Consider the following 144179-nt stretch of genomic DNA (forward strand, 5'->3'; position numbering starts at 1 on the left):
ATGGTTTGTCTTCAAAACAGGTGATATTGCTTGCCTGAATACTTTTAAGAAGCCAATTGCAATAAAATGTAGCAAAAGAAAGTTCCTCAAGGCTTGCTATTTTGAGGGGCATTGATCATCTTAACTGTAAAGGTCAGATCCCTTTTTTTTTTTTGGTTAACAAAAATTCTCAGTCTTAAACCCATCCGAGCAACCCAACAGTTACAGTTTTCCCATGGAACCATTTGAAAAGCTACCAATTGTATTAGCTCCAAAGATGTCGCTTCCTCATGTTTGAAGAGTTGTCTTATGTGTCACACTACAGCTGTGTACCAGAAAAGTGCCACTAAACTGAACCATGTGCTGTTTGCACAGACCTTTTGGGCAAGCGGACAAATGACTCTACAACCTACCTATTGGAACTCTATGTGCATACATATATATATATGTATGTATGAACCTGCCTTATTGTGAGTCGGATCATAGGGCCATCAAGGTCAGTACCGTCCACTCAAAATAGCAGCAGCTCTTCTGGGTCTCAGGTAGAGGAGTTTCACATCACCTATTATCAGATTCTTTTAACTGGAGATGTGAGGGATTGAACCTGGGACCTTTTGCATGCCAGGCAGATGCTCTACCGCTGAGCCACAACCCCAACTCTTGCACAAAACAGTGGTAGTGTGAGTGGTCCTTTCTCACCTGCTCCTGGTTCTGTAGCTCCATCTCATGCTCATTCCAAGAGTGCGGAACATTTGCCAATGAGGCAGTTGTGCTCACAGGAAGGTCCAGGACAGACCCATGGAATTTTGTATCGTAGTCAGAGAGTCAGTTTGGCTCACAGCCAAGTATTTTCATTTCACTGGGTTGTGGATTACAGTCAAGGCTCTTTTTTTGTAGAAAAAGCCCAGCAGGAACTCATTTGCATATTAGGTCACACACCCTGACACCAAGCCAGCTGAAACTGCATTCTTGTGTGTTCCCGCTTAAAAAAAAAAAGCCCTGATTACAGTATCCATTCATTCAATTAGAAGTCAGATTTTTAACAGCCTGAGTATCCTTGTTACATGTTACCTTCAGCTAAAGTTATTAGATGAATTCACATTGCTGGAGTAGACAACCAACAGATTTGAAATACTGACCCTTAATAAACTGTTGAAATATGCCCTATTGTAGTTACCGGCTATCACAAACTTTCGGAAGTGCACAGCATATCTCAGTGCTTTAATGAGAACTCCTTCATAAATCTACAATAAAGCACTTTGTAGATTAAAATCAAGATAGGCTGTTTTGTTTCATCACCCTCTTTACTGTTTTCTTTGGCCTTACCCAGGGATAAAGCTTAGCAAGGAACTTCTCAACAGTCAAAGGAAAGTCTGAGAACCAAAATACAGAGGGCACTACCCTGGAAATGTTCACATTTTCTGGCTAAACTTAAGAATAACCAACTCATGCTTTTGCAAGATATCTTCATGGAAAATTCCTTAAAAATAATGCTTTTAAGTTTTCAGAAACTGACCTTCATGCAGAAAACATTAAAAAAGAAAAAGCTATAGAATCCAGGGCTTGGGAGAGGGGGAATGACAATAGTACTTTGTGGCCTAGAAGATTAAAATCTGAAACAATTTTAAACAACAATAATGGCAAGTTGCATCAGGTCTCTTTCATCCGAGGACATGATAAGGGAACAGTCTGTCACATGGCTCTCTCTTTAGGTTTTCCCTATATAGCACCACACTGTGGGGACTACACAGCAACTGCTGCAGATGGGCCTTGGCCCCTGTGGTTGACCCGGAGTCTCTCCTCTGGGGCGATGGAAGTGCTTTCGATTAAGCACATTCTTAAGGCGTTGCTAGGTCTGCCTCGAGTGCTCAGCACCTTGCAGTTTGAGCCCTTAGTGTGTTATGGTAGCTGGCCATAAGGAGAACCAGCCCCAGGTAGCCGGTCAGTGCATGCAGCAGGCTGCCTAGAAATGCCCCGGAGATCACAGGAGGCCAGTTGGTTAGGACAGATGGAGGGTGTCGCCCCCACCTTTATTTGCTTATGTTGCAAACTAACTCAAGAGCTGCTCTGATTTCACATGTGAAGCTTAAACCAACTTGGCCTTCAACCTATCTCTCATGTGAATGTCGGATCCTTTCTTCACCATTTGCAACTTTTACTTACCATCTGCAAGGGATGCGAGCAGCGCAAGCGAGGCACATTGAAGCCTCACATGCGGGAACTGAGACTGGCTGGGCCTTCGCAGGAGGGCTGAGCCAGGTGGAGGTGACATTAGAAATCATGTTGTCATACTCGCAGCAAAGGAGATTGAAAACTATCCTTTGCAGATAAAGGTAGAAGTAAAGGTAGTTCCCTGTGCAAGCACCAAGTCATTACCGATCCATGGGGTGACGTCACATCATGACATTTTCTTGGCAGACTTTTTACAGGGTGGTTTGCCATTGCCTTCCCCAGTCATTTACCCCCAGCAAGCTGGGTACTCATTTTATCAACCTCGGAAGGATGAAAGGCTGAGTCAACCTTGAGCCACCAATCTGAATCCAGTTTCCACTCAGGTCATGAGCAGAGCTTGGACTGCAGTACTGCAGCTTACAACTCTGTGCCACAGGGTTCTTCCTTTGCAGATACACAGATGCAAATGTTTAGGACCTGGACATCCACGGGATCCCAGCTTCTGGGGAGGGGGAATGTCCTCTCCGGTTGGTGAAAGAAGACAGTATTGTCTACCAAAGCTACAGACCAGCTGCCCTGCAGCGTATCGTCCATGCTTTGCTTGTGCAGTCCAGTGCCAATGGTCCCTATGTCCTAGTGTTCCTCCCAAAACATATACGCTATTGATAGTATAATAGGTACAAGATGTTCTTTACAACAATCGGTTGCCTGTTCATGCAGGCAAGTATAGAAAACATTCCTCTGCTGAAACCTAAACAAGAGCAAAAGGTAACTAGACCCAGATAGTTAACAAACAAAAACAAAACCCAACCTAAACACATGTGCTGGACTGTTAACAGACTCCACCGAAGCTGAACGAAAATGCAACTTTCCATGCACCAAAAGGAGAAAAATTCAAAGGCTGAAAAACGTGAGTGTCCTGTGCCATTTGATCTAGCCCCCCAAAACACAACATCAGATACACATAATATGAATGGATAACAAATGTGCAGGTGTCCCCATAACGGCTCAGGGACAATTTCGGTACCCAGAACCATTTGGTACAAATTGGACTGCATGGAAATTAAGGTAGTGAAGGGGCGGGGAGCAGAAATTAATTAGCCAGAATGGCAGCCAACAACATAATGGAGACAGAATGCTTTCCAGTAATGCCACAGCAGTTTTGATCCCGGGCTTTCTCTCTCTCACTGAAGCTGATGGGTGACAATGTTGATCTTTCAGAATTACCGTATTGAGGACGCAGTGGAAATTTCATTGCAGCTGGACTTTAATCCAACAGTAAATGTTCATATCCCGTAACCTGTTTAAAAGTGGGTTATACTAATCCTGTCAGTAAGTTCTGTGGGGTAGGTCCAGGGTGGACTTGCTACCAAGATCATTCTGGGCTTCAGCAAGAAAAAAGACTTCGGAAACGGAAGTAAACAGAGGAAAAACACTCATAAAGCGTGAATGGCATTTTCCAGTGAATTCTGAAATTCCAGAGAAAGTTTGGTCACCTTCACAATCTTAATGTTATAAAAAAGATACATCCTGTTGTCCATACTTTCATATACAAACACAAACATGAAATGATACATTGTAGATTATTCATTTAACCTGCCCCCCCCAAGCCATTCCATGTTGTTCACCTGTGCAACAATTCCTAATTTATTTTAAGACTGCTTAAAACGATTTAATTCATTTAATTTGCGCTATTTTTTGTATTATGTATGCAATAATTCGGAACATTTCAGAAAGAAGGAAAAAGTCTATGGGTTAATTATTGGTGGAATGTTTTTTGCCGAGAATTTGTACATACTTCGTAAATAGGAAGGGACCCTCTGAATATGCAACAAGTTTGTTCTTTTTCAAAGCAAACAGTTATTAACCAGCAGCTGTATTAAAGCTGTATCAGCAGGGCAAAGCTGTATGCCTCTGACATGACTTCTCAAAGTGCGGTGTCATGTTGTTGTGCAGTGGGGAACTACTACTTTTTCAACAGAGCTTTTTTTTTGTAACAGGAACTCTTTTGCATATTAAGCCACACCCCCTGACTTAGCCAATCCTCCAAAAGCTTACAGTAGGCCCTGTAAGCTCTTGGAGGATTGGCTACACAAGAGGGGTGTGGCCTAATATGCAAAGGAGTTCCTGCTACAAAAAAGCCCTGCTTTTCAATATTATTCTTCCCTTCTAATAGAAAACTTTGTGGTGGAATTGGGCAGTGAAACAAGGCCACCTACAAGCAATGCAGGGCTTTCTATGTACATAGTGGCAGATGGTGGGATAGAGAGAAACACTCTCCAAGTATGCTGAAAGATGTTAGAAACGAAAAAGAGGAAGAAAAATCCCATAAAAATTAGTTGGACAAGGACTAGGCATGCTCATTACACTCTAGGAGGCATGGAATGTTGAAGGCAGTTTGAGAGACTAAGGAGAAATGGACCTGCTCAAGCCTGTAATAGTCTCTCCCATCCCCTGAAAAACTCTATTCTATACAGCAGAGGGAAGGAGAGGTAGGAATATAATTCTCAATACACTGTAACACTCAGGTTTGTGGATGCATGAGCAGAATTTCCTAGGCAGTTATCACAATGGGGCCAAGCATGCTATGGTCTTAAATGGCCAAGATTCAGCATTAGGTAAGCAAACTTTTAAAAAAAAAAATATATTACTGTACATAACTGCAACGTATATGCAACATCGCTAGTCTTCCTTTCAGGTAAATAAGACATCTAAAAGTGCAGTAGTCTTATGCGATTGCACTGTTGGCGATGGAGGGAAGAAAGCTCCCAATTGTTTATCCCCTCAGGTTTCCTTGAGGCCCTCCATCTTGCGGTACTTGCCAAAACAAGCTGATTGGGTAACCACGAGTCACGATAACCTGGCAATTGGAAATGCTCAGAGGCCCACTATACAAATAGGGATTAACCTTCTGCAGTTTAAAAAAACAAATCTGAAATGAACAAAGAGGGAGGGAGGGAGGGAGACAATTTCCCTCCCTGGGACAATTGGGTTGGATATTTCTTTTTCAATGGGGAGTGTGGGAATTTTATAAAAAAAAATGGCTTGCAAAGCTGCGGTTTTATTTCTCTAACTGGAGAGTGAATTTTCAAAGGGTAGCGTTTTAAGGAAACAAGGGACTGGGTTTTACGGCCAAGTCTCTGCCTTCCAGAGGCCAGTGAAAGGCACCCTACAAGGATTGTGTGCGTGTGTGAATGCAGCAGCCCGTCCTGGAATTTAAAGCGAGGAGAATGCTTGGGGGGAACCTAAAACAGGACACTGTTAAAGGAAAGACTTTTTACATTCAATATATTTCTATTTTCTTTACATGCTATTTTCTTTTTTTGGGGGGGACACCTTTTTAATGTGTCCCTTCTTTTAAAAAGTGCATTGGAGGGGATTGTGTGCAAAGCAGGCACATCATTGATCCTTTTTTCGGGGGGGGGGGGGGGGGAAGGGGAATATCCATTCACGGCCCTTGGGGCCTCCCCCTACAAAATAAGTGCTAGTTTCAGTTAAACTTTAAGGGTAAACACTTTCCCCACCCCCAAATTAAAGCTATCACAGCTGTCCTTAAAGCACATTTATAGGCAACCAGAGTAATGCAAATCATAATTATAATATAAGCACTTGGGCACATTAAATAAAACACCTAATAAATAGGGGTCATTGCTCTCTGTACAAGGGCCACAGGGTCATTTTGCCTAATAACTCGAACCAGTATATTTTAAGAGGTGTTTTGGTTTTCCCCTAAATGTTTTTTTTTTCAGTGCATCTCTCCAAAATGCTTCTCGACCCCTTTCTCGTTTTGCAAACTCACAAAGAGATATTTAAATGGCGAAGGAGATGCACTCTAATAAACCTCTTTCCAAAACTCTCTTTAAAAAAAAAATCATACCCTCAGCATCTGTATATTTCAAGCAACAGAATGGTATAGAAAAAGGCACAGGTACATATGGAAATAAGACCAGACAGAAACAAAAGAGAACCAGCAACTTGTCTGCAAGTTTGGTCACACTTCAAAGTCTTTCCTTTACCAATAAGCGTTGACCAAGGTGTGTCAATTTACATGGGAAACCAGTGACAAAAGATGGAAGGCGGGCTCAAGTACTTCCTGTATTGTCATCCACTTCCCTCCGCAGTAGGCCGAAGCCTGCTTGTTCCAGGGGTGGGCTATTCCTCCGATGTGCCCCCACTTGAGGGGCTGGCTCTCCTGAGAAGTTCCTTCTCCTAACAGAGAGTTGGCTGGAGGCTGACTGGCCAGATGGGGACTCCACCAAACAGCCAGTGCTGCTGCTTCTGTCCAGCGTCTGGGCTGGAAAGTCTGAGATGAAAGTGCGGGTGGGTTCCAAGGAAGTGCTCGAGCAGCTTGGGCTTTCGTCCCCTGTCTTTACCAAGGGTTCTTCCCCACTCGTCAAAGATCCTGGAGAGTGCTCACCCTTTGGGCCAGAACTCTCGCTGGGAGCTGAACGGCCTTCCTGCTCTCTGCCGCGGGGTTCAGAGCACGATTTAACCCTGTATTCCTCCTCGGCTACCTTCCTCTGAAACTTACTAGTCCTTATCGTCCCTTCCAAGTAGCTGCTGCTTTGAAGCGGTGGAGTTGCTGATGAGGACGCCATTTCTTGTGGATCCTGGGCCTCTTGGCTCTTTTCTTTTGCTGGGCCAAATTCAGGTAAGGTGCCGCCAGCTGCAAAATGGCTGGCATGCAGTGACATTACGGAACCACGGCCCAAAGTCGGGTGGCTGCTGGGCCTTGTTTGGACCATCTGGATGCCCCCTATTGGAATCATTGGACATGGACTCCTTGGGAGCTGCTGGGAATGCAATGGGAGATGGCTGAAGACGTAGTCTTCCACTCGGCTCGGAGGGCGGATGTGGATTTCATGAGGGGATTGCCAAGGTCTTAAGCAGAGATGCTGAGCGGTGCCTGGTGAACCTGTCGGGCTCCTTGATGCCGTCCCCTGCAATGACTGGAAGTGTAAAAATAAAAAGTGCCCATCAGCATATTTTGTTTTTTGGTTTTTTTTAAATTATACTTTGTGGCCTCAAACGATGGGTTTCCAAGACTGGACTTATTCAAAATATTGATACGTCCACCTTTCTCCTGGACATCTTATGATCTGAGATGGGTAGAAACAGCATAACAACAATTTGATAAAACAAGCATTAGAATAACCGTTATTAAAAAAAACACCTTCATCTTTATTTTAATTATGCAGGTTGCAAATGGTCTATCTAGTTCAAGCAGAGAAACCCATTCCACACTCTCATCCAAGATACTTTTAAATAGAGATACCAGAGAATGAATCTGGGACCTTCTGTATCCAAACGGGGGGTGGCCAAACTGACTCGAGAGCCACATGTGGCTCTTTCACGCGTATTCTGTGGCTGTTGAAGCCCCCACCACACCACTAGCTGGCTTGGAGAAGGCATTTCTCTCTTGAAATCACTTCTTCAAGCCAAGTTGCTGTTTTTCTACCTCTTCCTCCCTCCTCCATCCATTTTGCTTCCTTCCTTCCTGCTCTCAAACATCTGGCATTCATGTCTTGCAGCTCTCAAACATCTGACATTTATTCTTTGTGGCTCTTACATTAAACAAGTTTGGCCACCCTTGATCCAAACCATCAGATCTGCCACCCGGTCTTGGCTTTTATCACTTACAAACATAAGAAGGTACTTTAACATTGCATCAGATCATTGGTCCACCTTGCCCAGTGCTATTTATTTTGATTGACAGAAGCTCCCCAGGATCTCACAGAAGATCCCCCCCCCAACACTTGCTATTTAAGGTTGTTTACTTGGAGATGCCAGGGATTGAACCTGGGACCTTCTGCATGTGAAACATATGGCCATTCTCTGGGTTTATGCTTTTTTTTTTTTAATGTGACACTCCCTAATTTAAAAGAAAATACTTTTGAAGGAGGAACTCCAAAATGAAAATTTTGGACAGAGGGAGTACAGCTTACCCATTTAGGTTCTTCGCACAGCTCTGTATTTTTGCCAAGCGACTTGTGAGGTAGAGGCATTGAAGATGATACCCCAGGCTGATTTTTACCCAAACTGTGAATGTTTTCATCTGGTGCCGAGTGACTACTAGAAGGCAAATCTTCTCTTCCTGGGGATGGGTAGCGTGAAGGTGGTTCCGAATAGCTGTGGGGGAACATCTTCTTCATGGATAAGAATCTGCCTGAAGACCCTTCCCTACTTGGAGACACCCGCCTCACAGGAGAGATTCCTCTCTCTGGTGGAGGGCACGTCTGTGACGATAGCTCTCTTCTTGGCGAAAGGTACCTGCTTGGTGACAGCTCAAGCCTTGGGGACAAACTCCTCAGAGGAAACGTCTCCCTCCTTGGGGACATACGGTGACAAGGGGAAATCCCTACTCCTGGTGAGAGGCTCCTCAGCAGAGCCATTTCTCCAGTTGGCGAAAACCTTTTAGGCGAAGTTTCGTTTTTGGTTAACAAATGCTTTCGCGCTAACATGGATCGATTGCTGCCAGCACTGCCCGTGTCCTTGCTTGGGGACCACTTCTTTCGAGGGGAGGCATCTTTGGAGATTGACAAGTCCATTGCTAAAAACATCTGTGACCTCGTGACCAATTCCTTCTCAGCAGAAGCTAAGTGCTCACTGGTGGTCAGAACAGGTCGATGGTATCTCAAGTAGCTATGGCAGACGGCAACTTCGCTACTGTCTGCCAACCATTTAATTTCTAACCCTGAGGAGGTGGTCCGATGTCTTTGATCAGCATGCTTGCTGCTCGAGAACTCTTCTGATACGGACAACGCTGTCTTGGTGCCTTTTTCTTGGGTAGAAGAAGGACTGCTAGGAGACTGTCCTGGGCAGAGGGAGGCAGTCTTATTTTCTGAGAGCTTTTCAGATGGCTCCTCTTGGCTTTCCTCCTCCTCCTCTTCCTCCTCCTCTTCCTCCTCCTCCTCATCATCGTCAGACTCCTCCAAGTCTGAAAACTGGTGCTCTTCAAGGGGCTCAGATCCCTCATGCCCTTCTGAATCTTGAAAGACGTCTTCACTGGTTCCTAAGAGGGAAACAAATGATCAGGGATAAAGACACTTACACAAGTATTAGAACATTCATCTGTCTTGCGATACTCCAGAAGACAACCTCTGTTTAATTCAGGACTAGTGGCCAAGGTGACGCTACCAGGTACTTTGACCACTATGTCTTGTCCACCTAGTCCAGCATCCTCTCTCACACAATGGCTAAACGTTCTTAGCAAAGTCCCATTTGTTGTTGGGAGACTTTTGCAGGAGAACTTCCTGATGATTTATGCTCCCATATTACTGTTGTTATTGACTCATTTTCACCAATTGTTAAAGTATTTGGCATGAATGCTTATTTGTCTGGATGACAGATACATGATCTATGTTCAATTTGTCATTCTAGGCATAATTTTCCAGTACAGAGTTATTCATAAGTGTGAGCAAAGAGTAGGGGATATGAATTATTGTTGAGTGAGAAATGGTTTCAGATTCAAAGGTATCATATCATAGGGACACTGGGGAAAGTGAAATAGTTTTCATGGGCTAACCAATTATTATAAATAAGCTTCTGTATTTAACTTTCTATGAGCCCCTTGGTGCAGAGTGGTAAGCTGCAGTACTGCAGTCCAAGCTCTGCTCACGACCTGAGTTCGATCCCGGCGGAAGCTGGGTTCAAGTAGCTGATTCAAGGTTGACTCAGCCTTCCATCCTTCCGAGGTCGGTAAAATGAGGACCCAGCTTGCTGGAGGGAAAGTGTAGATGACTGGGGAAGGCAGTGGCAAACCACCCCATAAAAAATCTGCAGTGAAAATGTTGTGATGTGACGTCACCCCAGAGTCGGAAACTTCTAGTGCTCGCACTGGCTCTACCTTTACCTTTATTTAACTTTCTACAGTAGACATCAGGATCTGAGGTGCAATCTTTTCTCCTTAATGCTCAACCAAACAACCTGCCACATTGTTCTACCACAAGGAAGGAAAGAAAAACCACAGGAAAGGGTGGGGGGAGAGAAAAGACAGGTACAGCAGGAAGGAATAGGTCAAAGAACAGGTAGAAAGAAAGCAAGGAAGGAAGGAAAAATGACAGGATATGAAGGAATGGAATGCATCTGAGAGAATGAGTATTCAACAAAAATGACACAAAATCGTGTGCAAGCTTCTAAGTTCTCATGAACTCCTCACCACTCTAAATGTCAAAATTTAAAAGGGGAAAGGGGGGGAGGGGGGAAGGGAGATCATTATCTCAAACATCCTTTTTGTTCTTCTCTAGCCTTTTCTTTAGACATCCAGAAGGATGATGAAGATTTCTAGAAAGCCTGAATGTTTGCACATTGTTTTGTGTTGCTTTGGTTGGTCTCAATAGAATGCTTTAATTTTCTTTCTTGACTTCAGTTATAGCCTGCCTTTCTCACCAAGAATTAAGGCAGATCGCACAGAGTAAAATAAGGACTTGTGCTTTGGGGCATAGGTGTGTGTGCACGCCATATAAGCCACACGGTATAATGGTAGCAGTGTAAGACTATGATTCGAATTTGATTCTGCCCTGGAAGTTCACCAGGTGAGCTCGGGCTAGTTATTCTCGCCTAGCCTAATATACCTCGCAGAGTGATGGTTGTAAGAATAAAATGGAAGGGGGAGAACAATGTTGCAATGTACTTTGGGTCCCCATTAGGGAGAGAAGTGGGATATAAATATCTAAATAATCACATATCTACGCTGTAAATCTAAACTTATGCATCACGTCTGCATGATATAAGGAAGCCCAGGCAGACAGCTGAACAAATTCTGGTGGAGTGCCTTGTGGCTATCAAGAAACAGGGAAAGAGTCCAGTCAGAATACCAGTTTCTCCTGGCTCAGAACTGACTATCACCTCTTGCTAGGATAGTCTGTGGGGTGTCCAGAGTTTAAGAGAGTAGGAGCTTTTCCGCATGGTCACCCCTGCCCCACAGGTGCTGGTCCTGTAGTGCTTCCACTGATTTCCACATAAATTTTATTATTTCCTTTAGTTTTCACTTTGGTCTTTGGGGGGGTGGGGGTGTCTCTTTGTTTCTGGTTATTCTGAGACCACTTTTACCCCAATGATTTTTTGGAAGTCGATTGTGAGTCACTTTTCCCCTCATGTGTAATGTTCCTATCAGTTTTCTTTGTCCCACCTACCTCCAGCCCACGTTTCAATTATTGGACTGTTCTGGGCAAAAATCTCCCTCCCCACCCCCCGCCCCTGTAATGACAGGTGGTTTTGTTTTCTTTTCTTTTTAAAAAAAATGGCACTAAAATATCGATATATCACAAGAGCATTGTAACAATATGCCTAGAAGGTTCTCTGAATTCCCAGCCTTCTTTTTAAAAAAAATTGGCTGCACCTGTGCCAGCCCAGCCATGTGACCTGGGCTGCTGGTGTCATGTGACCAAGTGTCATGTGACCTGGGGTGGCACAGGCGCAGTGAGGCCACCACCTCCCAGCTGAGTCAGTCTGTGGGGCGGGTGGGTGGCTGTCCAGCTACAGGCCCATCTATCAAGGTCACTGACTCTTTTCTCTTGCCTGCTGCCTGAACTCCACTGGCCAGACCGACAGGTGCACAGGGCAGAGTGCACAGCCTTCACTTGCCTGGAAACTGTCTCAGTGCTACTGCTGCTCCTCCAAGTTGCTGCCTGCACAGCTCCCAGCAGCTGGGACATGGCCAGATGGGGTTGCTGGAGGAGGCTAGCATCCCTAATTAATTGATTCTAAATTGACACCGAAGTCCTCAAAAGAGGAAAGGAAATGGGTCGCTGGAGAACCACCTAGAGTCTGCTGGAGTGAGTGAGAGAGCCCTTTGAGTTCATTCTCTGCTGGAGTGTATTTATTGTATTTTTAAAATTTTTGTGACATCAGAAGTGACATTACACCCCACCAGTTCTGCCAATGCCCTCCGCCTGAAAATTTTCTGGCTGCAAGCCTGAAAACACCTTAGGTGTAAAGAAAAATATCTGGGAAGATGCTTTAATAAGAGTGGAGAAGACTTCTGTCTGGGCTTTCCCTATGCAAAAATGGCCATTGTGTCAAGTTCCTGGCAAATATAAAAAAGGATATTCAGTAGAATAGAACTCCTTCTCTCCCCCCTCACTCCAATTTTAACTAGACCAACCCTCCCAGTCAGCTTTTGAATTTTGAAACTCTGCCAAGGAGCCAAGATGCTACCCTTCTCACAATGAGTCATCGTTAAACTCAGCAGGGAAGTGGGGCATGATTGACAGCCTGATGCAATTAACAACCAGGTTCCTTTGACAGGCTGCACAGAGTCCTCCCGGCTGTGGTCTTGACATCTTGCAGTTACCCACAGCACAGACCGGAGCGGTGGCTCTCAGGGTTTCTTTTTTTTTTTGACGCACAGGGAATAACAACCAATTTGGTCTAATTTCCTTTCATTAAGAAGCTTACAATGAAACCATGCTGGTAGCACAGTTGTGCCACCCAAACTTCCTGAGCTCCCAGAAGGAAATGTCTCCACTTAGCCCCTTTTAAGAGCAGGAGGCCAGGTTTTGAGAGCTCAGTGGGGCTAATCAGCTATTCCCAGTCAGTCAAAGAGACTCCCTGAGCCCCTCCAGCAATCGGACACCGGAGCAGATGTCCGCTGGCTGACACCTAAAGTGACCGCATCTCCCCTGTGGCTGATGTGATGCCAGATTCCTTTTTTTTTTTTGCACATCTCCCCCTCCCCAGGCAATGCACTCTGGCAGTGCACCAGCCCTTCCAAAGAAAGGATTTTTCTCCATGAGAGAAAATAGGAGCCAAAAAAGATTGCAGCGGTTTCTGATTTGAAAGGCAGAGAGCCCTTTAGGCAACGCAGCTTGTAATGGCACCACGGAGAGAGAGGGAAAAAAGCCACAATGCTTCCTCCCTCAAGACCACCTGGGCAGGGCCAGTCCTAGGCTGTCTGGCACCCTAGGCAAGGCTAATTTCTGGCACACACACCCTGCACTCATAACATCACCGAGTCATGTGGGGGGCACCCAATTGTTAAGTCTAGTTGTTAGTTGCTATGGCATTTTGTTGTAATACAATAAAGACTGATTGGTTGATTCAGCTCCCCCAGAAGGGGGATTCAGCTCCCCAATTGCCCTAGGCAATTGCCTAGTTTGCCAAGGGGCAGGGCCAGCCCCACACCTGGGTACCAAGGCAGCAACCAATGTCTAGCTTCATAAAACCAATAGACTCCAAACTTTCCAAGCTGACCATTGCCACCACTTTCATCTCTGCCTACCTTTTTCTTTCTTTCTCCAACACAATGCCAGAGAAGCGGCCCTTTGGGGGGAGAGAGGAAGTCATTGGGTGTGTGAAGGTGGTGGGATCTGCCAAAGGCAAAGGATGTTAGGAGAGCATAGGAATGGAACTGCCAATGTGTATCTGGGGGAACAAGTGCAGGGGACAGGAGGGAGGGGCACGGAACGGAAGAGTTGAAGTGGATGCAATGGAACTATTCTTGGAAAGTCATGGGAGGGAGGAGAAATATAGCTGTCGGGGGGGAGGGAAGGGTCTGAGCATTTGCGTTTTTTGCGGGAATGGCATATGCAAGAACAGGGGTGTCGCTGGTGGCTAAGACAAAACAGGGGTCTTGGACGCTTAATGAAGAAGATGGTATTGGATTTATATCCTGCCCTCCACTCCAAAGAGTCTCAGAGCAGTTCACAATCTCCTTTACCTTCCTCCCCCACAACGGGCACCCTGTGAGGTGGGTGGGGCTGGAGAGGGCTCTCACAGCAGCTGCCCTTTCAAGGACAACCTCTGCCAGAGCTATGGCTGACCCAAGGCCATGCTAGCAGATGTAAGTGGAGGAGTGGGGAATCAAACCTGGTTCTCCCAGATAAGAGTCCGCACACTTAACCACTACACCAAACTGGCTCTCCAATGATGGATTTCGTTTCATCATTTTTATTTTCTAGGCAACTGTACCTGGCTTTTTCTTCCCAAATGGAGACCCAAAGTAATTTATGAGTGCCGTTCTCCCCATCTATGTTTTTGTCCTCACAACAACTGGGCAGGGTCCGTTAGCCTGAGAGAGTGACTGGCCCAGAGTCACACAGTAACTTCTGTATCAGAGTGTAGCTTATGAACTTGGGTCTCCCAGTTTTTAGTCCGCAGGCTCAAACTGCAGCACCATGTGGTGTATGTCTGTCTTTGCTGAAGGTTAGGTCTCTAAGCATGACTGAAGTGCAAAGAAAGCAGTGGTCAGAGGAAGCAGACTTGAGATTTGGAAAAGAGTGGACTGGTGTGCATGAAGAAGAAGATGCTGGATTTATATCCTGCCCTCCACTCTGAATTTCAGAGTGGCTCACAATCTCCTTTACCTTCCTTCCCAACAACAAACATCCTGTGAGCTGAGGTGGGGCTGAGAGAGCTCTCTCAGAAGTTGCCCTTTCAAGGACAACTCTGTGTGAGCTATGGCTGACCCAAGGCCATTCCAGCAGCAGCAAATGGAGGAGTGAGGAATCAAACCCAGTTTTCCCAGGTCCACGCACTTAATCACTACACCAAACTGGCTCTCACTGAGGGGCTGGGTGAAAAGAGCTGATTTTGGAGCTCTGGTCATTGACAGGTGGCTGGTTAATCTGCAGAGGGCTCATGGTTTTTATGGTGGATTGAGCAAGTATTGAGGGTGGTGGTTCCAGTTCCTTGGAGAGTTTATATTAGTATATGTGCACTTTGTATTTTGATGCAATCGTTCTGAGCAAGTGGTGTCAGTTATCAAAGACAGTTAAATAAAATAAACACTATACAATTGTTAATGCTTTATGCATGTTTGTATTTTGAGTAAAAAAAAATATCATTAGGTTTGCCTGTGTCTTTTAGAAAGTTTATATCTCCAGTATCTGGCATTACATTTTATGGGAAAGGAAAAACAGAGCGGGGGAAAAGAAACTTAACCCAAAAACTGGAATCAAGAACCCCTTCCTTTGCAAAATCATAAAATAACAATGAGAAACCACTTGACCTGACGTGTTTTGACCTAAAATAATCTTATTCAGAGGTCAAACAAGTATATACACATACAGGCTCATGATACACAATACAATAAATCAATAAACCAATGCTGGGCAAAAAAGAAAGTGGTTTAATAAAGTGACAAGGTTTAAAAATGTAATTGAGGCCTCTTATCATGCAGCCTTATTGTCTTAGCCAAGCGCATATGCGTTGCATCATGTGTCTTATTGTATGCCTCACCAAAATGGTCCAGAATTGATCAAAGTCAGTGTCAGATCAGAGCCAGTGTGCCAAGAGTTGTGTAGTACACTGTAGTTGGCACACACGGCCGGGCCTGACAAAGTGGCACTTATGTCAATTCTGGCCCTTGTAACAAAGGATTTTGACAGCTCTGCTCTAGATAGTACAGTATTACAGTATATAGTATAGCATGCCATGCAGTCTTTACCTTCTTCTGCTTCTAGCTCGACCAGTGAAGACACTAACACCCCCATTTCCTGACATTTTTTGCTGTGGGCTTTTGACTTCATGTGTTTAGTCAGATTCCCTGAAAGAAAACACAACACACACACATCAATCACAGCCTTGATTTCTGTATACCAGTTAAAACATTTTGTGCAAGCCAACATTCTCTGTCACAGCCTGAGCTGGTTTCATTTGAAGACTTTCTCTATCATTCTTCCAGGCAGCCTGTCTTAATGCACCCCAGCTCAGGTCCAGCTTGTTGGCTTTTCTGGGGGCAGCCTCTCACAATAACTCGCTCTCATGCAAAGCAGAAAAGCAAGCCAGGCACAGGCTTTGCAGGAAGGGGGGTGGCACCATCCAGAAATGCTCTTTGCCGGAGCGCACACAGAACAAGCAGGAAGAAAAAAACCCAGGGAAGTGGGAGACGGCTACTTATCAGGAAGGCAAGGCCCACGTTTCTCTCCCGACTTGTCAGAGCACATCAGGCAGTATCAAACACAAGGCAAAATCTGGAAGCAAGAAGTTCTGGCTATTAGGGAAAACGGGGAAAGAAGATACAAGAAATAGAAATGCAATAAAGAACAGAACAAAAAGTCACTCCTGAAGAGATGAGATTCTCTGTTCTAATTTAAGATAGTTGTCACCAAGGAAAGTCTGACTCAATAGAAAAGAAGAAGGTGATGTCGAATTGCAACAGATTCATGGTGACCCCAATCTGTGGGGCATTCCAAGCAAGAGACAAGCAGAGGTGGCTTACCACTGCTTGCCACCCACGTAGTAACCACAGTCTTCCTTGGTAGGCTCCTGCCTAAGTATTAACTTGTAGTCGACCCTCGTGGGCTCCTGTCCAAGTATTAACTGTGGTCGACCCTGCTTAGCTTGCAGGTTCTGTCAAGCTTAGGCTAAGCTGAACCCCTATGCGATTAAAAAAAAGAGCGGAGGAGGTGAATTATCTAGGAATTACTTTAATGTCAGGATCTGGAAATGAGAACCGATAATTCATCTCCCTCATTCCTACTGGACAGCTTGCATTTTATTTGACCTCAGCACCTTAAGTGCCATCACAGCACCATGAAAGGACACACATGGTATATCCTGCACTTGCTGCCACATCCATGACCACAGATGGGGTGGAAAGGGAAGAAGAGGGGTAACTAATTAATGCAGTGTCATCTATCAGATATCAGCTCCTAGAGATGAAGGAACTCCTACTGGTAGCTCTACGGTACATTGGGGTCTGACTGTGGGTCAACTAAACTTAGCAGAATCCTGTGTGTTGAATCTGCCAAAGAACCACCAAGAGAGCAATTTGGTGTAGTGGTTAACTGCACAGACTCTTATCTGGGAGAACCAGGTTTGATTCCCCACTCCTCCATGTGCACCTGCTGGAATAGCCTTGGGTCAGCCATAGCTCTCGCAGCAGTTGTCCTTGAAAGGGCAGCTTCTCTGAAAGCTCTCTCAGCCCCACCTACCTTACAGGATGTCTGTTGTTGGGGAGGAAGGTAAAGGAGATTGTAAACTGTTCTGAGACTCTGAGATTCAGAGTAAAGGGTGGGGTATACAATCTCCTCCTCCTCCTCTTCACAAATAATTGCTTGGTGTCCCACTGCTGAAGTGGTTTGACTTCACAGTGAGTATAGGGGAAAGCCCAGTCAACAAGGCTGCCTCCAGCTTCTCAAATGAATTACTCAAAGAGCTGGACTGGAGAACAGTTTCAGCCCAAAGCTGTTCTGCATGGACTAGGCTGGGAGAACAGCCTGGTCTCCCTCCCTATCTGTATCCTGGCCCTACTTCCAAACGTCCATCTAAGAGCTCCACAGCCATGTATGGTGTACAGTTTTCAAAGTCAATTCTTGATGTTTTCGTTACTTAGCAAACCAGAGCCCTGAACTGGATGGCTCAGGAGGGACTAATCTTGTCAGATCTCAGAAGTTAAGAAGGGTTGGCCCTGGCTACTATTTGGATGGGAGACGACCGAGGAAGACCAGGGTTGCTACGCAGAGGCAGGTAATGGCAAACCACCACTATTCATTCCTTGCTTAGCAAATTCTACAGGATCACCATGACTTGGCTGCAGCCTGATGGCACTTTCCACACTGGTAAATTGGCCCCTTCGCCTGTTATGCATGCAGCCCAATTTCATCTTTAAAAGCACAGTCTCAAAAACACTTTTGTGAGTACACCTCTGCTTAAGAAGAAAAAGATTGAAGATTTATACCCTGCCCTACTCTCTGAATCAGTCAGAGACTCAGAGTGGCTTACAATCTCCTATATCTCCACCGCCCCACAACAGACACCCCATGAAGTGGGTGGGGCTGAGAGGGCTCTCACAGCAGCTGCCCTTTCAAGGACAGCTCCTGCTCTAGCTATGGCTAACCCAAGGCCATTCCAGCAGCTGTAAGTGGAGGAGTGGGGAATCAAATGTGGTTCTCCCAGATAAGAATCTGCACACTTAACTATTACACCAAACTGGCTCTTAGGATTGCTCTCTATGTCAAGTCTGTCTATAACTCTGGCTCAGTCAAAGAGCATTCTGGGTAGAACCAAAGTATAACCAAATGCTGCTAGCTCATACTCTCCCTACCCCCTCCTTTCCCGTAGAGGGTAGCTTTGCTTTGAAATAGAAATATGTGAAAGTCTTATCTGTGCCTTCTCAGGCCTGGCTCACGGAAGGGAGTCAGGAGCCCACTACGATCAAGGCGCTACAAGCCTGAGAACGAATTGGTAACATCAATGTGTGAATGTTCCCTGCATAATCCCCCCCTTAGGAATTCCTTTGAAGTATCCCTTATATGCAATGTAGCTACAGTATGTTCTTTAGTCTTTTCAATGCTTGGCTCAGGCCTCAAGTATCAGTATCAATAAAGTAGTTTCTTTGTATCAACAATGACTTGTTATTGAATCTGCCGACTTGACACTCTAAGCCTTCATGCCAATGACCAGGGTGGGACAAGAGTGTCCTCACTCTAAACTATGGACAGGGGACCTAACAGAAAAAAAGATCTGGCCCAATCCATCCCTTAATGCATGGGAAGGTGCCACTGAAAACCCTGTCTGTCTGGCCTTGTCTTCATGAAGCTCCAGAAATATCTGGATTTCACTTTCTCTGAGGGACCAGCCAACTGTGTATGCAAGTGCTGTTCCTGGCCACACTACCAGGGGTCCACAAATTGTGGGTGGACTTGGAAGCCAATCATTCTTTTCTATCAGCTAGATATGAAGCTGAATCCAACAGAATATGACCTTGAACAATACTATCTGGACTAGTCAGACTTTTGAATGACTGTATTTATAAAAGGAAAACTGGTTAAACTTAATTTAAAGATAAATAGCAGGAGTCTGGATTAATTTAGAGGATGGACTATCCTGGAGAAATTTGCTTACCAGGATTTAAAAAAAAAAAAAAATCCTTGCCACTGGCATGTAGGCAAGAGGTTTGTGCAGGGGTCATTTTGTAGAAAAATAGGTGGTGGAGCTCATCCAAGGATTGTTACGCAGCTGCACATACTATTCAATGGACAAGGAGGTGGAACTCTCGGAAGGAGGAGGTAGAACTCTCAGAAAGGTTCAGGAGCTGCACTCCTGTGAGCTCCCACTGAATCTGAGGCCTGGGTTTGTGGAAGATTGTTTACTACAAAGCTTGTGGAAGCAACAATGCTGATGCAAATTATATTTGAAATGGGCCCCAGGGTAGGAAAAATAGGCTGACGCACTGGAAGCAACAGTTTAATACAGAGACATCTTGACCCAACAAACCACTGTGAGTCCAGTTACATGCAACTGCACCAGAATCAGATCTTGTTCAACTGGATCTTGTTCATCCCTTTCTGCTACACTTCTCTTTTGATGGAACTGAAACCATCACTATGGCATCACTCTGAAGTTCAACTGTCTGAAAATGATTGTGAATATTTGAATATTTCAAAAGGGGAGGAAAAAACTCTTGAATTTGTGTCTGCTCTTGAGTATACAAAGAGCTGTTCTGTAAAGGTTGAATGAAACTAAAAACCACTATTTCTTTGCATAGCAACTCTATTCGGAAGAGATGTGATGGCCTTGGCGGACATAACATATATTCGCAGCTGCATTGATTCCTTGAAAACACAGCTAGTGTCATGAATAAGAGTGTGGCTGGATTTGAAAGGGGTAGACTGAATGTAGGAGGAATAGAAGCAGAAGAACTGAAGAAGAGCAGTTCTCTTCCTTACCTTATGCCTTCACCTTTCTCTGATAGGGATATCAATGGCTACTAGCCATGATGAGTAAAGGGAACCTCTATCTATATTCAGAGGCGGTAAATTTGTGACACCCGGTTCTAGGAGGAAACATCAGGGGAAGGTCTTTGGCTCTATGCCCTGTTTGATGGCCCTCCAAGGTAACTCCTTGGCCACTGTGTGAAACAGGATTGTCATGATTTGTGCTGTGTGACACAGGCCTAGTGGGCCCAGAGAACCTGTGAGGCCTGTGTAGCAGTAGTGACACATAGCCTACAAGCCCTAGAATGCCCTGAAAGGTTTTGGCGCCATTTTTAGCCAATCACAGAAAACGAGGCTGTGGAAAAACTCTGTGAGAGGAAAAACACTGTTCTTTCTTCCTGGGAAGCTGAGCCTGCAGGAAGGCCACTGCAGGGAAGAAGACTCTCACTCTGAGGTAAGAGTGAGCAGGCCAGAGCCTGGTTGAACTGATAGACTAGGGACTGTGAGACTAGTCGCATTAGACTATTTTGTTTATTTTCCTTCACGCACTTTACAGTATTATTATATGCACCTTATCTGTTATCCTGCATCTGATTGACCTCCTGTTAAATAAACCTTTTATTTTGCTTGTTACTCTGCCTGGTCCTCCTCACACCCGCTTCTCGGTCAAGGCAAGTTTGGAAAGGTTTGGGAGGGTACTCTGGGCCTTCTCAAGGAACCTTAAGTCCAGAGATATGGCAGCATCAGGCAGCACCCTGAGTCGTGACAAGCATGCTGGATAACTCTGGTCCATCAGAGCTCTTCTAAAGTCCATGGACTGACTGATATGCATATCCTTGATGGCAAGTTTTCCCATCCTGTTGCATTATCTAGATTCTTCAAATACACATTAACACATGGCACACGTGCCAGAAAAGGTGGGCGATCTGCCCCCCCCCCCCATTTAAACTCCTAGAAAGGAAGGGGAAGCCCAGGAGTTCTCTTTGCTGTCTCTCCGTCTGGCGGGGAGACAGCAAAGGTGGGTGAACTTCCTCCCCCCCATTTAAACACCCCAACGTGGTGTTTAAATGGGGGGGGGGGAGCACAGCAACTCTCTTTGCTGTCTCTCCGCCTGGCGGGGAGACGGCAAAGGTGAGTCATCTTCCTCCCCTGGCAGGGAGACAGCAAAGGTGGGCGATCTGCCTCCCGCCCCATTTAGGAAAGGTCCCTTGTGCAAGCACCAGTCGTTTTCGACTCTGGAGTGATGCTGCTTTCACAAAGTTTTCACGGCAGACCTTTTACGGGGTGGTTTGCCATTGCCTTCCCCGGTCATTACACTTCCCCCGCCAGCAAACTGGGTACATATTTTACCGACCTCGGAAGGTTGGAAGGCTGAGTCAACAATTGCTGGCGCAATGATATCATTTGGAGTGGGCTCTCGTAGGGAAGCGGATGTGCGCTTGCGACAAGTCGGCTACAATAGAGCGTTCAAACATAGAAAGTACGCGCGGGAGTTGTCGGAAGCATTCTTATTCCGGATTTAATGTACTATCAAAGAAGTCTGTGTCTCAGTTGTGGCAGTTCGGGACACGAATGAGCCAAAGACCATTGCCAGATGCTGATGTTTGGACAACTGCATAAAATCCGACAAGCATGTGGCTTTCATCCATGCCCATCTCGTCAGTTTATGTGCGTCTGCCCTCGGCCATAGTTAAATAAATCATGGCTTGGTATAATGTCTGAACTTTGCCTCCTTTTTTCTTTTGCAGGAAGGAAAAGGCATCCCCCCCAATAAGCATATCAATCTAATGAAGCGAGTGTGATTGATTTTTTTTTACTAAAGTCATCGACCAGGGTCTTGGGTGCAAAGTCTTCAGACTGCAACTCTCATGCAATCTTCGATTTTCACATGCCTGCCATTCTATCTGTTTGGGCCCTATAGGAACCCACAGTTACTTACCAATTCCTGGACACAATGAAAAACAAAGCAAAAAATAAGAGCATGATCCAGTCCTCCTTCAACATGATCAACCCCCAAAGGGAGAGTTAAGGACCCATTTAACTCTTCTACTAGTACCAGAGACAATTCAAAATAACTCAATGGATTATGCAAAAAAAGCAAGAAGTAAGAGAGGCTGCTAGCCATTTAGATTACTGATGTTCCCCTTAATGATCTGACATCAGTATAAGCTCTGTTGAAAAGGTACTGTAAATCGACTGACAAATGGAAGTGGGGGAAGCAGTTGCATGCACAAGGGAGATACACAAAACATGCACACACAGAGATCTGTATCAACCACTGCCTGCTAGCCAATGAGCTTTCTTATCTGCTTAAGCTCTTCATTTGGCTTCTGCCGGACTCCTTTCATTTTGCCTTTGGGAAAAGTTAACACTCTTTGGCATTGCCAAAACCTCAAAGCCCCCGCCTTGTTTCCCTTCAAGCTGAATCATTCGGAGAAGGGAGTCTGCTCAGCATCGTGGCTGCCGAGTTTACAAGGCCCAGTGGAATAGTCCGGGATTCCATAAATATAACCAAAACACATGTCATCGGCCGCTTTCCCCAGCTCATTTGCCATTAACGAGAAACCAAACTCACCACACTGCATGATATTTACACTGCACCCAACCCACCCTGTTTCCCCACCAATGACGAAACACAATATTTACTGCTCCTCTGAGATTCCTATAGAAGAGGTATTATAACAAGACTGAACCAGAATGGAATCTGGGATATGTGGGGGGAGAGGATCATGGTACTGCAGATAACTGAGTCTTACGTAGCACCAAAATCTAGAGGCCAGGGCTGAATTGCATTTCTTTCCATTAAGGGCATTTGTTCCTTGAAATGCAGCTGAAAATGAAGTCTATGAAAATATTCTATTTAATAGCTCATTTGAACAGCTGATAGCATTAGGCAGGCATTTGCATCGGACAAACGATGACCCGCCACTAAATCCAGGAAGTGCCCGACCAGGAAGGTTTGCCTGCATTCCTGAGCTGAGGACAGACAGAATCTTCCACCTGCAACTTAGGACTCAGCATGGCACTGAGGATATCCCAGATGCAGAGCCATAGCCAGCAGGGGAACACAGGGGGCAGTGCCCCCTATAAAATCTACAACACCCCTCGCAATCTTCCCTGGGGTGTGGGGGGGTTGCTACAGATTCTATAGGGGGCACTGCTCCCTGTGCCCTGCCGCAGGCTGTGCCCAGATGTTTCCAATCATGCATGGCATATGTATCACATAGATGAGGTGCCCAGTTGAACTCAGAGTTCCTTCCAGCAGTTCTTTTGTCACTTTCCATATACCCTCCCTCTATTTTTATATAATCAGCTGCAATTCTGACCCTGACCACTCTGTGCCTAAATTACTAGTGTGATATGTGGGAAAGGGATCGCTGAGAAAGGTTTCTGCTGTTCCTATTCTTGGTGAATCTCCAAAATCACATTCCCAAATCTTGGGAATATAGGCCACCGGTGCTGTTTGCTTGTCCAAAGGCACCAAAAGGGCCTTCTCACCACCTAAGGTTCTTTAACTGGAGATCCGAACCAGGGACCTTCTGCATCCCAATGACATGTAACACTGAACTTCCTTGCCAAGGCTAAGGTTAGGAAAGAAAACAGATCCTCTGTCTTGATTTGTGTTAGCATGTTGGCTCAATTCAGACATTAAGTGAAGCCACAGTAAAACTGTCTGAATGTGGTGGCCCGGCTGCTCCTGGCCTGGAGCTGACCTAACCCTCTCCCGGAGCTGGCGAGCACAACCCCTGGGCCCTGGCAGAAGAGCCAAGCACCCCGCTTCCACCCTGGGGCTCCCCAACTTACCCTGAGATTCAAGAGGCCCGCCAGGAACCAGCAAAGCCCAGAGCCATTTGGAGCGTGGAGGAAGAAGCCTCGCTGCAGTCAGCACTCACCTCCAGGGTCCCTCACAGAGCCTGGCCGTGAATCAGGGAGGAATGGCAACATGGCCCTGGGAGGCTGAAAAAGAGCTTCCTGCAGCAGCAGATGGCAGGGCTTCGATGGAATGAGAGCCACCTTGCACGAGCAAGGAGATGTCATCCCTGCCCTACACCGATGGCAATGTGCCCAGGGCATGGCTTGAGCATCCTGGCTTAAGAACGGGAGCGGGACCTGAAGTGGGGTGGGGGGGAGCCCAAGGCATGAAAAGAGTCAGGGAGAGGGAATAAAAAGAGGCCAGCAGAGAGGTCGAGGAGGAGTGAAGGTGAGTGCTGCCAGGAAGAAGAAGATATTGGATTTATATTCCGCCCTCCACTCCAAAGAGTCTCAGAGTGGCTCACGATCTCCTTTACCTTCCTCCCCCACAACAGACACCCTGTGAGGTGGGTGGAGCTGGAGAGGGCTCTCGCAGCAGCTGCCCTTTCAAGGACAACCTCTGCCAGAGCTATGGCTGACCCAAGGCCATTCCAGCAGGTGCAAGTGGAGAAGTGGGGAATCAAACCCGGTTCTCCCAGATAAGAATCCGCACACTTAACCACTACACCAAACTGGCTCTCCAAGAGAAGCCCAAGAGAAGGCTGTCATTTTCTTCAGGGGACAGAAGAGCCAGTTTGGTGTAGTGGTTAAGTGTGCGGATTCTTATCTGGGAGAACCAGGTTTGATTCCCCACTCCTCCACTTGCACCTGCTGGAATGGCCTTGGGTCAGCCATAGCTCAGGCCGAGGCTGTCCTTGAAAGGGAAGCTGATGTGAGAGCCCTCTCCAGCCCCACCCACCTCACAGGGTGTCTGTTGTGAGGGGAGAAGACATAGGAGATTGTAAGCCGCTCTGAGTCTCTGATTCAGGGAGAAGGGCGGGATATAAATCTGCAATTCTTCTTCTTCCTCAGTTCTTCATCTCTGTTGTCTGGGGATCAGCTGTAACTCCAGGAGATACCCTGCTACGAGGGCCAAGAGGGTGAAGTAACCCAATCCCCTTCTATTCTGACATCTCTGGCCTGACACTCAAGAGAGACAAGGCCACCCAGGGAGATGGCTGCAAGAGGGCAACCCCCCCAGGATGCCACATGTGGGTGACTCAGTTGACTATGCTCAGCTGGAATCTGTCAATCCAGGATCTGAGGCTGGTTTATTTAAGCACAGACAGGATCAGCTGAGACATCACATGAAACCACAGTCTGTAAAACCAAGGTTCAGTTCATAGAGGATCACTCATATCCTGGTTGCCTCAACAAATGTTAGTGTCAAGGCCTTCTTTCTTTATGCAAGGAACAAGCCAGAATTAAACCATGATGTCTGTATATCATGCAAAATCAGTTTGTGTGGTTAATAAACCAACTGCAAACTGTGGTTTTAGGTCCTGGTATGATGGGCCCCTAAATAACTCTGTACTAATGACTATGCATTCAAAAAGAAATCACACCAGCCAACGCAATTAAACCTTAGCTTTGCATGGTGTCTGAACTGAAGCCTTAACTATGGTTCTGCATGATGCTTGAGTACAGTATCACATATACGATGCATGAGTATAGATACCTGGTTTAATCTCAGTTTCATTCTGGCTAATGCGCTGCTAGACTACAGACAGGAGGCAACTGAACCATCTGTCCAGGCAAACCAAGATATGCATGATCATCTGAGAGCTGAATCTTGGGTTCACAAACAAGTCATGGTTTTACATTATGCATGAACCGAGCCACTGCGTCCCTGTCTCCCTTTCAATAATTCATTACTGTTTCCCCTTTGCATCGCCATCTCGTGAAGTGCCTATAATGATTATGATTTGATTATCATCACAGTTTTAACTCAGTCTTTTCTCCAAAGAACTCATGAGTGGTATATACAGTCCTCCACATTTTCCTCCTGACCTTAGAAGGTACACAAGGTTAAGGAACAAAACATTCAAAAATCACATAAGTGAGCTTCATGACTAACTGGAGGTCTGAACACTGGTTTGGGCCAATCCTGTATTCCACCATGCTTGCTTGACGTCTTTTGCTTGCATGAATTATGACACACTAGAAGACCGGCTACAAAATACTGAGTGCATGAAAGCTGCCAGAGTAACCCATCATGAATCCAGGACATCACAGTATTAAACTGAAGTATATCCAGAAAGCCAAGATGCTGAAGATTTCAGACTCTCTCTAAGCTCCAATGATTGAACTCAGCAGCAAAAAGGGGAAAAGCCTATCTGGAAAAAGAGGAAAAAATGGCAACTTGATGGCATAATGAATCAGGGAAGAGAGAGCAGTGGGCTAACTAGACAGGCATGGCAGCAGGATTTACTTGACGGAAAACTTTCCAGCTGAATGGGGGATGACAAGGAGTTGCAAGTCCACTCAACCTGGAAGTGCTGAGTTGGTTGGGTTGTGCCTCAATACTTTTGTGGCTTTGAATAAGCTTTTGGACAGTTCTTGAAACTCAGCAATTTTGAAACCTGATCTTCAATGTAGCCCAAGCCTCTAAAAACAAATCATATTTCAACATTGCTCCAGTTCACCTGAAGAACTTCACTCTTAAATGCACGCAAATGAATTACACAGAACCCCAAAGGCTAGAATTTGGGTGTTTTACAAAAAACCCCCCCAAAAAACAGTTTTGAAGGGCAATTTGGAAAGGGTGGGGGACCCTCCCCTTCTTCAAATTACCTCATTCAGAAATTGTTTTTCATATTTTTTTGTAAAAAAAAAGAAAGGAAAAAAAAGAAAAGCAAGCCATCAGAGTTCTGTTACGTGTATTTGCATAGCGGCATGTGTTTAAAGCATTATATTGTGCTGGAGAGATTGAAGTTAGCGCAACTGGGAGTTTCTAGGACCAACAGCCTAGGCAGAAATGACTAGGAGCCTGTTCCTAAAGGGATGGGAATCAGTCTGTTTCTTTAAAGTGCAGTCTCTCACCACACTGAACTGACTCATGGCATGGAGACCAATGGTGAAAAACAATAGCACAACTGGCAAAGGTCCTAGGCTATTAAAAATTCTGCAAGCACTCTTGTCCTCTCATTAAACAGGAACTTCAAAACTTCTTCAAACTTCTTCAAAACTGATCTCCTCCTTTGCCACTAGAAGACCTGCACGCCAAAATTTAGTGAGAAATGTAAACCCCCTGCAAATCCATTCAATAGCAATCCCAGGAATGTGATTCTGTCAATCATTCCTAGCAGTCCCACAAAACTACAACTCCCAAGGTTCTTAGGAGGAAACCATGAGAATCCAGTGGCTTCCAAATTCTGTAGCAAAGGTATTCCTGGAAGGAATCTATCACTCTTCACTACCACAGGGCAAATTACTGCAAAACCAACAGAAGCACAACAGTACTGAATTTTATGCAGTGTTGCCACTTGCAACCATTTGTCACAGTTGCAAGTCATCCCACAAATACCAGTGTAGTCACACACCTCAAAAGGGACTAGCCTCATGGTGAGAATTATAGGTCTACATGTATATAAATCACTGCCCAAGAGAAATCTTGGAAATTAAGGAAAATCTGAAGGAAATTGAAAGAATAAACCAAGAATGAAGAAAAGATAAGATACATTGTGGAGTTGTGAGATAGGGATGCATAAATTCGTGTTTCTTTGTTTCTTGTATTTTCTCATTTTGTATGAAATGTCATTTTGCCCAATTTTTGTTGCTGTAGGTGTTCCCTCTTTTTTGGTTCTTTGTTTGGGTGGTACTTTAATGCTTTTGGACACCATTTTACACCCTTTATAAGCAACTGATGCAAAAATGATGTTTAAAAATGGCACATATTTAACGGGGGAGAGGAAATATGGCATGAGGAAGTGGAAAATGGCACAGAAATTTCAGAGTTACAGATTCAATGCAACACCATAACACTTTTCAAAAAGAAGGGGTAACAGCAGAGCTGCAAAATCTGGAGTGTCTCTAGAAGGGCCCAGCAGGTGGATAAGGAGCTCCATGTGTAGAATGAAACCCACCACAGACATCATGATTGCATGCAGCAGGTTTACTGCTGGGAATCCAAGTGTGAGGGTACCTCTTAGGACTAGGCAAACCTAGGCAATTGCCTAGGGTGCCAGAACTTAGGGTCAGTATGTACCAAGAGAGGTCCACAGTGCAAGTCAACTGACCACAGAGGTCCAAAGTGCAAGTCAACGACTTCTTTTCAATTTCACATATAAATCTGTACATTTGTACTTTAGTTATAGGCCTATAACTAAAATAAGGCTTATTTACTGGAATCTGAAAGTCTTTCTGATATACTGACCAAAGGCTTAGATATCTGAAGCAGCCCTATACCACGTCAAGACCATTGGTCCATCAGGCTCAGTACTGGCTATTCACGCTGGCAGCAGCACTCCATCCTCTTTAGAAGGTACCACGGACTGAGCATAGGATTCACCAAGTGGGAAGCATGTGATTTACCCCTGAGCTGCACCCCTTCTTAATATTGGTTCTTGCTGGCACCTAGACATTTCTGCCACAGCTCAGCTGGAGAAAAACCTGTTAGAACCCACTGCTGGTTTTTGGAAACTCTTCCACTTTACCTAAAACCCATTCAAATTCTACTTAAGGTGCAATGTCAGAAATCTGGTCCAGTTCCACCTTGGTGGCAACATTCCTCTTAGATCCACTTACGTACAACTCCAGGGCTTTTTTTGAAGCAGAAATTCATTTGTATATTAGGCCACACCCCACTGATGTAGCCAATCCTCCAAGAGCTTACTGGGCTCTTATTACAGGGCCTACTGTAAGCTCTTGGAGGATTGGCTACATCAGGAGTGTGTGGCCTAATATGCAAAGGAGTTCCTGCTATAAAAAAAGCCCTGCACCACTCCATTCAAAAGCCTAAGTTTAGTAAAAATAAAACAATTGTAGTTGTCATGACTCTCTGAGAAATTCTCTTGCACAAACTCCCACAGAAAGGAAGAGAATGTGGGGCTCTCAAGCATTAAGTAAAATTCACATAGACATCTCACTGTGGGCTGAATATAAGCAGCATAAGTTTATTTGCACTATTTGGTTTTTTTTGGTTTTCTTAAATGGGCTTCTACTCTTTGTAAAACTGGAGCAGCAGGACCCCAGAAACCATTAGATGGATTGCAAAATCCTGACTTTTCTTCTTAAAACTCTCAAATTTTGTCTTGGTCAGATTTCAAAATCTCTTTGCAAACCTTGGGGTTACAGGCTAGTCATATCATTCAAGCTTTCCTTAGCCAGGAGGACAGGGAGCCTCCCTTGACTAAAACGTCAATGAAAACAAAAATAGGAGTATCATAATTCTCAAAAGGAGAAGCTTAAAGGGAAGGAAACGGGGGACAAAACGGTCATTCTCAAGAGCAGGCAATCCTGCAAGCTTTGGATTGCAAGGCAGGTCCTGGCGGGGAAAGGGCTCTTGGAATGACACATCACCTTTGCAGGCAAGGAAATAAAGGGTGGTAACAAAACAGCATATATATCGGCTTTGAGAGCACTAGCACAGAAGGCCCCAGACCCCTTTGACAGGCCTGTGAAATCTTGTCTGGAAATTTCAAATTATAGGTCTTTGGACAGCGACCAGGTGCTGTTTGATTGGTTGTTCAATTGCTGAGAATCGAGGGATGATTTTTTTTTTTAGCTGCAATGCCTGAAGTCAAACATCACGGAAACCCCTGGTTCATTTTAACACTGGACAGGTTGTGAAACCGGATTTCAGCTCTCAGCTAATCAGGCTGGTCCTGGCTTGTCTCAGAATATGTTGGATTCATTGCCTTTGCCCTGCTGTGAAGTATGCATAAAGGCAGCGCAAATGTGGTTAAGAGACTGACTGGTTAATAGACTAGCTGTGGTTAACAGACCAGTTGTCGATAACAGAGCAACTTCCAGTCATGATTTTAGATCCTTGTTTGATGGAGCCAAATTAACTACAGTTAGCAGAGCGGCCCACATTTGGTTCACCACAGCCAGCTTAAGCAAATCAGTTTTTCATGATGTCTGAACTGAGCCATGAGAATGATCCTTCGAAATCCTCCTGTCAATTAAAGGCCAGTGGATAATGCAGGAGGCAAACTCTTGGAGAAGTTTATCCCTCCCTCTCACTGGTGAACCAGCATTTGCTTTCGCATGATTCGGCCAATTTGGAGGCGAGTCAGCAGATCGCAGTCTAGCTTTTGCATGACTCAGACAAGTTGGAGGCGACTCAGCAGATTGCAGTCTCGCTTCAGCATGACTAGGCCAAATTAGAAATTCAGCGACCCACCCACCAGCGTTCAAGGTCATTCATTCCTCCCTGCTTCACTAGTGCCCCCATGCGAGCTCAACTAAGCAAGCCAATGCACTAGCACAGGCGCTTTGCCGCCGACCATTGCTTACCTTTGGTTTTAAAAGCAAAGTTACAGTACTTGCAGACATATGGCCTGACGTCTGTGTGCGTGCGAATGTGTTTCTTCAGCATGCTGGGTTTCTTGCAGCGAATTCCACACTCCTCACATACATACTTCCCTCGTCCGCGGCCTCGCACATACACATACTCTTCATTTGATTTGTACCTATGAGCAACAGGGTGTCATGGTAACAAAAACAAAAGATTCCCACCTCAAAAGGAGCAACGCATCCTTATAAAACAGAACAAAAAGAAACACACACACACACAATGCATTGCATTATTCATTGCTAAAGACAAAACTCACTTGACTAGAAATGTCATTAATTTTTATTGAGGGATAATTAAGCTGGGGGAAGAGGGGGGAACACTGAAAGATGTGCATCGGGAGCTTCCGTTTAGATCCTCTGGCTCCTCTGTCCACTTCAACGGACACCTGATCTTCATGTATACTCCTTATTGTACATGGCTTAATGACCACCTCAAATGAATAAGGAAACTGAGCAAACACAGGATCAATGTGCCCATTAGCGTATGCAAAGACTTTCAGATAGAGGGCACTGTTCTATCACCACTCATCTTCCTTTCGAGGATGTGAACTTCAGCTATTTCCAGTTTTTCCTAGCCAATGCCTACTACAACAAACAAAGACCTCATCCCCAGGGTTAGTGTTCAGAATGCCACCTAAACGTTACGGAGACAGTGTTCTGAAATCTGTGGTCAAAAATTCAAATGAAAGGGAAGACAGACACGTGCACATTCTAGACAGGATCCTATGACCACCCCCCCCCCCCTTTCCGGTAAACAGCCTCCCGGTAAACCATCCTCTGTTGGGAAAAGCCATTCTCCATTGGAAGAAGTCTATTTCCATCAAAATAGATCCAAATAGGCAGCCGTGTTGGTCTGAAGTAGCAAAACAAAATAGGAGTCAATTGCACCTTTAAGACCAACTTAGTTTTATTCAGAACTTAAGCTTTCGTGTGTATGCACACAAAAGCTTACGTTCTGAATAAAACTAAGTTGGTCTTAAAGGTGCAATTGACTCCTATTTTGTTCTTTTTCCATCAAAGGAAGACTTCATGGAAAAGAACTGCAGGATCCAAGCTTCTCAGCGCAATCCTGTGCAGAATTATACCCTTCCCAGTACACTTAGGTCAATGGGCTTCAAAAGTTTAACTCTCCTAAGGATGGCACTCATGACTTTTGCTGAAGCCACATAACTTGAGCTTTTATTTCCCTGAGTCCCAAGACCAAAACTCCATCCATTCGAATGTCTTTTTTCTTTCTGCCAGTTGCTCATGAAAGTTGTTAGCAAACAATAACGTTAATCAACTGCTGCCTAAAATGTTCCTCTATTCACAACATACTGATCTGACTGATTTCAAAATGCATCCATTGTAATAATAATAATAAATAATAATAAATTTTATTTCTATCCCGCCCTCCCCACCTCAGCAGGCTCAGGGCGGCTAACAACATTTTATAAAAACATACAATAATAATAATAAAACCTTTAAATTTAACAATATCCATTGTACAGTGACACTAGGCCAAGATTTTGAAATGAGAGGGGGGAAAGCAGCTACCATGTGAAAGAGGATCTCCTCGGAAGGTGTTTAAATAGTTTTTAACACAAGTATGTGGGTGGAGAGAGGGGGAATCCCCAGAAATACAACTAAAGCATTCAGCATTACTGGATGAAAAGTACTGGCTAATCAACTTAATAAACTAAGTAACCTTCAATTGCCCCCCCTCACACCTGTCTTAACCTCAAGACATCCTTGGGTGGTGGTGGGGAACCTTACACATATTGCAATTGCAGTATATCTCTACCTCCAAACCAAATTTCCCATGTAACCCAGGCTAAAAATGTCCCACAAACTTTTTTTGTTGTTGTTTGTGGTTGTCATGTAGAGTTAAAAACAGTCCCCTTGATCACTGTTTTCTTAATAAACTCAAGGGTGGAATTCTAGCAGGAGCTCCTTTGCATATTAAGGCCACACCCCCCAATGGAGCCAATCCTTGAAGAGCTTACAAGGCTTTTATTTTTTGTAAGCTCTTGGAGGATTGACTGCATCAAGCTGTGTGGCCCAACATGCAAAGAAGCTCCTGTTAGAAACTCTTGGGGTTAAAAATTACCCCAATGGCAAAAATTCGTAGCTTGGGCACCTATTTCCTAACCAAGTGTATTAAAAGAAGAAAAGAATCAGAACCCAGTAGCACCTTAGAGACATTAAATGTCTATAAAAGGGAACTTTGACTCTCGAATGCTCATCTACCTTGAAAATCTTGTTGGTCTCTCAGGTACTGCTGGACTTGCATATAACTGCAGCCCAACATGGCTACGTCTGAAAGTATCTGTATGTGTTATGTGGCCATTCTTTGATAACACTGTTTACTGCTGCACTGGTGCCAACATCCTCACAAGAAAAGGTGCCCGAGCCAATTTTGTCTGAATTCAACCAAAAAGTACAAATGGGGCAGGCCCTTCATTCCAATAGGGTTTTCAGGGTTAAAGCCTATCCAGATCAGATACTAAAAGACCCACAATCGTATCTTCCAAGTACTTTAAAAAGGGAATTAATAGTCACACCTTGATGCCACAGTGCAGAACTGGGCAATATATATGTATTAACCTCTGGGCATGGTTTTACCAATCAAAACCAACACAAATGAGCTGCAGTCCTTGCACTGCTATCAGCCCTGGAAAAGGTGTGTGGGGCGGGGAGAGAAAGGATGGTGGGAAAACAAAAGCAAAGTCTCTCCCCGATACGCTATCATTCCAGTCCGAATCCCCCTGCAGCTTCAGCTTACCTTGAAAAAACACCAGGCTGGTTCAATGACATCTATTTAGACATCCATCTCTCTATGAGTTTTACTTTAGAAGGAATTCATTTATAAGAGGATAGGAAATGAATGATCGCAATAACAATGTGCTCAACCTGATATATCCCCATGGTTTGAAATTCACATCACATCTGAAGCACAAAATCCTTGCAAAGCATCAAAAGCTGTTTGGTAAAACCAACTAAGTGAATTAATTTAATGCCAGCCCGTACCCCACTGTCCTGCAACCCACCGCACCAAAATAATAACAATATGCTATTTAAAAAAACACATGCTGATGTTAAAGGTAAAATGAAATTACTTTGTGTATCTTCCAACTAATACTTGCCGCAAACACGATAAATCATACACTTGAGCCGGAAAATACAGAATCTACATGCATTAAAAGTTCCTCTAAATCACTCCACAGGGGGGCTATCACCACATGGGGAGCTGTTAGCAACAGGAAGCTCACCATTAGAAATTGGCACAATTTCTTACTGCATCACCCATCTCATGGACACGCGCACAAACACACAGTATCTGTTCATGCGGCGAAAATGGCGGCAATTACCATCTTGCATGTAGAGAAATTTAAAGTGGGTCTCTAGAGCAAGGGTGTTGAACTCATTTGTTATGAGGGCCGGATTTGACATGAATGAGACCTTGTCAGGCCGAGTCATGTGTATCATAAAATGTAATGCCAGGTAGCGGACATATAAACTTTATAAAAGGCACAGACACACAATTAAAGATATTTTTGTTTGTTTAAAATAAAACATGCTTAAAATATTAGCCCGCTTGCAATATTTTGTTTTACCGTCTTTGATAAATGTCACCTCTCGCTATGAATTGCATCAAAAACTGCAGACAATGTCTGTGCTGTACCAGTCTTGAATATGTGCTGTTCAGGTTACTTTTGATTCATTGACATTCATTACAGACATCTCATGGTCAATGCTTTGAGCCTAAGACCCAGGGGAACATGAAGCAGCAGAGCATTGTGAGCTTTTGTACAGAAGTTGCTTCACGTACTCGTCAAGAACATGTGAAGGCACCATGGCACAGACTGGGGGCTATGTGCTTGTCTACAAAACTGTAATTTTCCCCAGAAAAATGACTACAACTAAAAAAAAAAAATACAACTTCCCCCCTCCCCCCAAAAAACACAACAACTACAAGAACAGAGAGACAGCCATGTATCGTGGTCAGTGCCAGCCTACTATCTGGAAAGTCTAAATTCAAGACCCCCAATCAAAGGAAAATGTGAAAGAAAAAAATAAGGAAAAATTGCTGGGTAAACCTGGGGTAGAACACACACTCAGCCTAATGCTGATATTTCTCTTCTAAATAGTTCACATGCTTTCCTATTGAGAAAGACTGGAGGGCATGAGTACAGTGAAAAAGACAAGGGGAACCCAGTTACAAGCCCAACAAAACTCTCTCTGTAGCAAGGCAAAAAGCTCATACCTTCACTAAAAGGTGAAGCATTTTTTGTAGCTCTCCTGATGGTGAGAACTGGGCAAAGGAAGCTCTGGCTCTTTCTTTCCTTCCCCAGGGCAGGAGGAGGGGGAAGAGCCTCAGCCATTTATTAGAAGGAAGGGATGCTTGTCTCAGTAACTCTGCAGAGGGATTAATTGAGCCTGGCAAACTTAAAACCCAGCAGAGCTATGGAGCCAAGTTCCCTCATTGGCTGAGGCTGTTCCTCCCTCCTCCTCCCTTTGGGAAAAGGGAGTGGGGGAGAGGGAAAGGCTGCTTTGCTGCTCTGGCCTGATTGGAGCCCTCCTCGGGCCTGATCCGGCCCATGGGCTGCAAGTTTGACACCCCTGCTCTAGAGGGCTAGAGGAAATGATAACTGGGTCCTTGGGTTTAGGAGAGTTTCAATGAGAACCAAGTTTCCCTAAAGCCTTTGCAATAATTAGTCACTGTTTCAGATTTCTTATCAAGAGTGGAACAGATCCCCAAGGAAAACGGTCTGGTCAGTAAAGACTGCTGGATCTCAGGGCCTCATTTAAACTGTTAAAGTTTTTTCCCTACTTTAAAAAGGAAGGAATAAAATTTGTCACATTCCCACTGACAAACCTGAAATGACATCCTTCTCCTCTATTTTGGTGTAGTGGTTTGTGCCAGTTTGGTGTAGTGGTTAGTGCATGGACTCTTATCTGAGAGAACCAGGCTTGATTCCCTACTCCTCCACTTGCACCTGCTGGAGTGATCTTGGGTCAGTCATAACTGCTCGAGAGCAGTTCTCAAAAGAGCTCTCAGCCCCACCAACCTCACAGGATGGCTGTTGTGGGGAGGGGGAGGGAAAGGAGATTGTGCGTCGTTCTGAGATTCCTTTGGGAAGTGAAGGGCAGGGTATAAAACTCTTCTTCTTCTTCCCCCCTCCAGCTCCACATGATCACTAGCTTGTGAGCATGGTGCACATGCTCTCTCCCCATGCCTGGGAACCCCACTTTCCAATCACTGCCAGCTACAAGGAGGGAACCTATGGGGGACACTGTCCCCTAAATAGGTGCCATTCTCACAGGCCAACGATCACGTACAGGCAAAAGGTGGCACCAGAGTGCTCATGCCTGCTTTCCTTCTCGGTGTGTTCAGTCAACACAGGGAGGAGCCATGCGCTTCTATACACGAGAAGGGAAGCCACAGGGAGTGAAAGAACTGGATCATAAACTGGATCCATCCTCATTATGACCATTCCACATGGGTAACAACCACTGTTTCCTCTAAGCTGAGTTAGTATGAGCTGTCTCACAGATTTTTAGCCTCCAGCTCACACCTTTTTGTCTTAGCTCAGGAAAAATGGCCCCAGAGCACAATAATTTATGCAGTAGCTCAAAACTTTAATGCCAGTAGCTCACAAAGTAGAATTTTTACCCAAAAGACTCTGTAGCTTAGAGGGAACATTGGTTACAACCATATTGAATGATGGTTTACAAAGGTGATACATTGCCATGCACATCTCAGCACATTTTCTTTTTTAACGTCACACAGGGCCCCTTCCTACTGCTCAGTAATTCCTGTCTTCATTCACACACAACCTATATCACAATAAACTGCTCACAGCAACCTCTTGTACTTGTATTATCCCTAATTACCCTCCAACAGGGACTCTTTAGCGAGGCATTCCTTTGTATCCTGGAGTCTTGTGTCAACCCGCTTAGTGCTATCAGCAGACAACATCTCCTGCAGTCTGGCAGAGCCAGTAACCCAAGACTTACTGGAAAAGGGGGCTGCTGCTTTTCTAGCACATTTATTCTGTGGGCAGAAAGATCTCATGGGAAGTGGGAAGGGGCGAATGTGTGGGTCTAAACAAACAGTCAAGAAAACATACTATAAATTTGGCTGTGGAATGCAAGAAAGGGGCCCAAAAGCAACGCCCTCCAGTTACTTTGTGTGTATAGAGAGACTTCTACAAAATATCTATGATGTTGGTGGTAGTCAGTGCCTTCACCAAGTGATTTCTCCCACAGTGCCACCCCAAGTATAGTTATACCATTCAAAGTCCACTGAAGTTAAGGTAAAGGTAGTCTCCTGTGCAAGCACCAGTCATCACCGACTTATGGGGTGATGTCACTTCATGACATTTTCTTGGCAGACTTTTTATGGGGAGGTTTGCCATTGCCTTCCCCAGTCATCTACACTTTCCCCCCAGCAAGCTGGGTACTCATTTTATCAACCTCAGAAGGATGGAAGGCTGAGTCAACCTTGAGCTGGCTACCTGAACCCAGCTTTCGCCAGGATCAAACTCAGGTCGTGAGCAGAGCTTGGACTGCAGTACTGCAGCTTACCACTTTGCACCATGGGGCCCTCCACTGAAGTTACTGGGATGCAAAACATGTAACTGTACTTGTGGCAGTCCTAATTAGCCCAAACTCGCCTGATCTTGTCAGAGCTTGACAGCTAAGTGGGATTGGTCCTTGGATGGGAGCCCACCAAGGAAGACCAGAGCAGCTATGCAGAAGACAGCAATGACAAACCACCTCTGCTCTTGCCTTGAGAACTCCACGAGAGAGAACTTTACAGGATCACCATGAGTCAGTTGTCACTTGATGGCACACTTGACCTTTAACTGTTCTTAGGGTTGCACTGCCAGTCAAGCTGCTAATAGAGAAGAAGGCAAAGACTTAAGTGCTCAGTTGAGGAGGGGAAAGAGATATGCAATCAGTTTCCTGCTGTCTACTTGGTTAGCTAAAAGCAACCGAACTGATCTAATAAAATTATCTCAGATCTTTAATGGCAGACTGAGGGTCCATGAAGATTTGAGACATCTTTACTTTGATCCCTTTTACAATTCACTGTTCTACTGTGGTTAAAGTGTTAGACTGTAAGACTAGGACAGGGGTGGCCAGACTGTGGCTCAGAAGCCACATGTGGCTCTTCCATAGATATTGTGTGGCTCTCGAAGCCCCATCACTCAGTTGGCTGCCTAGCAAAAGGCATTTCACTCTTTAAATCACTTCTCCGAGCCAAGCCAGCTGGTAGCTTGGAGAATGCATTTAAAGTTGCTTTCCTTCCACCTCTCCTTCCCTCCCCATCTATTTGCCTGCCTGCCTCCCTTCCTTGCTTGAAGGTCTCAAAAGCATCTGATGTTCATGTCTTGCAGCTCTCAAGCATCTGATGTTTATTCTATGTGGCTCTTACATTAAGCCACCCCTGGACTAGGATCTGGAAAACCCAAGTTCAAATCCCCACCATCCTGGAAGCTCAGAGGGTGCCAATCATTCCCTCCCCTCCCCCCGCCCCACCCCGCCCCACCCTAACCTAACTTACTTCACAAGTTTTTTGTTCTGAGAGAAGAAAGAAGACTGATATTATAAACCACTTCAGATATAAATGTCCAAACGAATAAATATATAAAACCGTTGTCTACGGCAATGAGAAGCTACAGGTAACAGCTTTTTTTCATGCTACCTGCAAGTGACCATGACCATGACTTTATCCTTCACAGTAAAATAAAATTAGAGTGTTTTTTTTTTTAAATGCAGAAAGTCAAATTACAATTTTGAATCCCCATAAAATGACATTTTAAGCCCTCCAAGGTACATAGCCTTCTCGCACTGGCCTCCCTGGGTAAGCCTGTGTTCTCGTCTTAAAGCGGAAGCGACACCAAAGACAGCTTAGAAAGCCGCTCACATCCTTGCCAGCTGATCACTCGCTGGAATAAACAGGAACAGATTTTAAGACACAACAAAGAAACCTCTTCCCATAAGGGCCACTTGGAAAGGACAGGCAGTTAAAGCTGACAGCATTCATGAGACTTCCCCCAGACAGGAGATGACTAGCAACCTCCTTCTTCTTGCGGGTTTGCTCCGTCAAGGCAGAGAACCAGCCTCTTTTGTGCCCTTTCCCGCGCCAACAAAGATTTCTGCCAGAAAGACTTGGCACAGCTGGGATCGACTGGGCGTGTGCCAGCAACACTTGGAGCAGTCGACAGACAGACATGACATGGAGAAAGGAGAGCAGTTTGGAAGCAGATCAATGCTTTATCATTCTAGCAACTGTGTTATAGCTGGAGACGCGGGGCGCTTTCACACCACTGGGGGCAGTTCAGTGTCATGTGTTGCATGCTAAGATAGTTCACAAATACAGGATGTTTTGTAGTCACAGTGAAGAAAATGCAGAGTTTCGAGAAGAGAGGCAAGCATGGGAAAAGTCGAATGAATCTTTTATCCATCACAGAAATCAAAACATATGGTTGGAAAGCAGAGGTGGTCTTAGTGAATTGGGGTCCCTGGGCAAAAAGCCAGGATGGATTCCCAGAATGAATAGCCCCAGCGGCTTGAGTGAGTGTGGCTGCATACTTACAATAAAGCTGCAAGTACATCTTATTGGACGTTTGTGAAAATGTATGAAAAGGCAGAGAATTCTGTGGGGCTGTCACTGCATCTGTGAGCTCACACCCAGCCCAATTATTCAGAACAATTCAATCTTTGACATCCTTGCCACAGGGGCAAGACAAACAGAAGCAAATTGGACATTGGCTATGAGGCTTTTGCCAGCCACTTCGCAGATAAAGTCATGTCACTCCCCCATTTATTTATTTGATTTATATCCCACCCTTCCCACCGAGGCAGGCTCAGGCCCATGTCCTCCCTGCCACAGCTGAAACTATGCAAATAAAAAAACCGCTAAGAGACACCATAAATTTTAAACAAGAAGACAGTGTAATGTAGAAGTCAGTGGTGTACTGACAAAACTTGCATATAGAACTTCAAATAGAAAGAATGTAGCAGAAAAACATAAACAGAAGACAGTTCAAAAGCAGTCTTCCCAATCACAAAGCAGTGACAACAGTCCAGTATTTAGTTCATGGAACTAAAAGAAGCCCTTCCAAAGATGTCTGTTCTAGATATCAAGACGTTTCATCCGTCTTTCTTCAGTTTGGAGGCTTATTTATCACTGGAACCCAATCTTTACAATACATTCAAAGGAGACCAACAAGGTTCAGAACATGTCTGTAAGAATTCCAGGTTGAAACTATAACAGAATTGGAAGCCCCTTGGCCATCTTTTGGTCGTTTTGACCACTTCAGCTGCCTCTCCCAGGAGGAAGTTGACAAGGTCCTTGCTGCTGTGAGGCCTCCTCTAACTGTACCATCTTGGCTGGTTAGGGCTTGCAGAGATGGGGAAAGAGCCCTCTTGTGTGAGACAGTAAACCTATTCCTGACATCAGGGATTTTCCGGGGGGTGGGATTGAAGGAGGCAGTGGTGCATCCACTCTTAAAGAAGCCATCTTTGGATGGGTCTTGGATCTGATGGGCCTTGTGCTCTTTCAACCAGCACTTACTGGAGGTCCCTAGCCCAAAAAGATGTCCATCTAGCCAAACCTGCTCATTGTAAAAGCCACATAGAATAAATGTCAGATGTTTGAGAGCTGTAAGACATGAACATCAGATGTTTGAGGAAGGGAGGGTAGAAGGAAATAGATGGGGGAGAGAGGTGGAGAGAAACCAACTTTAACTTTAAATGCAGTCTCCAAGCTGCCAACTGGCTTGGCTTGGAGAAGTGATTTAAAGAGACAAACGCCTTCTTCAAGCCAACCAGTGGGGTGGTGGGGGCTTCAAGAGCCACACAATATGTGTGAAAGAGCCACATGTGGCTCCTGAGCCACAGTTTAGCTGCCCCTGATCTAGCCTCAACCAGGCCCACAGCATTCTCAGCCCTGGATCCAACATGGTGAAATCAGTTCCCAATGGAGATCAGGGCCCTGTAGGATCTTCTACAGTTCCACAGGGCCTGTAAAATGGAGCTGTTGCACCAGGTTTTTGGGGTAAGGCAGTGGGTATCAAACACCATCTGGCCCCTCCCTCCCACAATCTGCTGAAAATCGTTGGGTCACTGGATTATAATGCTTGTTCTGGTCTATTTGAAAGCAATGAATTGTACCATTGAAAAAAAAAAATTATAGGCTCTGGCCTCTCTTGTCTTCATTGTCATACACAGGGTCGGGACACTGTGGAATGATTTTTCAGAACGCCATCATGTTTTTTACAGGTTAAAGATTGTATAGTAGAAGAGTTGGCTTTATCATTGTAGTTTTATTTTGTAATCCACCCTGAGCCCGCATACGGGAAGAGTGGGATAGCAATAAAATAAAATAACAGCAACACCAACAATAATAATAAGGTGAGTTAGGTGGGAGATACCATGACCACTGGTAGCCAGCTACTTGAGCCCCAGATGGGGCAGATAAAATGATAGCAGTTGTCTGTTCTTATTTCCCCCCTCCTTTGGGGGGGGGCTGGCTCTGGGGTAAACTGCCCCCACCAAAGCATGGAGTCAAAGGCAGCTGCCCCTGTAGCCCACTGACTGAGCCAGGGCTACTTTTGTAGCAGGAACTCCTCTGCATATTAGACCTCACATCTCTGATGCAGCCAATCCTCCAAGAGCTTACAGTAGGCCCTGTACTAAGAGCCTTGTAAGCTCTTGGAGGATTGGTTACATCAGGGGTGTGTGGCCTAATATGCAAAGGAGTTCCTGCTACAAAAATAAGCCCTGGACCCCCCTCTTTAGAAGAGAATACTGGCCAGCCCCAGATCTGTTGAGCTTAACCTGTCTGCTCAGCAATTTCATCGAATGTCCACGAGTTCTTGTATTGTGAGAAAGGGAGAAAAGTCCTTCTTTCTCTACTTTCTCCATCCCATGCATTATCTTGTAAACCTCTATCATGTCACCCCTCAGTCGACGTTTCTCCAAGCTAAAGAGCCCTAAGCGTTTCTTCATAGGGAAGGTGTTCCAGCCCTTTAATCATTCTAGTTGCCCTTTTCTGAACTTTCTCCAATGCTATAATATCCTTTTTGAGGTGCAGCGACCAGAACTGCACACAGTACTCCAAATGAGACCGCACCATCGATTTATACAGGGGCATTATGATACTGGCTGATTTGTTTTCAATTCCCTTCCTAATAATTCCCAACATGGCGTTGGCCTTTTTTATTGCAAACGCACACTGTCTTGACATTTTCAGTGAATTATCTACCACGACCCCAAGATCTCTCTCATGGTCAGTCTCTGCCAGTTCACACCCCATCAACTTGTATTTGTAGCTGGGATTCTTGGCCCCAATGTGCATTACTTTGCACTTGGCCACATTGAACCACATCTGCCACGTTGATGCCCACTCACCCAGCCTCAACAGATCCCTTTGGAGTTCCTCACAATCCTGGGAAGATTGTCTGGGTGTCTGGGAAGAAGACGTTGTGGTTGTCTGATTGTCTGGGTGTCTGGGAAGAAGAAGTTGTGGTTGTCGTTAAGATGGTCGCTGGAGTTGTTGCAATCAGAGAGCCTCTAGGCCCAAGTTGTATTCTTGTAAATAAAACTTGACGAGTTCCTTCCCAAGCAGCTGGGATCAATTCTTTGCAGGTTCTGGAGGAGCTTCCAAAGGCCCTATTGCAATAGCTGCAGCATGTGCTTTCCAAATGTACCCTTGGACATGCTTGGCCCCGTCGCCATGTGCACCTATGTAGAATGATGCACATGTTTTGTCCAGGAAGGGGGGAGATCCTTCATCTCTTCCTGATGGCTGCAGCAGGGAGGATGGGGGGACACTGCCAGTTTGAAGGCCAGCTTGAGCAGCTACCATAGAAGAGCCCCCTTTCAAAGAGCCACAGCACCTACTTGGTAACATCTTGGGGCAACTCGCAGAGTGGGCAGAGTCCTGGCAACAGCAGATGGTCCGTCTCCCAACCTCTTATGAGAAGACACACACTTGCTAGAAATGGGAGCAACTGGAGAGTATATGCAGCTTGCTACACTATCTTCAAAAGGAGGGGGGGGCTCAAAATGCTGTTCCTCACTACCCACTGTGAAGCTGATCAAGGGGGTGATTTGTAACCCTCTGAGACTATGGATGCTGGTTCAGGGACACAAGGCCTGTAAAATTAAGCCCACTAGAGAGGCTGGGATGCCAACTCCATCTCCCATGTATCTTTGAATAACTTCGAGGAGGCCACTGGGCAAAGTCTTTATTTTTACTTAGGCAGCTGCAGGTGTGCACAGAAGACTACACGCTGCAACATGGACTGTTGCCAGGGTTAGATTGATCACTTTTATTGCTTTATGTTATAAGCAACCTGGAGCAGTATCTGGAGAGGCGAGGGATACATTTTCTAAATGAATAAAAGAATCCGGCTCTCAGCTTTGAAGCTCATTGGCTGGTCCAGGGTAAATCACCGACCCTCTGGCTAAGAGAAGCCCAGAATTCTTGAAGTTAACAGAAAGGGTGAGTATGATTGATTGATTGATTTTATTTGATTTTTAGATGACCCTTCCTGTAGAACAGGCTCAGGGCTGGTTACATCATAAAAACAATCAACAGTAAAAAAAAATTCAAATATATAAAATCTAAAACTACAGAGATCAATAGCTACTAAAATGGCAAATTCTGCCTCACAGACATGGCCTATTGTCCAGGTCCAGCAGGTCTTACAGCACTGGGATGGAATGAAGGGTGGACGCTGGTAATAAATGACGTCCACTGCCTCAGCTGAAAGCCTGGCAAAGGAGCTGTTTTACAGGCCCTGCAGAATTGAAGTACATTCCGCAAGGCCCAGATCTCCAGAGGGAGCTCATTCCACCAGGCAGGGGCCAGGGCCGAAAAGGCCCTGATCAAGAAATACCACGAGACTGGATTTTATATTCAAGTTCTCACTTCTCCAGACAGCTGTTCAGACTAAATCACATTGCAGGAAATTAAATCAAAATGCAGGAGATTAACATTCTGTTGTTTGACTAAGTCTGAATGTGAGGATTCTGCAGGCCTGGAGGGATTCTCTGAGCCTGAGCTCTCTGAATCAACTCGGCACCCAGAGCCTAGCCAAGTGCAGTTAGAGAATCCCATAGCACAAGCTATGGAAGAAATGCAGTGGCTTTATACCGAGGAGTCAGTGCAGCAGGGATTTCATTTGTTCCAATCAAATAAAACTGCATGTTTATTTATTGATTTATTTTATTTCTATCCTGCCCTTCCCGCATGCAGAAAGTCTATAGCTGAAATGTCCCTGAAAGTCATTGAAACTAAAAGTCATCAGACAAATAGGAACTAATGCAGAGAATTCAGTCTCATTATAGAAAAACTAGATATTAAAATGAATATGAATACAGAGTGGGAATGGCAGGCTATAGCTGGATACCCCCTGGCACTACCTTTAATGCCGGCCTGTGCCTCAGGCAATATTTATACCCTGTATTTTCCCCTTAATATGGATCCAAAGAAGCTTAAAACAATGTTCCCCCCTCCTCGGTTTTATTCTCATAGCAACAACCTCATGAAGTAGGTTAGGCCAACAGAGAGTGACTGGCCCAAGACTGGCCCGGCATGTTTCCATGGCAGAGTAGGGATTTGAACCTGGGTCTCCCAGATCCTAGTACTGACACTCTAACTGTTACACCACATTGGATCTCAGTACCATGCTGGTTTTTATGTTGATTACTCAATGTCACCTTCTCTTTCTGTTTGTTGATCTATCTCTATAAGGACTAAACCAGGGATGGCCAAACTTGCTTAAAGTAAGAGCAACATAGAATAAATGTCAGATGTTTGAGAGGCGCAAGACATGAACACCAGATGTTTGAGAGTCACAAGACAGGGAGGAGGGAGGAAGGAAGGAAGGAAAATAGATGGGGGAGGGAGGGGGAGGAAGAGGTAGAAAGAAAGCAACTTTAAATACATTCTCCAAGCCGCTGGATGGCTTGGGTTAGAGAAGTCATTTAAAGAGATAAATTCCTTCTCCACGCTAGCCAACGGGGTGGTAGGGGCTTCAAGAGCCAAATAATATGTGTGAAAGAGCCACATGTGGCTCACAAGCCATAGTTTGGCCACCCCTGGACTAAACCATGTCACTTCCATTGGGGAGGGTGATAAAACTAGGGAAGCTGAAAATGTGGGCAGCCCATAACAATAACATTTAACAACTATCTAACATAACAGTACACAATCCACTGCCAGGTCAAATGCCTGCAACCCCACTTCCCACATGTGGAAGTTCTTCGCCCATCTCCTGTCAGCCTTCCTGCCTATTTGCCACCAATAACACATGTCCAGAACAATGCAAAGCATGCCCACTGTGATTTTAACTTCTTGATTTTACTGCTGCAGATTTTTTTAAAAAAAGAAACTAAAACAGAGCCACATAAAAACATTTGCCAGCTATTGTGTAATGAGAAAATAAAAGACAATAAAAAGACAATGGAATATTAAATGCGCACAGAGAATTTTTCCATTCTCTCTTCATACCACCTTTCCTTCAAGGTGGTGTACACTGTCCGCTCACTCCTCCATTTTACCTTCACAACAACCTCGTGAGGTAGACTAGGCTGTGTGTGAGAGAGTGACCAGACCAAAGTCTCACAGGGGGCTTCATGGCACAGTAGGAATTTCACCTTGCGTCTAAGTCTTCATTTTCCCGTAAGTGGAAAATCACAAGCAATACATTTCACACCAACCCTAACAGAAAGAGACAGAAATGGAACCAAGGTGGGGGGGGGGGGGGGGTGGAATTGGCCTCTTGTTCCTACTGCCAGGTGGGATCAGTCTAGCATTTCAGTTTACTTATTCCAGCAGTTCACTCAAAAGCTAATGGGTTGTAAATTATGCCCTCTTGCCTTTTTCTTAATGAGAAACAGGTGGAGTTTCAGACACTGAAAATGCAAACGTAACTTTCCCAGCAGAATCTGCAATCCCCAAAAGGTTGCTCTCCAGCTCAGACTGGAGCAGGTTGCCTTCGTAGGTGTAGGGAGACATCTGGGGCTACAGAATTTTATCAGGCTCCAAAAAGTCACACCGCCGCCACCACCCCGCCTCCCCATGCAAGATCAGAGCCACAAGCGGCAGGGAAACTGACAAAAGAGGAACAAAATCCCTCACAGAACTTTCGCACACGAATGCTGAGTGAGCCTAGAAAAATAAAAACAAAAAAACGATTCCCAGGTCAGCAATGGAAAATGCCTTTGGGCCTGGACCACTTCCCCCCCTGAGGTTTGTGTCGAGACTGTGAAACTCGCACTTGGAAGTTTTCCCAGTGAGCCATGGAGTGGGGATGGGGGGGAATGATTTCCAAACTCACAAAAGAAGCAGTGGCTCCCAGTGGGGGATATCCAGCACAGGATTACGGTTGCCTACACACTTCAAACTGTACTAGGAATCAGGTTGATGAAGCTCCCTAGGGGCTGGGCTCAACTACAGAGTTTTCTCAGTCCTTTGGCCATGATGGAAAAGCTTCTTCTTAGAGCTGGGGGACGACGACTGGATGTTGAGAGCCAGTTTGGTGTAGTGGTTAAGTGTGCGGACTCTTATCTGGAAGAACCGGGTTTGATTCCCCACTCCTCCACTTGCACCTGCTAGCATGGCCTTGGGTCAGCCATAGCTCTGGCAGAGGTTGTCCTTGAAAGGGCAGCTGCTGTGAGAGCCCTCTCCAGCCCCACCCACCTCACAGGGTGTCTGTTGTGGGGGAGGAAGGTAAAGGAGATTGTGAGCCGCTCTGAGACTCTTCGGAGTGGAGGGCGGGATATAAATCCAATATCTTCTTCTTCTCTTCTTCTTGACATCATGCAAAATGATCCTCTAATTAAACCAACTATGGTTGTCATGGATGGCCCAGGCTAGCCAGATCTCATCAGATCCGGGCAAGGCTGGCCCCTGTCTGGTACCCTAGGCAAGGCTAACTCCTGGTGCTCCCCCCTGAACTGATAATGACACCGAGTCATATCACCCCCAAAAGGCTGGTGCCCTAGGCAATTGCCTAGTTTGCCTGGTGGCAGGGCCAGTCCTGGATCCGGGATGCTAAGGAGGGTTGGCCCTGGTTAGTATTTCAATGGGAGACCATCGAAGAAGTCCACATTCACTCTGCAGAGGTAGGCAATGGCAAACCACCTCTGGTCATCTCTTGCCTTGAAAAAACTATAGAGTCGCCCATAGCTTGATGGCATCTTCCACCACTGTAAGTTAGTCTCAATGCAAATCACTCCACCAGTGCAAGTCACTCCGCCAATTATGAATCGTCTATCAAACCAGGGTCTGAAACCATGGTTTGAAATAGAAACAGATACTGCAGGATAGGTGAAGACAGGTTGTTCCAAGCCATTGTGGTTTTGGTGACTATAGCTGAAGGTGGGAATGAACAGGCAGAAATTCTGTGGTTGTACAGCCAAAAGTGCCTTCTGCATACAGCAGGGGGTTTTTGGAGCCAAGCCAACCACTGTAACATGTATTAGCTTCCAAATACTTCAGGCACAACTCTCTTGCAAGTATTGTGATGGCTGTCATCCACCTTTTTTCCAGTGGGGTCAAGGAAAAGCAAACACCATAGAGAGATGTAGTGATAAGGGCAGAATTTTGTGCACTGATTGACAGGAAGCTTACTTTGCATCAAAAGTTTAAATTTAGTGGCTTTTACTTCCCTTCCCCACTAAACAGAAATGGAGGAAAGCAACCCAACAAAAACTGAAGGGTGAAATGGCACACAATATCTCAGCTAGTTCTCACTGCTGGCCTATCAGTGCAGTGCAAACTGGTGAAAAATCAGCACAGGTAGGGTGTGGATGTACTAGAGGAGCACATTTGCATTCAGAGAGCTGTCCTGTGCAGTTGTAAATATCTCTGATAGTGAAAGAGCATGTAGTTTTTCTACTGAGAACCCTTCTGCCTTATACCAAGTGAGATCCCTGGTCTATCAAGACCAGTATCATCTACTCTGGCGGGCAGCAGATCTCCAGGGTCTCAGGCTGAGGTTTTTGACATCACCTACTACCCAGTCATATAGCTGGAGATGCCAAGGGTCTGGGATGTGGGATCTTCTTCCCCTAAATACACATATGACCATGCCTTCTACCAAGGCAGGCCATTGGTCTGTCATGGTCAGCATAGCCAACACGAACTGGCAGCTGGCTGTCCAAGATCTCAGATAGAGGTCTTTCACATCACCTACTCCTTGATCTTTTGAACTGGAAATGCCAAGGACTGAACCCAGGACCTTCCACATGCAAAGCAAATGCTCTTCTGCTGAGCCACAGCACCCCCTCCCTTCACTAACAACCGTCTAGGCAGTCTGTCATGTTCTCTGGAGGGAATTTGCCTCGACAGAACCATCTGCAGTCTAGGCAGAAACCATATGAAGGCAGCTGCTAGATCTGCAGTTCCAGCTGTGACCCTTCATGTCAACACTTCCCCAGTATCTCCAATGACATAGGTCCACAGAGGCTGTTTACACAGGACCAATGAGCGGCTATTTGTCTGCAATGCATCACAAAATCTTGACTTTCTGTGTCTACCAGGGAGAAGTAGAAATCTGCAGACAGACGGTAAAGTCTTATCGTTTCAGCAAAACTAACAGGCTGAGGTTTCCACAGCTGATGTCTTTTTCCCCAGACTTATTTGAGCCCTTGGCCTTAACATAAAATGAGCTAATGGCTCTGAGAACTTACAAAAGACAAAATTCTTGGCCGGGCAGGGGCATTGGAAGCCACACTAACACTGTCTCTCTGTGCAACTTAATATGACCTCCTTGACGCTTTAATACTAATCTGTTCTATTTCAGGAAAAGAATCCTTTCCCCATTGTGCATATGTTAGTATGTCCTATCATAACCTCTCAGAAACATAGAGATAAATTTTCTGCCGAAGTCCTACAAACTGCGAAGGGAGGACTAAAGCTCAGCAGGAGGGGTGCTGAACTCTTCCTTCCTGATCACATTTCCTCCCCCCCACCTGCTTTTGTCTTGGTGGGACTGTAAATCCAGAAGCAACACTACCATGAAGGGAAAAATTAATTTGGGATTGTGTGTGTGTTTGTGAAACTGAGCTGATGCGCCACAGAAAATCCCTGTACCTCTGCCTTAAGTGAATCAGGCAAGCCTTTAACCCAGGGGTGTCAAACATGTGGCTCGGGGCTGAATCAGGCCCTGGAGGAATCCTATCAGGCCCCTAAGCAACTGGCTGTCATCTGTTTCCTTCTCCCTCTCTCAAATCCTTCTGCATAATGGCTTGTTTTGCTCAATTGCACAGGAGGTACAGAGAAAAATCTCTGTTTTCTCAATTGGCTGAGACTCCTCTCTTGGGGAGGGAGGGGGGAGGCAGAGCTTGCTTTGGTAGGCTCTCTCAATCGCACAGCAGAGCTACTTTGCCAAGCCTCTCTTCCTTCTATTGGCTGAGGCTCCTCCACCTCCTGATCCCCTGGGGAGGGAGGGAAAAAACCATGCTTTTAGGATTTTTTTTTTAAGAAGAAGAAGAAGATATTGGATTTATATCCCACCCTCCACTCCAAAGAGTCTCAGAGCGGCTCACAATCTCCTTTACCTTCCTCCCCCACAACAGACACCCTGTGAGGTGGGTGGGGCTGGAGAGGGCTCTCACAGCAGCTGCCCTTTCAAGGACAACCTCTGCCAGGGCTATGGCTGACCCAAGGCCATGCTAGCAGGTGCAAGTGGAGGAGTGGGGAAACAAACCCGGTTCTCCCAGATAAGAATCCGCACACTTAACCACTACACCAAACTGGCTCTCCTTACTTACTTGTGTTTGCCTTTTTCCTTTATAAAGTTTATATCTCTGCTACTTAATCTTAAATAGGTACACACATGGCCTGGCCCAAAATGGGCTGGCCCGACAAGATCTCATTTATGTCAGATCTGGCCCTCACAACAAATGAGTTTGAAATACACACCCTTAACCTGATACATCTGGTGCTAATGGGGGGGGGGTATTCTGGGTGATTCCTGGAACAATGCTGAATGGGGCTAGAAGGACAGAAGTTTTGCCCCTCCCAATTGTATTCCCAGACACAAATGCCATCTTTGATCAGCAAAAGTTACTAGCTCACTATGTATGTAAGGGCTGTCAAGTCGCAGTTGACTCGTAGTGACCCCAGCAAGGGGATTTCAAGGCAAGTGAGAAGCAGAGGTGGCTTGCCACTGCCTTCCTCGGTGGTCTTCCGTTTAAAAATCTCTTGCAGCTACACAGACCTACTCAAGCCTCAAGATTCAAGGTGAATTATGTATGGATTCATGGCAAACCTCGCAAAGGGCTTTCAAGGCAAGTGAGAAGCAGAGGTGATCTGCCATTGCCTTCCCTTGCACAGCCTTCCTTGTCATCTCCCATCCAAGTATCAACCTTGCTTAGCTTCTGAGATCTGACGAGATCGGGCTATACCATGTCACCTTCCTGCTCACTAATCCACCAGTTTTCTGAATCCCTTGATCCAGGATCCTGTTCACAGGCCCACTGCAAAACATTAACAGTCCCAGCTTACATTTCCACATGACGTCTCCAAAAAGCCAACGGGTGAGTACAAATGGTCACAACAAAAGCAGCCTGTGGAAGCTGGAAATCCTTTTCTTGGCTCGTAGGAGAGAAGGATGTGAAATCAATACAACTGAACCCGAGATGAAAGAGTGTAGGGAGCTGGGCTCCCTACAAATCCCAAAAGGACATTGTTCCAATTAATTGGTCAGTTTATTTCAATAAGGAAGTCAAGAAATCCACAAACCTTGAGAGCCATCCCCACCCCTGCTGGTTTCATGAGCTGATGGACAACATCTGCAAACTTTGGACAGCCACTGCTTTGCTAACCAAAGAGATAGCGACGACGTACAACCAGTTCACTCATCGGAAAGCCAGCAGGAGAGAACGACAGCCAAGGGACACCCACACCCATACAAACCTTGTTAAGAAATGGGGTCATTCATGGGTCATTTAACTCAAAAAGTTCCAAACATTTATCTAGGCAACAGGAAGGCTGGCTGGTAAAAGCAGAGTCCGCAAGGGGATGATCCCGCCTAGAGTGAAAACAGAGCTGCAATCAGGATGCAGCCAAAGGTTGCACCGGAATACTCTTTTACCCCAGCTGGGACAGTTTCTATTTAGAGGATGGTTCCTAAATGAGGAAAATGGGTGGCTGGGCCAGCACCTCTCCTAACCAAGAGTCAATTTGGGTAGAAGACTCCTTGGAGGAGGAATAAGACTTCTCAAAAGGTGAGAAGTCCCCATCCTATTTACCTCAATGCCTCCAAGGCAAGTTTCCTCTTTTCTTTATCACAGTCGGATCCTGTTTGAGTGCCAGTAGACCTGTATACACCAACACCCACAGAGTCCCTGCCCCATGGTCAATGAAGATGGGGATCAAGACCTGAAGCCTGGCCCAGGCTGCACATCTGGCAATTCGAGGCATCCCATACTCCAGTCTCATGCCAGAGGACAGCACTGAATCTTCTTTGGAGATTTGTAAACAGAGGGTGAATGGCCATCTGGCAGGCAGCAATGCTGATTCTGTGAACTTAGGCAGACCATGAGAAGGAGGGCAGGAAGGATTGCTTAGTTCTTGTGGCCCTTTCTTACCCACCCAGGGAAATGCTAATGGCCACACTGGGGTCAGGTAGAAATTTTTCTCCAAGCCACTTTGGTTAGGGATCCTGGAGGTTTTTTGGTCATGGAACAGGGGTAATGGGGGGGGGGGGGAGAAGAAACTTGTGAATTTCCTGCATTGTACAAGGGGTTAGATGAACTTGGAGGTCCCTTCCAATGCTATAATTATATGACTGATCCTTGCAGGACCCTGGACCCAGTTCTGGTTACAGAATAGAATGGGGTGACCAGATCCCTATATAAGCCTTTGGTTGAGCTCTAGCCTTTGTTGCTTTAGCTGTTCTCCAGCCCAGCTTGTGCCAGTTGTAAACAGTTCCCTGCAGCAGAGGCACTTGCTGCTGTACCCAGGACATGCTCTTACTTGGCTCTGGAGATTGTGTCTTTTCCCATGGCTGGAGAGGTAGAAATGGGCCAAGCCAATAAAACAAAATAAACTCCTCTTTAGCTATTAATGCTTGCAAGCTTGTGAAACCTGCCAAGACAAATCAATGCAGGGGGAGGGGGGGGGGGGAGAGGCTAACTCCTCCTTGAGAATCTTTCCCCATAATCCGTAGCCCAGGGGAAGTTTTTGAACCCACATTCAAATGTCCCCATCAGATAGAGAAGGCAGCCCTGAAAGTGGAATGATCTTTTCGAATGGAAAAATGCCTCCTTAATGAATCAGCAACCCCAGAGGGTTAAGAGAGAAACAGGTTGCTTACCTGTAACTGATGATCTTCGAGTGGTCATCTGTGCATTCACACCCAAGGGATAAGGTGCCTGCGCCGATCTCGATCGGTATGTTGAAAAGCCCGGGATTTTCACACCTCGCCAGTAGTGCGCATGCGCAGAACCCCTACTGTGCATGCCCACCGGGCGAAGCACGAACATCCCGCCAGTTCCTTCTGACTGCTGTCAAGTATAAATAAGTCCAGTAGGACCGACAGCAGTGGGGAAGGAGGGTGGGTGGTGTGAATGCACAGGTGACCACTCGAAGATCATCAGTTACAGGTAAGCAACCTGTTTATCTTCTTCGTGGTCTCTGTGCTACACACCCATGGAAGATTAGCAAGCAGACCTACCTGGAGGAGGGTGCTGGAGGTCAGACTGAAGAAGCTGCTTGCAAAACCAGATGTTCCAGCTGCACCCTCTGATGACGGCGGATGTCTAAGGCATAGTGCTTCATGAAGACATGTGATGAAGCCCAAGCTGCTGCCTTACAGATGTCATTCAAGGAAGCTCCCCTAAGAAAGGCCGTAGAAGTAGACAACGCTCTAGTGGAGTGCCCTCGTACAGGACCTGGCAGAGGCCTTTTTGCTAACAGAAGCAAAGTTTAATTGTCTCTGTCAGCCACTTAAGACAGTCTCTGAGCCGAAATTCTCATGCCCTTCTTTGGCGTGGCATAGGAGATGAACAAATGAGGACTACTTCTGAAAGGTCTGGTCTGACTCAGGAAGAATCGAAGAGCATGCTTCACATCTAGGGAGTGCAACCTTCTCTCTTCTAAAGAAGCAGGATTGGGGAACAAAGAGAGTAACTTTTTGAATTCTCTGAATTCAGATGAAAGTCTGAAACAACCTTGGGGAGAAAGGTGATGTCCGGAACCAGGGACACCCCTCCTTCATGAAATCTCAAATAAGGGGGATCACAGCGTAGCACCATGAGCTCCCCAACTCTTCTAGCAGAGGTAATGGTGACAAGAAAGGCCGTCTTCCATGACAGTAAATTCAGCAGAAGCCCCAAGATGTATTTGTAGAGCTGTTCCCACAAAGAGTAGTGGTATCTGGCCATGCAAGCCGCATAGTTAGAGATCTTGATTCCCAGGGCCCTAGCAGAGTAGAATTTCCTGCCTACATTGTCAATTTTCTTACCCTCCTTGTCCAGGAGGGGGGCGGGTAGAGTGCACCTTTCTGGATTTTGAGGACAACAAGACCATTACTGAATTAGGTCGGGGGTGAGTAAAGAGAAATTCAGCTCCCTTTTCCTGAATCCGGTACATGTGGTCAAGCCTGCGTGAAGACACTAGGGTAGAAGTTGGCTTAGTCCATGGTTCTTTGATGGTTTGAAGAACTACCTTGGTGATAGGTAGAGCCACAGCAGTAGATGTGCTGCGCTGCATGATGTCGAACACCGTGTTGTCGACTACGGGTTGAGGTTGAACAACAGGCAAGGAGAGTGCTTGGACCATTCTCTTTACCAAGTCACCGTATGACTTTAAGTTCTCAGAGGGAGAAATTGGGAGGTCATCAGAAATCTGAGGATTGGGAGAAGGCTCAGCTGGTGATTTCTCTACGGATTCGTTGACCTCAGAGTCGGCCTCAAAAGAAGTTCCCCCAGTATTAGAGTGTTCGGATAGGTGAGGTGTCAGCAGCCTGTCTCTCGGTGGTGACTGGGGAGTTGGCTCTGTCTGCTCATTTGGATGAGGAGTCTCCTTTTCTCTTGTAATGGATATCGGCGGTGGTTTTGATACCGAAGCCGACGCTTTGCGTCGAGGCGGCAAGCAGTAAGAGATATGCGACCTACATGAGACTTCCGATTGCTGCTCCCACTTACGCGGCTTCCGTGGCGGATACCAGGGGTACGGTGGATTGAACGGGTATCCTCCGTACAAATATGCCCATTGCAGTTGGTCCCATTGCGGGGGCGGGTAGCGGTTGTCGGAAGGTTGATTGGTCGACATTGCGATCAACAGGTTGGCCCTTCGGCACTTTATTCAGCAATGATGGCTGGAAGCCCTTATGTTCTGTGAAGCCAGAGCAGGAGGATGCGGACCGCTGTGTGAGCTCGACAGGGGCGTGAGGTGCTTCGGTGTCAGGGGGCTCCTTCGATGGGATGCTGTAGCGGGTAGGATAGTAGATGTCCCCGTCGAGGCTGATGCCGAGCCCTTCGGCGTCGGTGAGGGACAGCAGCTGATTGGCAGTGCTCCCTGTCCTTGCCTTTGTCCTTCTTCGGTCTGTCAGGTTTAGACCCCTTATTCTCCCTGCTTCTCTTGGCAGGTGTCTGACCTGGATACCGAGCCCGCACGTTTAGGGGGGCGAATGGTGTCGGAAGGCAGTTGACTCATTGAGTCTCTATCCATTGCCGGGGTCGCCATCAATGTCAATCCTGATGCCAAGGCCGAAGCCGACAGCGCAGCCGATGCTGAGGAAGTGGAGGACCCTTTGCTAGGAGTAAGTGCTGATTCCATAACTGCAGCTGAAAGACGCGCCGCTCTGTTCTTTTTGGTCTGTTTCGAGAACATGGCACAGTGCTGGCACGAGTCTACATGATGACCTTCTCCGAGGCAGAGGAGGCAAAATGAATGTCTGTCTGGAGGGGCAATCTTATTGCTGCAACGCGTACAGCGTTTGAAGAACCCCCAACGCTTTTCCATAGGCCAAAGCGTAGGAAAGGAGAGGGGGAGGGGAGGGGTACCCCAAAGGGGTAAACTAACTACAAACTATCTAACTCTTTTCTTTTTTTTTTTTAAGGAGCAAGAACCGGGAAAAAACACGAAAAACATGAACAAAGTCTGATAAAGGTAAGTTCCGACTGGAGCCACGAGAAAACGGACTGTTCGACGTGGTGGTCAGAAGAGAACTAGCAGGATGTCCGTGCCTTGCCCGGTGGGCATGTGCAGTAGGGGCTCTGCGCATGTGCACTGCTGGTGAGGCACGAAAATCCCGGGCTTTTCAATGTACCGATTGAGATTGGCGCAGGTGCCTTATCCCATGGGAGTGAAGCACAGAGACCACGAAGGAGATCCACAGACAATTATCACCCCAAATGGTTCCCTATGCTTTTAAGCAGTTACCAAGCAGCTCCGAGTTAGCTGAATACACCCTAAGAGATTAGCCAATGCTCCCATCTTATCTTAGACACCATCTTCTCCCTCACAGACATGTTTGCTTCATAGGGACACAGCCCTGTTTCTTCTGCTTAGGACTGTGAATCTACCAAGAGATGGAGCTAGGATTTCCAGGTGGTCTCCCATCCAGGCATAGAGCACAACTAGATGGCATACATTGTTGGTTGCCTGGCTATTAAAGCAGGTATAAGCCTGAACCATGGTCTCCCTGAAAGCACAGTGTACTAACTGTTTGGGAGAGGGGCCATAGGTCAGAGAATCTGCTTTGCATGTGAAAGGTCCCAGCTTCAACCTAGCATCTCCAGGCGAAAAGAAGCAGTAGGAGGAGTTGTGAAAAGTCCTCAGCCTCCAACCTTGGAGAACCACTATCAATCAAAATAGACAAGGGCTAAAAGGACCAAGGCTCTTTCTCAAACAAGGACAGCTTCCTGCATTCATACTATCTCTTTGCAGCACTTAACTCCAGGATCAAATTGGGGCGGAGGCTCATGAATCTCGAAGATCGCTCACATCTAATTGGTCTGTGCAGTGCTTTGACAGATTTGTATTATCCATTCAAGGGTGTCAAGGACAACGGAAACATTATGCAACAAACAGACATACTTGAGCAGGCTGCGCTTCTAATTCCATGGAGTCTCCTCCATGTCCCGCTTTTCTTGCAACAGGAACAAGAAGTCCTGTCTAATGGACTTAAAAACCAAGAGAGCTTAATTGTATAGGTCGGATTCTTCCTGACCTTACACAGCAAAGAAAAAAAGTGTCAGTGACAGAGGAATGAAAAATTGCATAGCGTGGTTATGGATGGCAACTTTAAAAGATCTAACTACTCTCAATCAGTTTTATAGCTATCTGCTATCACCACATTCAGGCTATCTATTTTGGAAATCAGCATTTTTGAAAACTGCCCTGCTGCCTTTCACCATCTTCCACTGAACAATATTGGCAGGAAACGGATCTCACATCCATGTGAATAATTTTACATCCCACCGTTTGAGAGCCAACATGATACAATAGTCAAAATGCTGATTCAAGACCCAGGACACCTTGCTTCCCTGCATCATTCGTATTGGAAAACATGGTTTGCACTGAGTTTCTCAATGCAAGCTAGAGGGAAACACAAACCATTCTTATGCTAAGTTCAGGTATCTGGCTGGTGCTAACTCAGACGTCAGGAAAGGGAATTGAAAGGAGGGACATGAGACCCAGAGAATTGGAATTTAGAATTGTCCAGACCAGCCTTGTAGCTGGGGGCCACTGGGAAGGGGCCCATGGGGGTAAGTGCAGAAAGCTGGAGAGGCTGGGGGCCATCCCTCTGCTTCCTGCATGATTTAAAGAGCCTGCCGATCAGCTGATTGGCAGGCCCTTTAAATGGCATGGGAGGGGCTCTGGGGCAATTTAAATCATGCAGGAGGACGGGGAGGGATGGCCCTGGGATGGGGTGAGGGCCCCCCAAAAAAACCTGTCAGGGGGCCAGGCCCCATGGGCCCCTCGTTAGCTATGGGCCTGGTCCAGACATGGGTTACACTGCTAACTTAGTTTCAATCTATTAAAGCAATATCTATTAAAGCAAAATCAGGGTTTGTAGACCAACCTCAGTCAGATTAACCAGACGTTGAAGAATAACCATAGTCATTCTTAATTATGGTTTATGTCTCATTGGGATGCGGACATCTGGCTCACATCTTGGCTTGTTCCCCAGTGCTGTCTTCACTACAACATGGGACAGGATGCCACCTGGCCTGAGCTTCTACAGGGGGAAGAGTGACAGTAATGGTGCCAGCATTTGTCAAGGCAAACCAGGGTTTGAAGGATCATCTTAGAGCTGAATCTCAAAATCACAGACTAACCACACTAAACCATGGCTTCGTATTATGTTTGAATCAAGCCACAATGCCTCCACTTTTATCCACTCACTGTGCTAGAACCTGTTCTCTCATGTACCTTGCTCTTCTATGTAAATCTGTTAACCTCACAGCAAATACTGGGAATGAAACAAAGAAGTGTAGGGTACATATTATTGTAAATCAGAAGTGAAGGGGAGGGGGGGAGGAGAACAGCCAGTAGAAATGATAACCAAAGAATAGCCAATCAGTTGACTTCAGCATACTTGTCATCCTCCTTTCTTTGCTTATGAATTTAGTTGCCTTTCTACCTCTACTTTAGTCCCAGTTCTGGGAAGTGATTCAGTAGGGTAGTATGACTGATAGTATTGAAGGCTGGCTGAGAGATCCAGAACTAGCAGGGCCACATTCCCTGTTTCGTTCTCAGTAGAGGTCATCAACCGAGGCCACCAAAGCAGTCTCCATACCAAACCCTGGCCTGAAGCCAAATTGAAATGGTTCTAAAAAATCAGTCTCTCCCATGGGGAAACCTGAGAAAATACAGTGAAGGAGCTGCCTCCTGCTAGACCAGTGTTTCCCAAAATGGGTGATATTGGCCCCTGGGGGCACTGGAACAATCCAGGGGGGCGGTAGTAGCCTTGGTTGCAATTGGGGGGCGGTGAATAAAAATAAGGGGGCAGTGGAAGCATAAGGGAAGAAGAGAAGGGAAGGGAAGAGGAGAGAAGAGAAGAGGAGAGAGTGGGAGGTGTCAAAACAACATGTTTCTGGGAGGGGTCCAGAATTTCTAATTTAAAGAAAAATTCCAATTAACAAAAATAGAGGGTTCCTTTTTGTCTGCTACTTAGTGTGAATTCACCCAATCAGACTAGTAATGAGGACCGGAACTCCTTCCAATTAAAATATAAGGATGCAGTTTATTTACAAGACAGAATAAAAAAAATAAGAGGTGTATAGACAAACAAGAAACACAAAAACAAGAAAGCTTACTAGTCTATCCTAGTCGATATTTGCTACAGCTAGCACCTTCTCAAGGTTGCTTGTAGTTTCATCAGCAATACAGTTCAAGTCAGGACAGTGGAAGCACTGAGGCAATTGCACAAACTTCTCTGAAGAATTCTAATCTGTAGCTTTCTCCTCACAAGGTTTTCTGCACAGCGTCAAGCTTCTTATAGGTCTCTGGTTACCACTGGTGGTTGCTACTGTTGATTTCAGCCAACTGCAATGCCCCAGACACAGAGTGTCTTCTGTAGGACCAGCGTGTGGGAGTAGGTGGGGTAGGTGACCACCTAGGATGCCATCCTGCCAGGGGGTAACTCTGGGCACACCCTTACTCCCCCTTCCCATGTGGCACAATTGCACCAGCCAGCAGGCAAGCCGAGAGCCCTGGATGGCGCTGCTGTGCCACTGCTTTTCTTCACAGGGCAAACATTGTCTGCACTTGTCTGAGGCTTCCAAGGAAGCCTCTGAAGAGCACTCCATTTTACAGCTACCTGCTGCTTTTGGGCTGAAAGAGGCTTGGTGGTGGCACCTTCCCATTGTGCTAGTTGGAACTGAAGATTTCCAGGGGGGCGCTGAGTATTTTTTTTTTTGTCTGAAAAGGGGGCATTAGGCCAAATAAGTTTGGGAACCTCTGCACTAGACCCTTTCAACCTGGGGATTCAGTTCCTCACTGCAGCCAGCCAAAGAGCAAAGAGCAGATGGGACAGGCAAGACTACGCAAGAAGGACAGTTGATCACGTATCGGAACAGATTTAAATTAGGGAAAACGCTAGCACACAAGTGTCGAGAAGGTTTCTCTCATCGTAAACCGCGGCAGCATTGTCAACCTACGCAGCTTCAAAACTGAGCGACATCTGTGGTCGGAGGTAAAATTTCAGAAAGGTCTGATATTGCTGATGGTACAAAGCCACAGAGCCACAGGAAGAAGTGAATCGACACCTCATGCAGAAAAGCAGGGCTGCCACTTCCAATGTGCAGATTAATCATCTACGGCGGGTGCAGGCAACCTCTGGGACGGCACACTGGATCAGTGTATCCGGCATGCAATCAAGCAACCAAGGAGAGACCCTGAGATTGTGGTAGCACTGCAGAAGAGAAGTCTTTGGTCAAAGGTGGTGGACATGCATACCTCATCCATTCCAAGACCTGTCAGTCAGGTTCAAGACAAGCCACTGAGATGCTGGTAGTGACACCTTCTATCAGTTTGTTCCCAGCATGTCTCCCCAAGTAAAATAATAATAATAATTTTTAATTTATATCCCGCCCTCCCTGCCGAAGCAGGCTCATCTTGTCACCTCTTTTTGTTTAGAGATAAATCTAGGGGATCACAGTGAACCAGAGAAGTACAAAGGGGAAAAAACCCACCATGCTAAGACTCAGGCACTCACCTTGCTCCAGGGCAGGCTTCTGTTTCTGTGCGGAGCAAGCTGGTGATTTCACAACAGTTGCTCCACGCCGCCATTTTCCTTGGGGCAAACCCACGATTTGCCACGCCACAGTGTAAACCTGAAAAAAGCAGGTCTATACTCCAGCGCAGCAAATTGCAGGTTTGCCTCAGGCCAAATGGCAGCACGGAGCAACTGGTGCAAAATCGCCAGCTTGCTCTGCACAGAAATGGAAGCCTGCTCTGCACAGAAATGGAGCAAGGTGAGTGCGAAATCAGTTTCAATAAAGACTTGGTCCTTGTAATGATTGATACTATTTGAATACAGTATATATGGACAACACTGCAACAAACAATGGCATGGAATTATTTCCAAAAAAATACAAAGAAAACACAGTTTCACAATGGTATAGTCACTTGTAAGCTCAAGACAAATCCAAACGGTCAACTTTGTATTCCAGAGTGGCAGGAGTTTCTTCCACTTACCTGAAATTGATAAGGCAGTTGTCAAAGAAGTGACTTTGTTCCGTCAGACTGAAGGTCTTAAGGCTTTGGTACCATTGTTGAATTACTTGGTCCTTAGGAAGATTGACGAAACCTCTGCTATTTCAGAATAGAGAGTACTGTTTGGATTAATCTTGAGCCTACAAGGGACTTTTGAGAAAGTGCTACGTTGTGGAACTGTGTTAAGTTTTCTTTGTATTTTTTTGAAAGAATTCCATCTATAGGGTGATAACACCTATTATTTGTTGCAGTGTGTTGTCCATATATACTGTATTCAATTGTAGCAATCTTTACACTGAATAAAATTTATACTAAGTCTTTATTGAATCATAGCATAGTGGGGGTTTTTTCCTTGTATCTTCTTTTGTTTGTTAGCACATTAAATTTTTTATAAATCAATGCTGAATTTTGGGGGCTCTCAGACCACAAAGGTTGAGTACCCCTGATCTTATTGCACTCATCAATTTGTGTGTGTGTGTGGGGGGGGTGTACCAATGTGAATGGAATTCCCATTGGGCAGAAGTAAACCTTCAAAACTCCCCAATATGAAATAGGCTGAGAAGATGGCTCATCTTCAGGGTTAAAAAAAGAAGAAGGTAAAGGTAGTCCCCTGTGCAAGCAACAGTCATTTTCGACCCTGGGGTGACGCTGCTTTTACAATGTTTTCATGGCAGACTTTTTACGGGTGGTTTGCCATTGTCTTCCCCAGTCATCTACACTTTCTCCCCAGCAAGCTGGATACTCATTTTATCCTCAGAAAGATGGAAGGCTGAGTCAACCTCGAGCCGGCTACCTGAACCCAGCTTCCGCTGGGATCGAACTCAGGTTGTGAGCAGAGGGCTCCGAATGCAGGACTGCAACTTTACCACTCTGCGCCAGGGTTAGCAACATGCAAAGTTTATCCAGGTTGCATAAAAAAAATTGGAGAACTAATGCGGTATAGTAATTATAGAATGGGAGCCATAGTGCTGGTGTTACACAGAAACTGACAATATCATGCCAGCAACTTCTGGGTAATGCTCTGGTATTTTGGGGGAAAACTCTATGGTAAAGCCAGCCTCTACCATAGAATTTTTGCCCAAATACCAGTGCATCATCCAGAAGTTGCTGGTGCGATGATGTCACTTCCTATGGAATGCTGGCAACATGGCCTCAATCTTTCTCTTTCTACTGGTAAGTCCCCCAACAGCTGGCTGGGGGCAGGGCCTGGTAACAGGGAACACCCACCTCCATCGGGTGGTCTGACAACCCTATAAGGATCCTATGGGATTGTTTTCAGCTGTGGAAATCTATCTCCTCCTTTAGAACCAAATGCAGCAGGAAATTACTCTCCTCACCTAAGCTACCTTATAGGGGTTTTGTGAGGAGAAACTAGAGGAGGGAAGACTGAGGCTGAAAGATGCCCTGAGTCCCCCATTCAAATGAAAGTGGGGGATAAAATATAAAAATAAAGGGTAGCCTGTTCAAAGGCAACTAGAAAATGGAGGGCAAAAAACTGCTTCTTTTTAGCTCCTGCCAGCCACACCTTTCCTCTGCTTACTGAAGTAGACTTCATGCACTGCAGAAACAAAAACACTTCCTTTCCAATAAGGGCCACAACAGTGCACTGAGCAAAACAAATAAATACACCAGTCAAGTCACATCTTAAGCCCAAAATGTCTCCAATTTGCAAATGTTCATGTTTACCAGAACTCTTCAATAAGGTGCATGTTCAACAAATAACAAAAAAAAGAGGAGGGGAAAAGCAGGAGAGGAAGAGGAAAAAGTCTTCAGATGCAACCATCTTCCAAGGAAATACAGGAAGGATTAGGCTGATTTTAATTAACTTAAGCCATTTGAGGAGCATACAAAAAGAAGCATCTCAGATACTTCTCAGATAATGCCATGGCTGCTCTCACTTTTTAAAAATTTCAGAGCCTTTTCAAGCACCAAAAACAAATGGAAGAAAAACTGGGAGAGAGAAAAAAATGTCCTGCCCCTTTTGCAGAAGCTCAATGTGATGTTATTTGCCTCCATGTCCTGAAAAGCTTCAGCTGCCCAATTTCAGAAATGAATACTCAATGCCAATAAAGGTTATTGATTGACTGATTGATAGAAAATTAAAGGAGCAAGAATGTTGCAGTCTTTCTACTAAATGATCTAGGGATGTTTTTCAGGTGGTAGAAGATCTTGAGGTCAATAAGCCCATCAACAAAACGCAACAAGCTCAGGGGTACAAAAGGTTTTATTAAAACATTCTGCATACTGGGAGGAACTCCCCTCATATACAGAAAAATCCAATATTTCAAACTATGTCTCAAATCCTAAGGAAACACCATCAGACTTCTAGTTACCAGAATCTCATAAGGCCATCTCTGAAAAGTTTTGCCAAAGTAATTGCCAAAGGGCTTTTTTTTTTTTTCCTTGTAGCAGGGATTACTCTGCATATTAGGCCACACACCCCTGATGTAGCCAATCCTCCTGGAGCTTACAGTAGGCCCTGTACAAAGAGCCCTGCAAACTCTTGGGAGGACTGGCTACATCAGGGGGATGTGGCCTAATATGCAAAGGAGTTCCTGATACAAAAAAGCCTTAGCCAAGGTAATATTTTAGATTTAGAACAAGCCATCATGAGTCTCCCACAAATGTAAAATAAAGTCTTTTAGCATCAATTATGGTCTTAAATCAAACTTAAGTTCAAGAAGAATGGGTATGATGCCATACATAGAGTCTATCTTCCAAAGTAGCCATTTTCTCCTGGGGATCTGATGTCTGTTTCCTGGTGATCAGCTGCAATTCCAGGAGATCTCCAGTCACCATGTGGAGGTTGGCAACCCTGGATGAGACCTTCCCACAAGGGTGGGTATGTCCAGCTCTGCAACCATTGAATGAGGCTGTGAATTTAGCTGGACACTGGGGGTTCAGTGCTAAACATAATGGGGATGGGGGAGCACCTTGCTGATAAACTTTCAGTCTGAACACCAGTAGCCCTTGGAATTTTGAACGGCAGCTGTGTTTTCCTTGCCACTGTTGTAACACCTCCAAACAACAGGAAGAGGTGCCTGAAAACTCATCTCAAGGCTTCCATCTGTCATGCTCCATGGCTCAATGCATGAAATACAAACTGTTTTCTGCATGACCAAACCCTTGCATCTGGATAAGAAGTCTGAAAGTAAACTCCTCATGATTGCAGGGTGGTTTCCAAGGAATTAAATATCAAAAGCACAAAGGGGGGGGGGGATCAGCAAAGGCTTGTCCAAGAACAACAAACAAAAAAGAAAATACCATCACACAAAAGGACATGAAACATGCTGCAGTGTTGAATATAGTTTTTCTTACTTCCTCCATAATAAATGGGAAGGCCTGCCTTTACCACCCCCATGGCTGCCTTCCTGTAAAAATCGATGTCACTTTGCATTTATTTTATTGTTATTAATTAAATCTTCTTTCCCTGATGCCTGCAAGGGCCCAACTCGGTTTGCACAAAACCAATAACAAAACCAAAAAGAGTTTAAAGAGATTTTTTTAAAAAACAAACAAACAAGCCAACCATGTCATCAAGAAGCAAAATGAACATGAAACCAACTCTGGCCTCAGTTTACTTTCTTCAAATCCACTACTTTGTGAGCTTTCTAATGGTAGAGAGGGTCAAGACCTCCAGGTTGGGTTGTCAGTTTCCAGGTGTAGGGAGGGGGGCCTGGAGATCTGGAATTACAACCAATCTCCAGACCATGATAAACTCCCTGGAGAAAATGGCTGCTTCGGAGGGCGGACCCTATGGTGTCACATCCCTGCTGAGCTCCCTCTCTTCTCCAAACTCCATCCTTTGCAGGTTCTGCCTCTAAATCTCCAGGAGTTCCCCAACCCAGAGCTGGCAACCCCACCTCAAAGGGGGAGATTGTTCCACAAGACAGGGATTGCTGCAAGAAAAACTACTCCTGTATAGCAGCTGTTCTCACTACCCTGGAAAGTAACACAGCAAATCAAGGCATATATGACACATGAGTTCATACAGGGTTTGCATAACTCTGGGCAGGTCTGTCTGTGCCCATTCTGTGGAGAATCAAAGTGGTTTATGCTATCTCTGTATATCAAAGAACTCAAAGAGAAATATAATGGGTTGGATCCTACTGGCTCTTACACTCGCAAAGAAAGAGACTAGCCACTACCAAAAAGGTTACGCCCAGAAATATGGAACCCCTATGGAGAAGACCCATGCAGCATTGGACTGAGGAAGAGAACTGGGTAACACTGAATAGAAGAGCTGGTAGGATCTGGCCCATGAAGGCAGCCAAAGGCACAACACTGGTATTAACTGGTCTGGTGTCTAGGGTTACCAAGTCCGAATCAAGAAATATTTGGGGACTTTGGAGCCAGATCCAGGAGTAAGGCTGTGACAAGCATGATTGCACTCTGAAGGGAGTTTTGGCTATCACATTTAAACGGGCCACCTTTTAAATGCCTTCTCTCCATTTGGAAAAATGAAGGATAGGGGCACCTTCTTTTGGGGCTCATAGAATTGGACTGCCTGGTCCAATCATTTTGAAACTTGGAGCATGTTTTGAGGAGAGACACCAGATGCTATGCTGAAAATTTGGTGCCTCTACCTCAAACAAACAGCCCCCCCCCCCCGAGCCCCAGATACCCACAGATAAATTCTCCATTATACCCTATGGGAATTGGTCTCCATAGGGTATAACGGAGTGCCCAGCAGACATTTCCCTCTTCTCCCCCCACTGCTTTCTGATGACCTTGAAGTGGAGGGAGAGCCTCCAAACCAGGAGATTCCCCACCCCCAGCTGGAGATTGCCAACCCTACTGGCAACTGTCATTGTTGATATCATCAGACAAGGGTTTTTTTTCTTTATATTCCTCCCTCCTTTGAAAATTTGCATCTTCCATCTCTACTCTACATGCCCAAAGACAGGTGGGGCTTCAAAAGATCCAATGGGAAATCAGCTATGGCATGAGGACTGTTTCCTTCTATCTTGGCCTGTATTTTTCTCTTTCTCTTTATAGGTTATGCCTATAAAGGTTGCCTTTAAAGAAAAGAAAGAGCCCCATGGCACAGAGTGGTAAAGCTGCAGTACTCCAGTCCAAGCTCTGCTCACAACCTGAGTTTAATCCCAGTGGAAGCTGGGTTCAGGTAGCCAGCTCCAGGTTGACTCAGCCTTCCATCCTTCCAAGGTTGGTAAAATGAGTACCCAGCTTGCTGGGGCGGAAGTGTAGATGACAGGGGAAGGCAATGGCAAACCACCCCATAAAAAGTCTGTCATGAAAACGTAGTGATGCAACGTCACCCTAGAGTCGGAAATGACTGGTGCTTGCACAGGGGACTACATTTACTTTTTTTACCTCAAAAAAACAGCCCCCCAGAGCCCCAGATAAATTCTCTATTATACCCTGTGGGAATCGGTCTCCATAGAGTACAATGGAGTGCCCAGCAGACATTTCCCTCTCCGCCCCCCATCACTTTCTGATGACCCTGAAGTGGAGGAAGGGCCTCCAAACCAGGGGATCCCCTTCCCTCAACTGGAGATTGGCAACCCTACTTGCATCTGTTATTGTTGAGATTAACAGACAAAGGGATTTTTTCCCCTTTAAATCCCTCCCTCCTTTGAAAATCTGCATCTTCCATCTCTACTCTACATGCCCAAAGACTGTTATTGTTGAATAACAGTCCCTGAATTCATCCCCAAAGGATCAAGCAACCTCCCATTTGGTTACCATAGATACTTCACCCAGCTGAGATGACCATGGCAAATTCCAGATGCTGACAGTGACATGATCTGGGACAGGGCTTTTTTTTGTAGCAGGAACTCCTTTGCATATTAGGCCACACACCCCTGAGGTAGCCAATCCTCCTGGAGCTTACAGAAGGGCTTGTACTAAGAGTCCTGTAAGCTCTTTGAGGATTGGCTACCTCAGGGGTGTGTGGCCTAATATGCAAAGGAGTTCCTGCTACAAAAAAGCCCTGATCTTGGGTATCATCTAGATATCTGGGCTGAGCATGTGCAAGATACACACCCATACTCATATGTGGCATTAACTATATTAATGAGGGATGTATGTGTGTTCCCCATTTCACTTCTTGTATATTTGTCTGTATTTCTCTCTCAGATTTTGGTTCTGTTTTCCGCTCTTGGTTTTGTAGACTTGCATATGTAAAGCAGTTTTCCCACACAATCTATACAGTATGTGTGCAAATAATGGATATTATTTACATGAAAAACTCTCAAGCTGATGTATTTCATGCACAATGTAACAAAAATGTGTATGTATTACAGAAATACTTCAGTGCAAGGAAACAAAACAGTGCAAAACAAATACAGAATTGTAGGTTCATTTCATACGAGGGAGAAGGGAAATCAAAATAGGAATTCTCAAGTTGAATGGCCAGGGATGAGATATTTCAAACCCCCCTCCCCCACTCAGTCTCCAATATTTATAAATTGCTTTCAACAGAAAAACCAGGCATGGTAAGGTTTACAACCATTTTTAAAATGCAAATGAAAACTATTCACACAATAGAAAAATTGAGTCAGCTAAACTAATCAATATGATTTACATAGAATACCAAGCAGCAAATTCCCTTTGGAATAAGATGTTTTCACTTGTCTATGCGAAGAGACTACGAAAGAACACACAATGGAGATTCTAAGGGAAAATCTCTCTCTTGCTTTCCCTCACTCACTCTCTCTCACACACCCACACCTATGCATGTCCAAGTAAAGCCAAAGGAGGCGAGCAGAACAATGGCTTAGATCAAGCAGAGCTCATTCTGGCACTGATGGCTTCAGGCCTGAATTTTGGGGATGAAGTCTGAGGCCGTGGCTGAAGCAAGCTGTAGCTTTGCATTTGGCATCTACGTTACCATCTAAAGGGGGGAGGGTGAGACCACTGGAGTGGATCCAACCACCTTTCCTGCTGATGAAAAGGGGAGAACAGTTCCCATTTAGACTACCCAAAAAGGTTATTGGGGGGGGGGGAATCATGGGCCCTGCATGAACATAAGCCAAGTGAGACAGGAGCTGTAGTAAGGAGGGGAAATTAAGCAAGACTGTGTAGAAATGTTGGTTAGATTCACCCTACAGCCCACAATCTAACATTTCCGAATCGCTCCACTGATTTCAGGCTATCTCAGGGACAACATGACTCCTTCCCAAGGCTGATCTGTTGCCTGAGGCATGTCCCTTTGAGGCTTCCGTAGAGGCAGCACGCTTCTGAGGATGTGATGATGCCTTCCAAACCAGACCTGGAAAAATTCAGTTTGTATAGACCTTATCTGCTTCATATATATAAAGTTCTACCTTATTCAAAGGGCAAGTTTGGAAACGAAAAATGGAAGCCCATCAAAATACATAAACAAAGTACTTGTGACAGGCAAACCTGGCTTTGTATGGGATGGCTGAGAATTAACAGAAGGGTAAATGTTATTACCTCAGTCCATGTGCAGAAATTTGATTGGTGGGGGGGAACCTGCTACTGATTTGTTATGCACACGTGGGAATACCATATTAAAAATCAATGTACACAACTACTGTACACCAAGTCAGATCATTAGTACATCTAATTCAGTGTTGTCTACTCTGAGTGGCAGTGGCTCTCCATGGCCACAAAGCGAAAACAATCTTCCACTGTTTTTTTGCTACCCAAGGTTCTGTCATTGTGGATTCCTGGGACTGGACCAGGAACCTAATGTATATAAAGAAACCGCTCTACAATTTGACTCATAAATCCTGCCCCTAGGCTACAGTATGCATAACCATGCCTAAATCCAACATAGACACAAGTGTGCATGAAAGGAACAAGTTATTCCTATGAATAGGCAGGCATGTTCTGATGGTGGATTGCTGCCTACATGTGCACAAATGGCATCGGCCTCACGATCAACCCAGAAGACAGCCCTTGCTTCCACTAAGATGCTTAACAAAGCATGATCCAAGCTGAAGGCTCTAAGACAAGTTGGCGAATACAGTGCAGTTTCGCATCACAATATCCCTTCTGTCTGCAAACCTCTGCAAGGTATAATTCCTCTTCCCCCCCAACTCTTTTGAACCACTGGCTAGAGCAAGGAAATGGGGCATATGGACCTCTAGAGGGAAGATGACGGACAGACACAGAAAAAAGAAACAACTGGAGTCCGTACCTGGTTTACCCCTCTACTGATTTCAATGTGGCATCTTTTACTGACATGGAGATGCTCTGAAAAGGACAGGTGTTCATCAAATGGACACTGCCCAAGGTGGAACTGCCAGTCAACACTCACCCTCCTTCAAAGATCTTGATCCTGGCGGGTTCCCCTCTTTTGGATGCAGGAACGTCGTCTTCTGGTTTCCCTTTTTTCTCCTCTTCTTTGTCAGTTCTTGCTATGTCTTTTCGACCTTCATTGGGAAGGAGTGAAGGCAGATGAACCTACCTCCCCAAAAGATCAAAGCAATTGTTTATTATGGTTCAAAGGGCTGCAATGAATGCAGATACTTCAAACAAGACTCTTCTGTGGAAGGGGGGGGGAGTCCAAGAGTCACACGGGGACTAAACTTAAGCTTTCCTATTGGGATTTGTTGTCAAGTTTCCTACCGTAAATGGTCCAGGGGGACAGGCAGAACTGGGCTCTGTGGCACTTGGGAAAGAAACCAGCATTACAAGATAGGGAAGCACAATTATTTTACATGTAAGGCAGTAAAAAATTGGGACTGAGTCCACCTAGGTCAGGGGCCTCCAATCTTTTTGAGCCTGTGGCACATTTGGAATTCTGACATGGTATGGTGGACACAGCAACCAAATGACTACTCCAAGAGATACAGCCAGCCATAAAATGATTGGCACAGCAGCTTTTTAAAGGATCTGCACAGCCAATTAAAAATCCAGTAGTCATTCAGAAGCCTTTCCGGGCAAAAGTCATTCCTGTCGCCACCCACCCCCATAAACACTTGGCGGGCATCAGAAAAGGCATCAGAGGGCACCATGGCACCACCACCCCAGGCTCCAAGTTGGGAACCCCTGCCCTAGGTGTTCTTGTGGTCTCTCAGGCTGCTTTGTGATCAGTTGCAGCTTAACTGTTTGCTATTTAGCAAGTCTTCAGGGAAACTCAATTAAGATTTTTATCAAAAGCCCAAGCTTATTGTGTAGTAAGAGTGTTGAATTAGGCTGCTCCCTGTCTGCCTGGGACTCCTGTTCCAGTCTGCTTTTTCGAGCACTGCCTGTTTACTTGACCTCCTCCCTGTCCTGTAGAATTTGATCCAACAGGATGTGTGTGGGGGGTGGGGGGAGGAGAGGAGTTCCAGGTTCCCCGGGATATTTTTCTGCAAACTGTTGCCTGCACTTGGAGACTCTCCAATATCTGGATTACCTATTCCTTAAATTTACCCTGATTCACAGTCTGGGGTGAATCCCAAAAGGATGTCCCTAGTCCTAGCAATCAAAGCATTGTGCATAGCCAGTGCTGAAGATGGATCATATAAACACTGCCCCTGTTCTTAGAGAACTGTAAGAGGATGAGGGAGGGGAGGGGAGGGAGGAAGGAAGGAAAAATGTTGGTAACAATCCCCTAAACAGTCTTAACTTGATCTGAACGTTCTCTCTGAAGCAGTACTGTTAATATACTATTAAACTAGTCCTATATGCAATGCACCCAAATATCATACAACATCCCCTCCCCAGTGGTCTTCACTTCAACACACCATAAAACGTGCCCAGTGAAAAATCACTGCAAAAATAAATCTTGATCTGATCATTTTTAAAACTTGTGGTACTTCACTGAGACGTACATGCACTCATGCTGGTATTAAAAAAAACAATTCATATTCAGCAGCAGAGCTAGTGTTTTGGAAAGCCCTTTGGATAAAGTGATTGTCAATAGAAGCAAGTTTCTCTAAACCAGTTCTTCAAACACATCCCAAACACTCCCTTCTCCCCGCAATTCTTACCTACAAACAGGGAAGGCCAAAGAAAACGGTTTCCTTACCTCTGACATTTTGGCATTCATGGAGCTCGAGGGTACCAGCCTCCCTGAATCCAGACGTGGAGCAGCAGCCATGGTGTACGTTTCTTTGCTCGCTTTCTGCTTGGAGCACAGGAGCGAGAGGGCCACCTTCGTGGGTATACCTGGGAGGTTGGGGTTATACAAACTAACGCACCAGCTGGCATACACCGAGGACCGCCGGTCAATTTGCTGGATGTGATTTGGCTTAATGTAATTTAGATAGCACCAACTGACATTAGTAGTGGTATGGAGACTAGGGAACTGGAGTACCTTCTTAACGTCTGTACCATCTGGAGACTTCTTTGAACTCCGAGCAGCCTCGGAGGGAAGAGCCGGGCTTGGCGGGTTGGCTGCAGGCAGTTCCACTGGATCTTTGGAATCTTCCTTCTTCACCATCTGCGGAGAGTCTTTGTTTCCTAATGGTTTGCCAGCCTGGTGGTCATAGTCCTCTTGGGCCTCAGGCTGCGGCAATACTGCCCGTAAAGTCCTCTGGGTTTCCTGCGATTTTGATGGTTCAGGGGACATGTTTGGTGGCGTTTCACCCTTGGCTCTCCTTTGGTCCCATTTCTTCTCTTCCTCTATTGCACTTGGGGCCTTCACTACTTCCAGCTTCTCTTCTGATTCAGAGAATTCTTCCTCCTTCACCCTTTTTTGCTGCTGCGTTTCCATGGTAAGCTCCAAGCTCCCAGCCGGAGACAGCATCCGTTTGCTTCCTCCTGCGGTTGATGTGCTCACCTCTAGACCCAAGATGCTTTCTGCTGTGGAACTGAGGGGAATGTAACCTTTTCTTTCAGACAGGGGCAAGGGCAGTCTCAAGTAGGGATTCTGGAACAAGGCCCTCTGCTCGTCTGTGATCATCTGCGCCAAATCGAGACCAATGCCATGAACGTTAGCAGTGCAGACCAAGGTCCCCTTTGTTTGATAATCATCAAATTTTGGCAGAATGATAGAAGAGGCGCTGCAGTGGGATTGGGTGACCAGGATCTGAGAAAGGGTTGTGTACATAGCGCTCCCATAGGATGGCATGTTGGTCTGAATGCGAACGGGGACCACGAGGGACACTACGGGTTCAGAACGAGCAGGTACAACCAACTGAGATATGCAGACAGATGCCGAGGGACTAGCTGGGCGAGTCAAAATATGCAGCCTGCTTTCAGAGCTGTAGTCTGCAGGTGGGGAGAAACTGGACCTTCCGATCGGCGGAGATAAGCTGGATTTGATTTGGGGTAAATGGGCTCCAATGTCACTTGGCAACTGGAGAGCCAGCTGGGACTGAAGGGGAAGAAAAAAGGCAGAAGGGAGTGGTGGGGAACCTGGGTAGTGTACGGGGATGAGGGATGGGCTTTGCCGGAGTTGCACATCGGCAGGGTGTGACATTAGTGGAGGAGTAATGTGTAGCTGGCCTGGGTGCAGCAAAGCTTCTTGTAGAGGAAGGGGAGGGTTCTGGAATATGGAATGAGGTATCTGTGGAATGCAGTAGGAGCCAGAGAAGATGTCCGTCATGACCTGACTGGAGAAGAGCTCTACAGACGGTCCTCCTGAGTGAGGCAAAAGGTGCTGGAATGGCAAGAGAGAGATCTGGGGGCCCACATATTGCTTTTCGTGAAGGGTGAACTGTGGGGACGGATGATGGAACACTTGCAGAGCTTCGGTGTAGGAATGGGGATCAGTGGCCTCAGAGCAGTCTTTTGGCTGGCCCTTCTCACTCGTGTAGCCTCCATGAGAGGAAGAGGAAGACAAAGAAGGGTGCTGGAGAGGCAAACCTGCAACCGAAGACTTGCTTGAAGGTTGCAAGGTGTCCTCTGTCTCTGTCCCTCCTTTGGAAGCAGAGTCTGGTTCGTGCTCTGGATGCCTAGTGAGAGACGCCTGTCGAACCAGGAAACATTTCCGCCTCTCCAGTGTCGCTGTTGTTGTTGTTGGGGTGCGGGATGCAGAGGCAGAAGAGGAGGACAGGCTTCCATAGTCAAATGATTTGCTGCGGGTCTCGGATATAGTGGAGGAGTGAGAGACATTGGGCGACTGTTCAGAAGCAGATCTCCGCATTTCTCGGGAATGGTGGGGGTGTTGATGGTGGCTTGGTACCATTAGCATATGTGGCCCAATACCAAGAGGTTTTGTGTGGGATTCAGAGGCCTGGGAACCAGCTTCCTCTCGCTCGAAGGAAGTTGAACGGCTAGAGCCATGGGAGATGCTACTTTCCTGACTTGGGCTTCTCACAGACTCAAAACTGGACTCACCAGAAGACTGAGCCATTTCCGCTAGTCGGAGCCTCTTTTTCTTGGGTGGTAGTTTCTCTGCAGGAAGTTGGGAGAGAGACTGGCTTCTCTGTGGCCACTGAAATTCCTCTGTTTTTTCTGGCTCTTTAGGTGGAGGCTCAGGTTCAGTCTCAGGTCTGTCTGGCTCTTCTGTAACTAGGATCTCGGGAACTTGGATGTTGGGTTGACGGACAAGCTTCGGCTGCAGGGAATGAGATGGCCGGCCATGTGGAACCGCAGGCCGAGATGAATACTGCAAATGAAGCTTCTCTTCTCCTTCTAAGCCGCTTAGCTGTTCTATTGAGTCAGACTTCTCAAAGGAGCTTGTGTGTTGGATAACTGAAATCTCTTTTGAGGTGGTTCTCCTCTCCTTGATTTCCATGCTAAAAGCAGGTTTTCCACTTCGAGAGTGAAAGCTTACACTGACATCAGACAATGGCATAGATGTACTGGGTTCTGCTGGTGATTTAATGGACTCAGAAGTTAGGGTCAAGGCTACATCAGTGGATTTCCGGCTAATATACTGACTGGCTGGCCTGGTGCTGGATGAAGAAGTGTCAGTCAACTCAAAAGAAGGAGGGTCTTCATCATCGCCAAGACTCTTTTCTTTACGCCTTTTCCTCAGCGGTGTAAGCTCTAAACTGCTTCCTAGCTTATAATGCATGACCTGTGGCCAAGGATCAGATTCTGCAAACACTTTCTCAGATTCTGATGAGGTATGAGAACTGGAAGAACGAGGCTTGGAGATCTGGAGTTCTGAACAATAATATTTTTTGTGCGCTTCATAATTATCCCTTTTCTTGTACCGAGCACCGCAAATGTTACATTCATACATGAACCCTTTCACTTTCGGGCCCTTTCTAGACTTTTTGGTCTGCTCACTCTCCTTGGCTTCTTGCTCTTCCACAGGTTTAGAAATGGTTTCTTTGCTGGCTGTGCTCCCCTCCTCAGTACTATATTCCACTCCCAAAGGTAGCTCAATGGCAGGCTGCCGTTTTAGCATCCGAGGGTGGGATGAAGACACCTGACTGCGACTTGAGACCCCCGATTCTGTGATGCGGTCATCAAAAGAATAGCTACCTCGAAAGGGATGAGTGGAACTCATAGTGCATGCAGCAGAAGGCATCGAGTGGCTTCTTAGGAGAGGCACTGTCTCTGTGGCACTGTGGGATTGCTGGAGTGATAGCAGTGATTGTTCAGGCTTCATTTTTTCCATGTGGGAGGTCAAAGACTTGGACGAATCAAGCTGACTACCCGATTTGATTTCTAACTGAAACGGTTCTCGGTATGCACCAGATTTCGGCGACTCAATGCTGCTGCGTCTGGACAACGAACTGCGCCTTGGCTTCACACTGTCTATTTCGCTGGTATCCACCACCGCTTCGTTAATGGTAATCAGCTTTGTGATATGCTCAATAACCTGGGTTCTAGGCACAGACAAGGGGACCGTGCTAACTTTCTCTTCTGTCGAAACCTGCGGGAATTCCTGGGCAGTGGTGGCAGACAACATGGCGGTCCGTTGACCAATCCTCCCGCATTTGCCAAAAATAATTTCTGCATAAGATTTTGCATTGGTATTGGGTGGGCTGACCTGCTGTTCTGCACTTTCAGACCTGGAAAAATAGCCCGATTCAGTGCTCCCTTTGCTACCAGGGCTGAGGAAAGCCTGTTCTTCAATTACCTTTTTCCTTTCACTCAGTCGGAGAGCAAGCTTCTGCTTGATGGTATGAGTTTCCTCTAATTTATGACTCTGGGCATGCTCAGAGACTGGCTCCACAAACTGGCTGCTGTCTTCAAATGACACAGACATGCTGGAATGGGAAAAGGAGCTGCTCTCTTGGCTAGATCCCTGGCTTCCTGCCCCATACAGCATTGTTTGCTTCTGCCGGGGGGTCAGTTCTATCAACTGGCTTGATGTGGTCCGGGTCTCCTCCTCGGAATCTGTGCTCTCTCCTTCAGTAGGCTCTTCAAATTCCTCCGCAACCATCCTCTCCATTTCCAAGCCAGAAGGATACAATTCTGATCCGGTTCCTGAGGCCAGCCCAGCTTTGATCCTGTGAGCATGAGATTTCCTGTGTTTATACAGATTGCTCTTGGTTTTGAAGGAAAAACCACACGGGACGCACGGATACGGTCGTTCCCCCGTGTGCGACCGGATGTGTTTTTGGAGTACACTTGGTTTGGCGCAAGGCCGGCTACAGTACTGACAAATATATTTGCCTGGTTTTGGGGGCTTCTTCTCCTTCTTGTGGACTTCTTCCGATTGCTTTGTGGACACCTGTGAAGCACGGGGGACGTAAACCTTTGGAACGGGTGGCATCTCTTCTCCGGGAATAATGGAGGAGTGAGAAGGCAAGAGCTGGCCACGACTGGAATGAAGCCCAGCTGATGGAAATGAGCTGGAGGTGCTGGCTCTTGCTGGGTCAACTAACTGCCACGTGGACCCTTCCAGGATGTGTTCCTGTTTCCTGGGAGGCATGAATGCAGGTGACAGGGAGTGCGGTGGAAGCTGGGTAATGTGGGATGAGGGTTCGAAAGAGGAGTGCTTGATGTGCGTTGGAGTGCCTTGCTCCTGGGTCTCTTCCCTTGGAAAATGCTGCTGCAATGCAATATCCTGGAGGGGAGACCCTTGAAAAGGAACAGAGCTGCCCGGATACGCTGCTGCAGCAGATGAAACAGTGCCTTGGAAAGCCTCCCGTTTGATCAGCCTTTTCCTTGGACCTTCCTCGCCCTTCTTTGTGCCCTTCTGGGTTTGTTCAGGATCCATGACCTTTTCACAAGGGAGCTGGAAAATGCTATTTCAGGAAGGTTTGGGCAGGCTTCATTAACAAACAAGAAAGGTCTCCTCCATCGATCCCCCGCCTTGCGTTTGCTACTAAGCCGGAGCTGCCAAGACAGGGTTGTTGACTTGAGATTTCAAGTGTCACTAGTTGCTATTTGATACCAGAGGGGGGGAAGGGGGGGTTGTGGTTCAATAAAGTTCACATTGGTAATGCACGACAAGCTACTTCAAAGAAGGGAAAAGTTTTCAAAACTGTGAGTCCAAATATTTGCCTTGCAAACTGGGTTGAGGCTTTAAACCGTGCCATTTCAGCGCAGTCGTCAGTGGCAAGCCTTCAAAGACAAGAAACCATCCACAATGTCTCTTTTGTTCTTCTTTTATGGAAACCTTTGTAAACTTGAGTCTCTAATGCTCATCTCATAACTATTGCTCTCCTTGGCTAGGAAAAACAGCACTCAACAGTACGTGTGTATGTTTCTCCCTTGGTCTTCCCGTTCTTCTGATCTCTGTGCTCGGAGACCTTGGAAAACTTACTGCTCACAGTTCTGTAATGGAAGCAAACAAGAGAAGAAAAAGAAAACAGAAAATGATTTGCATTGATAAGATTTCAAGCATCATCCAAAGACCTTTACTCCAACTCCCAACGGCCACTGTTTTGACCATCAGAGGCAGGAGAGGCAGCATACAGACCACCATTCATAGACTCTGATCCAATTGAGCATCTCCTGTTTCCAAATGGATGGAGGGGAAGAGGGGCAGCAGCCAGACACTAATCCAAGATATCCAAATCCTGCTCTAACTGACCATCTCCTCCTTCTCACTTCCATCTGCTGTTGGAGTCATAAGGCAGGTACTACTCCAAAATGCCTAGACCAGGGGTGTCGAACTCATTTGTTAAGAGGGCCAGATCTGACATAAATGAGACCTTGTCAGGCCAGGTCATGTGTGTCGTAAAATGTAATACCAGGTAGCGGAGATATAAACTTATAAAGGACACAGATGAACACAATTAAAGATCTTTTAAAAAAACTTGAAATAAAATATCTTTAAAAGATCAGCACTCTTGCAATAGTTTGTTTATTTAACAGTTTTTGGTAACTGACACCTCTTCCTCTGATGTACTGAGTCAAAATTTGAGGACAATGTCTGTGCTGCAGCAATCTTGAGTATGCTATCCCGGTGTTGTACAGGTGTGTGTCTGTAAGTTGCAAACCTACTTGTGATTTATGGACATTCATTACAGAAATCTCATGGTCAATGCTTTGAGCCTAAGACCCAGGGGAAAACATGAAATGGCTGGGCATTGTGAGCTTTTGTATGAAAGTTGCTTCATGTGCTGGTCAGCCAATGGAGAAAATAGAGGCTTTGCTCTGTACCTCTTGTGCAGTTGAGCAAGCCTGGCAAAGCAAGTTGTGATGCAGAAGCAAGCAAGAGAGAGAGAGTAGGAAGCAGATGACAGTGAGTTGCTTGAGAGCCTGATAAGAGCCCTCCAGTGGCCTGATCCGGTCCTTGGGCCACATGTTTGACACCCTTGACCTAGACCCTGTTCCAGCTGAGCATCTCCTCCCTCCCACTTCAGCTGCTGTTGATGAGTCATAAGGGGAAGGGAGGCAGCAGCTGGGCATTGCTCCAACATGCCCCATCTTCATTCTAAGCATCCCCTCCCTCCAGCTTCCAACTGCTATGGATGGAATCAGAAGGGAGACAGCAGCTGGGCACCCCTCCAACATGCCACACCTCCCAGCTGAACATTTCAAGCCTTTAGTGTCCAACCACTATCTATGAGCCCTGGCTGCTGCTTCCTTCCCCTATGATGACATCATCAGAAGCAATTGGAAACTGGAGAGAGGAGGGCTCTGCTAAAGCAGGGTCTAGGCATGATGGAGTGGGCCTTGGTGTGGTCTCTCTTCCCTCTGATGGTCTCAGCAAGAGCAGGGACACTTTCCAGCTGCTAGTGGGGAGGCCACTGCTGGGAAAGGCAGCCTGTAGCCAGGCCCTTCTCTATCATGCCTAGAATTAGCTCCGGCTGAGGACCAGTTGCATCAGTGCTTAGTTCTTGTGACCCTTTTTTATACACCTATGGAATTCTGTTTACCACTTTGGGGTCAGGCAGCAATTTTTCTTCAGGCCAGTTTGGCCATCTCCGGATCAGGGTTTTGTTTTGTTTTTTGGTCATCTTCTGGGCATGCAGCACGTGTCACTGGGGGTGTGGGGGAGGTATTTGTGAGTTTCCTGCCATTGTGCAGTGGGTTGACCCTGGAGGTCCCTTCCAATTGTGATTCTATGGCCTCTTTCCATCTAGCTTCCAACTGCCCCTGCTGAGCTCTCTCAAACCCACCTATCTCACTGGGTTTTTGCTGTGGGGGAAGAAGACAAAGCCGCTTTCTAATTCAGAGAGAAGGACGGGGTATAAATCTACGGTCTTTTTCTTCTTCTTAATTTAAAATAGTACTGTTACTTGTTTTAATTCAGATGTTTTTTTTTAAATGAACCCCTCCCTGACTTTACTAAGAAGTATAATCCCAACGATGCTTATGACCAAGGTGATCTAAATCTGTAAACTGTCACCATAACAACCTACTTGCATTCAATGTAATGAAATTAACTCCAACTTTTGTCCTGCAGCTGCTGCACCACGTTGGGTTGTTTTATGGGTTACATGTTCCAATTTATCATTTAGGGAAAAATCAAGGGTCCCCCCCCCTTAATTAATGGAATCATTACCTAGCAAAGGAGCACAGACACATTCTCTGGAGCTTTCATAAAGTAAATAAGAGTGAAGACCTTCAGCACCACATAACCCACAAAGCAGAATATCAGTGCATGTTCAGTATCAAGAGACCACCCTTCAATTGTCATTGTTTGTGTAGCTGCAGGGTGCAAAGCTGGATTAACGATTAGGCTAAGTAGGCACTGGTCTGTGGGCCCCCATGCCTTTAGGGGCCCCACACCAGCTCCCCCTCCCCTTTTCCCTCTGCTTGCAGCCCTCCCAGCCTCCACGCTCAGCCAGCAACTGAGCTGCTTTTTGCCCAACTTGCCTGGTGCGGCTGCTGCTGGCGATGTCGCCAAGTTTGCCTCTCTCTGCCTCTTCCCTACAGCTTAGTAAAAGGGGCTTTTAAGAAGGTGCCTGCAGGCTACAGTGGGGGCCATGGGCGGTGGGGCAGGTGCTCAGACTCTGAGATAATTTGCAAGGGGGCCCCCAAGATTTCGATTGCCTAGGGGCCTCCACAGGGTTTAATCCAGCACTGGCAGGGTTTAATGATATTGAATCTGACCAGGGCTTTTTTTTTTTGTAGCAGGAACTCCTTTGCATATTAGGCCACACACCCCTGATGTAGCTAATCCACCTGGAGCTTACAGTAGGCCCTGCACTAAGAGCCCTGTAAGCACTTGGAGGATTGGCTACATCAGGGGTGTGTGGCCTAATATGCAAAGGAGTTCCTACTACAAAAAAGCCCTGAATCTGACTATTGGTCCATCTAGTTCACAATCATCTACTCTGATTGGCAAGTGTCCCAGCATCGACACCCAGGATCCTTTAAGGATGACTGCACCATGCGGTTTTTTTGAATGTGCCAATCAGAAGAGCTAAAATACATCACAAATATCCTGAAACGTGTTTATTTTGGTCTACTGCCCTCAAGAGTGACTTACCCAAGATCATCCACTGAGCTATGGAGGTGTGAGGAACTGGTCTCCCTGCACTGATGCTGTGTGTATGAGTACAGCACACTAAATGGTGTCATGGTCTGGGGTAGAGCCATGGCTCCAGGGCAAAGCATCTGCAAAACCATCCTAAATTCAACCCCCAGCATCCCCCATCAAAGTAGCAGGGAATATATAATGTGAAAGATCTCCTTGGAGAGTTGCTGCCAGTCAAAATGGACAATACTGCTCTTATAGAGTAAGGGTCTGTCTCAGTAGTTTTTTTCATGAGTTTACAAGTGAACATGTGTATCGTCAATGTACAGTTGTTCTTGTTTTCTTTTACATAGGCAATGAGTAATCCTCATGTTAATTTCAAATCATTCACAATCCAATGTGTGATTTAAAGCCCCCCTTTATCCTGGTACCGACCCCCCACCTTAATCTGTAAAGTGCACACGCCCTGATTTGTATACATACACATTTGTTATACATGCACACATCCAGGATGTACATGCATTAACAGTAGGGGCGAAATTCTAGCAGGACCTCCTCTGCATATTAGACTACACACCCCGGATGTAGCCAATCCTTCTGGAGTTTACAAGGCTCTTTTTTGTAAGCTCTTAGAAGATTGGCTACATCAGGGGTGTGTGGCCTAATATGCAAAGAAGCTCCTGCTAGAATTCCACCCCTGATTAACAGAAATATGTGAATAGGGCTATAATCAGGCAGCTTCATATGTTCAAGGTGGAGAAATTGATACTCCCAAGTAAGAGGGTGGAAAGTTTAACACAATAGTGAAAACAAAAAAGATGATTTCCAGCCATTTCTGTGAGCAACAACCAACCTTTGTCCAGCTTGTTGGGATCTGTCTCTGATTGTTACTCCACTGGGACGTCTCCAAACCCATTGTATCTGTAAAAAGAGAAGATCCAGATGGGCCAAGGACTCGGCAGAGTGCAAATCACTGTCAAATGGGCCAAGCTGCCATGATCCTGTAAGTCATTCTAAAAATACTTTCCAAAGAGAAAGAACAGGAGCAAGTCTGGCATAATACTGGAGTAAGGGAGAAGAGATATCTTATGGATCCACATATTAGGTGCCTCATGTTTGTGTTCACCATAAACTCTCATTCCTCTCCTTGCCAAAGTAATTTGACATGACATGATCCGAAGGAGAGGGGCAGGTTTCTCCCATTTGCATTGCAGAACGAAGGAAGTAAGGCCCAGGTTACTAATGGTACTGGACTCATAGCACTGCCATCTCCAAGTTAGGAAATACTTGAAGACGGAGTGGGGGCTAAGGAGGTATCTCAACAGGGCATAATGCCATAGAATCCACCTTCCAGAGCAGCCATGTCTCCAAGGCAATTGATCTGTGTTATCTGGAGTTAATAATAATAATAATAAATTTTATTTCTATCCCGCCCTCCCCGCCGAGGCAGGCTCAGGGCGGCTAACAAGACATGGTGTGTACCATGATTATTATACAATTCATACGATAAAATACAGTTAATAAATACAGTTAAAACAGTTACATAAAATTTTAAAAACCACAATAAATTAGAGGTGCTACATTCAGTGAGATATATATCCAGATGGCTAGATGTCACTTTCAGGGTTCCTTATAGGCTTGTTGAAAGAGGGTAGTTTTGCAAGCCCTGCGGAACTGGTTAAAGTCCCGCAGGGCTCGCACTTCCTCCGGTAGCTGATTCCACCAGTGGGGAGCCATTATTGAGAAGGCCTGCTCCCTCATTACTTTCAGTTTGGCCTCCTTTGGTCCAGGGATTTTTAGGAGACTTTGGGAGCTGGATCTCAGTGCTCTTTGGGGAACATATGGAGAGAGGCGGTCCCTAAGGTAGGCAGGTCCTCGGCCATATAGGGCTTTAAAGGTAATAACCAGCACCTTGTAGCGAACTCGGAATACAACTGGAAGCCAGTGCAGCTCCCTCAGCCCAGGCTGCACGCGTTCCCACCGAGGTAGTCCCACTAGCAGCCTGGCCGCCGCATTCTGCACTAGCTGCAATTTTCGAGTTCGGCACCAGGGCAGCCCCATGTAGAGGGCATTACATACCCAGGAGGGGCATGGGTCCAGATCACACGTAGTTGGGCGTGCAGTGACAAGGATTCTGTCAACTTCCTCCAAGCTGAGTGGGTCAAAGCAGTCCAGGATCAAATTAGAAGACACGCATGGAGCCTTGAGTTCACTCACTGTATTCAATATGGCAGGGCAGTCATGGCGGAGTGATTGGACCTTGTCTGCAAAAAATTTCGCAAAAGCCTCACAGCCTATTTCTAATTCCTTAACATTTGGCTTGCCTTGTGGCAATGTAGTAAAATTCCGAATTATCCTAAATAATTGTGCCGGGCGCGAATTTTCAGACGCAATCTTCGCCGCAAAGTATGTTTTCTTTGCGGCCTTGATTGCCATCTCATAGGACCTCATAAACTCCCTATAAGATGTTCTAGTCACTTCGTCACGGGTGCGTCGCCATTGCCTCTCTAGCCATCTGAGACCTTGTTTCAGCTGGCGCAACTCCGGGGAATACCACGGAGCCAGCCTACTCCGAGGCCGTAGAGGGCGTCGAGGTGCGATCTCGTCAATGGCCCTAGATAGTTGGCTATTCCAGATCTCGACCAGGCCATTGAGGGAATCGCCAGAGGGCCAGGGATCCCGCAGGCCATTTGGAACTGTTCTGGGTCCATCTGGCTCTGCGGGCGAGCCATAATGGGCTCATCGCCTAAACAGGTTTGGGGTGGCATATCTATACGAGCCCTAAGGGCGAGGTGGTCCGACCATGGCACCACTTCGGTGGTTATATCGTCCACCATAACCCCGACCGCAAAGATCAGGTCTAACATGTGTCCAGCCTGGTGAGTGGGGGCTGTAGCAAATTGAGAGAGTCCTAGTGTCGCCATGGATGACACCAGGACCGTCGCCTGACTAGAGGCCGGGTCATCAGCATGGATGTTGAAGTCACCCAGGATCACCAGCCTTGGGTGCTCCAGCGCCCAGCCTGTCGCCGCCTCGAGTAGGGACGGTAAGGCGCTGGCTGGTGCGTTAGGCGTATGGTATACCAGCCAGATCGCCAATCCCTCACCAGCCTCCAATGCCAGGCCGGCACATTCAATGCCCTCTATCTTTGGAGCTGGGAGCGCCCTAAAGGAGTAAACCTCACGTACAAATAACGCCACTCCCCCCCCCCCCCACTGGCTAGTCCGCGATTGGTGAAAGACCGAATAACCTGGTGGAGCTGTTTGTGAGAGGGCTATTGTATCTCCCTCTCGAACCCAGGTTTCGGTCACGCATGCCAGGTCCATGTCCTGTTCGATTAAAAACTCTCGAAGGACAGAGGTCTTATTATTAATGGACCTGGCATTGCATAACACCAATGACGGAGGTGGGTTATTCATCCTGGTCCTACTCCCTCTCTCCATTGGGATGGGACACAGATTGGAGGGTGAGCGAGCGCTGACTTGTCTCGGTTTCCCTCCCTTATATCGTCTGTTCCCACCGCCATATCTCCCCCTCCCCAGGAGCACTGGAATCCCTGAACCAACCATTCCCCACTAGTGGTTGTCGATGTCTTAGCCAACACTGGTGCACAATAGTCACTAACACTCTCCAATCCACTCCGCCCTATTAGATCCCAATATTCAAATTAACCCAATAAACCTACCCCTCGATTCCCTTGTATATAATTGGTCAAATAAATAATTTAAATCTGATGGCTAAAATTAATTATAAATCCCACCCCATGAATTATCCTCAATTTAATCTGCCAATAAAATTCATAAATTCAAACCCAATATATACAATAAATATATAATAAATTAATCAAATGAGTTAATTACAAATCAATTTTAAACTAGATCAGTTGTTATTCCAGGAGACCTGGAAGTTGGGAACCATATGCTGGATCAGTTTCCTAGCATGTGTGTGTGTGTAAGTTTTACTGGGAGGGAAAGGCACAGGAAGGAGCAAGGAGGGGATTGTTGCGCTTTGTATCTTGGCATCTATTGAACATTACACCACTTGGGAAGGGAATTACCAGACACCTGCACCAATTTCCTCCTGTCAAGAAACTGAGATGTGTGTGTCGCGGGGAGGATGGCCTGTATATATAGTAACTAGGAATGTCTCGCTGCTAAAGACCACAGAGACTAGGGGAGGTGGCCTAGAGTGTGACCTGGAAGTGACATCACCCAGACTTCACCTTCACCAGGAGCTCCACCCTGCCCAAATTGCTGAGGCAGTATCCGGAACCCTAATCAAAAAGATGCCATTTATGAATCCAGAATCCATAAGGCAACTGTTGAGAAGTTAAGACATGAGCTGCCAGGGAAATCTTAGCATCACAATACTGTTCTCAAAAGGCTTGGGCGCTGCCATGACCCAGCAGATAAAGCAGTTTTCTAGAGAAAGGGTCCACAATAAAAGGTAAAATGTCGTCCCTGTCTTAGCATGTACCCCTCACATATTAGTTCATATCAGGGCTTTTTTTGTAGCAGGAACCCTGCGGGACCTTACCCAATTCCGCAGGGCCTGTAAGACAGCCCTCTTCCGGCTGGCCCACAACTAACTGGCACTGAATACTGAATACTGAACATCGAATTTGAATTGAGCGTAGCTTTAAGACCGCTGAATGATTTTAATGTTTCTGTAGATAGCAAATGTTTAGATTTTTAACTATAAATTATGTAATGTTAATTTTAATGCTTAATTTTATATTTTATGTTAGTTACATATGTTGTAAGCCGCCCTGAGCCACCTGGTGGGAAGGGCGGGATATAAATCTTAGATAAATAAAATAAATAAATAAATAAACTCCTTTGAATATTAGGCTATACCCCCCAGATATAGCCTATCCTTCAAGAGCGTTCAGCACTCTTCTTACAGGGCCTACTGTAAGCTCTTGGAGGACTGGCTACTTCACAACATTTTCAGGACAGATTTTTTATGGGGTGTTTTGCCATAGCCTTCCCCAGTCATCTAAACTTTCCCCCAAGCAAGCTGGGTACTCATTTTCCTGACCTTGGAAGGATGGAAGGCTGCGTCAACCTTGAGCCGGCTACCTGAACCCAGCTTCCGCCATGAATGCATTTACTATTAGAACGTAGATTATGAGTTACTGAATATTCATATTGGAAATACAGTGGAATTTGTGTAGTTAATAATTCACGGTGATTATTATTATTGACTCTGCCTCCAGATGGAGCCTGGAGATCTCCTGGAATTACATCTGCTCTCTACAAAGATCAGTTTCACTGGAGTAGGACAGCTACTTTGGAGTAGGGACTATATAGCATTATACTTTGCTGAGGTTCCTTTGCTGCCCAAACTCTGCCCACCCCAGGCTCCTCCCCGCCCCACCCAAATCTCCAGGAATTTCCCAGTCGGGAGTCATTGCAATTTTTCACATTTGTGCAAGAGATGATGCTGACACAATTTTTTTTTTTAAAGGGGATTTCATCCTTTGTAAGATTTTTCAGGCATAGAGCAGGGGATACTTACAAGAATTTTGATTTCCTGTGGCTCCGATGGTGTTTGTTCTTGTCATTTATTTCTTTTTTTGCCTGGGGCTTAGTTCAACCTAAACAAAAAGAACACCACCACAAGTCAGCATCTGAGAAACATGATTTTTTTTTTAAAAAAAGTTCACAGCCTTTCTAACTGTGTGGGCAGACATGGATGCCCCAGTCAAACACCTGGCCTGGTAATAGAAGTTGCACACAGACTTGGTCCCAATAGCTGGCCCATTCCTTGTAGAGGCATTTAACCCCACATGAGAGGTTTACTGTCACAGAAACATGCATATTTATTACTGAAAGAGGGCAGCCTGCCCTTTCTGCCCACAGAAGACCATTGTGTGTGTGAATCACACTATAGGATTGCCACAGAGAGCCAGTGTGGCACAGTGGTTAAGAGAGGTGGACTCTAATCTGGAGAACCTAGTTTGATTCCCCACTCCTCCACATGAAGCCTTCTGGGTCACCACCCTGGGCCTGTCACTGTTCTCTCTGAACTCTCTCAGCCTCATCTACCTCATAAGGTGCATGTTGTGGGGAGAGGAAGGGAAGGCGATTGTAAGTTGCTTTGTGACTCCTTAACAGGTAGAGAAAAGAAGGGTATAGTAACCTAGTCTTCTTCTACAGTCATCGGCATTTAGATGGCGATGATAGCTGAAATTATACAGGGCGTCTGGGTTTCCATAGGCTAAAGTTACCACATTTTTGAGGCAGGAGATCGAAACCTTTAGGAGCTACATAGAAACGTAGAATGGAAGGTGCACCAAGGGTCATCTATTCCAGTCCCCCCCCCCCCCCCCAACTCGATGCCCATAGAGATACAAGTGAAAATAATGCAGGATGCTTGATTCAAATGACTGAACTACATGTCGCATGAACTCATGACAGGATATCTATGCATGGTTTGTTTTGTTTTAATGTCAAAAAGTACCCTTGGGAGGGAAGGCAGAAAGGTAAATTGGAGCCACAATGTGGGTTACACACACCCACCCACACCATTTTTCTGAGACAGAAAAAGACCTGTTCACTTTTTTAAATGAACATGTGTAGATATTAGGGGTGCCAACTCTGACTGGGGAAATTCCTCGAGATTTAGGGGTTGTGCCTGTGGAAGGTGAGACTTCACCTAGGACAGGGATGTCAAACTCATTTGTTATGAGGGCCAGATCTAACATAAATGAGACCTTGTTGGGCCAGGCCATGTGTTTAAGATTAGGTAGCAGAGATATAAACTTTATAAAGGTCATAAAGAAAGATTTTTTAAAAAACTTAAAATAAAACATGCTTAAAACGTTAGCACTTGGTCTTAAAGGTGCTTTCTTTGTATTTCTCCCACGGGATCCAGGGAACTGGGAAAGGAAGTTCTGGCTCTTTCCTTCCTTCCCCAGGGGACCAGGAGGGGGAGGAGCCTCAGCCAACAGAAGGAAGAGAGGTTTGGCTCAGTAGCTCTGCTGTGTGATTGAGAGAGTCTGGCAAAGCCTCAGCCAATGGAGAAAACGGAGGTTTTGCTCTGTAGCTCCTGTGCGATTGAGCAAACCTTGCAAAGCAAGTGTTATGCAGAAGGAAACAAGAGAGAGGGAGAAGGAAGCAGATGACAGCTGGTTGCTCGGGGGCTTGATAGCAGCCCTCCAAGGGCCTGATTCAGCTCCCAGGCCACATGTTTGACACCCTGACCTAAAATATATGGTATATTATAGAGTTTGCCCTCTGAACGTCTATTTTCTCAGTGGGAAATGGATCACATGTTCAGCTGTACATGCATTAAACATAATTTAAGAATTACTCAATGCATGTATGAAGAAAAATCAAGTGTACACTGTACACAGATTGTGTATGCATTTATTGTAACTTCTGAACAGGGATAGCTGGGCATGCAAGGGTGGAAGATTTGTTTTTGTAACCTTCATGCAAAACACCTTGGGGAATTTAAAAATAAAATAAAAAGGGAATTGTGGAGTGTTGTGATGATAAAAGGAAGACAGCAAACACATTTAAATTCAGATTCCATCTCCAAAACCCATCGTCTTTTGTCACATTAAGAAATAAAGTGGAATCAATTAAGAAAGTGGCAATAAAAACCCGAGCAAAATAAAATGGGAACAGCCACCAAATTTCTTTTATAGCCTCGCTAAAATGACAACGTGGTCTTTTAAAGCTGAGGAAGTCTCCTCTCCTTTGCCAGGAACAGAGAAACAAGAGGGAAGGACGAAAACCAAAGGCTTCTGCATAAATAATGGAGCACATTTTGGGTCCCAACCTACGACCTTGACAAGAGTCCTCAAAGGAGATTAGCTTTAAAAGTATCCCTATTACCACCGAGGCCTTAACAAAACTGTTTTGAGTCGATCTTGGTGTGTGCAGCGTTCAACACACAATGAAAAGTCTGGCTGCATATTAAATACTAAGATTAGGGCAGCGTATGTTTTTTGCTGTCCTCAGTTGGCAAGTATTCCACATTCAGAGATAAGCTTGGTAAGTAAACAATGGTGCCCTTAGGCCATGAAAGGATAGCTCTAGTTCAGGGGTGGTCAAACTGTGACTTGAGAGCCACATGCGGCTCTTCCACACATATTGTGCAGCTTTTGAAACCCCCACTGCCCTGTTGGCCAGCTGGGAGAAGGCATTTCTCTCTTTAAATCACTTCTCCAACCCAAGGCAGCTGGTAGCTTGGAGGATGCATTTAAAGTTAAATTTGCTTTCTTTCTGCCTCTGCCTCCCTCATCTATCTATCTATCTATCTATCTATCTATCTATCTATCTATCTATCTATCTATCTATCTATCTATCTATCTATCTATCTATCTATCTATCTACCTACCTACCTACCCTCAAACATCTGACATTCATGCCTTGTGGCTCTCAAACATCTGACATTCATTGTATGTGGCTTTCACATTAAGCAAGTTTGACCCCCCCCCCCCCCTTCTCTAATTCCTTTCATCATGTCTCCCAATACATATAATATATACAGGGACAGCCTTGCATTGCTGGATACCCTCTGACCACCGGCAGATGGCAGGAGAGAACATACCAGAATAAAAATTAGGCCTAGGCCTCTGTGACTGGTGACATATTGATGTCACTCCTGGCACACACATTGCCAGCAATGTGGGAATGCTCAGGTATTTGGGCAAAAACCCTATTTTAGAGACCAATTTTACCATAGAGTGTTTGCCCAAACACTAGAAAATCCACTTCCAGTATACCCTGGAAATGATGTCATCATGTCACCAGTGACATAGGGCTAGATAAGTCCACCTACCAGCTAGCTAAACAAGGCTGAGAGAGGATACTCAAAGCAGGGGATCCCCTGCCGCCTGTGGGGGTCTGGGACCCCTTGGTCTCTCCCAGTCATGACTAGCCAAACACATGAAAGAGGTCACACCTGGGCAGCAGTGAAAGCATGGATCATGAAGCTCCCTGAAGCTATCAACAAAGTTGCCCCTCTTTGACCTCTCCCACCCCAAGGACAAAATTCAGCCCCCTGCATGTGTTGGGTTACCTGAAGAGGGTCCAGAGAAGTCTAGAACAGCACTGGTGGAGAAATCATATTGAATCTGACATATCATGCTATAGACTTCATTGTAGGAAGTGGGGTGATGGCGGCGAAAAGAAAAAGTTACTTCTAGTAACTTATCAGCTAGTTCATATTCATCCCAATTGTTCGAGGCAGCTCTGCATCTATTGATGCCTAAATCTAAGCCCTTACTGAGCCCTAAGCTGACAATTAGCTGCGATAATTCTATCAATTTTTTTTGCTGATAAAGTATCAAGACAACGCTCTGATCCAGATGTTAGTTATAGCACAGGTACACTAGAAGAAGGCCCTAATACACCATTTGGTCTATTTATGGATCATTTTGACCCAGTTTCCGTGATCACCAAGGTCCTGGGATTGGTGAAGGCCCCAACTTGTACTGTGGATCCTTGACAATCCTGGCTGCTAAAATCATGTAAAGACCACATCAACAAATCCTTAGCATCTACTATAAATCAGTCACTAATTCAGGGCTCCTTCCCTCAGCTACTCAAATAGGTGGTTACTCATCTGCTACTTATAAAAACATCCCTACAAAAAAAAAAATCGATGCGGCCACTTATCATGTCTGTAATCCATCCTTTCTGGGCAAAGTGACTGAGAGAGCAGTCACAGACCAACTCCAAGACTTCTGGAATAACTCATCCACTCTAGACAATTTTCAGCTTGGCTTCAGGCCAGGCTATGGGACAGAGATGGCTCTGCTAGCTCTAGCTGATGTCCTCTGAGTAGACAAAAGCCATCCCTTTCCATTGCTCTTACTGACTTTCTGTAGCGTTTCATACAGTAGATCATGCCATCTTGTTGAGGCACTTGGAGGCAGCAGTAGGTGTCCCAGGATGTGCACTAAACTGGTTCAAATCATTCTTCGCTGATTGGTCTCAGAGGGGTTGCTACTGGAAATCACTGGCCATCGTGAGAACATAAGAGAAACCATGTTGGATCATGCCAATGGCCCATCCAGTCAACATGCTGTGTCACACAGTGACCAAAAAACCAGGTGCTATCAGGAGGCCCATCAGTGGAGCCAGGACACTAGAAGCCCTCCCACTGTGCCCTCCAAGCACCAAGAATACAGAGCATCACTGCCCCAGACAGAGAGTTCCAACAATACACTGAGGCTAATAGTGTGGGACCAATCTTGTGGAGAGATCCACAGGGTACAATTCCATCCCCTATGGTTTTCAATCTCTATGTAAAGCCCTTAAGACAAATTGTTCACAGCTTTAGGGTTGGTTGTCATCAACATGCAGACAACACCCAGCTCCATATATCCTTACCTAAATCTCCTGGTGATGCGGTAGAGGTCCTGAATCACTGGGTGGCTGCTGAGGCTAATCAGTCAAGGCTGAACAAATTGAAATTAAGCCCTGACAAGAATGCTGGTTGGGAAGATGGAAATATTGAAGGACATTGTTCTTCTCACTTCTGATGGAGTTTACTTGACCCTTATTGATTCAGTTAAAAGCCTGAGGATTATAGTGGAGCCAACTTTATTACTGGAGAAACAAGTTAATGCAGCTGCAAAAAAGACTTTCTACTAACGCAGCGTAGCCCATAAAAAGGAGAGATTGGATTTATACCCCACCCTTCACTTGGAGTCTCAAAACAGCTAACCATCTCCATCCCTTCCCCTCCCACAACAGTCACCCTCTGAGGTAGGTAGGGCTGAGAGAGCTCTGACAGAAACAGCTCTTGAGCAGAACAGCTCTGAGAGAGTTATGACTGACCCAAGGTCACTCCAGCAGTTGCATGTGAAGGAGTGGGGAATCAATCCCAGTTCTCCCACATAGGAGTCTGCGCACTTCGCCACTGCACCAAAGTAGCCCATACCTTGATACAGCTAATCTGGCCATCTGGATCAGGCTGCCAACCTTCAAGAGGGGCCTGGAAATCTCCCAGAATGACGTCTGAAATGACGTCTGAACTCAGACAACAAAGATCAGTTCTTCTGGAGAAAATGGCGGCTTGGGAGAGTGGACTCCATAGCCTTCTACCCTGGCCTTGCCCAAACCCTGCTCTCAAATCTCCAGGAATTTCCCAACCTGGAACTGGCAACCCTAAACCTGAATCCATACTATAGTAACATCATAACTACATTACTGTAATGCCCTGTACGTTGATCTCCTCTCAAAATCAGGAAACTCCAACTGGTGCAGAATGTAGCAGGTCATTTATCTGAAACTAGACAAAACATGCATATTACTCCCATTTCCCAGACTGGCTTCCCATTTGTTACTGGGCTCAGTTGAAAGTATTGGCTGTCACATACAGAGCCCTTCATGGATTTGATCCCTTTTCTCTGTGAAGCCACCTCTCTCCCTATATTCCACCTTTGCTCATCTGAGGAGGGCTTTTCGCAGAAGTATAGTTTACTGTAAGGAGGCTCCTACTATGTAATGTTTCCACTGTTTAATGTCACATGTTAAGACTTGTGCTTCTGTGTAGTGTAAAGGTTAACATAAGAGTGGCAAACTCTAATCTAGAGAACCAAGTTTGATTCCCCAGTCTTCCACAGAAAACTTTGTAGGTGACCTTGGGCCAGTCACAGTTCTTGCAGAAGGTTCTTGTTGTGAGGAGAGGGAAGAAGAAGACGACGACGTTGGATTTATATTCTGCCCTGCACTCAAGAGTCTCACAGTGGCTCACAATCTCCCTTATCTTCCTCCTCTGCAACAGACACCCTGTGAGGTGGGTGAGGCTGAGAGGCTGTCTCAGAAGCTGCCCTTTCAAGGACAGCTATGGCTGACCCAAGGCCATTCTAGTAGGTGCAAGTGGAGGAGTGGGGAATCAAACCTGGTTCTCCTAGATAAGAGTCCATGCACTTAACCACCACTACATCAAACTGACAGGGATGGTGATGCTTAGGATGGGGCAGATGATGCTTGGGAGGGGCAGTGGACATCCATGGGTGCAAGGTGGCCATTGGTAGCCTTGCATCTTACCACCATCATATGGAAGACCTCTCTCTATACAGGATGTTATACATCTTGAAATCAACATGCCTAGGAGGAGAGCACTGCCCTCATCATCTGCCTAGGTACAGGCCCCGGCTCATAAACATGGCGTCTATGCATGGAGGAAGTATACATGCATTTGTTCCCTCCCAGAGATCAGGAACATCTGAAAAGCTGCAAGGAGGAAATCTATGCACCTAGATTCAGTTCTCATAGGTGCACTTGAGCCTGCTTCCCCCTCTGCAATATGCTCATTACAACATGCCTAACATCATGTGTACAGGAGCTGAGTGAAGCGACAAAGATGGCGAGGGCAACGAAGATGGTGAGGGAACATTTTCAAGTTCTTGAAGGGCTGTCATACAGAGGAGAGTGCGGAATTGTTTTCTGTGGCCCCAGAAGGTAGGACCAGAACCAATGGGTTGAAATTAAATCAAAAGAGTTCCCGGCTCAACATTAGGAAAAACTTCGTGACTGTTAGAGCGGTTCCTCAGTGGAACAGGCTTCCTCAGGAGGTGGTGGGCTCTCCTTCCTTGGAAGTTTTTAAACAGATGGCCATCTGACAGCAATGAAGATCCTGTGAATTTAGGGGGAGGTATTTGTGAGTTTCCTGCATTGTGCAGGGGGTTGGACTAGATCACCCTGGAGGTCCCTTCCAACTCTATGATTCTATGAAGCAGAAAATACTGGCTGCATTGCTACCAGGATGCTCCCTGGGTAGCAGGGTACAGCCTTGTCGACTCGACAGCATTCACTGTGCCAAGACCAGCAATAGAGAAGGAGTGCCTAACCATCAGCAGGATAACTGGCTGAGATGTGGGGCATGTAAGCCATATCACAGACTTTGGATAGAACTGCAAATTGCTAAGGGGGCAAAAGAACCACAATGCCTGCGCTTCTCCCTTTCATCAAATCAAATTACAACCAAGGCTGAACAATTGTATTACTCTCCTCATTTAAGAGCCAGATTTGATTCCTGCAAGAGTCAAAAGGTCAGCTTTTCCCATCCCTGTTCTGAGTTATTCACCGGCATCTCTTTTTTTCTCAGAACTAACTTACACTTCTGCATGCCTGCAAGTGATCAGCAAGTCTCAACTATTTGCCAACACGGTTACGTTTGAGCAATGGGTGCTGCCTCCAAATTGCTACTATCAGCAACAGCCTGCTTCCATGTTCTTCAATGGATGGTTGCTTGAAAAATCTCCCAGCTCCTTATGCCTGTTTCTTCTTCCAAAGAGCTGACACATTTCGCAGGGAGGGATGCCTTAAAATAACCTCTCACTTTCTGTTTTTCTCAAATCTTTTGCTGAATGCAGTGGCAGTTTTTCAGCGGTGCTGCCAGGCATTTCCCAGGTTTCACCTTTATATGCTGGTTGTGCAAGAGGCTGGAATGTGGTGGCACCTTCTTCTATCGACGGAGTAATGAAGGCCAACCTGAATACAGTTGGGGCCACAATGAGGCCACAGGAAAATGGGTCGCCTCTTCCTACCAGTTATTCTGCTTGATCTCACCAAATTCCCCACTCTCTACAGCCCCAGGCCTGGACCACATGACTTTTGTTCACATGGTTCCCACAACCCAGTTAGGTGATGTCAGGGTCTAGACTTCACAGTCTTTAGGGAGCCCCCCCCCTCCGCCGGAGGTGATGTCTACTGCAAAAATGAAGCACAGAATATGGATTCAGCAGTTTTGTCACTTCCCACAAATACGCACGGCGTAACCCAAGTCATAGTTTGGTGCCAGTTTGGTGTAGTGGTTAAGTGTGCGGACTCTTATCTGGGAGAACCGAGTTTGATTCCCCACTCCTCCACTTGCAGTTGCTGGAATGGCCTTGGGTCAGCCATAGCTCTCTCAGAGGCTGTCCTTGAAAGGGCAGCTGCTGTGAGAGTGCTCTCAGCCCCACCCACCTCACTGGGTGTCTGTTGTGGGGGGAGAAGATATAGAAGATTGTAAGCCGCTCTAAGTCTCTGATTCAGAAAGAAGGGTGGGATATAAATCTGCAGTCTTCTTCTTCTTCTAGTTGCTCAGAAGTAAACCCCAATATCAAAGTTACAAATCTCCAGGTGAGGCCTGGAGTCCTCCTGGAATTACAACGTATCTCTAGACTACAGAGGCCAGTTCTTGGGGATCACATAACTGAGCTCCCTCCCTTCCCTAACCTCTGCCCTTCCCAGGCACTGCCCCCAAATCTCCAGGAATTCCCTAATCTGAAGTTAATAACCCTAACCCACAGTGCGGAATGAGGTTTGGTAATAACAGTCTGCATTTGGGACTACCTTGCTGAGCGAAGTCCCAGACTTCTGCCCCGAGCTCCCACCCTAAGCACACCACTGTCACTATCTCTGGCATCCTTGTTTGGGAGTCAGGAGGGACCCCATGTTTCCTTTCACTTGAGGAAAATCTGGTGCAATCTAACAAACAAGAACAAGACACAAGGGGTATTTGAAATTGCTGGTGGGAGAGAGAGACAGGGAACGTGTGTGTGTGCCTGTGAATGAGTGAGTTTTGAAAACATGACAGATTCAAACTACTTTGATGTGCTGCGGGAAAACCCCTTTGTAATTTCCACATCGCTGAGCTCAAACACAGAACACCGGACTCCATGCAGCCAAATGGTTTATTTGGTTCAACTTCAAATGAAGAGCAAACAGAGATCACATCACGGCAAAACTACAGGTTACAGTTTTGACAAGTTAGGTCTGGACCTGACTCACTTTCTTCACAGTCACATAGCAGTGGTGGGAAAAGGCATTTTTAAAGCCCCCAGGAGCTTAACTGAGCTTGGGATAATGCTGCAGGGAGAGGTTGGAATAATTGGCCCATCTTTTGAGTTGTGCAGCAGGCATAGACTACTGCACAGGAGGCTCGAAAGATGGGGCAATTACTCCCTCCCCAGCCATTTTGGCTCTGGAAAATGGCGTGGAGGTGAGGCAGGAACCCATTCACCCCTGTGCTGTTGTCCTGAACCCAGTGCCTGAGGCAGCTGCTGTGTGACTGCAGGGAAAGCAAGCTGAGCAAAAAAAACAAACTATGATGTGTGGTTTGGCTCTCACTAGCCCTTTTCAGCCATTCTAAAGAAAGAAGGTACTCAACATGTATAGGAGGGAACAGGATGCCAGCGGTAAATCTATTTCCAACCTGCACAGTTGTATTGGAATACATGCATAAAGTATATTCACAGTCACAGGTAGAATTTTTTCTGCCCATTCAGGAATCCAGCAGGGTGTTTTAATGAATGCATCTGGATGGGGAGAAAGGAGCAGAGTTGGCCTCCCCAATCCCACCCCACTTCATTCACCCTTGGAAAGGATGAAAACGGCTAATCTGCAAAACGCTTGGCGCCAGGGCTTTTTTTTAGCAGGAATGCACAGGAACACAGTTTTGGCTGGGGTGTGTGTGTGTGTGACAGGGGGTATGGCCTAATATGCAAATGAATTCCTGCTGGACTTTTTCTATTAAAAGCCCTATGTGGAACAATGGTAACATCAGGGGGTGTGGCCTAATATGCAAATGAGTTTCTGCTGTGCTTTTTCTACCAAAAAGGCTCTGTTTGGAGCCATCTACAGCTAAATAATATTATGGAAAGCCAGCATGGTGTCAGACTTTGAGAGATCCAGGTTCACATCCCTGCTTGGCCACGAAAGCTCTCTAGGTGACCTTGGACACATGGCTCTGCTTGGCATGCAAACGATCTAGCATCTCCAGCTAAAAGAATCCAGTAGTAGACAATGTGAAAGACCCGGAACTCTGGAGAACCAATTCTAGTCTGAGGAGACACTACTGAACTTTGATGGACCTGGGCTTGCCAGCCCCCAGGTCTTGGCAGGGTATCCCCCAGTTTTGTAGATTCCTCCCCATCACCAGCTGGCTGGCGGGAGAAGCCCTGCCCCAACAACCACCATGTGCCTTTAAATCTCGGCAGGCTTAGAAGAAGCTTGGAAACTGCATATGTTTTGGAAGGTGTGTATACCTTTAAATCTCAATAGGAGGAAAGCTGGATGGGGCTTTGGGGAGGGTGTACAGACCGAGTCATGTGAATCTTTCCAGTGAGTGTGTGAAGCTGTGAGAAAGTAAGAGAGAGCAAAGTCCCTACATTCGTTTTGTGTTTGTTTCAGAAATCATGTGTATAGTAAAATGGAGTTAACCAGAACCTGATTATGGGATGGAAGAAAACACCATCCCCTAAGCTGCTCCCCTTTCATTTTCCTGTTAGTCTGAAGAAGTTGGTTGAAATACAGCAAATAGTTACATTCAGCAACTCCCATGAGTAAATTGTCCCAGTGAGATCACAAAAATGTGTGCTTGCAAACTGTTTATATTGGCTGCTTTGTGAGTGTGTGTCTTTGTGTGTTCACTTTCATTTAGTGGAAGTGCAGCTTCTGGGGAGTAAGGAAATGAAGATTGTATTCAGAGGAACTACACTGCTGTATTTTTATTTATTTTAGGGAATGGAAAAGCCTCCAGGCTCCACCCCCAAAGTCCCCCCCCCCCAATATTTTCTGAGTTGGACCTGAAAACCTGACAAATGATCTGATTCAGCATAAGGCAGCTTCATGAATTCATATTCCATCAGTTTCTCCTAATCCATAGGTTGTAGTGAAGTTAAAATAGGGGAGATTCATGTACACCAACATGAGCCCTTAGGAGCAAAAGGATGGATAAAGAGTCTTTTGAAAAGCTGAGGGTAATGTACATGGTCTTTGCCTTGCCCCACAACACACTGAAGAGATATCTGAGGGTCTCTACTTTTCAGAATCTCTTCCAGGTATCACTATTTTGTCCTTAGCCCCACCCCCCTCCAGTTCTGTCTATTGGTTGAGTTACTGTTATCCTCCCCTTAATACCTAAAAAGCTAATTAAATCTCTGAATGAAGAGAGTATGGGTCTTGTTACGAAGGCAGTATCCCCTTTGGCCTTCAGGACTAAGATATTTATATGAGCCTCTGAGGAAGGATAGCAACAACATCTGCAGTTCAGCTCCAAGTCTGGCTTTTATTCTAGTTCTAGTTTTGAGGGTGGTGAGGTGGCAAACTGTGTTTTTGATTTTTTTTTTTTGTAATTGCCTATAACGGTTGCTTTAAATTCTTTGTGAGGCTGCGCAGTGTAATGGTTAGAGAAAGCCAAACCAGAATTTTGCTTAAATATTTTTCTCCCCTAAGGGGGATTACCACCACACCATTCTCCCTTCTTCCATTTTATCATCACAATGTCCACCCTGTGAGATAGGTTAGGCTGAGAAAAAATAACTGCCCCACGGTCACCCAGTGAGCTTCCTTGCCAGAACGGGGATTCATACCTGAGTATCTCAGATCCTAGCTCAATTCACCACACCAGGAGACCCAGGTTCAAATCCACAGTCTGCCATGGAAGTCCTCTGGGTGACCTTCAGCCAGTCACAGTCTCTCAGACTGACTGAACCTTCCAAAACTGTTGTGTCAATATACTGAAGAATCATGAACGCCACCCACCCAAAACACTTGGGAGAAAGCGTAGGCTAAGGACATGGTAAATCAAAAAGGCTGTTTTGTGTGCCCCCTATTAATGGTCAGCAAATAAAACTGAACCAATGTAGGGTCTCAGCTCTTGCTATGGGGGGAAATCAGTCACACTGGAAGCTTAAATTAAAACAGAGAACGCTCCTCTGATTAAGTGCTTGGCCACTTGTGCAAGCAGTTTTCTAAATCATAACAAGGGGGGAGGAAAAAACACCCCTAGCCATATCTACCACAACAGAAAAACCTGCACAGCGATTTATTTGTGGCAATGGCTTTAAATAGCAAGCCCGCTACCTTGTTATAACCTCGCTTCTCTATTTTTGTATGCGGTGACTCAAGAAAAACAACACCCGGCATTCTTGAGCGGCAAATCAGGAAGGCTGCAGTCCCACACTTCAGGAGGCTGCCTCGAATCCCCGCGGTGACCTGACATGCCCTGATGCTGGAATCCAAACAACCAATGCGTTTACATTTCACGTATAACTTGTTTGGGGCTTTTGTTGCCAACTTCCAGCACCACTGTGACTTCGGACATGCACAAAGACACAAACGGCGCGGGGAAAGATTAGCGGTTTGCCCTTCCCAGCTCCCGCCCTTTGGACATTTAAACATGATACACAATCAATCAATCGTCTCTTGCATGCCAACAAAAAACAAATAGATAATGAGTTCAATTGCACTTTAAGAGACCAATTAACTTTCCAGGGTTTAATCTTTCAAGGGTCAATGTTCCCTTCATCAGATCTAACAAATCTGACTCGAGAGAGTTTATACCTCCCCAAATCTTGCTAGTCTCTAAGGTGCTACTGGACTTGTATCTAGTTATTCAACTGCAAACCAACATGGCTAGGCTCTGAAAACACCAAAAACCCCATAACCCTTCATAGATAATCTCCAATGCTCCTCTCTCACTGGAAAGAGATAACAGGGATGCTGGCATAAATCCCCCCTTCCTCTCTGGGCAAGGAGAGGGTGGAACTGATGTCAGAGGGTGGAACTGATGTCACGCATCCATGATTTGCCCAGACCTTTTAGCTTCTACTGCCCGTCAAGGTGGTAGCAGACCACCTAGGAGCCTGTATCTCTGTGTGGGTGATGTAAGAGAAAAGACAGACTCCAGAAACCACATCCAGATGTCACTGGATCTTGTGCAACAGCAATTGGTTGCAAGCAGATATTCCTCTGTGGACCAATTGCACAGGAGTGCTAGAGAGAAACAATAGTGTACATATTCAATGAAGTGTGGATGCAGCTCAGCCATCCATTCTCCTCTGTGAGCTCTGTGGAAAAGAACTGCAGCAACCTGCTCGCTTCCATAGGGTTTATGATGTTTGACGTTCCAGCTGGACTACAGCTAAAGGCCCTCAAGCATGTTAAGGATTCAAAAGGTAGCAATAGAAACACTACATATTAGATCCATCATCCATTATTTACTTACTTAAAATATTTCTATTACTTTTTAGATTACTTAAAACTAGACAATACACAGCAAAATTTATATATATATATATATATATCCCCCTCCACCCATGGTGGTCAAATGGACCAAATCTGATCCTATGAAGCCAAAACAAAGAAAAGATTAGTTGAGAAATGCCAATGGAAACAAGGAATCATTAAAAAGTTCTTCAGAAGCCACTCTGTGTAATTTCACATCAATGATTTAATTTCTTAATTTTTTATTCTTCAAGGAACCAAGGGTCTTCCCCACCAGTTCACTCTTTAATCCTCACAACAAACCTGTGAGGTAGGTTAAGATGAGAAAGAGAGAGTGTGTATGCGTTTGTGTGTGAGAGACTGGTCACCTCACCAGTGTATTTCAAGACAGAGGTCTCCAACAGGTGAAACTAAAATCCCACCTATCTAACCATTTGTAAAATATATATTACAGACACACGTGGGCTGAATGTACTGCAGAACCATTCAACATTCTCTTCGTTTTGTCAACCAAACCCAGTCCTCCTGGTTTATTACCATTTTAACTTTAAAAATTATACATCCTGGAAAAATATGCATCATCTTCTCTAAAAGGCTAACAGCAGACAAGGGGAGGAAGTGCAGGTTTCAACAGCAAAACTGAGTGGCGGTTGAAGGGTAAAGCCCCCCTCTCCCTTTCCTACACAGCCCTAAGGCCAACTGAGGCCACATGAGCTTGCAAATTGCATTTTATTTATTTATACCTCACTTGAAGATCCACAGCAGCTCACAACATCATTCTCCCCTTCTCCATTTTATATAAAACCCACCCTGTGAGGAATGTTACACTTAGAGAAAGTAACTGGCCCAAAGTCACCCAGCAAACTTCCTCGGCAAGCAGGGTTACAAACAGGCTTGAAGAAAGATGTCCTGTCCCTTTAAATATGTGTGGAAATTGGCAGCTGAAGCTTTTCATGACATGGAGATAAATAACAGACCATTCAGCTTCTTTTAAAGGGACAAGAGATTTTTCCCCCCTCTGTGCAGTTAGCCATAGGGTTACCAGGACCCCCCTGGCCACCGGGGGGGGGGGGTAGGGTTGCCAAAATCAGGTTGGGAAACTCCTGATGATTTGGGAATGTATCCTGAGAATGACAAGGGACCTCAATAGGATAAAATGCCACAGAGTCCATCTTCCAAAGCATCCATTTTCTCCACGGAAATTGGTGGAGAAAATTTTCTCTGTAGTCTGGAAATAATCTGTAATTCCAGAGGATTCCCAGGTCCCATCAGAAGACTGGCATCTCTAGCTGGCAACCCTAACAACAAAGTGGGGATTCAAACTTGTGCCTCCCAGATCCTAGTCTGGATCAATATATGTGATCTTTGTCTCATCTGTTTGAGCCTATGAGATATTTATAATTCATTTGTACCCCATCATTCTCCCCAGTGGGAATCCAGAGCAGCTGACTTTGTTCTCCTCTCCTCTGTTTTATCCTCACAACAGCTCTGTGAGGTAGATTAGGCTGAGAGTGTGTGACTGGCCAAAGGTCACCCCGTAAGCTTCTATAGCATGAGTGGGAATTTGAACTTGGGTCTCCCAGCTAGTAGTCTAACACTCTTAACCACTACATCACAGTGGATTTGAATTCAACTCTCTTCAATGATAATCTGACCACTACAACCACACTGGCTAGCATTTACTGATGGGTCTGGTCAGTAGATCTAGTAGGGTGGAATTTTCCATTTCAGATCTACAGAACTTGAATCACAATGTACATTACTAGGAATCAGGGGCCTCGGCGAATAGACACAAACAAAAACCATTCTACGGCTGAGATGGCCACGGTAAATCAAGTCTGTTGCAGGTGATGGCTGCCCTTTGCCAAGTTCAGCTCCCCCGTACTTGAGTCTACACAGCAGGTCTCTGGACAGACACCAGAGGATGTGTAATACTATCCTAAGGAAGAACATATACAGTGGAGACACCCGAGCAATTTTATTACAGCTGCAAAGGAATTTTAAGCGAACTCTCACCTCCTTGCCTTCAATCGCTTTGAAGTAGCATAATGAATAAATAAATTAAAATAATTTATACTCTCTGTGGGAAAAGCACAGATCATCCCTTCCATGGTCTGTTCCACCACAGTATATATATATATATATATATATATATATATATATATATGGGTTTCCTAAGAACTGTCGGGTAATCTGAGTCATTTGGAGACCAATTATATGTTAAACACGCATTGGGAACCTTGGTGGGGGTTGACTGAAGAAGAGAACAACAGGTGGGGAAGGTGGGATTGGGAAGAGAAAAATGATGGCTAAGAAATTACTCCATTGCAATCCTCCCCCCCACCCAGTGCATTGTCCTTCACAGGGTTAAAAATATGGATCTTTTTACCCTTTTGGAGGATTCTCCACTAGGCAATTCAAGGCAGATAAATGGAAGGCTTGGAAACAACACTCTCCCCCCTCACGACAAACTTGGTGGTTAAAATTGTGGGATTATTTTGCACTGGATAAGCTCACTTATGACTTAGGCCCTCATCGTTCCCAACAAACTGCTTCCTCGAATTTTATAGAAAAATGGCGACCCTTCATTGATAAAGTTTATGCTGATAATAGAATCCCCAATGCCTCATACCACGCTATATTGATGTCCTGTCAAATACTTTCGTAACTGCAATCTGTAATGTTTCATGGTGTCATGTTTTGATATTTGATGCATACTCATGGTTTTCGTTTGTTATATCTGTATCGCACTTCTTAACTCAATAAAGCATTCCAAATGGTTAAAAAAAAAAAAAAAGGAAGGCAGGGGAAAGGTCTAGCACCTCCTCTTCAACCCTCTACTGCTCAAAATCCAACTCCCCAAAGGTATCTTTCTTTTCAAATGGCAGCGGGTCTCCACTCTCTACATCTAGCTTGGCAGGAAATAAAATGCCAAGCCCCATCAAACCATATCAGTTCTACTTCCTCTGTTCCAGGACACAAGTTTTACAACTACCTACATTATCTTTCTGATTTGGAAAATCCTTTATAAACTTTATTGTGGTACACAGGGCTTTTTTGGTAGAAAAAGCCCAGCAGGAACTTATTTGCATATTGGGCCAAACCTCCTGACGTTACCATTGTTTCTCATAGGGCTTTTTTGTAGAAAAAGCCCAGCAGGAACTCATTTACATGTTAGGCCACACCCCCTGAGACGAAGCCAGCCGGAACTGCGTTCCTGCTCAAAAAAAGTCCTGGTGGTACCTCTGTAAAACAAGCCATGGACATCCCTGTTATCAGGGCCGACCTTAGACTACCTGGCACCCTGGGCATGGCTAACTTCTGGCGACAACATCCACACACCCCCCCCCCCGGCACTGATAACCAATTTTCAAAAACAGATGAATTGTGAGGAAAATGAAAAGCACAAAACTTGAAATTGCTCCCTGACCTGGATGGCCCAGGTCACTGAGTCACATGGGGGGAACCCAATTAAGTGCCCCCAGAAGGCTGGTGCCCTAAGCAAGTGCCTAGTTTGCCTAGTGGCAGGGCTGGTCTTGCCTGTTATGCAGCTGGAGAATTCAGGCAGAGAGCCTGTGGCTTGCCAAGTCTTTTAACGAAGGTAGGAAACTGGAACCAGAATCCACCCTGGGATTCAATGTCCTGTCTCACTTTTGGACCATAAATACAATCTTACCTATGGTTGACAGACTCCCCCTTCTCCTGGAAAAGGCTCACTGTATTTAGGATTCAAAATCCTTCTGGAATCAACAGAGCCAGTGTCATGTAGGGGATGCGCTAAAGGACAATTTTTATGTTTGCTAAAAAGTTCGGTCCAGGATTCATTTTCCCCACAACTACATAGCTAGGATGCCAAGCCCTTGAGTATAGCAGACCTCCCAGAAATTATTTCTGAGGCACTGGCAGGAGGAATTGGGGGGGGGGAGGGGGAGCCTCGTGCACCCAGCATGCCGACATCACTTCCTGTTTAAACTGGAAGTGACACAAGGACACTTTAGCATTCTGCAAAACAGCGACACAGAGTTTCTGCAGAATACTGTAGTGCCTCCTGTGTCGTTTCCAGGATTTGTTTTGCTTCTTTTTGCAGGATGCTACAGTGTCTTCTTCTCACCTGTGGCATGCCATAGTCTCAAGGTGAATTGGGCTCCTCTGATGTTTTAAAAAGCAGATCCCCACAGCTACTGTGTGTAGGGTGATTATGAGGTGATGTAGACATCCTGTCCTCCAATTACTCCCAGGAGCTGCAGGCTGCAGCTTGATAATCCTACACACAGGAGCTGTGCTTTTTAAAGCTCCACGGTTGCCTGTTTCGGCTCAGGGCTACTGTGCGTGGGGAGGGGAGGCACCTGCCTTTCCCCAAGCCATTTTCCTGAGTTGAAATTACCCCAGAGAACATTAGTTACCCCAAGTTAAAGATGCACATGCACAGCACTTTTGAAGCAGACATATCAGGGATTGACCCTGGGGCCTTCTATATGCAAAGCAGGTGCTGTGCCACTGAGCCACGGCCCCTCCAGGACGTCATTAATGAGAGCCGGTCTGACTCCAAAGCCCTGTAGCTCAATGACTAATCCCAATATCTACAAAAGTTAGAGCCCAGCGGTGGTGGAAAGCAAACGTGGCTTTCTCTCTGCTCCTGAATCCTTCCGTCGGTAAGATTTAGTGCCTCCCTTTAAATACACTTAAAGGGGTTAAACAGCCCAAAAGGCTTCTGGGTTCCTGTGACTCATCCTCCGCAGGAAGGAGGGCAACGAGGCATGGCTATAAAATATTAAAGATAATAGGTCTCTCTGCCCCAAGACCGAAAGCAATACGCAAAGTGCTAATAGGCCCCTGATTCCTCCCTCGATTCTGAGACTTACTAATGGCCTTCAGGGTCCAGAAGGAGACATCAGGGCTGTAAGGCAGGTACCACATTTCCTTTGCTACAAATTGCTCCTTTGCAGTTCTTTGCTCCTTTGCAGTTCAATGACAACATGGATCTCCTCCCCACTCCCCTAGCCTGGCCCAGTACATTAGAAGCCAATTGATTTGGCCAAAAAAACAATCCCAATGGAACCCACCCGGGCCAAGAAGAACAAGGCAAGGACCAAGTCACTGGATAAAAGGTCCTCTTCTTGAAGGTCAGATTAAAAACAAGCAAACAAACCAACAAAAAGGGGATCAGTGGCCAAACCCACATTGGACCCTGAGGAGAATCACGCTAGCTTACAGTATATGATTGGGGAGGGACGGTGGCTCAGTGGTAGAGTATCTGCTTGGGAAACAGAAGGTCCCAGGTTCAATCCCTGGCATCTCCAAAAAAGGGTGCAGGCAAATAGGTGTGAAAAGCCTCAGCTTGAGACCCTGGAGAGCTGCTGCCAGTCTGAGAAGACAATACTGACTTTGATGGACCAAGGGTCTGATTCAATATAAGGCAGCTTCATATGTTCATGTTCATGATGCAGGAGAGATTTCCCTTTGCATTCTGGGAAAGTATGAGGCCAGAATTAAGGGATGAGCTCCCTTGGAAATGGGAGGGGGGACACCTTGAACGGCTCCTTTCAATATTTTCGGCACACATCAGTGGACTGTTTCACAGACAGAAGGCTAAAATATATTTTCAGGGGGGGAAAACAAAAAGAAACCAGACTTAATTTTTTTTTTTTACAATATTTACATATTCCAGAATATCCCATATCAGCCCCAAGAGCTGACTAATTCAAATCAATTAGGGACATGGCATCCCTCTATCAAACCAGCCATTTAAACTATCAAAAATGTTATCAAGAAAACATCAATAAGTTTAGAACATATCTATTTACTCATTTATTTGATTCATTTATACCCCACCTTTCTCCCCAATGGGGAATGAAGGCAGTTTACAACATTCTCCTCTCCATTTTATCCTGTGAGGTAGGTGTGGCTGAGGGTGTGTGACTGGCCTGCGGTCACCCAGTGAGTTTCCATCTTCTGGAGCCTTCACTATCAATGGAGGCACAGATAGCGGCCGCTGCCAAGTCCGCGTTCTTTCATCTTCGACGGGCGAAGCAGCTGGCCCCCTTCCTAGAGCGCCGTGACCTAGCAACGGTGATCCATGCTACGGTCACCTCGAGACTGGATTACTGCAACGCTCTCTACATGGGGCTGCCCCTGTGCCGAACTCGGCGGCTGCAGCTGGTGCAGAACGCGGCGGCTAGGCTGTTGCTGGGACTCCCAAGATGGGAGCACATACAGCCGGGGCTGCGCGGACTGCACTGGCTGCCAGTGGGATACCGAGTTCGTTACAAGGTGTTGGTTATCACCTTTAAAGCCCTATATGGCCGAGGACCTGCCTACCTGAAGGACCGTCTCTCCCCATATGAGCCCCAAAGAGCATTGCGGTCAGCTGGAAAAAACCAGCTGACCGTCCCTGGGCCAAGGGAGGCCAGATTGAAGGCCACCCGAGATAGGGCCTTCTCTATTGCTGCTCCACTGCTGTGGAATCAACTCCCGGAGGAGGTGCGGGCCCTGCGGAGTTTGGAACAATTTCGCAGGGCCTGTAAGACCCACCTCTATAAACTAGCCTTCAACCAGTGATAAACTAGGAAATGCCTTTAAAAAATTGCTCTTGGTTACTGAATTTTATGGAATTATTGAAGATCGAATGTTTTAGCACTATATTGTACATTGTAAATTTTAACTTGTAATTTGTCTTAACTTAGATTTTATTTGCAATTTATGTTATTTGATGTATAATGTATTTTATGTTGTGAGCCGCCCTGAGCCTGCTTCGGCGGGGAGGGCGGGATAGAAATTAAAAGTTATTATTATTATTATTATTATAAGTGGGGATTCAAAGCAGGGTCTCTCAGATACTAATCCAGCACTCTTAACCACTACACCATCCTGGCTCTCACGTATCTAGCCTGCATACATAATCTTAACACACTAGCAGCTCTGCTACTGTTTTTTGTTAAGAAAAATTAATGTTGAGGTGCTCCAACACCAATCTCATCCACAGACAATCAATTTTGTGTGTGTGTACACGTGAGAGAGAGAGAGAGAGAGAGAGAGAGAGAGAGAGAGACAGAGAGAGAGAGAGAGAGAACAAACACACTACCAAAATGTAGCTGATTTATGGTGACCCCATAGGCTTTACAAGGCAAGAGATGTTCAGAGGTGGTTTGTCACCACCATCCTCTGCATAGCAACCCCAGACTTCCTTGGCCATCTCCCATCCAAGTACTAGGGGAGGGATGGTGGCTCAGTGGTAGAGCATCTGCTTGGTAAGCAGAAGGTCTCAGGTTCAATCCCCAGTATCTCCAACTAAAAGGGGTCCAGGCAAGTAAGCGTGAAAAACTTCAGCTTGACACCCTGGAGAGCCACTGCCAGTCTGAGTAGACAATGCTGACTTTGATGGACTGAGGGTCTGATTCAGTATAAGGCAGCTTCATATGTTCATATGTACTAACCAAGGTCAATTCTGCTTAGCTGCTGAGATCTGATGAGACTGAGCTAGCCTGGCCCATCTAGGTTATTGCAACAACCAGGGCTTTTTTTGTAAAAAAAAAAAAAAAAAAAAGCTCAGCAGGAACTTATTTGCATATTAGGCCACACACCCCTATACCACCATCATTTCACATGGGGCTTTTTTGGTAGAAAAATCCTGGCAGGAGCTCATTTTCAAATTAGGCCACACCCCTGACACCAAGCCTGGCAGCAACACTGGCAACAACAAAATCAAACTCATGCCCAGGGTTTATTGTGATGTCTGAATGCGGTTTTTAAACCCAAGACTTGCAACCATGCTAGGATGCATTCCCCATCATCTTTCAGAAAAATCATGGTATGCATGCTCCTTGGAACTGTGTTCCCGGGGGGGGGGGGGGGGGCTCTCCCCATCCCAACTTCTAACTGCTACAGCAAGTAGCACTGCAAGGATAGCATTCTCCCAGATGCATTCATTTTCTACCCGCAGGGATTTTTGTGGGGAAACACCTGAACATGTGATTCACCCACTTATGGCTGGTGACCAGAGTAAGCAACATACCGTATCTCCCCTGAGGTCATACACTGAGCTCTATGACCTCATTTGCAAACACAAAAACAATGGAGTCTCTCAAGTACCTCTAAGGATAACCACTAGAGGGAGCCATGTAATTGCAAAGTGGCCAGTCCTCACCTCGGCACCCAGAAGACCCGTTTTCTGTTGCCGGAATAGGAGAAATGGCTACCCATCTTACAAGCCAAGCAGGCCAGAGGTTCAGCAGTATCACTAATAACTATCTAGTCCAGCCAATTCCTGCTGAAAACAGAAGGAAGCCCTGAATTACCAAATACCAGTTAACCACAGGTATTCATACTTACCTTTGTACCTTTGCAGTTCCAGCTGCTCCTTCAAAGATCTGCCCCTGCTCATGAAATGCACTCACTGGAATTCAATATGCCAACACACTGAGCGGTTGGCCCTGCCACTAGGCAAACTAGATGATTGCCTAGGGTGCCGGCCTTCTGGGGGCGCTGAGTGGGGTGCCTCCCATGTGACTCAATTACGTTATCAGTGCAGGGGGAGGGGCAGAAGGTAGCCTTGCCTACGGTGCCAGACAGCCTAGAGCCAGCCCTGAACACACTGGCTTCCTTTTTACTGAGAGGGCAATGTTGCAACAGAGTTAGAGAAACTTCAGATTGCAGCATGCACTACTAATAAACCTCTCCCTGCATACAGAAAATAAGAAGGTTCAGAAGGATTCTAGTTCACCCTCAACCCTGACACCAGGGCTGTAGTCAGCAGCGGGACACACAAGGGCAGTGCCTCCTATGGAATCTGCAGTATTTTTATTCATTCATTCATTTTATTGCATTTATAAGTAAAAGGAAGATTGGGTGGGGATAATGCAGACTCTGTAGGGGCACTGCCCCTCCCCCCTAGGGTTGCCAGGTCAGACTTAAGAAATATCTGGGGACTTTGGGGGTGGAGCCAGAAGCAAGGGTGTGACAAGCCCCCTCCAAATAAACCCTATGAACCTAGAGCAGGGGTGGCCAGTGGTAGATCTGCAGATGTTTTTTGCCTACAACTCCCATCAACCCCAGCCAGCATGGCCAATGGCTGGAGCTGATGGGAGTTGCAGACAAAAAACATCCGGAGAGCTACCGTTGGCCACCCCTGACCTAGAGAATTGATATGCAACAGCGTATTGAGGCTAACACTCTCTTACTGCTTTCTGTGCGCAGGGAACTTCTGGCATGGCATTGGATCCGTAGGTAGATTAGGAATTAGGGAATGCATTTAAGCTATATCATGCCAAACGCTAGATCAAGTGCCAAGTCGCTTTCTATCAGTTTCTCTTCAGGTCAGTCCTTAAAATAAATCTCTTCTCACAGGTTTTACATGGAGGAGAATTTAAAGGCGATCCTTCCCATATCAATACATCATCGGAAATGTCTGGGTCCTGAGCAGTCTGTCCTGTCGGGTCTCAGCTAATTTATGGTGACCCCTGTAGAGTTTTCAAGGCAAGAGACATTCAGAGCCATGGCCTACCTCTGTGTAGCAACCCTGGACTGCCTCAGTGGTCTCCTATCCAAGTACTGACCAGGGAAGCCACCCAGCTTAGTTTCTAAGATTTGACAAGATCAGGCTAGCCAGTTCAATGCCTCGGCCAGATTTACACACAACATAATTTCTTTGCCTTTCTAGACTTTACTTTGAGACACTTGTAGACGCCTGCTCTATGGAAGACACAAGCAAAGCAAGGGACCTCACAATGAAAAGAGAAAGTGGAATGTTAATGATGCAGCTAATTAATCTAACCAATTTGCCGGTTTTTCTCTCCGTACCACAATCAGGAGTGGCTCCGTTTCCAAAGTGGAGAACGGTGTTTCTATAAAAACTGCCATAATGTTCCTGTTGGGTGCTGCAGAAATCAATAGCTATCAATCATCCAAAGAGCTGATCTGTAAGTCATCACATGTGTGGGAGCTTTCTCCTCCTTCCTGCATCAACATCTCCAGAACAGCACTTTAGAAGCATTTTTTTTAATCTGATTTAAAAAAAAAAAAAAAAAAGCCAAGAACCTTCCTGAGGAACACAGTCTCTTCTATTGTATTCACTTCTCATGGATTTTTGTCTCCCGTTACAAACTTTGGGACCAAAACCTTTTGTTTTATGTTGCCATCTCTGTGATGGCATCCAATGGCATCTTACTGAAAGACACATGTGATTCTCCAAAACCAAACCAAAAATTCCCTCAGAAAACCAGAGATCTGGTAATGACCTTTTCAGAAGCTACACTTGGGGAATCCAACTGTGTGTACTGGGAGCACGCTTCACCCACAGTGCTCCTAAATATGCACAGAAACCATTATGAAAAGAAAATGTGTATTTTCAGGTTTTGTTACGTGCAAATGGAACACGGCAATTTTCAGGGTATGGGATCATGTGTACCAATCCTAGAAAACACATGAGTTTCCTTATTCAGACAAAATGGTGACTATACATATCAAGAGCATCACAGGTGGCATGCACTCTCAGTACATATGGGTGGATTAGGAGTGTCAAGAACCTGAAGGAAAAAGGATCTTTTCCCTTTAGCAAAGGCTTAATGGGGGGGGGGGGGGGGTTATTTGCCAGGTGATAATATTTACTTCTGTGCCATGAAAAACTTCAGCCATTCATCATCATGTATTGTGGTTGTGTTAAAGGCAAAAAACATTTTCAACTCAGGTTGTTGGCAGCTCTAGATTGGATTCAACCCCCCCTCCCCCCCCCCGCCAATGTAACACCTGAGAAATGTGTAATCTAAAAGGTTGTTCAGAGCCATTTTAAAGCCAAAAATGAATACTGGTGAAATTTCTGCAATTTGCAACAGTCACTGTTCCAGTTGCACTGTCTGACATCTCGTTCCAAAAAAGCAGGGCTTTTTTTTTTAGCTGGAACGCACCGGAACGCCGTTCCAGCTGGCCCAGGCAGCATTCCGGCTCGGCCTCATCGACTTCCCCTGCTGCCTGGTGGGGCTCAGGGAAGCCAGCCGTGCTTGCGCGGGGGCCTCCTATTGTCTGGCTGTCTGGCGGGGCTTGAGGAGGCCTGCTGCATTTGCGCGGGGATCTCCTGGCATCGTGCTGACCAGCGGGGCTTGCAGAGGCCTGCTGCGTTTGTGTAGGGGCCTCCTGATGTCACGCTATCCAGCGGGGCTTGGGGAGGCCTACTGTACTTGCGTGAAGGCCTCCCAACGTTGCGCTGTCCGGCGGGGCTTGGAGAGGCCTGCCGCGCTTGTGCTGAGGCCTCCTGACGTTGCACTTCCTGACAGGACTCAGGGAGGCCTGCTGCGCTGGGGTGGAGCCTCCCAATGTCCAGCTGGCTGGCGGGGCTCGAGAGGCCAAGCTGCAGAGCCGGGGCTTTGTGGGAGTCAGCACTTTTACAGGTGAGTTGCTTGCATCCCCTTTCTTTCAGTCTCTTTATTTTTTCCTTTCTTTTCTCTTTCTTTCTTGCTTTTTTCCCTTCTTTCTTTCATTCCTTCCCTCCCTTTTCCTTTCTTCCTATTTCATTTCTCTTTCTTTTTTTCTCTATTTGTTTCCAACTGTCTCCCCCTCCCTCTTTCTTTCTTTCTTTCTTTCTTTCTTTCTTTCTTTCTTTCTTTCTTTCTTTCTTTCTTTCTTTCTTTCTTTCTTTCCTTCCATTTGCTTTATTTTCCACTCCTTCACTCTTTCCGTCAATATTTCTTTTTCCCTGTTTGCCTTATTTCCCATTACCCCCTCCCTCTCTCTCTCTCGCCTTCTCTTTTTCCAACTCTTTCCCCCCTTTCTTTCATTCACTCTTTTCTCCTGTTTGCTTTATTTCTCTTTCTTCCTTTAAGCACTACACCACGCTGGCTCTGCAGTAGTGTGTTGGAATTTGACTTTTTCCCCAGGGATTGCTATATATTTATGGCTTTGTATATATATGTGGCTATATATTTCTGGACTTTTTCCAATGCTGGAATATCTTTTTTGAGGTGTAATGACCAGAATTGTTACCACACCCCCAAAAAGACATTATACACTTTTGGTGATGTCAGAGGTGTGGCCTAGTATGCAAATGACGGTGATGTCAGAGGTGTGGCCTAGTATGCAAATGACAATGATATCAGAGGTGTGGCCTAGTATGCAAATGGCGGTGATGTCAGAGGTGTGGCCTCGCATACTAATGAGTTCCTGCTGGGCTTTTTCTACTAAAAAAGCCCTGTGAAAAAGTATCCAACATCACTGCTCAGGTTTTGTGGTTCAGCATTAGACCGAGTCAGATCACTGGTCCATGCTGTGAGAGAAAGACAAAGGATCAGTGCCCATCTTACACCTACTTAGCATTATCATAACAAAAACAGTGCTGGAGGTGGTTGTGGTGGAAAGTGCTGTCAAGTCAAAGCCGAAGTATGGTGACCCCTCAAGGGGTTTCCGCGACAAGAGTAGTTCAGAGGTGGTTTATCATTGCCTGCCTCTGCATTGCAACCCTGGACTTCCTCACTGCTCTCCCATCCAAATACTCACCAGCAGTATTCCCTCTAAGCTGAGTTAGTGTGAGCTAGCTCACAGGTTTTTAGCCTCTGGTTCCCACATTTTTTATCTTAGCTCAGGAAAAATGGCCCCAGAGCAAACTAATTTATGCAGTAACTTACAACTTTAGTGCCAGTAGCTCACAAAGTAGGATTTTTGCTCACAAGACTCTGCAGCTTAGAGGGAGCATTGCTCACCAAGGCTGACCCTGCTTAGCTTCCAAGATCTGGCAACATTGGGCTAGCCTGGGCTATTCAGGTTAGGAACAAAACCTTAGCATTCATTTAATAAAAGGAGAGGGAGAAAGAATGCCAGTTACAAATGACATTTGCTTCAAGTACTGACGGAGCAACCATCCTTGCAGACCCTAGAAGAAGGGTTTGGAATCAGGTTTCCCACACTTAGCAAGTTCTAAGGACAAGCTTCTCATCCTGTCAAAAAACATAAGAAGAGCCCTGCTGGGTCAGACCAATGGTCCATCCATTCCAGCATCCTGTCTCACACAATGGCCAACCTGTTGCCTCAGAGGCCCAAGAAACAGGTCATAGAGGCCAAAGGTTTTCCCCCAGTGTTGCCTCCTAGCACTGGGCTTCGGAGGTTACTGCCCGTGAATATGGAGGTTCCCTTTAGTCCTCATGGCAGCTGATGGGGCTGTCCTCTGTGGTATGCAAACACACATAAAATATTGCCAATTGATTTCTTTAAAAGCCTGCAGTCAATTGATGAATCAGAAATAAATTAACATGTTGCCTAAAATTTGCTACAGCTGCCTTTGGGAAGGATACTGAAACAATGCACGAGATAACATTCAATTTAATAAATTCAAATACTTGCTCAAAGCTACATAGCCTTCTTTAAAATATTCCGCTTTCACTCCCCTATTACAAGTCACTGGGACCAAAAACAGGCTCTGCAAGGTAATTTAAACATGCTTTTTAACCACAATTAAAGCTGGCTCTCCATGGATTAATCAACTTAAACATTTGTTGATTAATCTACCAACTATGAGTCATGTCTAAGGTCACCAGCTCTGGATGGGAAAATACCTGGACATTTGAGGGGGTGGAACCTGAGGAGGGCAGGGTTTGGGGAGCGGTAGGACCTTAACAGGGTATAATGCCACATAGTCCATCCTCCAAAGCAGCCATTTTCTCCAGCAGAACTGATCTTGGTCAGCTGGAGATCAGTTGTAATAATAGAAGATCTCCAGATGCCACCAGGTTGATGGAGATCCAGGTTGGAAAATTTCTGGAGATTTGGGCATGGAGCCTGAGAAGGATAGGGACATCCATGGGGTACAACGCCACAGAGTCCACACTCTCAAGCATCCATTTTCTCCAGGGGAACTGATCTCTGTAGCCTGGAGATGAGCTGTAATTCTGGGGGATCCCCAGGTCCCAGCTGGAGGCTGGGATTCCTATTTCATGCCTCTTTTACTGTGGTTCTGTTCTGCAACAGAAAATTCATGTCAAACACTTGGGGAAACAAGCATGGTGTCCTCTCCAGCAACTCAACCAAGCCCGACCTTCAGTTTGTACGTACAGTGAGTATTTTATTGTTCATTGATTCCGAGTCACTAGTCAGGACTTTGATATTACAGTACACCGGACATAAAGAGACCTTAGAATTTCTAACAGCACTCTCCCACAGTTAGAAACCCACACAGGATACTCTTCCACTTGGAGAGAGCTGTTGATCGGTACCCAAGGCTCAGTAGTTAACCAAAGATCAATATTCCACAGCAATCATTCATCACAAGCAGACCCTTGAAAACAGGATACATATTGTGGTTATTTTGCATTAGGAAGAAGAGGGATGGAGGTACCCAGAACACATTCCACTTATTCCTGAATCCTACATCATCATGCTTTGGCCCAGAACATCTGGACTCAGGAGTGACCTGCTAGGTGAACTTCATGATTGACTGAGTATTCAATCCTTGGTCTCCCAAGTCATCATCAGATGCTCTAACCCAGGGGTGTTGGACTTATTAGTTATGAGGGCCAGAACTGACATAAATGAGACATTGTTGGGCTGAGCCATGTTGGGTGGGGCCATGTGTGTACCTATTTAAGATTACGTAGCAGAGATATAGAGAGCCCCGTGGCGCAGAGTGGTAAAGCTGCAGTACTGCAGTCGGAGCCCTCTGATCACAACCTGAGTTCAATCCCAGAGGAAGCTGGGTTCAGGTAGCCAGCTTGAGGTTGACTCAGCCTTCCATTCTTCCAAGGTCGGTAAAATGAGTACCCAGCTTGCTGGGGGATAAGTGTAGATGACTGTGGAAGGCAATGGCAAACCATCCCGTAAAAAGTCTGCCATGAAAACGTGAGAGCTACGTCACCCCAGAGTCGAAAATGACTGATGCTTGAACAGGGGACTACTTTTACTACCTTTTTAGCAGAGATATAAACTTTACAAAGGACATTGTCAAACACAATTAAAGATTTTATTTTTAAAAAACTTAAAACATTCTTAAAACACTAGCACTCTTGGTCCAATTTTCTTTGTATCTCTCCCGTGCAATCCTGAGAACTGGGCAAAGGAAGCTCTGGCTCTTTCCTTCCTTCCCCAGGGGACCAGGAGAATGAGGAGCCTCAGACAAAAGAAGGATGAAAGGCTTGGCTCAATAGCTCTGCTGTGCAATTGAGAGAGCCTGGCAAAGCAAGCTATTCCTCCTCCCTTCCTCAGCCAATGGAGAAAATAGAGGTTTTGCTCTGTAGTTCCTGAAAAAGCCTAGCAAAGCAAGCTGTGATACAGAAGGGAGCAAGAGAGAGGGAGAAGGAAGAAGACAACAGCCAGTTGCTTGAGGGTCTCATGGGAGCCCTCTGGGGGCCCGATTCAGCCCCTGGGCCGCATGTTTGACACCCCTACTCTAAACACTATACAGCTTTCTCTCTCTGTATTTTGTGCCGTGAAGTCATGGCTGACTTATGGTGACCCAGTAGGCAAGAGACGTTGAGAGGTGGCTTGCCATTCCCTGCCTCTGAGTCACAACTCGGTTCTTGCTTGGTGGTCTCCCATCCAAGCGTTAACCAGGGCTGATCCTGCTTAGCTTCTGAGATCTGACAAAATCAGGCTAGTCTGGGCTATCCAGGTCAGGGTCTATTTGTAATACCTGCAGTGAAAAAAACCCACCTCGCCCCTCTAGAGCTAACCTTGCAAATTTGCGGACAGATTTTCACCTAATTTATGATAAGCATCTGGCTCTGAACACACTCAGTCCTCTTGATTTAAAATAACTCTTTCTTCTATAAAAATAAAATATAATCTGGCTAATAAACCGTCTGTTTACTCCTCAAACGTGATGTGAATAGACCCAAGTACTTCTGGGATACGGGAGAGACTAAGTAGGGGCTGCAGAAGAGAGAAAGAAAAGCACACCTCTCTTATCTTGTCCACTGCCTAGTACCTTTGAATGCTATTTCCAATGCTGCCTCCAAATCCAAGCCACTACTATTATTTGTAATTACAAGAAGCATGGATGAAATTTACACACCATCTTGCTTCATACAGGGCTCCTGAGATAATGGACTGTAGCATTGCCTTGATGAACCCCAGAAGAATACTGTTCATGTGGCCAAAGAATGGGTCTGACCCACTCACAGGCCCACCCTTTGCCGTATGTTCAACAGCAATCCAGAATCTATGCTTATTAGAGTGAAGGCATCATTTGCAACACATGTTCCCTAGCAATTAGGCCACACCCCCTGACACCAAGCCAGCCGGAACTGTATTCGGGTGCGTTCCTTCTCAAAAAAAGCCCAGACAATGTCAGACTGGCAATGGGGAAACTGTCCATTGTTCAAATCCCCACTCTGCCAGAAAGTCTTTCTCACATGGGAGTGGGGAACTAAAGGCTGTGATCACACACACTAAATAATGCACTTTCCAACTGGATTTTGACAGTTCACACAGCAAAATCCAGTCGGCAAGTGCATTGAAAGTGCATTATTTAATGTGTGTGATCACAGCCAAGGTGTGGAAAAGGAGAAGCATTGACTTGAGAGCCAACATGATATCATGATCTGAATGTCAGGCTAGGATCTGGAAGTCCCGCGTTCAAATCCCTGCTCTGCCATGGAAGCCTTCAGCGTGACTTTGGGCCAATCACTTCCTCTCAACGTAACCTTCCTCACAGCATTGTCATGTGGATCAATGCAGGATGGGAGAACAATGTTGTGAGCAGCTTCCAGTCTCCACTGGCAAGAAAAGCAGGATAAAAAATATCCAAATAAATAAGATGCACCAAACTCCTTGGAGAAATGACAGGATAAAAATGAAATATAGTGGCATATATGGAGAAACAGAGCAATAATTTTACCACTTATATTAGAAATGAGACAATGTTCCTCATTTCATTTATTTTAATGTTCAACCATTTTGGTTCTTTGCCTTTTCTGGCTGGGTCTGTAGAGTCATTTGTATGAAACATGCATATTTTTAACACACCTTTTCTACCTACAATGAATATCGTTTATGCACCCAGTGTTCAAGACAGAAATTTAACACCACTGAAAAAACAAAGGCTACAAGGCAGTGGGAAAAGAAATGAAGAAGCAAAGATTTAGGGTCCTATAAGAAGCCTTCCCCCACAAGCTGTGTGGTTATCAAACATATAGGAAGTTATCAAAGATTTCAGGTTTTCACGGCTGGTAACATCATTAGGGTTTGTAGAATCTTTCGGGATCAAGTGCCGTGTTCTACTGGAGAAAGTTTTCCTTCCAGACGTTTCGTTCTCAGTGCTCAATGCACAGCAGCCAAGAAGGTCAGAGCGCCTGCTCCGGCTGCAACGCCACTGAGGATGTTCTCCGCAGCTGAGAACGAAACGTCTGGAAGGAAAACTTTCTCCAGTAGAACACGGCACTTGATCCTGAAAGATTCTACAAACCCTAATGATATAGGAAGTTTCCATTCTACAGTGAAGCACACCTAGTACAAAAAAGCACTTGTGTTTGGCCTCTCTTGACAGCCATTCCTCCTCCCCACCTGTTGCCTCAGTCCCAGCTTCCCACAATGCAACATGGTCACAGAGTTAGGGCCGAAATGCTAATTCTTGCGTGGGAAGATTTTTACCCTAGGCAAAGAAGAATGACCCCACCCACAGGGAATCATAGTCCAGAGCTCAGGGTGGAAGGATCCCCAATTTGGCTCACTGAGAGTCAATATGGACATGAAGGAGTGGCACACAAATGGCAAAGCAACAAAGAGTGATGTGTGTGTGTGTAAAGTGCTGTCAAGTTGCCACCAATTTACAGCAACCCCCTAAGGTTTCCAAGGCAATAAGTCTTCCCAGGTGGTTTGTTATTGCCTGACTGTGTGGCCCCCAACCTTTTTGGCACCAGGGACCGATTTTTTGTGGAAGACAATTTTTCCATGGACCAGGGGTGGTGGGGGATGGTTTTGGGATTATACAATTGTGCACTTTTTTTTGGTGCAGTGGTTAAATGTGCATGCAGACTCTTATCTGGGGGAACCGGGTTTGATTTCCCACTGCTCCACTTGCAGCTGCTGGAATGGCCTTGGGTCAGCCACAGCTCTCGCAGAGCTGTCCTTGAAAGGGCAGTTTCTGTGAGAGCTCTCTTAGCCCTACCTACCTCACAGAGTGTCTGTTGTGGGGGAGGAAATTAAAGGAGATTGTGAGCCACTCTGAGATTTGGAGTGGAGGGCAGAATATAAATCCAATGTTGTATTATTATTATTATTATTATTACTACTAGTACATTGTAATATATAATGGGTAGAGCCCCATGGCACAGAGTGGTAAAGCTGCAGTACTGCAGTCCTAAGCTCTGCTCACGACCTGAGTTCGATCCTGGCGGAAGCTGGGTTTCAGGTAGCCAGCTCAAGGTTGACTCAGCCTTCCATCCTTCCAAGGTCAGTAAAATGAGCACCCAGCTTGCTGGGGGGAAAGTGTAGATGACTGGGAAAGGCAATGGCAAACCACCCCGTAAAAAGTCTGCCGTGAAAATGTTGTGAAAGCAACGTCACCCCAGAGTCGGAAACGACTGGTGCTTGCAACAGGGGACTACCTTTACCTTTTTAATATATAATGAAATAATTACACAACTCATGGCCCGGTTGCTAACAGGCTACGGACCAGTACCGGTCCATGGACCAGGGGTTGGGGACCTCTGGTGTAGTAAACCTGGATTTCCTTGGCAGCCGCTGATCCAACCACCACCCTGGGCAGAACCCATTTCGCTTCTGAGATCTGTTGAGTTTGGGCTAGCCTGGGCCATCCAGGTCAGGACAAAGCAACAAAGAGGACAGGCTAAATTTTCCACAGTAAGGAATCTCTCTTCCATAAGAAAGTGCCTAGTTGAGTGCTACAGAGGCTGATCAGACTGCTATACTACAATGGCCCAAATTCAACCTCACATCAGTACAGCACAGCTGAGAAACTGATGGCATTCTGCTGTCTTTGAAACTAAAGGATGACATCAACATGCTCCCTCTCTCTATACATGTGTGTGTATAAATAAAATAACCACAGCACTCTGTCCATATATACTAGATGTGCTGATGCCTGTATCTCAAACAGTTCTCACTATTCCTGCCCAACTGGCAATTCTCCCTCTAGCACCCTCAATCTGCTGTAATGTGCAGATGGCGGCACTGGATTCCAATCCTTCCCTTGGACCCCTGGAATATGCTGCAGATGGAAGGACTGTGACTTTTTCACCAAACGCCTCCCCACTTTAGCCTCAAATTCTCCCCCACCCTGAATTCTGTAGTGAGAGGATGGGGGTTAAAAAGCCATGCTCTGTGAGCAGAAATTCTTCCATCATCAAAAACATAAAACGTACTTTCCCCCAGTCATTTTCTCCTAGCCTTCTGACCTCACAGGGTTGTCATTATCCTACTTGTATCCTACCTTATCTTCAGTGAGCTCAGGACAATGGACATGGTTCTCCTCTCCTCCATTTTATACACACAACAACCTTGTACAGTAGGTTAGCCTGAGAAAGATAATGTGATTGGACCATCCTTCCCCAATGAGATTCATCGTGGCTCAATGAGGATTTGAACCCAAGTTCTTCCCAGTTCTAGTCCACCACTGTACCCTACTGACTCTCCTGTAAACCAGGATGGTTCAGAATTGGCAACAATTTGAATTTGGGACAGTCATTAACAAAAGGAAAGCATGGAAGAAGGGACCCATATAAAGAGGTTGCACAGCATAGTGTTTAGAACAGGGGTGGCCAAACTGCAGCTTGGGAGCCACATGTGATGTTTCACAAATATTGTGTGGCTTGGCTTGGAGAAGGCATTTCTCTCTTTAAATCACTTCTCTAAGCTAAGCCAGCTAGTGGCTTGGAAGATGCATTTAAAGTGAAAGTTGCTTTCTTTCTACCTCCTCTCCCTCCCCATCTTCCTTCCTTCCCTCAAACGTCTAACATTCATGTCCTGCAGCTCACAAACATCCGGTGGCTCAGTGGTAGAGCATCTGCTTGGGAAGCAGAAGGTCCCAGATTCAATCCCCGGCATCTCCAAAAAAGGGTCCAGGCAAATAGGTGTGAAAAAACTCAGCTTGAGACCCTGGAGAGCCGCTGCCAGTCTGAGAAGACAATACTGACTTTGATGGACCAAGTGTCTGATTCAGTATAAGGCAGCTTCATATGTTCATATTCTATGTGGCTCTTATGTTAAGCAAGTTGGCCACCCCTGGTTTAGACCATTAGTCTCTGAAGCCTTGCGTTCAAATCCCCACTCAATCATGAAGCTTACTGAGTGACCTTGGGCCAGTTGCTCTCTCTGAGTCCAGCCTACCTCAAAGGGTCATCGCAAGGATGAAACAAAAAGGGGATAACTACACATGCCACCCTGAGCCCTTCAGAGAAAGGGCAGAAGGAAAATTCAATAGCTCAGAGCTAGACAGCAAAGTACAATGGAGGCAATAATTCCCAGCAGCGGCGAAACACAGACAGGAAGAAGCTCACAGCATCCTACGTTCACTAAGCAGCAACTGTTGTGAAGGGAGTCATCCTCCCTCCCTCAGAAAACTATCCGGAAACTGTTGGCAAATCTGCTTATCTCATGGGGTGAGCAATGCAGAGCCACAGGTAGGCATCAGTTGCGAGCACTGAAGCAGAGTTCCAGCTGAACAAAACCACCACCGCCTATCTGATTTATATAACCTTTTTCTTGCATTCTTGTCACTACGTGGTTATGCAGAGACCTTGGGGTTTTTTTACCTTTCTTTTCCCCTTTTTGCATTACCATCCAGCCTCTCCTGGAATAGAATCGGCTCTCATTAACACAAGTTCTCCAGCAATTTCTATCTCTGTGGCAGATTCCTGCAGGCACCCGACAGATCAAAACCCACCAGCTACAAACCAGGTAGACAAGCAACGAGTTACTGGCCAACTCAAAGGAGAACCGTATTCCCTGTAGAGAATACGGCAAGGGACACTTCTTCCCTTGAACTGGCTTTTCAAGAGCCAAGCCATGAATTAAAGCTATACAAAGACAAATAATTGAACAGTCCACACACATCTCTTCCTCCAGGCAAACGCGAGAGAAAGAAAGAGGAGAAGCTTTGCATCTGCAAGAGTTGGAGGTTGTTTCACTCATGATGGAGAAGCAAACCCAGGTTTGCCACTGAGTGCTTGCCACAACAGGTTGTAGCCAATCACAGCTTCTGCCCCATGCATTTCTGTGCATGTTTCCAAGCACGTTTTATTAAATTGACGCTGATTTTTCAAGACTAATAACAACACCAAGGATTTATAAGCAGCTTGCAGTGTTGACTGAAGGAGAGTTGGATTTATACCTCGCCCTTCACTTGGAGTCTCAGAGCGGCTTGCAATCTCCTTCCCTTCCTTTCCCCACAACAGATGCCCTGTGAGGTAGGTGGGGCTGAGAGAACTAGGAGAGAATTGCTCTTGAGAGAACAGCTCTGAGAGACCTGTGACTGACACAAGGTCACCCAGCTGGCTGCATGTCGGGGGCGGGGAGGGGGGAATCAAACCCAGTTCTCCAACCCTTAACCACTACACCAAACTTGCTATTAACCACCACACCAAACTGTGCTATTTGCACAATGGGTGGTGGAAAGTGCCATCAAGTCACACCCAGGACCTTTTTTGGTAGAAAAAGCCCAGCAGGAACTCATTTGCATTTTAAGCCACACACCCTGACAGCAAGCCAGCCAGCACTGGTCGCACCCATCTTATGGTGACCCCATAAGATTTTCAAGGCAAGAACCTAAGAGAGGTGGTTTGTCATTGCCTGTCTCTGTGTAGCAGCCCTGGATTTCCATGATGGTCTACCATCAAGTCCTGACCAGGGCCAACTCCAATTAGCTTCTGAGATCTGGGGAGATCAGGTTAGCCTGGGGCATCCAAGTCAGGGCATTCATACATTATCTTGTTCTAATCCTTACAAGCTGAAGGGTGGGGAAGTGTGGAAACCCTGCTAGCTGGCTAGGAGCAGCTCAGCGAGATCTAGCCAAGTTTGTTTTTCCTCTGCTGACAGGTAGTTGAGTCTGGGTGTGTCCAAAGGCACGAACCAACACTTTGCTTGGTGCACTTTGGTTGCTTAAACTGCATGTTTGTTTACATGGGCTGTTAAACTGTAACTGTTGCATTGCATTTTGGCATTTTTGTTCCATTGGGAAGAAAAATGTTTTAATTAATTAACTAAATAAATAAATAAGCAAGCCACCTTGTCATTTAGACCATATGATATTACTCTCCCCAGTTCTGCAGATGGCAGCAGGCTGAGGCTGAAAGTCAGCTTGCCATTTGTTTCCCTGCAGCCAGTAAACCTTGACCTCAATCTCCCACCCTCAAGAAACTGAGAAGTAGGAGGGGGGAGAATGGCTGGGAACCAATCTCTACAGTGGTGCTCAAGGAACTCTCCCCATGTTTCTACAGAGAGCTGAGAAAATTCCTAGAGAGACACTCTGAAGTGATGTCACTCCAAGCTCCACTCTCCCCAATCACCACTTTCAAAATCATCTGGCATTTGCTGAGGCAGTGCCGGTAGCCCTAGTAGCCCACCTAAGACAATCCTATGCAGCATTACACCTTTCTAATCTGATTTCTGCCCTAATTTAATGCTTGATGAAGAATTCTGGAGAAGTGTATACAGTTTTTCATGGTATTTTGGTGGGTCCTAAAAGAAATGGCATTACATGATTTTTGTGTTCTAAAAAAAGGATGTGCTATTCATACAACACTGTACTAGGTTTCTAAAAAAAAAAAAAAAGTTTTGTCAGAAGCTGGCATCACCTACAGTCTTTCCTTGAACATTAAGGCAGATTCTTCAACCATAAGAAAAGCCATGTTGGATCAGGCCAATGGCCCATACAGTCCAACACTCTGTGTCACACAGTGGCCAAAAACCCCCCCAGGTACCATCAGGAGATCCACCAGTGGGGCCAGAACAATAGAAGCCCTCCCACTGGTGTCCCTGACAAACACCAAGAATACGGAGCATCACTTGCCCCAGAGAAAGAGTTCCATCTCTACCATGTGGCTAATAGCCACTGATGGACCCCTGCTTCATATGTTTATCCAATCCCCTCTTGAAGCCATCTGTGCTTGTAGCTGCCACCGCTTCCTGTGGCAGTGAATTCCATGTGTTAATCACCCTTTGAGTGAAGATGTACTTCCTTTTATCCATTCTAACCCAACTGCTCAGCAATTTCATTGAGAGCCCATGAGTTCCTGCATTGTGAGAAAGGGAGAAAAGTACTTCTTTCTCTACCTTCTCTATCCCATGTATAATCTTGCAAACCTCTGTCTTATCACCCCTCAGTCATTGTTTCTCCAGGCTTAAAGGTCCCAAGCTCTTTAATCTTTCTTCATAGGGAAAGTGTTCCAACCCTTTAATCATTCTAGTTGCTTTTTCGGCACTTTTTCCAACGTTATATCTTTTTTTAGGTGTGGTGATCAGAATGGTACACTATATTCCAAATGAGGCTCCACCATCGATTTATACAGGAATACAAATAAAAAGAGAAATTGTATCAAGGGATAAACTACACATGCAGCGGAATTCAGCAGTGGCATTTACTGAGTTGTGCCCCTTCCAAATGCAGAGTCGGGGAATATAATATGTGTTTGAATTATTCCATGGTGGGGGGGGGGAATCCCCCTAAATGTGGAGAGGGGGAGAAATGTCATGGAGGAGCCAAGGCTAAATTTGATCTCTTACACATGGGTGCGCATTGAAGTGTGGCTTATTTTATGGTTTTAACTGCTGTGTCGACTTTCTGCCAGGCAACGTAATTTGAGGTGGCTTTGTCTCCAGTTCCCAAAAGCCAATAAAATTGTGCTTAGAAATTCAACAACTGGAAGACTGTTGATAGGAGGGCTCATGCGCTCAGAACTCAAATACTCAAAATAAGCATTGATTCAAGAACAGAAGCCCTATCTCAATCACTGAATTTGTATAGCCAAGCAATAACAGAATGTATTGCTCCTCCAGTTGTTTTTTTAAAGTCCCCAAACTACAGTTGCCAACTCTTGGTTCAGAAATACCAGGAGATTTAAGGGAGGAGGAGGAGAAGACTGCAGATTTATACCCCGCCCTTCTATCTGAATCAGAGCGGCTTACAATCTCCTATATTTTCTCCCCTCACAACAGACACCCTGTGAGGTGGGTGGGGCTGAGAGGGCTCTCACAGCAGCTGCCCTTTCAAGGACAAGTCCTACCTGGAGCTATGGCTAACCCAAGGCCATTCCAGCAGCTGCAAGTGGAGGAGTGGGGTATCAAACCCAGTTCTCCCAGATAAGAGAATGCACACTTAACCACTACATCAAACTGGCTGAAGCCTGGGAGGGAAGGCAGGGAGGGACCTCAGAAGGGTATAATGCCATCCAGTCCACCTTCCAAAGCAGCCATTTTCTCCAGGAGAAGTTGAATAAATGTTTTAAATAAAAAAGCCAGCTATGTACTCTACAGATCAGTTGTAATTCTGGGGGATCTCCAGCCCCGACCTGGAGGTTGGCCACCCTACAGTCTAGGGGGAAAATAACTTGCTCTCTTTTGATTTTGGCAGTATGCATGAACCAGGCATTCCCAACTCTTTTGAGCCTGTGGCAGGACTGGATCTACATGTTTTTGAGGCGGGGGGGGGGGGGGGGTTAAAAAATGACGCCCCCTTTTGGGCCATTCTGTCTTATGGTCACATAGATTACAATGGACTCCATGTCCAATTTGGTGCGCCCCATCCGTCAGCGCCTGGGACAAGTACCCCCCTCTCCCTCCCCCCCCCCCCCGATCCGGCCCTGGCCTGTGGGCACCCTCAGAATTCTGGCTGGTACAGTCACAAAATGGCTGCCACAGGAGCCAGAGTCAGACATACAATGGCTGCCACAGTTGACCTTCTGTCACATATCCTTGCACTGCAGAGGCAGCTGCTGGTGAAGCGACATTTTTAAAACTCTGTACAGACCATCAGAAGCCTTGTGCTGAGCAAAATCCCCACCTGGCTTCACCCACTCCAAAACACTCCATGGGTGCCATAATGCCCACGTGCCCTACACTGGAGCCTCCTTGTATAAACTGACCCCTAAGGCCCATTTCAGGTATCTGCATAACCCAAAGGTGTCTGCAAAGCCCAAAGCAGAAGTCCCAACTCTGACAGGAGACACTGGGTCAACTTCCTAAAGGAAGAAAATGCTGGAATCAGAGTGTGAGAAAACTGTGTTGAAGGCTACTTCCTTCAGGTTCCTCTCTTGGTTGGCACAAAGGGTCCATCTATACATTACAGAGTTCTTTGGTTTGGTGGGGAACAGCACAAGAAGAAGAATAATTCAGTTTTATACCCCGCCATTCTCTCTGAATCAGAGACTCAGAGTGGCTTACAATCCCCTTTATTTTCTTTCCCCACAACAGAAACCCTATGAGGTGGGTGGGGCTGAGAGAGCTTTCACAGAAGCTGCCCTTTCAAGGACAACTCCTACTAGAGCTATGGCTAACCCAAGGCCATTCCAGCAGCTGCAAGTGGAGGAGTGGGGAATCAAACCCGGTTCTCCTAGATAAGAGTCCACGCATTTAACCACTACACTGAACTGGATCTCTGTGAAGCACACATCTGATGGGACTTTTGTGCCTCCACAGCTCTTTTCTATTTATTACCACCACACACAGAGTAGCAGCTGTACCTCCCCCATCATTGGTTCCATTGTAAGACTTAAGTGAAGACAATTAAAGTAACTGTGTTTTTTACAACTGAGCCAAGAGAAGCTCCACTGGGCAGACAGCATGTTGGGGGGGGGGGGGGGCGCTAAAAGTTCTTGCGGTCACAAATAGACAGGGGCCAGAGTGTGGCCAGGAGGTAGGAAACTCCTAATGTATGTGTGATATGAAGTCCCTGTGCTAAGCCCCAACAAACACAAGGATTTTATCATGTGTCGATTCAGCAAAAGTTTTCAACCACATGTAGGGCTGCTGGGTCAGAGTGGGGAACTCCCCACTTCAAGCTCACATTTCCCACAACTGCTTGGAGTAGGGTATGTGTGTGGGGGATTTAAAATAAAAACTCACTAGCTTTACCCACATGATGGCATCACTTCCAGGGAATGACCAGAAGTGATGCTGGCGACTCAAGGAATCACCAGAAATGATGGTTTAACCATAGAGTTTCTGGCGATTCCCAGAGCTACCAATGTCACTTCCCGGTATTCTCCAGAAGGATGTCAGCATGTGGGCAATTCCCCCACCTCCTGCTAATTTGCCAGGCTGAGCCTGGAAATCCTAGGCACGTGGCAAGGGACCCACCTCCATCTTTAATGGCTTCCCAATGCCAGTGAGGCAAAAAGGTTAAAAGAACTGTGAGAAACTAACTCTCAAGCTTAGATTCAGTTGAGACAGAGGAAAAAATTGGGGGGTGGGGGGGGTGGGGTGGCACAACTGTGGGGAACGTGGTCACAACTGACAGACAGCTGAGATCGAGGAGTTCATGGACACCCAATACCCAAGAAAACCAGTGGGCATTCTGATTTGCCCTCAATGCATGGTGTTGTGGTTAGAGCACTAGCTGTTGGAGCCCTAGGTTCAAACCCCCACTTAGCCAGGCAGCTCATTTACTGTTCTGGAACCGTCTCAGCTTCAGCTACCTCACAAGGTTGTTGTGACAACAGAGAACAATGGTGCTAACTACCTTGATCTCCTCAGAAGAAAGGCAGGGTAATAAACTGAGACAACCATCTCACTGTGAAAGGAACACAAAGGTCGAGCAACGCTATGAAAAGAGGAAGCTGTAAAGGAGTGGATGATTCATCGGAAACAGGGCATAAAGTTTATCTTAGACTATATCTGCTTGAACTGCCTTAGGAAATTCATTCTCTGCCAGGGATCTCCTACAAACCCATTCTGTTCCAGTCATGTCCAACATGGATTTTTTTTAAAAAGTTTTCATAGCCCCCCTTGAAGGAGTTGAACATTCACAGAATGAAGTTTATCAGACTTCCAAATGCAAACGGCAGTCAACTTTGGGTCTTTCATTTATTTAATACGTTTTTTTATTGCACCCTTCCTAGAAGGAGCCCATAGCAGTATATATTCCTCCATTCTACCCCTTACAATAACCCTGCAATGTATTTTTGCCAACCTCAGGGTGGAGCTTGGGTAATCTCTTAGAATTACAAGTGATCTCCAAACTACAATGATCGGTTCCTGTGGAGGAAATGGTGGCTTAGGGGTGTAGATTCTAAGGCATCATATCCTTGCTGGCCCCCTCAACCTCCACCATCTCTACAGGGACCACTCTCAAATCACCAGGAATTTACAAGCCAGAGTTGGCAACCCTACTGTGAGAGACGCTAGGCTGAGAAAAAGTGACTGGCCCAAGGTGATCAGAAAGACTCTGTAACAGCAGGTCACAAACCTATTTGAACCTGTGTCTCCCAAGTCTGATAATCTAACCATTATAACACACCTGCAAACAAATTAGTTATGTACAGTAACAACAATAACAACAAACAACTTTCTGCACATAAAGCTTTTTGGACAGATTGTCTTAAATTCAGGGTTTTTTGGGGGGGGGGGAGATAAATATGCTAATTACATCACACCTGTGATGCAAAGACTTCTCTGAAGTGGGGGAAATGGTCGGCACAACATCCTCCACAGCACAAACTTCACTGTCTCTATTTCCTCTCACCCAGAATTGTGGCTTGAGCCACCAGCAAAAATGACTGCCCCCCCTGGGCCAGCCCTAGATTGTCTGGCACCCTAGGCAAGGCTAACTTCGTGGGGGGGGGGCTGCACTGATAAAGTCACCAAGTCACATGGGGGAGTGCCCGATTTGGTGCACCCAGAAGGCTGGCGCCCTAGGCGATTGCCTAGTTTGCCTAGTGGCAGGGGCAGCCCTGATGGCCCCTTGCCCAACTGTCATATGGGTGCCTCATTTGGCTCCAAAGTTCACGTCTTCCAAGGAGGACGGCTGATCACACCAGCCCACAGTGAACAGCTTGTTCCATCTAGAGAGGGGCTGTGACACAGTAGTAGCATCTGCTTGGCATGCAGAAGGTCCCAGGTTCAATCTCCGGGATCTCTAGTTAAAGGGGTCAGGTGGTAGGTGATGTGAAAGGCCTCTGCCTGAGACACTGGACATCCTTCACCAGTCTGAATAGACAATACTGACCTTGATGGACTGATAGGCTGATACAGCAGACAGTAGTTTTGTGTGTTCATGTGATTATGTGAGATCAATGATGTGGGATGGAAAACTGTCCCCATGGAAATGGTAATCCTAAATCCTGGCTTATTGTCAGTCAGTAGTGGCAAAAGGCAGTTTTCTTGAAGCAAAATTCTCCCCCCACCCCTATAGAAAACTGTCTTATTTCTATAGAGTCATTGTTGGGGGGAAAAATCAATAACAATGAATGGCTGCCATTGACAATACAATATAGGACGACCCTGGTGATTTTGAAGTTGTAGTTCATGTTGTTCAGCTGATTTTCCCTAGGAATTGTATGAGAAAGCACCTCAGCATTTTTATTGATTTGTAAACTGAGGGTTGGGGGAAATGAAAATACAAAATAGTAAAATCATCCAAATTCTTTTTTAAAAAGCCAAGTAATGCATTTACTTGCTGGCTGTATAGGTCAGATCCAAACAGTTTTTTTATTTGTAAGTCTCTTCTCAAATGGCAAAAGCAACATTGAAATAATCAGTCTGATATTCAAGTCAACCCCCATTGTTCTTTATTGTTTATCTTTTTCTCTATTATACATGAATCAGGTGGTATAGTGGGTACATATCAGGTTGAGAGATCAGAGTTCAAATCCCCACCATGCTCTGAAACTCAATGGATGACCTTGGGAGGGCTGGCGTCTCTCTGTCTCTCTCTCTCCCCGCCCCCTTTCTCTCAGCTTAGTCTGCCCTACAGGACCACATACACCATCCAGAGTTCTTTGAGAAAGAGTGGTGTATAATAGACATATACACATTTTCCCAGAACGATCTGAGGGACAATAAATCAGCATTATCCACTTATTACACACACACACACACACACAAATGAACTGAGGTCCAATATATCAAAGAACACCTATATTACATAAAAAAATCATACAACATTAAAATAAAATACAACCAAATCCACAAGACCAAAAACAAAGGATCAAAAGCGTCAATGAAGTTCTCAATTAATATAAGGAAAACGAATGCAATCAGGAACATTAAGTCGTCTCTGTTTCCATATTGCCCTGACCCGGATAGGCCAGACCGACCCGATCTTGGCCAAACATCAGAAACTAACTATGGTTAGTAGGTGGAAAAGGGACCGCAAAGAAATACCAGGGTTGCTATGCAAAGGCAGGCAATGGCAAACCACCTCTGAATATCTCTTGCCTTGAAAACTCCATGAGGTTGCCATAAATCAGCTGTGATTTGAGGGGGGGGGGATCCCTATCTATTTACTAATACCTTTGCTTAGGCCCAATTAACCCTGCAGGTCTTTGCCCATATAACTCTTAGCCTCAAACGCATAATGTTGTTGCCTGATAATTTCCTCTCTTTTAAAAAAAAAAATATGCAAAACAGGCTGAAGGCTGAAATCTAGAGTGGAAAGAATGGTGGGGAAGGGGGGCGGGGAGGAGGCTGGTTCATGCTTCTCCCCAACTCCCGTTCAAAAAAATCACCCTCTCTTTTGCTTTGCCACTAGTGGAAAATATGCGGTTGCTTGTCTCCCAGGGATGAAAAAGCAGTTCCAAGGGCTTTTTTAAGTACAAGGTCTATTTTAAGTGCACAGAAGAAAACCAGTGACACAGACGCTCCTTTCTGCACCTCTCCACCTGCCCATCTGCACCCTACAAAGTGGTTTTGCATTCTGTTATTTAAAAGGAAAAAAAAGAATAAATAGTAGGGGGAAAGAATCACACAAAACAGCCATGCCACTGCCGGGCAGGTACCACATGCCCTGTTCTTTCCTAATTTTATAAACCACTAGAGTGTCAGCAAGAATGGAACTTGAAACTTCATGTACTATTCAGATAGTCCTAATAAAGGTATTTTGTGGGTGCCACTCCTGGCTTTTTGGGATATTACTTTTGGCCCTGCATGGCTATAAATGACTCATTTACTTGTACGATGCCTGAATACAGACAATCAAGAGAGGTACATGAAATCTGGAGGCCAACGGAATTAGCAAGAAAGGGTGAATATGAAAAGCCCATATAAGGTCATAATTACCTCATTCGGCATCAATTGACTACATATAACCATAATGCCTTACATTTATCTTCTGAACACAATGACTTCCACATGATTTCTATTACTTTCCCTTCTGAAAAGGGTCTTGAGTCTCTCTGATTAGGGGTGAGAGTAAAGATTTCATGGTGGGGGAGAGTTGTTGATTTGGAGTTTTATTACCTCTTGTTTTTAATGGCTCCTGGCCCAGAGCAAATTGAAACCCGATTCCTCCTTGCATAGTGGCACCTTTTTTATATAAAAAAATAACATTTATGTGGTTTGCTTGTCCGCCACATCCACCAAACACCGGCTTGAGGAAGGGTCCTTAACATCATGCCCCCAAACTCAAATCTTCAAATCTGATTTCCCCCTTTCTTTCATTGTGGGTGTGTTCACACTACACTAAATAATGCGTTTTGCAACTGGATTTTTGCTGTTCTTACACAGTACAAATCCAGTTGAAAAACGCATTATTTAGTGTAGTGGGAATGCACCCTTTGCAACATTTATTTAATTACATTTATCGTCCACCTTTTTAAGACAGATTCAAGGGAGATTACACCACATAAATCCACCTGGTATGATGAAGAGTTCTAGGGAATTTGAAAGCTTACAGGCTGTTACATGCCATTGGGCTGGCCATAACAAAAGTTATTACATGGATTGTGTCCTGAGCTAGAAAGGTGGGCTATAAGTAAATAAAATAAGCATTGCACAGAGTGAAGTTTGGACCTCTAGCTGGTTCTGGTTCAACTCAGGAAACAGTCAGCTGTATATCTCTGCAGCACTGAGAAATTTCCAGTACATCCTAAGCAGAGTTACGCCCTTCTGGTGGTGGAAAGTGCCATCACGTCACTGCCAGGTTGTGGTGGTGACACCGCAGGGTTTTCAGAGCAAGAGTTACACACAAAAGTGCTTTGCCATTGCTTGCCTCTGCATAGCAACCCTGGACTTCCTTGGTGGTCTCCCATCCTAGTACTAACCAGGGCTGAGCCTGCTTAGCGCCCAAGATGTGATAAGATCAGGCTGACCTCAGCCACCAAGATCAGGGCTACATCCTTCTGTGCGCCTGGAAGTCAGTCTGCTTAGAAGGGGCAGGGGTGTCCTCAGGTCTAATCCAGAGATTACAGACCCTGGGGAGAAGAGACCAAAATTGCTTCAGTATAGCAGTACTCCCCAAGGCAGAAAATAATATTTTTACAGAGACCAGAGCCTACGTCAGGCCGGCTGCCCCCATGTTCACCTGGCACCTCCTGGAAAGATGGAGAAGAAATCCACCTGAAGAGATCAGGTCCTACCAAGTAGCTCCTCAAACATAACAGACATAGCCATCCCACTTTCAAAGGAACTCTGACATACAATAGCCGCTGGACTGCAAGCAGCATGCAGAAAGTGGACTTATCCTATTGCAGATGATGATAGATCGATGATAGATAGACAGAGACAGACAGACAGTCTCTCTGCCCCTTACAGGAGGATGTAGATTGGCATACTGGCCTGATCTCATCAGCAGGGCCAGTAGTCTACCAGAGAAGGCTCTGCAGAGGAAGGCAACGGAAAACCACCTCCCTTTCTCCCTTGCTGGGGTTGCCAGCAAATCGACTACAACTTGATGGCACTTCACACACCCACAAAACACCTGCGAGAGAAGGGGACTGGCCCCCAAACACCTTCCTCTTATTATGGAGGCAGTTAGTTCTGAATGGGTGTTCCCTGAAAACCTAAAGATGTGGCTTCCCTGGCTCTTCCAAAGCACTTTCTATTCTAGCTGGAAAGAAATGAGTACCAGGAAGCCCCCTGGCGGATGCCACATTTGGAATCACTGAGTGAGCTCTACTGCAGAAAAGAAAGGTATCCCTCCCCCACATTAAGGTAAATATGTTGTAAACAAATCTGAAATATTCCTATAGTTTCCCCCCCACCCCCAGAACCACCTTTCTCCAAGACAAGTATTTGTGGGGAGGGAGAAAGGGAAGGCAGTATGGTATAGCCTGATCTCATCGGAACTCAGAAACTACTACTTGGAAGGGAGATCACCTAGGAAGGCTTTGCAGAGGAAGGCAACAGCAAACCACCTCTGCTTCTCACTTGCCTTGAAAGTCTCTTGCTGGGTTTTGCTGTAAGTGAGCTGCGACTTGATGGCACTTATATGCACATGTGAGGAGGGTGAGAAAAGGTGAGGGGTCTCACTCTCATACACAAACCTTCATAATCATACCTGTGAAGTCTTCACTTGTGTGCTGGGGCACAGACAGCACTTCACTGTGTTCTTCTTTTCCTACAAGGGCTGGATTATTAAATGTCCCGCCCCACAAAGGCGAATAAAAATTGAGATGGCATTTTAAAAACAGCAGGATAAAAAGACACTGCCTAAGAAATGGCAACAGGTCCTTCCTATGTCCAACTGGAGGGGGGGGTCCCTACTTTCCAATAAGAGGAGAGAGAAGACATACAGGAAGGGCTTCCTCAAAGGTCAGGCAGTTTTCCCAGCTGTGGGAACTTTTCCTTTTCACAAGAAATCCACACTTGCTGTTTCCTCCATGCTCAAATTTGCTCCTTGGCAATCCTGAATTCAGATCGCAACACAAGCTAACATTTCTCCTAAGGAAATCAACTCGAGTCATGGTCATTTATAAGGCTCCAAAATGAACGCACTGCCTTTCTCCATTCTGCTCCCCACCCCCAAGCCTTGGCAAGGAGTTCCCCACAATTCAACTCCATTTGAGAAGTCTTGCTTTTCAGTCATAAATTTGGTGCACTGCCAGTGATATTAATTTCCACTGAGTGGGATTAAGAAGCTTAAATCATTACTGCTCGTTTAGTAAAGGATTAAGCCATTAAGAAAAATAAATGGTGCCTGATTCTCTGCTGGTTTCTGGACCTTAATCTGCAGCAAAACACAGAAAGCCTGGTCCAAAACTTATATTTTAGAAACATTTTATTGTTGGATTTTTTTCCCCAGCCAAAAACCAGACACACACGGAAGTTATAAACAACCTGCAAAACTTATTTATTTGAAAGTGAATCCTATCAATTTCAGCAGAAGTTGCTTCCAAGTAAACACAGCATAAGATCAAAGCTCAAACCAAAGAAGAGTATACAAGTCAGAATGAAAGGAGGCCCTGACACAGCCGTGGTGTTTCCACTCCGCTTGCAAACAGGAACAAATATCACTTTGTGCAATGGGTGAACAATAGCGACATGCTGCAATCTTAGGCAAAGTTAATCCTCTCTCGGGCCACAGAAAGGAATGGGTTTAGACCGGAATAACTCTGCATGGGATTGCATTTGACACAAACAACACCTTCATTTACTATCACAACGCACAACACACACTTTATAAAGCTCCCCCCCATCACCTCCAACTTCATCAATGACGGAATTCTTAAGTATCCATTCTGACCACACCTAAGCATTTTAAGACACTTTTTTTAAGGAAATCAAAGTGCACAGTCGTAGGGAGCAAGTTCTGTGGGACTGACTCTGAACAAAGGGGACTAGATTTGAGTCCACCGGCACCTTATAAACCAACATGATTGGAGGTGGGGGGTTGTAATACACTTTCAAGAGTCAACACTTCCATTGTCAGATATATTTAAAGTGTGTGTGTGTGTGTGAAGTTCATGATGGGGGTGGGTGGGAAAATCCAGCCACAGTCCACTCCATCAGGTGCAGGGTGTATTTTTAGTTTTACTTCCGAGTAGCCCTACCTGCGATCAAACCGAAAGGCTGCCTGCCTCCTCACCCTCCTTTCAGAAGATCTGTGGCGCAAGCAGCTGGGCACATACTTTGCATGCAGAAAGTGCCAAGTGTAACCCCTGCCATTCTCCGGTAGAGTATCAGGTTTCGGGCAACCCCCCCCCCCCGCTTTTTTTTTCCAGCCTAGAAAGCGGCTGCCTGGCACAACGTTGCCAACACCATCGTAGGATAGCAGGTTCCTTTAAGGGAGCGCCATCCACAAGCCCCAAACCCCAAGGGCATCCAAGCGAACTCATCCACTTTAAGGAAGGAAACAGTGCCTCCTTCCCCAAGGCAACGCTGGGTGGCAAACTAGGCGATTGCCTAGGGCGCCAGCCTTCTGGCTGTGCCAAATTGGAAGCCTCCATGTGATTTGGTGATGTTATCAGTGCACGAGGGGTGTCAGAAGTTAGCCTTGCCTAAGGAGCCAGATAATCTAGGGCCGGCCCCGGCTGCACTCCAGTAAAGACCCAAACCGAGGCAGAGCTTCGATGGTCTCGATCCGAGCCACTCTCGCCCGTCAGCGCCGCTCGCTGATTTCCCAGCCCTGGCAGCGGCTCAAGAGCCACCAGCCCCGCCGTTGAATCCGGACATCCCGACGCGGCCCCGGAGCCGGCTGGTGACACCGCCGCTGACCTCATCGGGGAGCCGCTCCGGATCGGGGAAGGAGGGAGAAGGGGCTGCCGTACCTTCCCCGGGCAGAGGGACCCCCTCCCTTTCCCCACCGCCGCGCCGCTTCACCTACCGAGCCTCCAGGCCCTTGGCCCCGCAGCCTTCCCCGTCCCATGCCTCGCTCGACAGAGGAAGCCCGACCAACGCCGGGGTGGGGGGGGGGGCGGGGGTGTTCTGCCCAGCCGTGGCAGAAAAGGGTTATTTTAAAGCTCCTTATTTGGGCAGTGATGTCAAGGGAAGTCGTGGAGGGAAGCCCCGCCCCGGAGTGGCTTCGCCTCGCTCCCCTCCCCGCCCGCTTGCTTTCCATTCACTGCACATTGTTTCCTGTTGTCCGGCAGCTGCTGCCGCTGCGGCTTTTGCGGCGGCAGACAAGGGACTCCTTCAGGCCCGGGGCCGCCCCGCCAGCGATTGCACAAGGCGGCCCTGCCCTCCCTTCGCAAAGCATGTGATCCCGGGGCCTGCAGACGCCGCCGCCGCCACGCGGGTGAAGAGCAAGCTGGGCGAGTGAGGAATGCCCCGGGCCTTGGAGGGGGGAGGCCCCGGTTTCTAAGCAGGCTTCCTCGCGAGTAAATCCCACGGAGTTTCCCCGGTGCTTCCAAGTCGGTGCGCCAAGGGGAAAGCAGCCCGCCCCGCGAGATCCCAGGCAGGTTTACCGGGGAGTAAAGTCCAAACTGAGATTCGATCTCTCCGCGACGCGATGACCCGAACCCAGGCGGGCTTGCTCGGAAGTAAGTGCCACTTTCGGCCCCAACGGCAGAGATCCGTTCCCCAAACCAGTGAGCAAATAACTCGAGTCCTAGCTTCTTTTCTCGGGAATGAAAGCCGGGGTTTAAGGAGAAACTCTCCCCCCCCCCCCGGAAAAATAAAGCCGCGGCGGCTGTCTTGGAAGCCCACCCCCGCTGATATCTGGCGGTAACTTAAAATGCATGCTGCAGAGAAAAGGGAAGAAACACTCTGCGTGTGTTCGGAGGAGGAAAAGACGGTTAGGGCCCTGTGGGTAGAGGAGCGCAATATCCCTTTGCAGCCACCACGGCAACCCTGTCGCTGATCTTCACCCCAATGCACTGCTTTAAATGGAAGGGGAAAATGAGCGATGGGACTACCCAGTCCCTGGTATCTGTTTGTTGTGGCTATAATGGGGGGGGGGGGGAGCACTGCGCAGTGCGCACGCTCAGGGAAGGAAAACAAACCAGGGCAGGGGGCAGGAAAGGACCCCTTCGCCACCCGGGGCTCTGATGATCCCGCCTGGGCATCTCCGGTTGGTTCAACGGCTTCCGGGATTATCACCTCCGGGCAGTGGAGGCCTCCTTGGGTGCTCCGCGCCTCGCTTTGAGTCGCCCTGGGCGGCTCGCTCCGCCCCCTGCCCGCCAGCAAAGCCTCTACCGGGCCATCTGTACCTGCTTGGTCTGCCCGCCGTTCCTGCCTTTGCACACTGACGCGCCTCAGTCAGCCCCCGCCGTGGCTCTCTTAAACTGCTGCTCCCCAAAGGCGCCCGAGTCTTTCTGTGAGTTCTTTTGCAAAAGTTCAACGTTCTGGCCCGCATTGAGTAAGCGCATCCCACTGCCTACACCGACTGGGGGTGGGGGGGTGGGGAACAATAACTAGGATCTTGAGTCATTCATTCTTCTCCCCCCCACTCCAGTGACTAACAGCGGAGGGGAGGAGTTAAAATGAAAAGCAAAAACACTTTAAATATAGTGTTGCCAACTTCCAGGTGAGACCTGGAGACCCCCACAAATTACAACTGGTCTCTGGACTACAAAGATCAAGTCTGCTCAGACTTACATTAGACCTGGATTTATTTAAATGATCCAGCACACAAAAAATGGTTTGTGGTATCAAATTGAAACAAACCACTTAATCTTAACACATTGCAGTAGACAATTAAAAATCAGTTGGTCAAACGGCACCTCACATTGGAAGGGATGTCTGTTCCACAACTGAAAGGAAGTGTGGAAAGCAAATGGCATGGCAGTTTTATGTGCCAAGCACTGGATGTTTATAATATTCTGCGTGTGTGTTTTGTGTGTCTGCACCTGAAGTCATGGTGACTGACCCCTACTGGGGGCCTTTAGGGTATTCAGAGAGGTGGCTGAATAAACCCTGCCTTTGTCTTCCCAACTGTTGGTATTCCAAGGTGATCTCCCATTCAAGACTTGCCAGAGTCAACCCTGCTTAGTTCCAAGATCTGATGAGATTAGGCTTGCATGAGCTACCCAGGTCGGGGTGATGTTCGTACAATTCTGTAGTCCTTTTTAGACATTACAGTCACAAGTACTGAGAACCTACCATGTCATGTGTAATGGGAATCTGTGCCACAACCCAATATAAACAGTTGCCCGGTGTGAAATGTGTGTATTTTTAATGCGTGTACATCTTTGGTAGGCATGAACACACACCATTAACTATCCAACAGTTCCTTCACATAAACTGAAGCTGTATGTGCACAGTAAATACATACATTGCCCTTGTTCAGACAACTTGGCAACTGGGTGGAGTTAACAAGCATTGTGGGTGTCTGCATATTAATGTGGCACATGGTTGGTAAACTCTGGGTTTGTGCAAGTGCAACCTCTGAAACTGACTTTTTTTGGTGGGAAAATACATTATGGGACTTGTAGCACTTTCAAGTTGGGAAGAGGCTGTGGTATACCAGCAGAGTATGCTGTCAGCCCCCAAATTTAATCCCTGAAATCTTTAACTTTAAACATTTCAGGCAGCTTCTCTGCCTATAAGACCCTGTTGAAAATCTGGCAATCCATGCATGCAACTGCATTCATAATTGTCTGACTCAACATATGTGCTAAAAACAATTGATTGTGACATAAGATTTTGTAGCCTACAGCCCACTCCATCAGATGCAATTAAAAATATGACCAAAGGACCGCACTAGGACTGGATCTGTGCCCCCCCCCATTTTGCTACCAGATTTTCCTGTAGAGAACAAGGCAACCAGGATGTACAATTCCAGTAGCTCCATATCCAGCGATGTGTGTATCCAGTCCAAAATGTATTATGTATTTTTAGGTTTTTATGTATTTTATTGTATAATTATTAACGTATTTAAACTGATCTCTGATTTTTCTGTTGTAAGCCGCCCTGAGCCCACCTCGGTGGGGAGGGCGGGATATAAATCGAATAAAATAAATAAAATGAGAGACAAAGTCATCTGAAATGCCCAAAGAAGTTCACTTGTGTAGCTATCTTTGCTAGGATAAAACTGTCTTCTTGGGATATTTATGGAACAGCAAAAGAGGTGGGGGAATCACAAATATAAAAACATACAAATATAAAAACATTCACTCCTCCCTAATTTGGGAAAAAAATTACTTTTCCTTAATAACCACAAAAAGCAGGGTCTTTTTTGTGGTGGCATCTTTGCCATGGAATTTCCTTCCTAATAAAGGTAAGCATTTGGGGACCATTTTCAGAAGGCTTGCAAATCCCTTGTCTTGAGCCTTTGGGGGCTGGCTGGAGTAGTTTTATTACGGAGTCTTGTGGTTTTTAGACTCTTGTTTTTAATTTGGCTTTCATAGGTATACCTCTTGCATGGCTTGATATGGTCTGAAAAGTGGGCTATTGATACATTCAAAACAGAAATGGAACACTCTGGTGTTGAGCGTAGAAAAGCCTGAGCAACACTTTCTAGGTCTGAATTGGAAAGAAAAGATCCTTTAGTGAAAAGAGTTTGTTCTGAAGCACTATAGGAGGCTAGTCCCTCACCTTTTAAGCTCTGCACCCAGTAGCATTTGTTTGCGACAAACTTGGAAAGCACGTTTCCTTTGTCATACCAAGTTGCCTGACATCAGTTGCTTTGGGGAGGCACTGTATGCCCACCCAGCCCACGCTACAAACTGACCCTCACTTCCCTAATGACTTGGCAAGGTAGCATTTCAGTTTCAGGGTTGAGGGAGGGAGTCTGCTACTGGCAGCTTGCTTTCTAAACTTTTGTGGCAGGGAAGGAAAAACCACAGTGATTTCTTGCAGTAACCTTGTGTACTGTTATACTGTTTAGGGAAAGAACAGGAATTCCTCTGGTTAATATGACTTGGATATAGAGTTGCCAGGTGCCCCATGGCCACTGGCAGGGGATGGGGGGGGGGGTAAGACTGCCAGATCCAGCTTATCCTAGAGATTCAGGGACCTCAGTGGGATACAGTGCCATAGAGTCCACCCTCCAAAACATCCTTTTTTCCCCAGGGCAGCTGATCTCTGTAGTCTGGAGATAAGCTTTAATTGGCAGGGGGGGGAGGATTCCCAGGTCCCACCTGGAGACTGGCATCCCTACATGGGATAGCACCATCGCAAGGATAACACAATATTCTTCCCTCCCCTCAGTTTCAAAAAAAGGGGGGGATTCCGTGGTGGGACTGCAACAGCCACTGGAGCTGCAGTGTTCTGAAATGAGGGATCTCTCTTGTGGGCTCTGGAATGTCTGGCAGCCCAGCAGCCCGAGGGAGGAAGGAGAGGGCCTCAGGAATTATTCACACCCAACCGCATCATGGGACTTTGGCCAGCCAAAAGACACTGTTACCGTTTCTAAGCCTGGATGGCCCAATCCCGCTGAGGCCATACCGATGCCTGCTAGCGGGCGCCGTTCCCAAGCACGCAGCTGAACTCTGTGAAAGATTCCCCTATTGTGCTAGAAGAATATTTGAACTGCAGACAGACCCTCTCTGCACAAAATCTGAGCGCCCAAAGGGGGGAGGGAGAGGGACAGGCAAGTTCCTAGTTCTCAATGCTGGGAGATACCAGACAGTGTGGCCCAATGGAGTTTTTAAAAATATGGGCTGGATCTAGGGTTGCCAATCCCCAGGTGGGGGCAGGGGATCCCCCAGTTTGGAGGCCCTCCCCCTGCTTCAGGGGCTTGAGGGGGGGCTGTTTTTTGAGGCAGAGGCACCAAATTTTCAGCATAGCATCCGATGCCTCTTCTCAAAATACCCTCCAATTTTCAAAAGGATTGGACCAAAGGTCCAATTCTATGAGCCCCAAAATAAGGTGCCCCTATCCTTCATTATTTCCCATGGAGGGAAAGCATTTAAGGTGAGTTCCTGCACCTCTGTTTCCCGGGGGGGGGGGAGCCCTGAACTTACACTAAATCATTTTTTGTGGCAGTGACCTCCCCTCCCCCCTTTAAAAGCAGTTTCCTGCTTCTGAGTCACCCTGACGGCTAATGGGGATTTCCCAAGCACTGTACCCACTTCAACCTTCCCCACTTGAGCGGCCTGCTGGAAAGGGCTGACCTTGGATCCCCTCACACAGACATGAGCTGGGAGTTCCCAACTGAAACTTACATTATCAGATGTGTGAAGCCAATTTGGATTGGGACCACAGCACAAAAGGGTGAGGGACTTAACCTTTCCCCCTGCCCTGTAGGGGGAAATGTGCATTTAGGCCAACGGTGCATGCAAGTTTTCCCCCTCGTGGAGCAAAGACCCCAAAGCCATTTGGGGTCTGAAAAATGGCACAAGGGGGAAGGCTTAAGCCTGTGCTCCCTGAGCACCATGGTCCCAATCCACATTGTCCACATTGCACTTGAGAATCTAAGCTTCACGTGGGCAGCCATGTTGGTGTACAGTACAAGAGCGACATTCGAATGCAGTAGCACTGTAGAGAACAAGAAGATTTTCAGAGTATAAGCTTTCCAAAGTCAAAGCTAGCTTTGTTGGATATGAGTACAAATGGAGATCCCTGAGGGGTGTTGTAAAGAAAGGCATTAGGATGCAAAGATGACAATGCAGAATGTAATCATCTTGTTTGGAACCAGAGATTAAATGCTCAGGGCCAGAAAAACTTAGCATCTGTGTTTGACAAAAGGGAACTTTGACTCTTGAAAGCTGATTGCCTGGAAATCTTGTTTGCCTTCGAGATGCTCGTGGACATGAATCTAGCTGTTCCAAGAATCTATGTTTCAGCTATGAATGTCACTGCATTTTTGTTTTATAAGGCTCAGGAACGAGACCCCCTTATACTATCATCTGTTGCTTATGGAACATTTCATTGTAAGCAGACGCCCAGGGCCGGCCCTCCCACCAGGCAAACTAGGCAACTGCTCAGGGCGCCAGCCTTCTGGGGGTGCCAAATTGAACACACACACCCATGACTCGATGATTATATCAGTACTGGGGGGGGGGGCAGAAGTCAGCCTTGCCTAGGGTGCCAGACAGTCTAGAGCTGGCCCCGTAGATGCCATATCGATGCAGCACCGTAGGTAGCCATACTGGACCCAAAGGTTCAGAGGGACTGGTGTGCAGTACTCCCATCCCTTGGTCTCTGCTCATTTACAGCCATCCCCCCCCTGCCCAACTTCTAAATGTTTCATAAATATCCCCGGGGATACATTTGCCTGGAGAATGAACATGCATTGCCATGGATACGTGCAATCGTCCTGGGGCAATGCTAACGGTTCTGCGGCAATCCTAGGAATGGCCTGTTTAAGAAAAACAGCTTATCCTAAAAGTTTGTGGTGGGAATGGGCCTCTCCTTACGAAGCGTGGTGTGAAGACAAAATGTGCTTCTGCCGTGTTGGGAAGCGATGGAGAGGGGGAATGCAGGAAGACCGCATGAAGCAGGAAACGTCTCGGATACGTATTCCTTGTAGCCGGTTCAGCCCTGCTTTACGCCGTCTGCGCCGGCATCAATGAGAGCTCTGTGCTGGCGACAGAAGCGAAGGCACCCCACCCGTTTGGTCTTGCAGGAACATTTGGATCACGCGCCACCAGCCACCAAGGACACAGGCCTGGCCTTGGTTCTGACTACATTGTTTCTGTGTGGCTTAGAGGCAGGGTTGCCAACCTCCAGGTGCAGCCTGGAGATCTCCCAGACTCACAACTCCTCTCCAGGCAGCAGAGATCTATTCCCCTGGAGAAAACAGCTGCTTTGGAGGGCAACCTCTATGGTAGTATACCCTGCTGAGGCACCTCCTCAGGTTCCAACCCTAAAGCTCCAGGGACTGGCCTAAGGTCATTCAGCAACAGGGCTTTTTTTGAGCAGGAACGCATTTCCAGCTGGCTTGGTGACAGGGAGTGTGGTATAATATGCAAATGAGTTCCTGCTGAGCTTTTTCTACACACACAAAAAGCCCTGCCCAGCAAAATTCTGTGGTGGAGTAAAGATTTGAACCTGGCTCCTTCAGATTCTTGCCTGACACACTAACTCGTTGATACTCAGTGGCCTTGGAGCTGTATGTGGCTCTTTGACAGAGGTGGCCAAACTGTGGCTCAAAAGCCACATGTGGCTCTTTCACACATACTGTGTGGTTCTTGAAGCCCCCACCACCTCACTGGCCAGCTTGGAGAAGGCATTTGTCTCTTTAAATAACTTCTCCAAGCCAGCTGATGGCTTGGAAAATGCATTTAAAGTGTCTGATTTAAAGTTGGTTTGTCTGATTCTTTCTAAAAAAAAAAAAGATAGTTCCCTGTGCAATCACCAGTCCTTTTCTACTCTGGGGTGACGTTGCTTTCACGTTTTCATGGCAGACTTTTTATGGGGTGGTTTGCCATTGCCTTCCCCAGTCATCTACACTTTCCCCCCAGCAAGCTGGGTACTCATTTTACCAACCTTGGAAGGCTGAGTCAACCTGGAGCCAGCTACCTGAACCAGCTTTCCGCTGGGATCGAACTCAGGTCGTGAGCAGAGGGCTCCGACTGCAGTACTGCAGCTTTACCACTCTGCGCCACGGGGCTCTTTCTTTCTACCTCCATGTATTTTCCTTCCTGCCTGCCTGCCTATCTGCTCTCAACCATCTGACATTCATGTCTTGTGGCTCTCAAACAACTGATATTTATTCTACATGGTTCTTATATTAAGCAAGCTTGGCCACCCTTGCTCTTTGACATGCAACCCATGGCTCTTCTGAGGACTGTTCCCCAAGTTTGCAATCTTGATTTGCAGGAAAAATTCAAGCCATAGTTTGGGCGTAATGGGTTTGTTTGCTGCAAATCTGAAGTTCTCTAATAAGCAAGTCCTCATGCACTGGGGAGGAGGGACTGGAGGAGGGATGCAAGGCCATGGATCCTCCCAGCTTGTTTATTCAGTGGGCAAACCATGGTTTGCTGTGATGCCTGAGCCACCAAGGGAGTGGGGAAGCCATGTTTTGGAGCTCGCATCTTAAACCAAGCAGAATTTTCATCAGAGACCCTGACGCCAGTCTCCTGAGCCTTGACTTAATTAGTAAGACCAACTTAATTAGTGCAATCTGGTACTTAATTAGAAATATAGCGGAACGATCCATCTTAAGTGTGATGCTGAAATTCCAGGGCAGCAGAACCAAGAGGCATGCTCAGGGTCAATCTAGACAACAGAGACAACAGCAAGACAAGAGTCTTTGCTAAATGGTTCGGGGTGTTCCATCTCTTTCCAGTGGGACTGTTATCAGTGGTCGCATTATCAATAGGTCCATCAGAGGGAGGGCAGGATGCATTTGCATTTATGTGTATCTCAGGGCTTTTTTGTAGCAGGAACTCATTTGCATATTAGGTTACACACCCCTGAGGTATCCTCCAAGAACTTACAGAGCTCTTAGTACGGGGCCTACTGTAAGCTCCAGGAGGATTGGATACATCAGGGGTGTGTGGCCTGATATGCAAAGAAGTTCCTGCTACAAAAAAAAAGCCCTGGGCATCCTGCTTTTCTCCCCATTGGGACTCAAAACAGCTTTCTCCCTTTCTCACAATACAAGAACTCGTGGGCATTCAATGAAATTGCTGAGCAGTCGGGTTAGAATGGATAAAAGGAAGTACTTCTTCACCGAAAGGGTGATTAACATGTGGAATTCACTGCCACAGGAGGTGGTGGCAGCTACAGGCATAGCCAGCTTCAAGAGGGGGTTACATAAAAATATAGAGCAGAGGTCCATCAGTGGCTATTAGCCACAGTGTGTATATATATGTGTGTGTGTGTGTGTATATATATATATACATATATATACACACACATACATACACACACACACACAAATGTTGGCCACTGTATGATACAGAGTGTTGGACTGGATGGGCCATTGGCCTGATCCAACATGGCTTCTCTTATGTTCTTATGTTCTAGAACATCATTCTCTCCAGCTCCACTCTGTCTCTCAACAGTGCACACACACACACACACAAAATTTTAAAACAGGGAAACAACAGCCCTGTGATGTAGGCCAGGCTGTGACTGACCCAAGGCCACCCAGCAAACTTCCATGGTAGAAGTGGGGATTTGAACCTGGCTCATTCAGAATCCTAGATCACCATGCTACCCACTGCCCCACACTGGCTTCTCAAGGCAGGACACAAGTCAGACCCCCCTCTACCATGCCTGGACGCAACTCCAGCGGAGAATCCTCTCCCCAAGGAACCTCTTCTTGTGCATTACTCCAGGCATCATTTTATTAGGCTTTGATTCATGCAAGTTGCTGTGAAAGTGTTTGTGGTCGGAAAGCAAGGCTTTAAAAATGCAGCAAGTAAATAACTTTAAACACATTGGAGTGATGAGCTATTGTTCTTGGATAACAAGCCATTGGGGCCCGCCCTCCACAAGGAAGCCCAGGGAAGATCACTTGGAAATCCACTCACTCCTCAACATCTGGCCCTCCAGGATTCTTTAAACTGAAACTGATTTCTCATCCCCATTTTCCATTAACTGTCTCTTAGGAACTCTCAACTTCTGTCCCTTCCGGGGCATATTTAGGCCTCATAAGACCTTCCTGTCCTCTTTTAAAAAAATAATTTACAAAGTTGTATTTGTCTGCATACCTGTAGAATCACCTGTATAGAGACCCTCACTTTTACCAATTTTGCACTAGACCTTTAATCCTGGTTTAGCCCTTTCCCCAAGCTGACATTCCACATTATAACCATAAAACCACAGAGTTGGTTTGTCTGATTCTATAATTTTAGTATAGAATGTCAGTTTGGGGACAAGGCTAAGCCAGGATTAAAGGTCTAGTGCGAAACTGGTCCTTGTCTGTGCATAGCCTGGTTTTATGTATTTTTATACATTAAATTTATAAACCACCTTCCTCTTGAGTACACAAAGCTCAGGGCAGCGAACAACAGTAAAAACACTCATAAAACAATGCAAGCAATTTAAACAGCATGGAATTAAAACATACTCAAGTGGCGCTAAACTGCAAGATTCAATATTGTGCCACTATCTGGCGGGCAAGGTAGAGAAGAGGCAGAGGGAGTGCCAGATGAGACGCTGCTCATTGCTGTCCTCAACCAAAAGCCTCTCCCTTGCAGGCCCTGCAGAACTGCATTAGGTCCCACAGGGCATGGATGTTACTTGGCATTTTGCCACTCTGGTCCTCCATACAGAAGCCAAATGCTTTACTATTACTATGCAACAAATTGTGCTGATTGCTGTATACAGGGGTCATTTTGTAGAAAAATAGGTGGTGGAGCTCATCCAGGGATTGTTATGCAGCTGCACCAACTATTCAATGGACAAGGAGGTGGAACTCTCAGAAGGTGGAACTCTCAGAAAGGTTCAGGAGCTGTGCTCCTGTGAGCTCCCACTGAATCCAAGGCCTGACTAAAGAGAAGCCTTAACCAGCAAAAGGCTGAAGCTACTGGGAAAATTGCATCACAAACTTGGAGGCAAACCTGCGTTTATGGCTGGCCTCTTTTCTCCTCCCACACATGTTTATTCCCAAGATGCACACTCGCATTTGGGAAGTCTAGGGTTGGTTGACATGACAAGAGTCTGAGAAAACAACATTCCAACAACATGGAAATGCACAGAGATCAATGGGGATGTCTCAGGAAACGCAACATGACCTTCCAATCGCAGTTCAGTCTTCCAAATGAAAAACAGATGCTTTCCCTTGGAAATCAGCATCGCTGTGAGGGAAGGCAGTGCCGCAGCAGAAGCTGAGCATGTCCTCGAGTGAGCACGGATCAACATTTGGAAAAGCAGCCCTCTGTTACCCTGCAAACTCAAAACTCCCCAAATGAGGGCTGCAGCCTGGCTGATTAATCTGAACAGGAGTCAAAAGTTTTGGGTTGATTAAACAGGTCCCTCCCCAGTTCGTCAGGCAGCAGACTTAAACTTTCAAATCAAACCCTTACAACCAAATCCAGTGGGGAGTGGTGGGGTTAAAGTGTCGGACTAGGATCTGGGAGTCCCAGGTTCGAATCTCCACTCTGCTTTAGAAGCCTGTAGGGTGACGCTGGGCCAGTCGTACAGCCTAAGCCTCACCTACCTCACAGGGTTGCTGTGAAGATAAAAAGGGTGGGGGAAAGTATGATGCAGGCTAGTTAGGTCATCACAGGACAAAGGTAGATGATGGAGGGAGGGATGGTGGTGGCTATATTTTTAAAGATGCATTCTCTCTTCCTGCTCTTGGCTCTTCTGAGCTGCCTAAGACCATGGCTCAGTGACAGGGCTCCATGCTTCATATACAGAAGATCTCAGGTTCAGTCTCCAGCATTTCCAGTTAAAAAGCAGGGCTTTTTTTTGTAGCAGAAACTCCTTTGCATATTAGGCCACACACCCTTGATATATCCAATCCTCCAAGAGCTTACAGGGCTCTTAGTACAGGGCCTAATGTAAGCTCCAGGAGGATTGGCTACATCAAGGGGTATGGCCTAATACACGAAGGAGTTCCTGCTACAAAAAAAGCCTCGCTTAAAAGATTCCTGGTAACTTCAGAATGCAAGCAGGTTCTTGCAGGATCAGATCAATGGTCCATCTAATTCAGCATCCTGTTTCCAACGAATGGCTAGTCAGAAGCTACAGAGAAGCCCACAAGCAAGGTCCACAGGCAGTAGCCTCCCCCTTGCCCAACTGCTCCCCACTATCTACCAATCCATGGTCCCATCTGGTTATCATGACTAACATCCAGCAATAGCTTTATCCTCCATTAATCTATACAGCGCCCCCCTTTAAACCCATCTAAACCAGAAGCCATCCAGATCTTGTGGCAGTCAGTTCCACAAGACAGCGATCCACTGTGGAAAGCCATGCTTTCTTTTCTCTGTCATGAAACTACCCCCAATCAGTTCCTTCGGGGGAAAGACTGAAGTGCAGTTGTACAACCACCTTCCTGCACGCATCGCAATGGATTCCCACCCTAATCCAAACACTTTAACAACTGCTACACATGCATGCCAACAGTGGGAGAGGTCTGGAAAAGAAGTGCTTTCAGCTGTATGTCTGACTTGGGTCTACAATCTAGAAGAACTGACTACAAATATAGTGTTGTTATTGGAAGACTTCCCCCCCACCCCCTGAAGCCGTCAGTTTTGTTTTGTTTCAAAAACACAAGCTGACCTTATGTTTTACATTTTTTGCTTCGGTGATCTTTTTTATTTTTACATTTTGGCCAAGTCAGCTTCTGATGTTTTTCTGGGAAAGACAAAAGATAGATAGTTTATAATACAATCTGCTTATGCACACAGCTCAGCTGCCTTCTTAAGTTATCCTCTGTGTTCTTAAAGGAATCAAGAGCCAACTTTAGAGACTGGATGTTTCTTTCTTCTTGAACCCTTTCAAGGCATCAAAAAAGTTACAAAAGGAAAGGTAGAAACTACAAAGCACTTCTAGAAGAGTGTAGACTTCAATATTTCAAGACCTAGGACCCACATTTAAGCAATGTGGGGCTAGGCATGCCTTTTACCCACTCTCAACCCAGCCCCCCAACCCTTGATGATTTGAGGAATAGGAGAAAAGGGAGAAGGAACAGTGACCCATATTCATGGGTGTTTTCAGTTGCTTTCATTGTTGGGTATTCTTTGGTCCTTCTGCATTGATTTTCCTCCCTTCAGCACTCAGTTCATTTTCTGGTTGTTCTTTCC

General features: G+C 46.0%; 1 protein-coding gene across 3 annotated transcripts; it reads right to left on the reverse strand.

Annotated features, from left to right (window-relative positions):
- Positions 1-5464: 5464 nt before the first annotated feature.
- HIVEP3 (HIVEP zinc finger 3) lies at positions 5465-74789 on the reverse strand. Of its 3 annotated transcripts, XM_060258627.1 has the most exons (7): positions 69194-74789; positions 67496-67641; positions 30003-30178; positions 15539-15637; positions 8422-9163; positions 8097-8331; positions 5465-7100 (listed from the first exon to the last, which is right to left on the reverse strand). In XM_060258627.1, the coding sequence occupies exons 1-7, from the start codon at positions 74231-74233 to the stop codon at positions 6234-6236; spliced, it is 7305 nt and encodes a 2434-aa protein (XP_060114610.1). In that variant the 5' UTR covers positions 74234-74789; the 3' UTR covers positions 5465-6233. The 3 variants fall into 3 exon arrangements, with proteins under 3 accessions (XP_060114610.1, XP_060114609.1, XP_060114608.1); XM_060258626.1 differs by having other exon boundaries at positions 5465-7091; positions 8097-9163; XM_060258625.1 differs by having other exon boundaries at positions 8097-9163.
- Positions 74790-144179: the final 69390 nt, after the last annotated feature.

This window comes from Heteronotia binoei, chromosome 17 (assembly GCF_032191835.1).
Source record: "Heteronotia binoei isolate CCM8104 ecotype False Entrance Well chromosome 17, APGP_CSIRO_Hbin_v1, whole genome shotgun sequence".
Lineage (NCBI taxonomy): Eukaryota > Metazoa > Chordata > Lepidosauria > Squamata > Gekkonidae > Heteronotia > Heteronotia binoei.

Bases quoted from the DNA above. Each gene is read 5' to 3' on its own strand.
- HIVEP3 (XM_060258625.1), bottom strand. From the start codon at position 74,233: ATGGATCCTGAACAAACCCAGAAGGGCACAAAGAAGGGCGAGGAAGGT. The intron at 30,179-67,495 runs GTGAGTGTTGAC...TGTTGCTCATAG, and splicing joins ATCAAGATCTTTGAAGGAGG to GTACAAATCAAATGAAGAGT. The intron at 7,101-8,096 runs GTAAGCTGTACT...TTACACTTCCAG, and splicing joins TGTGCGAAGAACCTAAATGG to TCATTGCAGGGGACGGCATC.